This window comes from Pseudorca crassidens, chromosome 8 (genome assembly GCF_039906515.1).
Source record: "Pseudorca crassidens isolate mPseCra1 chromosome 8, mPseCra1.hap1, whole genome shotgun sequence".
Lineage (NCBI taxonomy): Eukaryota > Metazoa > Chordata > Mammalia > Artiodactyla > Delphinidae > Pseudorca > Pseudorca crassidens.
In genome coordinates, this window is record NC_090303.1 from 38,079,740 (window position 1) to 38,223,918 (window position 144,179).

At 38.4% G+C, this 144,179-nt stretch overlaps 3 protein-coding genes across 4 annotated transcripts; 2 read left to right on the top strand and 1 right to left on the bottom strand.

Moving 5' to 3' along the window:
• Window positions 1-13,703: 13,703 nt before the first annotated feature.
• AGR3 (anterior gradient 3, protein disulphide isomerase family member) lies at window positions 13,704-26,143 on the top strand. Its single transcript, XM_067745529.1, has 7 exons — window positions 13,704-13,812; window positions 17,810-17,873; window positions 23,832-23,884; window positions 24,427-24,503; window positions 24,747-24,810; window positions 25,256-25,339; window positions 26,094-26,143. Exons 1-7 carry the CDS (start codon window positions 13,704-13,706, stop codon window positions 26,141-26,143), a joined length of 501 nt encoding a protein of 166 aa, XP_067601630.1.
• Window positions 26,144-67,273: 41,130 nt separating this feature from the next.
• On the top strand, window positions 67,274-76,264 carry AGR2 (anterior gradient 2, protein disulphide isomerase family member). Its single transcript, XM_067746225.1, has 7 exons — window positions 67,274-67,513; window positions 67,776-67,839; window positions 67,958-68,010; window positions 69,338-69,411; window positions 72,367-72,430; window positions 74,755-74,838; window positions 76,019-76,264. Exons 1-7 carry the CDS (start codon window positions 67,375-67,377, stop codon window positions 76,066-76,068), a joined length of 528 nt encoding a protein of 175 aa, XP_067602326.1. The 5' UTR covers window positions 67,274-67,374; the 3' UTR covers window positions 76,069-76,264.
• TSPAN13 (tetraspanin 13) lies at window positions 76,249-116,169 on the bottom strand. Of its 2 annotated transcripts, none has more exons than XM_067746223.1 (6): window positions 115,801-116,169; window positions 93,884-94,051; window positions 92,809-92,889; window positions 91,834-91,947; window positions 90,406-90,519; window positions 76,249-79,331 (listed from the first exon to the last, which is right to left on the bottom strand). In XM_067746223.1, the coding sequence occupies exons 1-6, from the start codon at window positions 115,861-115,863 to the stop codon at window positions 79,221-79,223; spliced, it is 651 nt and encodes a 216-aa protein (XP_067602324.1). In that variant the 5' UTR covers window positions 115,864-116,169; the 3' UTR covers window positions 76,249-79,220. The 2 variants fall into 2 exon arrangements, with proteins under 2 accessions (XP_067602324.1, XP_067602325.1); XM_067746224.1 differs by lacking the exon at window positions 76,249-79,331 and adding an exon at window positions 82,159-83,280 and having other exon boundaries at window positions 115,801-116,115.
• Window positions 116,170-144,179: the final 28,010 nt, after the last annotated feature.

Sequence of the window (144,179 nt, forward strand, 5' to 3'; positions counted from 1 at the left end):
CCACAGGGCAAGTACCAAGGAATAAATCCCATTTTTATCCATGTTGTGAAAATACTGCACATTTATCAAGTGTTTACTTGTAGTATCCTGAAAGTTAAGAGACTTAAGATACTTACTGCAAATGAAAGGGCTATTGTTTTGCATTGGGAAATGTAACCATTCGTGACAGAGCAAGAATCTGTAGGTTGCAGACCCTGAACGTGAGACGCTTATAAAAAAAGACTACGCTTTTAAATGTTTGACATAAATTAACACGGCTCAATAACCAATTCTGGAGATACCTATTCCTTTAAAGCAAAGACTCTCTTTTTTCCCAAAAATCAATATTTTTAAAATAAATATTTGCCTCTACAGGATTTAGAAAATAAAGATGGATAAACATTTTCTACAGTATATTCTTTCTCTTTCATTTACTAATAGTTTCAAAAATTCTTCTTCTTATGTGGTACAATATTTAATATTATTAAATGAAAAAGAGAGGATTCGAAATATTGATAGAATGGTGCCATTCGTTTTAAAATAAAAAATATAATATGTAGGTATATACAGAGATGATAGATAGATAGATAGATAATAAATGGATAGTGTCCTGTTTGAATATAGAGAAAGTATTTCCTGAAGAAAGCTCAAGAAGTTGATAATCATTATTGCCCTAAGAAGGAGACTCACACACTGGGAGATAGAGGGATGCCTACTTTCCACTGTCAACTTTTTTGTACTGTTTATTTTTTGTATATTCTCAGTGAGAAACAAATTGAAACACAGACAGACAGATGGACAAATACACGTGTGCATGCGTGCACACACGCGCGCACACACACACACACACACACAGAGTGGATAGGTAATCCTAAATTCAATTTATGGTTTATGTGACCTATTAATCTTGTAAAAATATGGGTCACTGACCTTGAAAGAATTAACAAGTGTGGACTACCTTGACTTATTAAAGGAGTCTTTAATTAGATAAATTTGTATTCTATTCCCAAATGGAATGAAATGTTGAAGAAATGACTTTAAACAGAAACTAAAAGAAAGTATTTGAGGGCTTCCCTGGTGGCCCAGTGGTTGAGAGTCCGCCTGCAGATGCAGGGGACATGGGTTCGTGCCCCGGTCCAGGAAGATCCCACATGCCGCGGAGCGGCTGGGTCCATGAGCCGTGGCCGCTGAGCCTGCGCGTCCAGAGCCTGTGCTCCGCAACGGGAGAGGCCACAGCAGTGAGAGGCCCACATACCACAAAAAAAGAAAAAAAAAGAAAAAGAGAAAGAAAGTATTTGAGAGCACTTTTAAATAAGATTAAAATTGATTATAAGATTAAAAATATTATTCTCCATTGAAATAAATTTTCTTGAATTTAGCAGGTAACCAAGCAACTATGGAAAGAGTATTTTCTTAATTAAAAATAGTATGGTCTACAGAGGAGTACCAATTGAAGCTAATGACAATTCTAAATATATTAACCATAAGGACAACTTTGAAGATGATTGCATGCAATTTTATAAAAAAATAAATATAAGATCACACTGAAAAATAAAAACCAATAATACCAGAAAAATCTTCAGAAAAATACCAACCACCTGGTATAAGAGACAAGTATAGTTAAGAAATTGATTAACATTAATATATATATACAAAGAATATTTTTTTAATTTTTGCCAAAATGTACATGAATATATTTTAAAGATTTTTATTCTTGAGAATAATCTTTTTTTTTTTTAACAACTTTACTGGAGTATAACAGCTTTACAATGGTGTGTTAGTTTCTGCCGTATAACAAAGTGAATCAGCTATACATAAACATATATCCCCTTATCTCCTCCCTCTTGCAATTCCCTCCCACCCTCCCTATCCCACCCCTCTAGGTGGACACAGAGAATAATCATTAATAGAGCTATTTGTCATCTATTATAGAATAAAACCAATTTTGGCTGACAAATATATATTTCAAAATACTATCTAAAATTACATAATTCCAATAGCTTTTACTACCTTCTTTTACTCTCAAAGTTGTCCTGGTTTACAAGATATATTACAGAGTCACACTACTGGGAAAAAAACCAATGATATTGATCAGTGCAGACACACTGAGACCTAATTTAACTACACCTTAAGTACTTGACTTTCTTATTCTCACTCACTATCTATTAAAATAGATAATCTGGAAGATGGCGGTGTGGGAAGATGCCCAGCTAGCATCTCCCCACAACTAGTGCGCCTGCCAGCCACTGGTGGGGGGACCCTGATGCCCAAGGAGACAGGAGGAACCCCCAAGTGAACCAGTAGGACATAGGGGACTGAGGGAGGAGGAGAAGTGGAGGCCGGACAGGATCGGCATTCCTGAGTCTGAGGAGATCAGGAGAGGCAAGCAGGAGGGGCCCTCTGGGAGGAGAGGAACAAAGGGCATCTGCCCTGCCCACTTGGACACGGGGAGCCTGCTGAGCTCCCAGGCTGATCTCCTGCCCTCCAAAGACCCCTCCAGTCTGCATGGGTCCTTGGCCGGGGAGAGCAGGAGAGGCAGATGGGGCCATCTGGGAGAAGCAGGAGAGGAGAGGAGTGCATTTGCCCCACTGGCTCGAGCCCAGGAAGGCTCTGGGGCTCCCAGGTGAGGTCCCCCACCCTCTGATAACAGGGGATGGGGGCACATCTGGGCCCCTTCTGTTCAGGTGAGCATAAGTCCCACCCCTCCAAAGACCCCAGGGCCTTTTCCAGGCCTGTGGGTCCTAAGCATATGCCCCATCCACCACCAAAACCTCGCTCTTGCTTAGGCCCCATCCTCCACAGCCAAGCCCTTTCACCCCCTTTTTTCTTCTTTTCCCTCCTCCTCTTTTTTACTATTGTGGTACTGTTGTACCTTCCAGTTGTTGTTTCATCTATATTTTTATTTTCATATTCTTTCTAACATATCTGTTAGTTTCCTAGTCTAATTTTATGCTTTACCTTGTTATTGTTCTTTTTTTTGCCACCCCACGTGGCTTGCGGGATCTTGGTTCATGAGCTGGGGGTCAGGCCAAAGTTCCTGTGGTGGGAGCTCAGAGTCCAAGCCACTGGACCAACAGAGAACCTCAGACCCCAGGGAATATTCATCAGAGTGAGATCTCACAGATATACTCATCTCAGAACCAAGATCCAGGTCCACACAAGAGCCTACAAATTCCAGTGTTGGAAGCCTCAGGCCAAGCAACCAGTAAGACAGGAACACAATCCCACTCAGAAAAAAACAGGGCTTCCCTGGTGGCGCAGTGGTTGAGAGTTCGCCTGCTGATGTAGGGAAAGTGGGTTCGTGCCCCGGTCCGGGAAGATCCCACATGCCGCGGAGCGGCTGGGCCCGTGAGCCATGGCTGCTGAGCCTGCGTGTCCGGAGCCTGTGCTCTGCAACGGGAGAGGCCACAATAGTAAGAGGCCCGCATGCCACAAAAAAAAAAAAAAAAAAAGAAAGAAAAATGAGACGGCAAAAAAATATGTCACAGATGAAGGAGCAAGGTAAAAACCTACAAGACCAAATAAATGAAGAGGAAATAGGCAATCTACCAGAAAAACAATTGAAAGTAATGAGAGTAAAGATGACCCAGAATCTCAGAAACAGAATGGAGGCACAAATTGAAAAAATACAAGAAATGTTTAACAAAGATCTAGAAGAACTAAATAGCAAACAGAGATAAAAAACACAGTAGCTGAAATGAAAAATACACTAGAAGGAATCAATAATAGATAACTGAGGCAGAAGAACGAATAAGTGAGCTGGAAGACAAAATGATGGAAATAACTGCTAAGGAGCAGAAAAAAGAGAAGAGAATGAAAAGAATTAAAGACAACCTCAGAGACTTCTGGGACAACACTAAACGCACCAACACTCAAATTATAGGGGTTCCAGAAGAGGAAGAGAAAAAGAAAGGGACTGAGAAAATATTTGAAGAGATTATGGTGGAAAACTTTCCTAACATGGGAAAGGAAATAGTCACCCAAGTACAGGAAGCACAGAGAGTCTCATACAGCATAAACTCTAGGAAAAACACACCAAGACACATATTAATCACACTAACAAAAAGTAAATTCAAAGAAAAAATATTAAAAGCAGAAAGGGAAAAACAACAAATAACATACAAAGGAATCCCCATAAGGTTATCAGATGATTTTTCAGCAGAAACTCTGCAGGCCAGAAGGGAGTAACAGAATATACTTAAAGTGAAAAAAGAGAAAAACCTAAAACCAAGATTACTCTACCCAGAAAGGATCTCATTCACGTTCAATGGAGAAATCAAAAGCTTTTCAGACAAGAAAAAGCTAAGAGAATTCAGCACCACCAAAACAGCTTTACAACAAATGCTAAAGGAACTCCTCTGGTGGGAAACACAAGGAAGAAAAAGACACACAAAAACAAACCCAGAACAATTAAGAAAATGGTAATAGGAACATACATATCAATAAGGACCTTGAATGTAAATGGATTAAATGCTCCAACCAAAAGACAAAAACTGGCTGAATGGATATAAAAACAAGACCCATATATATGCAGTCTACAAGAGACCCACTTCAGACCTAGGGACACATACAGACTGAAAGTGAGGGGATGGAAAAAGATATTCATGCAAATGGAAATGAAAAGAAAGCTGGAGTAGCAATACTCGTATCACATAAAATAGACTTTAAAATAAAAACTGTTACGAGAGATAAGGAGGGACACTACATAATGATCAAGGGATCAATCCAAGAAGAAGATATAACAATTGTAAATATTTATGCACCCAACACAGCAGCACCTCAATACATAAGGGGAATGCTAACAACCATGAAAGGAGAAATCGACAGTGACACGATAATAATAGGGGACTTTAACACCCCACTTACAACCAACGGACATATCATCCAAACAGAAAGTAAATAAGGAAACACAAGCTTTCAATGATACATTAAACAAGATGGACTTCACTGATATTTATAGGACATTCCAACCAAAAACAACAGAATACACTTTCTTCTGTAGTGCTCATGGAACATTCTCCAGGATAGATCATATCTTGGATCACTAATCAAGCCTTGGTAAATTTAAAAAAACTGAAATCATATCAAGTGTCTTTTCCGACCACAACGCTATGAGGCTGGATGTCAATTACAGGAAAAAGTCTCTAAAAAGCACACACACATGGAAGCTAAACAATACACTACTAAATAACCAAGAGATCACTGAAGAAATCAAAGCAGAAATTAAAAATACCTAGAAACAAATGACAATGAAAACAGGATGACCCAAAAACTATGCAGTGAAGCAAAAGCAGTTCTAAGAGGGAAGTTTATGGCAATTCAATCTTACCTGAAGAAACAAGAAAAATCTGAAATAAACACCTACACCTAAACCAACTAGATAAAGAAGAACAAAGAAAGCCCAAAGTCAGTAGAAGGAAAGAAATCATAAAGATCAGAGCAGAAATAAATGAAATAGAAACGGAGAAAACAACATCAAAGATCAATAAAACTAAAAGCTGGTACTTTGAGAAGATAAACAAAATTGATAAACCCTGAACGAGACTCATCAAGAAAAAAAGGGAGATAATGCAAATCAATAAATTTAGAAATTATAAAGGAGAAATCACAACTGACACCACAGAAATACAGAGGATTATAAGAGACTACTATGAACAACTATATGCCAATAAAACGGACAACAACGAAGAAATGGACAAATTCTTGGAAAGGTACAATTTCCAAGACTGAACCAGGAAGAATTAGAAAATATAAACAGACCTATCACAAGTAATGAAATTGAAACCATAATTTAAAATCTTGCAACAAACAAAAGCCCAGGACCAGATGGCTTCAAAGGCAAATTCTATCAATCATTTAGAGAGAGCTAACACCACTCCCTCTCAAATTGTTCCCAAAAACTGCAGAGGGAGAAACACTCCCAAATTCATTCTATGAAGTCACCATCACCCTGATACCAAAACCAGAAAAACACATCACAAAAAAAGAAAATTATAGACCAATATCACTGATGAAAATAGATGCAAAAATCCTGAACAAAATACTAGGAAACAGAATCCAACAACATATTAAAAGGATCATACACCATGATGAAGTGGGATTTACCCCAGGGATGCAAGGATTCTTCAATATACACAAATTTATCAATGTGATACAGCACATTAACAAGTTAAGGAATAAAAACCATATAATGATCTCAAAAGATGCAGAAAAAGCTTTTGACAAAATGCAACACCTATTTATGATAAAAAACACTCTCTAGAAAATGGACATAGAGGCAACCTACCTCAACATAACAAAGGCCATATGTGACAAGCCCACAGTAAACATCATGCTCAATGGTGAAAAACTGAAAGCATTTCTACTAAGATCAGGAACAAGACAAGGACGTCCACTCTTATTCAACATAGTTTTGGAAGTCCGTGCCATGGCAAACAGAGAAAAGAAAGAAATAAAAGGAACACAAATTGGAAAAGAAGTAAAACTGTCACTGTTTGCAGATGACATGATACTGCACATAAAAAATCCAGCAATGCCACGAGAAAACTACTAGAACTAATCAATGAATTCGGCAAGGTTGCAGGATACAAAATTAATGCACAGAAATGTCTGGCATTCCTATACACCAACAATGAAAAATGTGAAAGAGAAATTAAGGAAACAATCCTGTTTACCATCGCAACAAAAATAATAAAATACCTAGGAATGAACCTGCATAAGGAGGCAAAAAACTTGTACTCAGAAAACAATAAAACACTGATGAAAGAAATCAATGATGACATAAACAGATGGAGACATATACTGTGTTCTTAGATTGGAAGAATCAATATTGTGAAAATAACTATATGATCCAAAGTAATCTACAGATTCAATTGAATCCCCATCAAACTACCACTGGCATTCTTCACAGAATTAGAACAAAACATTTTACAATTTGTATGGAAACACGAAAGACACCGAATAGCCAAACCAATCTTGAGAGAGAAAAATGGAGCTGGAGGAACCAGGCTCCCGGACTTCAGACTATACCACAAAGCTACAGTAATCAAGACAGTATGGTACTGCCACAAAAACAGAAATATAAATCAATGGAACAGGATAGAAAGCCCAGAGATAAACCCACGCACATATGGTCACCTTATCTTTGATAGAGGAGGCAAGAATATACAGTGGAGAAAAGACAGCCTCTTCAATAAGTGGTGCTGGGAAAACTGGACAGCTACATGTAAAAGAATAAAATTAGAACACTTCCTAACACCATACATGAAAATAAACTCCAAATGGATTAAAAAATGTAAGACAAGACACTATAAAACTCTTAGAGGAAAACATAAGAAAAACACTCTTTGACATAAACCACAGCAAGATCTTTTTTGATCCACCTCTTAAAGTAATGGAAATAAAAACAAAAATAATCAAATTGGACTTAACTAAACTTAAAATCTTTTGCACAGCAAAGGAGACCATAAACCAGATGAAAAGACAACCCTCAGAATGGGAGAAAATATATGCAAATGAAACAATGAACAAAGGATTCATCTCAAAAATAGACAAACAGCTCATGGAGCTCAATATCAAAAAAACAAACAATCCAATAAAAAATGGGCAGAAGACCTAATTAAACATTTCACCAAGGAAGACATACAGATGGCCAGGAGTCAAATGAAAAGATGCTCCACAACACTAATTATTACAGAAATGCAAATCAAAACTACAATGAGGTATCACCTCACACCAGTCAGAATGGCCATCATCAAAAAATCTACAAACAATAAATGCTGGAGAGGGTGGGGTAAAAAGGGAACCCTCCTGCACTGTTGGTGGGAATGTAAATTGATACAACCATTATGGAAAACAGTATGGAGATTCCTTAAAAAACTAAAAATGGAACTACCGTATGACCAAGCAAACCCACTACTGGGCATATACCTTGAGAAAAGCATAATTCAAAAAGGGACATGTACCACAATGTTCACTGCAGCACTATTTACAATAGCCAGGACATGGAACCAACCTAAATGTCCACAGACAGATGAATGGATAAGGAAGATGTGGCACATATATACAATGGAATATTACTCAGCCATAAAAAGAAATGAAACTGAGTTATTTGTAGTGAGGTAGATGGACACAGAGTCTGTCACACAGCATGAAGTAAGTCAGAAAAACAAATACCGTATGCTAACGCATATACAGGGACTCTAAAAAAAAATGGTACTGATGAACCTAGTAGCAGGGCAGGAATAAAGACATAGACATAGAGAATGGACTTGAGGACACATAGGGGGAGGGGGAAACTGGGGAGAAGTGACAGTAGCATCAACATATAAACACTACCGAATATAAAATAGCTAGTGGGAAGCAGCCGCATAGCACAGGGAGATCAGCTCGGTGCTTTGTGACCACCTAGAGGGGTGGGATAGGGAGGGTGGGAGGGAGGGAGACGCAAGAGGGAAGAGATATGGGAACATATGTATATGTATAACTGATTCACTTTGTTATAAAGCAGAAACTAACACACCACTGTAAAGCAATTATACTCCAATAAAGATGTTGAAAATTAAAAAAACTACAATAAGGTATCACCTCACACCGGCCAGAATGGCCATCATCAAAAAATCTACAAACAATAAATGCCGGAGAGGGTGTGGAGAAAAGGGATCCCTCTTACACTCTTGGTGGGAATGTAAATTGGTACAGCCACTATGGAGAACAGTATGGAGGTTCCTTAAAAAACTAAAAATAGAACTACCATATGACCCAGCAATCCCACTACTGGGCATATACCCTGAGAAAACCATAATTCCAAAAGAATTATGTACCACGATGTTCACTGCAACTCTATTTACAATAGCCAGGACATGGAAGCAACCTAAGTGTCCATTGACAGATGAATGGATAAAGATGTGGCACATATATACAATGGAATATTACTCAGTCATAAAAAGAAACGAAACTGTGGATTATGGACCTAGAGACTGTCATACAGAGTGAAGTAAGTCAGAAAGAGAAAAATACCATATGCTAACACGTATATATGGAATGTAAAAAAAAAATGGTCATGAATAACCTAGGGGCAGGACAGGAATAAAGATGCAGACGTGGAGAATGGACTTGAGGACACTGGGAGGGGGAAGGGGAAGCTGGGATGAAGTGAGAGACTGGCATGAACTTATATATACTACCAAACGTAAAATAGCTAGTGGGAAGAAGTTGCATGGTACAGGGAGATCAGTTTGGTGTTTTGTGACCACCTAGAGGGGTGGGATGGTGGGGTGGGAGGGAGATGCAAGAGGGAGGACATATGGGGATATATGTATATGTATAGCTGATTCACTTTGTTATAAAGCAGAAACTAACACACTATTGTAAAGCAATTATATTCCAATATAGATGGTAAAAAAAGAAAAAAGAAAAAGATTTTTCTATAAACCACTACCAGTCAAGAAGAAAGTGAAAGCTGTGCCCCTCTCTTTAAGAGGAAAACTTAGGGACGACTGCATAGCTGTTTCTTTGCTTCGTAAGTGCTGGACAAAAAATTATAATTGTTGGTCAAGTTCCTTAACCTTCAGCAGGAGGATTCTATTTCAATAGCATGTTCCAAGGAAGGTTCCCTTTAAGAATTCTACAGAAGGAAGAAAGCACAATTAAATGAATACATGAATCAGTAGTACCGTAAAAGAATAATACAACCTGGCTACATGGGGTTTCTCTTGGCATCACAAGAAAGGTTCAATAGGAAAACTATAAATCTACTATATGAAATGAATACATTTACTATATCAATTTGCTACCCTATGCACATTTATCCTTCTTTATAGAACAAAATCCAACATTCCTGCTTTCAAGAGACGTAGTATAGGAACAATGGCTGCCTTCTTCTGGTAAATCAAACCAGCTCTATATCCAAAGTTAAAATACTAGAAGCAAAGCATACTCTCTTTAATGTCAGAAGATAGCCACCACCTCCATTCTTTAGCAGTACATTTATTAATATAGTGAGTAATTAAGCAAAAAAAAAAGAGAAAGAGAGGGAAGAAGGGAGGAAGGAAGGGAAAAATTTGTTGAACAAGCACCTAAATTAAAGATGAGCCAACTTTTTCTATAAAAGACCTGATAGTAAATATTTTAGACTTCACAGACCATATAGTCCTTGTCTCAGTACTCCACTTAGAATGCAAGAAGAACCATAGACAATAATAAGGAAATGGACATGGCTGCACTGCATCCAGTAATTTCTATTTACAGACACTGACATTTTAATTTCATACAGTTTTCAGATGTCACAGAGTATGATTCTTTTTATTTTTCACCCAGCCATTTTTAAATGTAAAAATCATTAGTAGCTCTTGGTCTGTACGAAAACAGGTGGGCCAGATTTGATGACCCTGCCCTAGATCACTTTAACAGTAATTAAGTCCAGGAAGTAGAACTTGTGTGTGTATGTGTGTGTGTGTGTGTGTGTGTGTGTGTGTCTGTGTATGTGTGTGTCTTTGGGGGTGGAGTGATCAGAGAAAGGTGATGCTGGTGAAGGGGAGGAGAATTTTACTTTTTATTTTGACACAATTCCACACTTGAAAAATGTTTTACCATAATCATGGATTAATTATACAATTTAAAAAATCTAACTATTAGATAAATATAATCTCTAATGGCCTGTTTTCCTATTTTTTGGCATGGTAAGGTAAGGGGTTTTACAGAGAGACTATAAAGAATCATCAAATTATAAAAATGTTAACTTTTAAAACAGCAATTTTTATTTATTTCTCTCTTTTCCTTTTTCTCTCTCTCAGGAAAAAAAAAAAAAAAAAGGGTGGGGGACCTGCTCTCTTTAGCTGTTAATTATACTCCTGTAAAGAGAGTAAACCTGAGGAATTTCTATTTGTTTTATATCTAATCTGCAAGCCTCACTGACCTTTCATCAAGAACAATGGTGCACACACAGTTCCTACATTTATACCCGTTCCTTCCCCACTCTTGCCACCATTTCTTTTTTTTTTTTTCTGGGTGTTGAACTCCAGCCAAACATTAAATTACCTTGGGAAGCAAAAGGTAGACGAGAAAAAAGCACAAAGGTGGTATTTGGCCTCATTCTATGAGGACACTCAATCTTAATTTAGGGAAAGAAAAAGGACGCTTTTTTTTTTAGCGTGAGAGCATGAGAACTGGAAAGAAGCACGGATTTTTCAGACAAGGCTGTTTTTTAAGTTCGCAGGTGGACTGTGCTCTTGTTTCAATGCAGGTGGGGCTGTAGATCAGGTGTGTGTGTGCCTGTGTGTGTCTATAAATCCACACCCATTTTTAACCAGAAATATCCAGAATACACTTCCAGCAAGAGCACTGACAAGTTCAGGTAAGCAAGCAAAATTTCCAGATTACTTAATCAGTGGTCAAGCTCAGTTATATTTAAAGGATCAAATTATCGCTGTACAAAAGTGAGGTCTTCAGTAAAGCAGAGGGCAAGTTCAATGAAATGATATTTTTCTTCTTTTAATGAACTAGATTTCCTTTGTTGGCTTCATACTTTTATTCTTTATGTGTATTAATGATATTATAATAAACTAACATTCACCAAAAGTGATCCTTTAAAAATTATGCTGCAAGTAACAGTTGTTCCTCCCTGTTATTTTCTTATTGAAGTATAGTTGATTTACAATGCTGTGTTAATTTCAGCTGTACAGCAAAGTGATGCAGTTATACATATATATACATTTTTTTTTAATATTCTTTAGGGGCCCTCTTCCACAGGAAAGAGCACAAAGGAATGGAGTGAGAGTTTGGGGTTAGCAGATGCAAACTAGTATATATAGAATGGATAAGCAACAAGATCTTACTATATAGCACAGGGCACTATATTCAATATGCTGTGATAAACCATAATGGAAAAGAATATTAAAAAAGAATGTAAAATCTCACTCCCAGTTTTCTTTTATAGAGAATTTTTACATAATATTTAAGTAAATGACTTACATTAAATTACTTTTGAAAAGTGAAATACTGTGTCAGAAAATGCTAACTATCCGTGGTTTTAACACCTAATTGTAGACGTGTGGCTATTTGCCTGCGGAGGGCAATGTGAGCTGCTCCAGGGCCATGACCGTGTCGTATTCATCCGTGTCCCCCAAGGAGCTTTACCCACGCATCTGATACTATAGGATCATAACTAACTCATGTTCTGTTTACCAGGGAAATTACTGTTCATCCAAAGATAATAATATATAAATTGATTGGCTTTGTCATAGAATATATTTACTATCTATTTTACAATTTATCAATGTCAAACAGAAAAAAAAATTTTTGATTTTTAAGTAGAACAATCTGACAATAATACATAGCAACTTGAAATTTGAAAAAAATTCAATTCCTATTCATTCTAAATTTGGCAGCTTTAAAATAAGAAGATGGTGAAGTTATCACTTCTCTCTTTTGCTGTAGATTCTACCTACTAATCTCTGTCTCTCTCATAAAGAACTTTTCCTAATGCTTCCTCCAGATTAACTTTTTCTTAACTCTTTACTTCCAGAGATCCCTCGGAGAATCTTAAGGCAATTAGGGGCTCTCTTCCCCAGAAAAGAAAACAAAGGCACATAAAATTTTACAGACAATTCAGGGATTTTTGAGACTCCAGGAGCTCAATCATAGACCTTCTAGAAGCTCACCTGACCCAAGTTAAGACCCTACCCTAGATGGTTGCTTCAATTTTTCCACTGCAACTTTCACTCTGACAGAGTCTGCCCTCCCCACGTTGGACTTTGTGTTCCAGAGTCAGCTGTCTTTATCCCCTACTGAAATCTACCCTTTCTTTGTTTCAGTCTTTATGGTACAAGATGACACCCATAAGGTAAAAGATGGCATGCTGAAATGTTTCACAGTATTAATAAGTTATAGGAACTTAAACTGCGATCCTTATCAGCACCATGGTTATTGTTTAACAGGGTTTCTCAATACAAAATAATTTAAAAGTGGGTCCCTTGCAGATTAGGAAAGAAAATAATTTAAATAGGACCAAACTAACCATTTTCAATCCAGGAGAGGGATGTACTGCTGGCTAGATAAAGATACTAAAATGAGAGGAATGAATTTTAAATAGGGCAGGGTTGTAAACTTAAGGGCAAAAGGCTGAGTAAATGATGAAAGGATAAAAAAGATAAGCAACTGTAGAGGAACTGAAGAAAAAGAACCTCCATATTCTGTTTTTCCTCAGTTCTAATTTAAGCAGTATTTGTTCATGCCTAATCTTACTGTCTTGGCAGAGTTAAAATGTCATCTTAACCTATCAGATCAAGAAGAATCAAAGGGCAAAGAATATTTATGCATGACAAACGTCACCTTTCCATTGCACTTAGCAGTTGCAAGGCCTTTAATCAATATCATCTTATTTGAGTTTTAATGCAGTTCCGTGAGCACTAGAATACCATCAGAAGTAGGCTTTGGGTGCCCTGGTCCAGTGCTCTTTCAACTTCATTGTACTGCTCCCAGGATGCCAGGAATGTGGCTTTTCATCAAGTGGACATCTATTGAGTTGACTGTAGTTTTACAATAATTTACAAATAAAATGTGAAAGTTCTAGGTGGTTGTACCATGTCAATTCACACAAGCAGAGCAATCTGGCAGCATAGGTTTGGTCTCTTAACAAATGTCTTAATGACAGCCTGAGGTAACCTATCAGATTCTGACAATTATTTTTTACCATCCAGCTGCTTCTGAGGGATTCTTAAGAAGATATGATGTTACACTCAGCTTTGGTCGTCTGTCTCTTACTCATCACGGTTTCTTCTAACCTTGCCATGGCAATCAAAAAGGGAAAAAGACCTCCTCAGACACTCTCAAGAGGTACTGGAATCTCATTTTATTTTCTGGACTCAGTCATTTGGATTGTTTTAAAATTCATCATCTCTTGCCTGTAGTCTAGTTATAAAGCCAACTCAATTAACTGAAATTTTTTGTTGTGTATCACTTTAAAATAGGAGAAAAAAAAAACAACAGAGAGGATCAGTTAACTTTAAAGAGTGAGCCACATGAAATGAAAAACAACAATTTGCTGCATCTTCTATAGAAATAGTGGAGAACTGGTTTCATTGCCTATAACTTTGGTAACCAGAGTCCTGCAAAATGCTATTGATTGATACGTTATATTGATATCCTAAATGCAATCAGGATTCCCTCAAAATCTGTTCCAGTGCCCTGTCCTCTCTTTATTCAGGCAAGAAAATAATTTGGAATGATTTTACACTGGGGTCCCCAGAAAATTATACTTTATCTCCACCCTCCAAGAATTTTGGTTAACCAAGTGTTGGCTATGCTGACTCCAGAAAACAGCTGCAGTATTTTTAGAGGACATAATCTAGATTTGTCATTGGCTACATTGAAAACATTTCTATTTTGTACCCACTGTTTTACTTTGGCCTGAGAAACAATTATATCTTCATCTGCAAAGAAATAATTCATAAGGAAAATTCTCAGAATTGATTCCTACATTTCCAGCTACCAGAAATGGAAAGAAAATCATTTGTCTCCAAATAGCTAATTCTAAATTAGTAACACAAACCAAAAAACACTTGACTGGTACTTGGAATGGTAATGTGACTCGAGCAAACAAATGGAGATCAACTATAGCATAATTTCAAATTTTAAAATATTTCTTTCCAAGTTAATTCATTCCTTAACAGATGAGATGTATTGGGTACCAGCCAATTGCCTGTCAGTGTTCAGCCGGTGTTCAGTTTAAAATCACAGAAACTGTAAGTCTAAAAAAATTGGTAAGTTTTGCAAAATAAATAAAAGAGGGAAATATTTTCCTAAGTGTAATTTATCATGTACCTCCATATATACATGCAACAGTTATAAAACAATGAACTCAGTAGCCTTAAAGTGCCAAAGATCAAAGTCACTGCCCTTAAAGACCCTCGAGGGCTGAGTTAAGCAGCATGCTGTAACTATAATTAAGGTACCAATATTCTGTGTATTCACTTCCAAATGTCCATTAAAACTGGTGAATTTTATGAAAAATATACTCAATACGTACAAGAAATTTTAAACAACGTGATGAGTCTGTTATTTCAGTTAAACTATGTCAGTAGGGGAGATGACTGATAGCAGCTGGGAACTCCATTATTCAGAAATGGTTTGCATTTGGTTAAGCCTTTATCTTCTACTGGCACATAGAAAACAACTGAGAATGAGGATTTAAGGTACGGGTGAAAGGGAAATTTGTCTACAGTGTACCAAGTAGCATATGGAGCCTCTTAGAGGGCAGAGCAGCCCCAGTTAAACAGACACAGTGTTAGGGAGAAAAGGGAGTATTAATTGGAAAAAGGTAAGAAATGGTTCAATAAAAAAGTGAACCCCAAATCTTAACTTCCTTTTAAACCAAAACTGCTCTGCGTCCAGCACCTGGTCCAGTGCCTGGCATACAGTAAGTACTCAATAAATACATACTGGAGAATGAATAAAATCTCAGAAGATAAGTAAGCATAGCCAGTAATGGATTAGGAATTAGGAATCATGATAATGAACAGAGAACAATAAGACTGTATTGTCTTACCTGCATACACCCAGTGCTAAGTGGAGCAAGGTATATAGCAGATGTTCCTTCAATATTTGTGGAACTAAGTTAAACAGGAGCAGAGAACAGTAATTCTTCCCACTGCTGACATTCTGGCATTGAATGATATTTGCAACAGAATAGGGAAATTAAGTAGGAACACAGTCTCACTGGCTGTTTCCAAAATAACTTTTATCTAATGCAAAACGTGGCATAAACTTACTACATGTGTTTGAGTAAAGTTGTAAAGAAAGTCTTTCAGGGTTATTACAGATAGGAAGCATTCCTGCTAAGGTTGGGGTACTAAGCTAATGTAAGATGTCTTCCAATGTTAGGATTCTAAGGTCAGGCAAAAACAAACCAACAACACTTCTGGTAAGAGTGTAAAATAATGCACTCACTTGGAAAAACTGTCAGAAAGTTAAAGTTATAGTTACCATTTGATCCAGCAATTCCACTTCTAAGGATTATACCCAAGAAAAATGAAAACATATGTTCACACTGAAGTTTGCACTCAAATGTTCATAGCAGTATTATTCATAAAATCCAAAAACTAGAAACAACCTAAATGTCCATCAACTGATAAATGGATAAACAAAATGTGGTATATCCATAAAATGGAATAATATTTAGCCCAAGAATGAAGTCCTAATACATGCCACAACATGGATGAACCTTAAAAACATTGTATTAACTGAAAGCAGCCAGTCATAAGATACATCGCATCTTATATGATTCCACTTATATGAAATGTCTGGAATAAGATAATCTATAGAGACAAAGTAGATTAGCCATTTCTTAGGGTTGTAGGAGATGAAAGAATTGCGTGGTGATAACTAAAGGGTACAGGGTTTCTTTCTGAAGTGATGAAGATCTTCCAAAATTGATTGTGGTGATGATTGCACACTATGTAAATATATTAAAAGAATGTATATACTTTCAATGGATGAACTGTATTGGCATATGAATTATATTTGAATAAAGTTGTTATTAAAAAACAAACAAACCAAAACCCAGCAGGCAGAAATCATGGGATCATATTTATCCTGCTTCATAATTCTGCTTCATAAGTCCTGGACATCTTTAAGCCATGGTATCAAAACCAGGAACTCCAGTCTGACAACATATGAAACTTATGAAAAAATCTGGGTCCAAAATAGCCTGAAACTATTTCTATTTTCAAATTAATTCAACCTTTTTCATCCATAGACTGAGACATTTCCTGAAAATACTTTGAAATATTTCTGGATGTTTTGTGCATTCTTCTCTTCAATGGTCTTATTCTTCAATCTCTAATACACATTCCCAACTACTCACATCATTTCTTTAAAGGCTAGTGGGGGGACTTCCCTAGTGGCGCAGTGGTTAAGAATCCGCCTGCCAATGCAGGAGACACGGGTTCGATCCCTGGTCTGGGAGGATCCCACATGCTGCAGAGCAACTAAGCCCGTGAGCCACAACTACTGAGCCTGTGCACCACAACTACTGAAGCCCGTGCGTCTGGAGCCTGTGCTCCGCAACAGGACAGGCCACCATAAGGAGAACCCTGGACACCGCAACGAAGAGTAGCCCCCACTCGCCACAACTACAGAAAACCCATGTGCAGCAACGAAGACCCGATGCAACCAAAATAAATAAATAAATAAATAAAATTGATTCTTTAAAAAAAAAGCTAGTGGGTTCTCTCTCTACTCGTTGTATTCTGTTTCCCTCTCCTCCACTCTTTTGGATGCTTCCAAAACAAGGGTTTTATTGAGTCTCTCAACCATGAAATTCCCATGCCAGAATTGTTTTCCATTAAAACTCAAAGCAAAATTTGAAATTCCTTTTTTTCAATGATGTGTTATGACTTTGAAGGAGTCAACATCTCTTGACACTCAAGATTCAAGGACGCTGTTCAGTATAGCCCAAAGTATTCCCGACAGATTTACAAAGTATGCAAAGATTAACTGTTATTTCCTCCTGTACATTCTGAAAGTGAGAGCTCTTGCATGGTCCAGAGATGTCCTCTCAATCACCACTAATCATAATAGCATCTACTGAACACTTACTGGGTTCAAGGCCATGGGCCTTAAGATTTAAAACATAGTCACAAAACCTCAGTAATATCACCTGAAAGGACACAACCTCTTTGTATCTAGTTATAATTATGTATCCTCCATACCTTATGTCAGACAACTGCTTGGTAGCTTAAATATCTGTAGATAGATACCTGGTTATCACACCCCCAATTCAGAACTCTTTGGTAGTCCTGAGTTAACACACTGATTTCTCTCTTCTGTTTAGGATGGGGAGATGACATCACTTGGATGCAGACTTATGAGGAAGGTCTCTTTCATATTCAAAAAAGGTAAAATACCTCTCAGTTAACTTTGACAGATGATACAGATACCTCCTCACAGGAGAGCCAAACACTAGCATGTTAGCTTTTCAGAGGATACAATAAGAATTTGCTCTGATATTGTATGCTGTTTGGACTAAGAGTTGCTATTAGAATTTTTTTATAAACAACAGCTCTAGACACTTCTGTATTAATTTCTTAATTATCCAAGCAAGCTTTTTTATCTGAGGAATAATTGACTTAACATTATATTAGTTTCAGATATACAACTTAATGATTGGATATTTGTATATATGCAAAATGATTACCACAATAAGTCTAGTTAACATCCACCAAGCAAACTTTGAATATAAATTGTATAAACAAAACAGCATCACTCACTGGGCATTATACAAGCTTAAACAGGAACCTGACTTATAGCAGCACTTCTCAAGGCTGTCTAATCATCAGAACGACTCAGAGAGCTTTTTTAAAAATCCATATTCAGGGTCAACTGCTTACTGAGTATCCACTTCTATGTGCCAGGCACTCAGTGACCAAGAGTGACGTGATTTACTAAAGATCTACTAAATCTTTGGGGATGGAGCTGAGAAACTTGTACTTTTAAAAGCACCCCAAGAATTTATCAAATATCTAAAGAATGTTCAATTCAACTCTTTGAAGAAAAAGAAAAGATTCCAAATAAGAACTGGCTAAAACACTCTCAACACCAGACAAATATTACCAAAAAAAAAAAAGTCTACAGAATAATCTTATTTCCAAATAGAAATGTAAAAAACAAACAACATATTAGCAAAGAGCAGACAGCAGAACACTAAAAAAATATACCCTGATAAAGTGAGATTCAGTCTGGGAAAGCCAAAAGATTCAAGATTAAGAAATCTATTAATTAAAATAATTTAATATTTATAAGGACACAAATCATACAAGTATCTCCTATCTCCACAAATGCTAAGAAAAAGCATTTAATACAATGCCAAATCCATATTTGAAGTTAAAAAACTTATCCATCCCAGCAAAAAAGTCAACATCATGCTTACTGAGGAAAAACAATTAAAGTATCCCACTGATGGATTCTTTAATCACCACAATTACTAACATTGTTCTGGAGATACTAACCAATGCAATTAGATGAGAAAAACTTACAAAGGAGAGAGTGAAAGAATCCTCATTTGCAGCTGATGACTGTGTTTGTGAAAAACTTGAGAATCAGCCCAAAGTATCAGAACTACGAAGATTCAGTTAAATTAGATGAGACTAAATTAATACCTAGAAACCGACAGCATTTATATATATATATATATATATATATAATCAAAATAGTTAAAGGCAGTTATAAAATACCTTATATAAAATAGCAATAAAAAAAGATGAAATATCCCAAGATAAACTTGACAGAAAATGTACAAAATCTGTATGAACTAAATGTACTAGTGAGGAAAGAAATTACAAACCTATGTGAAGGGATATCATGTTCTTGGAGAGGAAGATTCAATATCGTAAAAATGTCAATCCTCTCTATAGCTAAAAAATTTGTTAAGACAATCACAATATATTAGTACAAGTTTTTAAGTGATTTTAAAATTGAAATGGAAACATAGACAGACTTAAATAGTTAGGAACATTCTGAGAAGAAATCAGTGGGGACTAGCCCTTAATCAATATGAAACATTTTAATAATACAGTATGTTACCGGTAAATGAATTGAATAGAATGGAGAGAACAGAAAACTGGATACTACAGAAATTGTTTACATGATTAAGTGGCATTTTGAATCAGGAGTAGGAGAGATAGAGTATGTAAAATAATTGTTAGAATTTGATAGCCATTTGTGAAAAATAAAAAAAATTTGTATCTATACCTCATATTTTACATCAAAATAAATTATAAAGATTAATTATAAGGATGAAACCATTAAGGTACTAGAAGACACTATTACAAAACTGTTATTCCTTTAAATTCTTGGAGTAGGGTACAATTAGGGTGAGGCATGAGGGATGTCTAGGACGCAAAAACAAACACTTCATTTTTGTGCCCTAGATGCTACCCTTGCCTCACCCTAGTCCTCCTTTAGAGTTGAGTATGGCCAAAGGAAAAAAAAAAGAAGAAAGAAAAATCCTAAAATAAATGACTAATATTTTTGATTATGCAAATTTCTGCAAACCAGAAATTTATCATAAGCAAACGAAAAAGGCAAAAAATACAAAACTAACAGAAAACTATAGCTCATATTACAAGAGTGAATTTCTCTAATATACAAAGTACTCATATAAATTAATAAGAAAGAGGTCAAGGCAATGACCTTGAAAAAATGAACATAAGATAGGAAAGATAGTACACAGAATAAAAAAATTAGTAACCTAAACATATGAGTAAGATTATTTTTTACAGCTTTATTGAGATATAATTTACATAAACATTGTGCAGATTTAAGGTGTAGAATGTGATGATTTGATGTATGTATATATTGCACAATGATGACCACAATAAGGTTAATTATCACCTCACATAGTTAACGTGTGTGTGTGTGTGTGTGTGTGTGTGTGTGTGTGTGTGTGTGTTGAGAACTTTTAAGATGTATTTTCTTATCAGTTTTCAAGTATACCATACAGTATTGTTAACTCTGGTCATCACTACATTCCCAGGACTCACTCATCTTATAACTGGAAGTGTGTACCCTTTGAGCACCTTTACCCATTTTCCCCACCTCCCAATCCCCCACCCTGGGAAACCACCAATCTACTCTCTGTTTCTATGAGTTTGGTTTTTACTTTTTTTTTAAATTCCAGATTCTACATATAAGTGAGATCATATAGTATTTGTCTCTGACTTATTTTACTTAACATAATATGCTCAAGGTTCATTCACGTTGTCACAAATGTACTGAGAGTCACTTAGGTTGCTTCCATGTCCTGGCTATTGTAAATAATGCTGCAATGAACATGGGGATGCAGATATCCCTTTGAGATAGTGAAATAGTGATTTCATTTTCTTTGGGTATATACCCAGAAGTAGAATTGCTGGATCATATGGTGACTATTTTTTATAAGAAAGTAAAACTACATTAACTTCCCTCTTTCATCTACTGGATAAAAGAATTAAAAGCTCAATAACCAGTTTTAATGAGAGTAAATACTTAGTTCTCACATTATCAGAGAGAATATAAATTGGTACAGCTTCTAAGGAAAGTACATACAGTGCATCAAAATTATAAATGCACATACTCTGACGCAGAAACTCCGCTTCTGGAAATTTATTTACAAATATACCCACCCATGCGCAAAATTATATGTAAGTAACATCATGTTCACCAAAGCATCTTTTTAAATGTCTGAAAACAATCTAAACATAAAAGATTGAAAAGAATTTAAATATCTATTTTGAGGAGACTAATAAAGTAAAGATGATCCATATAATGGAATATTATACAAAATCACAAGGGAATAACATCCAAGATATATGATTATGCTAAAAAAGCCAAATGCAAATACATGTGTATAGCGTGCTAGTATTTGTATTTTTAAAAAAGAAAGGATAAATATATATACATATGGACATGCATATGAACATACACAATTCATAATCATATACATTTACATAAGTATATACACAAGCATATGCATATGCACATGTGTATTTTGTTATATGACCTGAAAAACTCTGGAAGCAAACTTAGAAAATGGTAACACTGCTTACTTCTTGAAGGCAGGATGGGAGAAAGAATTTTTACTTTTTTAACTTTTGAATTTTAAACCATCTGAATTTGTAACTTATTTTCAATGAAAAACATGTAGAATTTTAAAAGATAATTCACCAAATGATGCTGATAAGCAGCTAGGCTTGGAAGGCTCTGGTTTTAGAGCATCTCAGAAGTACAGCTCCCCAAAATTTTTACTCTTTCTCTCACTCGAGTTTCTCATAATCTGATGTGCTACTTCATAAGATTTTTTTTTCACAATTTAAAATGCTTTTTTTTTTATTCTTTTTAAAATTCTTTTCCTATTTAGGTTATTACAGAATATTGAGCTGAGTTCCCTGTGCTATACAGCAGGTCCTTGCTGGTTATCTATAGTAGTGTGTACATGTCAATCCCAAACTCCCAGTCTATCTCTCCCCCTCCCCTTCGCCCCTGGTAACCATAAGACTAGGGACCACCTGTTTTATTGATAATTTGGTCTGTGAGCTAAGGATGATTTTTACATTAAAAGAATGTTTTTAATCAAAAGAAGAATAATATCTTGTGAAACATGGAAGTTACTTGAAATTCAAATTCCAGTGTGATAAATTAAGTTTTACTATAACACGGCCACTCTCACCTTGTTGCATATTGTCCATGGCTGCTTTCGTGCAATAACAGCAGAGGTGAGCGGCTGTGAACAAGACCACATGGGCTGCAAAACCTCAAATAACTTACCATCTGCCTCTTTGCTTTAAAAGTTTCTGAGCCCTTTTTCAGGTGTTCCTAATTCAGTGTCTGCCAGAAACAGAAGCTTTTCCTAAAACGGATTACTGTCTTGGTTTGACTGTCTGAACAACCCATTCAAAGCTGAACTATTAAGACTGAGTATTCTGTGGTCTTGATACATTTTTCCTTGGACTCCAGTTGGCCAGAAATCTGATGGAGAAATTAGCTTTCCAAGAGTTACATCAAGGTCTTTCCTTACACAGAGCTATCCTTATTTCCAGCTGCTGTGCTGGGAAGAAAGGGTAGCAGTTCAGGAAATCAGAATGACTCATGCCCCTGAATTGCTCTCCATCGCAGGACACCTCTATCTACCTAAGTGCAATCAGAGAAAAAGTTATCTAGTAAAAGAATTACTACTTGGTGCTTAGGAGGTCTAAGTTCTCTATGTGTCTCTAAAGAAATGTCAATGAATATTCTTAGGCTCAGTTTTCTACTAATTAAAAAGAGGTAATAATATTTCATTCATTGGATATCTAATCTGCTCTTTCACCAGTAAATGTGAAGTTGTTGGCAAATGTTAGCTTTCTATGTTATAAATTTTAAGAGATAAGTTGTAGGATTTATTCTTACCTAAAATTAACTTATATTCTAAGTTTGAGGATTAAATGAAATTATTTACACTTCAAAGTGTGTTATTTAACACTTTTGAGACTAAAGTTTGAAAAAACAGGATTATTCAGTAACAAGTATTTCATATGATTACATCTGTTGTTTTTAAAAAGATTTATGCTTGATACATATACACCCGTCTCTTTTTGTACCTAGCATCCTTGCAAAATTAAAGAAACATTTTTAAAAACATCTTATATACCCGAATCATAATTATTTTGTCCTTCACTGTAGTTAACATTCTAATTTTTCTCGTATTCTAAACAGCAGGGTAGTCAATGAGCTACCACCAAAACTTTTCTTCAGAGAGTTAAAATCAAAATGACACTGAAAAATATATAGGAAAGGAACTTTCCCTGAGACTGTTGGTAATTGTAAGTTGTGACAAGAATAAAAGGTTGTGAAAATGGTCAAATATTAATAGACTTTTTGAAAAACAAACAAAAAACCTAAGTAAAAACTTCGACAATTCCAAAATTTTATACCAGATGTTCATTGGAAATGAATACTACCTTGCTCATAATATCCTTTCATCTATGGAGACAGAATTGACTTTTATTTTTCTAACTGTACTACAGTATACATAAGAACGACCTGGTAAGCTTGTTAAGCTAAGGATTCCTGGACCTCACCCCCCCAGATGCTGACTGAGTGGGCCCAAGAGGGAGCCTGAGAATTTACATTTCTAATGAGCTACATTTCTGGTGACGCTGATGCTTCAGTGCTGAGGCCATGTTATGACTAAGAGGACTACACACTACAGCGCTGTGATTTGTCAGGCTGAGATGTTTACTTTACGTCTCATAGAAAGTATGAGAATCTTAAATCTAATTTCACTGTACATTTTAACTCAGATTAATCACTTGGCTCAATTCCACACTCTCTCTGTTTAGTAACAAGCCACTGATGGTTATTCATCACTTGGAGGACTGTCAATACTGCCAAGGTAATTTTTGCTCCTGAGATCTTATTGTATCTCCAATATGAAGTAGGAAAGTGACCTGGTTACAAATTGTTAAGAAGGCACTCAGGAAACTCTATTCCAAAAAAAAAAAAAAAAAAGGACAACTGCTAGAGTACCACCATTTTACTAAGATGCTTAAAGACTACAATGATTGTTAGTAATCTATTGAATATATTCATATTACATGTCCTTTAGAATTTTATATCCTTCTTCCTCCCCTGTTCCCCCTCCAAAAAGGTAGGAAAAATGGCTGAAAGAAGATGCTATTTTAACCAATGAGTCAATGAATTACATGACATTGTAAAACTGGTGATTTCATCAATGTGATTCTCTCTTGATGTCTTCTTGGATAGACTCTGTCCCTCATTGATTTCCAGTTAGAGACGAAGTGGCAATGGGCCAATGAACTATTTACATCCAAGTTACAGATGCAAACAAATGCAAAATACTAGCTTAATTTTGCTACATTATATTGAAGGCGTCTTGATCCTTGAAACTAATTGACATTATGTTTTCTCCCACAGCACTAAAAAAAGTGTTTGCCCAAAATAAAGAAATACAAGAAATGGCTCAGAATAATTTCATCATGCTGAATCTCATGGTACCTGACCTCTACAATGTTTTCTTAATATCTCAATTCAGTGGAAAAGCTGAATCTCTTTTTTTGTCTTTTTTTGAAGACAAAAAGAGCTATAAAGTATTAGTGGATATAGAATGTTATATAGAATTGTAAGAGGCCAAAATATATAACTTACTGAAAGGCTTGTTTACATAAAATATTTTTAAATCAACTGTTAAAAATAATCCAATCCAATAACATTCTTTTTTTTCATCTTTTTGCTAGCATGAAACCACTGATAAGAATTTATCACCTGATGGACAATATGTGCCTAGAATCATGTTTGTGGGTAATTGTATAATCTCTTTCCATCAGATTTAGAAAATCAGTAGCCTTCTTGCTTTTATTTACTTTTAAATGCTAGTTCAAGTACTATTCCTTTTAAAGGGAAGTCATTAGTAACCCAGTCATTAACAGTTCTTGTTAGGTCAACAATCAAACTCATTATATCTATAACTTGTAACTTATAAATATTAAATTTTAATGTTTTAAATTAACTGATGCTATGAAATCAATATCCCAATGTAGTTTCAGTATTGTTCTCTAAACTATTATATGTTGACAGAGACCTGTGACACACTAAAATGAGAATTCAGATTAACTCACAATAAATTCACATGTATGAAAACTGATTTTGCTTATAAATTTGCTTAACGTTTGTTTTAGAGTAAGAGGCAAGAATGATTTTCAGAATATTTTAAATAATATGTAAGGTACTTATTTTTTCTTGGCAGATCCTTCTTTAACAGTCAGAGCTGATATAACTGGAAGATACTCAAACAGATTATATACATATGAACCTCAGGATTTACCGCTATGTAAGTATTCACAAATTATCTTGAACAGTGATACTAGCAACACTTGACTGTTAGAAGGGTCAGTGATACCTTACATGGGTGCTTCCCCACAAACAGTGCTACCCACAAATCACAGTCCCTGGGGCTGGTAGTGGAGATAGTGGTTAATATGCAAACTCTTAGCTCCCATCAAGATCAGAATTTCTGGGGCACCTCAGAATCTCTTTCTTCAACAGGGATCTCTAATAGTTCTTATGATCACTAAATGTTAACACCACCAAAAAGAATAGAGTACACATGAAAATTAAACCTTAAGAAAGCCAGTCCATTCTTCTGGTATGAAAGATTATATGTGATTTCCTCAAAGTGATCATAATTAAATCTTTTCTCTTCCTTTAATGCCTATAAGCAAGGAAATACAGTCTGACTTGGGACTTTCATTTTTGCAATATTCACTATCAACTATGTTTAACAAGAGAGCTATGCCTGTTATATCCAGCAATACTGCTACAAAATAATCAGTTAACAAAATAGATACTCCCTCAAAATCCCTTTGATAAAATTTTTTAACATTAAGTTAATTAACCAGCTCTGAATGGTCTAATCCTTAAATTTACATGTACACTTTTAGCATAATATTCTTTAAGGTTGCAGATAAATCCCCAAATCTTTATAGCTGTTAATTTTAATGGGCCAATTTTAGATTTAGGGGTTAATTAAAAAATTTGGTACTCTCATTTACTAATAGAATAATATATATTTACTTCTATTACAGTGATAGAAAACATGAAGAAAGCATTAAAACTTATTCAATCCGAGTTATAATGTATTACCTCTAAGAGGTCAAATGTCACGAAGAAAAACTTCTGGCTAATTGACTAATACTAATGGGCAGGTAAATGAATTTTGTAACATTACCATTTAGACTTTTAATGTGTTTGCATATTCTTAGGAAGGTAAAATGATATTTCAATAAATATCAAAACCAGAGCATGACAATATTGTGGTTTGATTTCTGCCTGCATCAGTAGCAAAGAAAGCTTGCTGATAGTTATAGTGGAGACAGGAAGACCTAAATAAGAGGTGTCTACACTGCTTGTTTCTATTTCCTCATCTATCATCCATTCCACCAAGTAAGCTAATCTTAATTCTGATCCCTCTATTATATCGAACCCTCAAGTTTAGGTCATAAATGATCTTCATGTTGCCAAAGCAAATGGATGCATCTCTAGCCACTTATTATTTAACTTTTAGAAGCATAACTTTTAGAGTTAACCATTTATTTCTTTTTTTTTACTTTAAAACAGACACTTAAAAAGTAATTACAATAAATTTAAAATATATTTTAAAACTTTAAATATGTTTTGCTTGATTACTGGGTGGATATTTAACACTTTTAATCATTTTAAGAAGAATGTAACTGCTTCCAGAATATTAAAGAATACCTCCAGTTAACTAGCAGAAGAGGAATCTATCCATTCTGAAATTATTAAACATTCAACCACCAACTCAATTCTTCAGAGGAAGCTTTTGTAGGATCGCATTCATGTCTTCTATTCCTTTAAATAACACACACACAAAAATCCTAATGTTTTATTAAAAAATTTCCCTAATCATTTGGAGTAATTCTAATTACTAATGGAAACCCCATAATCAGCTGGGAATAATTCTCAGAAATGAGAGAATATTTCAGATGGGAAAATTTTTCCTAATCCATAGGATTTGATTACATTTAAATAACTTGAAGTTTTGAAATATAAAGGTACACATTTATATGAGACAGATATACAACATCTATGATACTGATGTCTGATTAATTCCAGTGTTTCATGAGTCAGAGAAAGAAAGGTTTCTTCCAAGTTTTATCTGATCATTATTCAGTTCATTTTAAGCAGACTTTTTGCAACTGATCTATTTGGATATAAACAGTTTACAAGACCATGAACACTAGATATCCATGTATTCCCACTGCAAAAGAATATTAAATATCCTATTTTTTAGTTTTAGATCAAAGTTTGGAGTTAATTTTTTTTCTTTTTTTGCGGTATGCGGGCCTCTCACTGTTGTGGCCTCTCCCGTTGCGGAGCACAGGCTCCGGACGCACAGGCTCAGGAGCCATGGCTCACGGGCCCAGCCACCCCACGGCATGTGGGATCCTCCCAGACCGGGGCATGAACCCGTGTCCCCTGTATCAGCAGGCGGACTCTCAACCACTGTGCCACCAGGGAAGCCCTGGAGTTAATTTTTTAATGCATTCTAAGAGACCAAAGTGTACTGGAATACTCTAATAATATAATGTATCAAGACTAATATAACTGATTTCATTGTTGCATAAACAGTGCAGAAGCAGAAAATGTCTGTGGTCATTGCAGTGAACTAAGAAGGAACCAGTTGACAATTAGGTTGCTGATTTAAGAACTAATAAAATAGAATATTTACTTGTTTTTCTTCAATTAGTATAAAAATGTTACTAAATTGATTATTCTTTACCATGAAAATATATGTGCCTTTATATTTTTATATGTATTTAAATTACATATAATTCAATTATGCATATAATTATACATACACTAACATTTACTATACATCTAGTTTATATATATATAATTTGAAAATAAGTTATGTTAATCTGGGTAGTCTTGTAACCAATTTAGTTTCCTTCTCTACTCTACTTTAACAATTAAATTCTATATCTTAGTTGATATTTCTATCTAATTTCTTCACTTTATAAAATTAGTGGCTTAGATTCATCACTTCTGTGGTTACCCTTAGCTTTGAAATGCAGGACTACGCATAGAACCCATATGTGTATATATAACTTTACTTCTATTACTTTTAGCCTTGTAACCTCCAAAAAAGTATTTATTCTTTCTCTAACACATCCAATATTAAGAATTAAATTACTTACACCAGCTACCTGAAACAGTATGCACAATTCTGTGTGTATAGGCCTTTTCACAGAGGAGTTTGGGGAACTTTCAATTGCATTTCAAAGAGATAAAACAGTTTAAAAAGTTACATATTCAATGCAGAAAGCTATAAGACACTGATGAAAGAAATTAAAGATGATACAAACAGATGGAGAGATATACCATGTTCTTGGATTGGAAGAATCAACATCAATGAAAACGACTATACTACCCAAAGCAATCTACAGATTCAATGAAACCCCTATCAAACTACCAGTAGCATTTTTCACAGAACTAGAACAAAAATTTCACAATTTGTATGGAAACACAAAAGACCCCGAATAGCCAAAGAAATGTTGAGAAAGAAAAATGGAGCTGGAGGAATCAGGCTACCTGACTTCAGACTATACTACAAAGCTACAGTAATCAAGACAATATGGTACTGGCAGAAATATAGATCAATGGAACAGGATAGAAAGCCCAGAGATAAACCCACACACCTATGGTATAAGGGAGGCAAGAATATACACTGGAGAAAAGACAGCCTTTTCAATAAATGGTCCTGAGAAAACTGGACAGCTACATGTAAAACAATGAAATTTGAACACTGCCTAACACCATACACAAAAATAAACCCAAAATGGATTAAAGACCTAAATGTAAGACCGGACACCATAAAACTCTTAGAGGAAAACATAGGCAGAACACTCTATGACATCAATCACAGCAAGATCCTTTTTGACCCACCTCCTAGAGAAATGGAAATAAAAACAAAAATAAACAAATGGGACCGAATGAAACTTAAAAGCCTTTGCACAGCAAAGTAAACCTTAAACAAGACAAAAAGACAACCCTGAGAATGGAAGAAAATATTCTCAAACAAAGCAACTGACAAAGGATTAATCTCCAAAATATACAGGCAGCTCAGGAAGCTCAATATCAAAAAAATAAACAACCCAATCCAAAAATGGGCAGAAGATCTAAACAGACATTTCTCCAGAGAAGATATACAGATTGTCAACAAACACATAAAAGGATGTTCCACATCATTAATCATTAGAGAAATACAAATCAAAACTACAATGAGGTATCACCTTACACCGGTCAGAATGGTCATCATCAAAAAATCTACAAACAATAAATGCTGGAGAGGGTGTGGAGAAAAGGGAACCCTCTTGCACTGCTGGTGGGAATGTAAATTGATACAGCCACTATGGAGAACAGTATGGAGGTTCCTTAAAAATCTAAAAATAGAACTATCGTATGACCCAGCAATCCCACTACTGGGCATATACCCTAAGAAAAACACAATTCAAAAAGAGTCATGTACCACAATGTTCATTGCAGCTCTATTTACAATAGCCAGGACATGGAAGCAACCTAAGTGTCCATTGACAGATGAAAGGATAAAGAAGATGTGGCACATATATATAATGTAATATTATTCAGCCATAAAAAGAAATGAAATTGAGTTATTTGTAGTGAGGTGGATAGACCTAGAGTCTGTCATACAGAGTGAAGTAAGTCAGAAAGAGAAAAACAAATATCATATGTTAACACATATATATGCAATCTAAAAAAAAAAGGTCATGAAGAACCTAGGGGCAGGACAGGAATAAAGATGCAGACGTAGAGAATGGACTTGAGGACACGGGGAGGGGGAAGGGGAAGCTGGGATGAAGTGAGAGAGTGGCACGGACATATATACACTACCAAATGTAAAATAGATAGCTAGTAGGAAGCAGCCGCATAGCACAGGGAGATCAGCTCGGTGCTTTGTGACCACCTAGAGGGGTGGGATAGGGAGGGTGGGAGGGAGGGAGACACAAGAGGGAAGAGATATGGGGATATATGTTTATGTATACCTGATTCACTTTGTTATACAGCAGGAACTAACACACCATTGTAAAGCAATTATACTCCAATAAAGATGTTAAAAAAAAAAATGAGACATAAGATGCAATTAGAGGAAATTTGCTCTGGGCATAGAAATATTTGCAACTTAAATTTAGGCATAATGGGTCAGTTTGCTGGAATCACATGCTAGAAAAAGATCAGGAGATCACAAGCCAGGAAATTCTGTGATGCGGCCAAACGAAAGGACGCTTTGCTCGAGTTCTGTGGGTTGTAAATGGTGTGTCGAGAGCATCCCCTGGCATTCTAGATATTCACCAGAAAAGAGTGTTCTGTGATTCTGTGCAGTCACATAGAGCTGGGCGGGGTGGGGTTGGAGAATGTGGTTATGCAGTTCTGGGAAGATAGTGTAGGAGTTGGCTGGAAGAGGTTTTAAATAGACATTTTATGAGAAGGGAGAGTGAAAAGTCTATTCATATTATATTTTTAAATCCGCAATAAAAGAAATTAATCATAAAAAAGAGTTACATATTCAAAAAGACATTAGAATAGGACTGTCAGTAAACAACATCCAGTTGAATTTAAATTAGAGATTAGCGGCCATTTTTTTTTAGTGTAAGTACATCCTATGCAATATCTGGAACACAGTTATGCAAAAAATGTATTTGTTGTTTATGTGAAGTTCACTTTTAACTGGGTGACCTGTGCTTTCATTTGCTAACAGTGGCCACCCCAGTTTAGAATCACTGCACTAGATGCCCCTCCTTCTCCTCTTTCCCCTTATTTTTGCCTAAAATAGCAACATTTGTTTTGTTGGGGTTTTTTTGCAACATTTCTTTATATTTCAAATCAATCTCTCAGTTTCTGAGTTCCAGAAAATAACCTCAATTCTTTTATAGCATTTAATGTCTCCTAATTTAACTTCTACTCTATGCCAGACACTGTGTTTGATATTATACATCCAAAGATAAATTAGATAAAAATAAGGCTGTTTTGTTCCCGAGAGGAGTTCATAATTTAGTGGTAAGAGAGATCACTGAGGAGAAACAATTCCTTAAGAAATAATGTAATAGGACGATGTGGAAGCAGAGGAGAGATGGCCCGACTCCTAGTGGGGCTTCACACAGGATGCAGCACCCATGCACCTTGAATAAGAATGTATTCCACCATTACGGAAATCCACATGATGAGACAGAATAAAGCACATCATAGGGGCTACAGAAATTCTCATTCATTGGTTTAACTCTAAAATACAAAAGTATACAAGGTTTTCTTAGTAACGCCTTTGAGAATTTTAGATTAGGCTTAAGATACTGTGTCAAGCTTCAGACAAACTTCTTTAACATATAGGATTACATACTATAGAGACTGATAGAGATGTGCATGACAGTCCTCAGTAGCACTCCTTAGAACACAACCGCACTTAACGTGATGCGTAATACATAATCCGTGTATCCATGGACATCCTTACTGTGTAGAGAAAGATAAGCATTTTTTCTGTTTTTAAAAATCGTTTCTTATGCAATGTCTGTTTTTTAGCAAAGTGAAAAGCCCTTGGGATTTAAAAATCAGTCTCTCTCTCTCTCTCTCTCTCTCTCTCTCACACACACACACACACCGCCCCCTCACAAAAGAAGCTGTGACTGCTGTGCGGGGATGCAGGATTGCGGCAGGCACCCACAGGAGGATGCCATTAAGTGTGTACCTCCCCCGATGTTGGCAGTGATAAACTTTATGAATACCAGTTTACGGACATCTTTTCTTCAAAGAAGAAATAAATCCACTGCCCACAGCTTTGAAATCAGGCAACTGGATTTTTGCTGAGTATTGACTACTGCAACTTCCTGAAGTATATTATAGTGCAAGGATAAGATGCTGTTACAAGTTAAATTATGTTCCCCCAGAATTCATAGGTTGAAGTCCTAAATCCCCCAGTAATTCAGAATGTGACCTCATTTGGAAATAGAGTCACTGGAGATATCATTCATTAAGTTAAGATGAGGTCAGACTGGAATAGGGTGGGCCCCTAATCCAACATGACTGGCATCTTTATAAAAAGGGGAAATTTGAACACAGAGATATGCACAAAGACAGAATATACTGTGAAGATGAAGACAGAGATCTGGAGATGCTACAGAAGCCAAGGAATGCCACAAGTTACCAGCAAACCACAAGAAGCCAGATGAGAGGCGTGAACAGACTGTCCTTCACAGCAATCAGAAGGAACCAGTCTTGCCAACACTTGGATCTCAGACTTCCAGCCTCCACAACTGTGAAACAATAAATTTCTGTTGTTTAAGCTAGCCTGTGTGTGGTACTTTGTTAGACAGCCCTAGAAAACCAATCCAGCTGCTTTCCCCTCTCCCATCCCCAGTTCGCATGATTCCCATGGTAGGTAAGGAAACACCAAAACTTCTCATCACACACTTAAAAAGAAGGCCTGCTAGAACTGAAGAATCATTTTTCACAATAAGTTTGTCTGGTTCTAGTCTACCCTCCAAACAAATTTCTGCCAAATTAAATGTTATTTTAGTACTCAGAGCTGTATATAATCAGTTAAGTTAGGTTTATGAAATATCAACATCTAACACTGTGGTTTTAATGCAGAAACAAAAGTCATACCTAGAGAAAGAGTTATTATATTTGGTATTTTTCGTTATTATTAAAGCAAACATACTGAACTCTTTCTACGTTCCAGGCACAGAGCTGAGGTCCTTGCAGAGATTATCTTATTAATACCTCACCACAAATGTGAAATACCGTGACCCTCATTTTACTTATGATTAGCTGGGGCCTGAAAATGTGCAATAATCTGATAAAAAGAGAAAAAAGAAGGAAAAAAATCACACAGCTAATTAGCAGAGCCAGTGCTCAAACCCAGCAAGTTTGGCTCCAGGGTCAACATGTTTCACCACCATATAATTCTGCTTTGGATCTGTATGTTGTAAAAAAAATATATGATTTAATTAAAACTGACAGTGTGCAATAACTGAAAACATGTAGAGTATGTCCTTTATAAAGGAAGGGCAGTTCGCATTGATTCCAATTAACATTTTATAGAAAGATTGTACACGGTCCTGCCATTCTTGGCTTTGAGCCTCCACCCCCAACAGACCGAAGGACAAGCCTCTACCAGCTTTTGATGACTCTGCAACTGATTCTCAACATGAGCATCCAGGGAACCAAGAGAAGAGGGACAGGACGGTGTGATTTCAAATCCCAAACACACCTCCTCATTGACAATCACGAATCTAAGTGACCCACTGTTCCTACTTTACCACGCTATGCGCTGTACCCATAGGAAAACTTCCAAGAAGACAGCTTACCTTTGGCAGAATTCTTCACATTCTCAAAGACCTCTTTTCGGGTTACATATTGCCCTCTTGAAATCATGCGCTACGCAGAGCCCCTCTTGTGTGACGAGCCCTGCGTAAATTCTTACATCAGTGACTTTTGCCCTCCTCTGTAAGATATTTGTGATTAGTACTTCCACCTGTGTTCCCATCCTTAACGATGGAAAGCTGAAGCTATCTATTGAAGCTTCAGTGCCTCCAGGTACTAACAATTAATGGGCTTTCAACGACCCATTAAGACCACCTGTTCTGTCTACCTAAAACCTGGAAACCATATTGAAGCTACTCTCTTCTGACTTTATTCATCCTAAGGCGTTTAGGAATTTTATTTACACTAACCATAAACTTTTTGGTATCCTAAGAAAAAAATGCAGAGTAAAGCAACACACCCCAAAAGAGCAAGTTATGTAGCTTGATTTGCTTTCATGCCTATATTTGGCAAATAACTTGTATAAATCACACAGGAGTCTTAGACAATCATGTTTCTTGGGTCAGCCATGTTAATACCACTCTAAAACCTTTGTAAAAATTATGTGGTAGTTTGTTTCAAAATTTTCAAGCCCTAAAATATAATAATTAGTCATCTTTCTGTATCCATTGTGTATTAGTCTTTCCAAAAAAGGGCAATCTCAGAGGCAAGCCCTTCAGGGGAACACTGTACGTGATGTGATCATCCTGAAATTCTTGTTCTCTGGGGGGCTTCTTTAAAAAGCAATGGCACTGTGCTGTACACCTGAAACTAACATGATACCGTAAATCAATTACACTTCAATAAAAAGGGGTATGCAAAAACAAAACAAAACTAAAAAACAAAGCAATGGCAGCTGCTTCAAGGAACACCGCTCCACTACAAATTTATCCTCCAGATTTTATAACCTTATTGTTAAGTATCGAGAGCAACCTTTTCAGGGAGAACTCGAAGGTCAAGGGTCAGCCAAATAGGACTTCTGGTCATTTAAAAAGACAAACCACTGTGAGCAGAGTATCCTTTTCTTGCTATCATCCTCTCCACCAATGACGATCTCTTTCTCTCTCAGCTAATGTGGACCACCACACCTGTTGCTACCATGGCAGAACAGGAGGTGATTGATTGGTTTATTTCATCCCCTGCACTAGATCATTCCCCTGAAGAATTCACAAATGCACCCACATGCCCAAAGCTGACGGTAGTTTTTAGCCTCCGTTTGACCCCATTACTGCAAAAAGTTTTCTCTAACAGAACCTGAAAGCAATCCTTATGGGATGTGACAAAGGTCCACACCCTTTGGAATCTGATCAGGCAATCTTGGCATGGGGCAGCTCAAACAAACCCGGGCTGCATAGCGTCAGCAGCCTTCACTTAGGAGCTGGAGGAACAGGATACCAGCCTGTATCCGCCTCCTTACAGGTGGGTGTTGGCTCATTTTAGGCAGATGGTGGGTTTACAAGTCTAATGTATTATATATTTCTCAATAGACAAATATTTGCACTGGGCCAGAATGAATAAGAAAACATACCTCAGCTTAGTTTCCAAAGTATATCCGAAGTTTTAGGGCACCTCAGCATTTAAACTGCTGTAGGAGGTAGGGGAATGAACCATGGGTCCTATCGTTCCTTTCTCTTCTGCTTAAAACCTGCCCCAGTCAATAAAGGAAGAGGATGAAAGGCAGACGTGTAGTGAGGTCTGCTGGGGATTTACTAGATTTCCCCCATTTGGAGAGCCCCTTGATGTGTAAGTACATGCATACTTTAGCTCTAATAAAAGGGTACAAGTCAGGTTCCCAACTTGAGCCAGAAAGTGTGGCCTATCTAGTCTTCTTTCTCTAGTAATTTATGTTGTTTCTTTCCACGGTATGATATGGTCATTTTTCATCGTAAATGTGAACCACACTGGTGAAGAAATTTAAGTAAATGTTCAACAGGTTTAACAGAATATGAGTTTCACATTACACCTTTAGAGCACGAGTATACATACTTGTCTCTCCCTTGTAGGCCTGTTTTTTCACTTTTGTTTTTGCTATACTTACTGAAAAGGGGGGAGACTGGTAATTAATTTGGCTTCCCTGCTGAACTTGAAAGAGCTGCCCCACTGCAGGGGGAAGGAGACAGATGGATTTCAATGGGATGGTGACATTATGGAAAACACATAACCTTCTCCAAAGCAGCAACCAAAGAAAAGCAAGTTGGCCATTGGAATGAAAATTAATTTCATAAATACAGTAAATATTTTAGGTCCTCTAAAATGTGGTATTTTGACTTTTGAAAATGAGTCACAGTAGGAAAACTTCTTTAAATGACTATTCCCCCAAAAAGCAAAATAGTTTGACCCATAAACTTTCTCGTCCAGGGTAACTGGAAAATTAGATTTAAGAAGGAAGATAATTTGATTCATCTGATTTTCACCACAGGGAGAAAGCAATCTGAGTGAGATAGAATTTCCAAAGGACTTCTTATATTTCCTTCCAGAAGGAAAGTCCAGAGAAATGCAGTAATTGAATTTTCTAGTCATGCAAGAGTGGCCTGACATGGCTTGGACTAGGACCACAGACGAGTATCTGGGGGAGATTTAGTGAAAATATTAGGGAAAGACAGTTTCTCTCTCTCTCTCTCTCTCTCTCTCTCTCTCTCTCTCTCTCTCACACACACACACACACACACACACAAATTTAAGACAATTAGAGGGGGGGAAAAAGGGCCTTAAGAGAAGTGAGTTATGACATGAATATCCATTTATGTTCTTTGAGAAGTGCAAGTAAAAATGGGAATAATTTTTAATTATTTTTGTTGGATGGAACCTATAAGACCTGAGAGTTACTTGAGTTAGAATCATTACTTTGATCAAATATTCTGCTTAATTATGATTCATGATCCATGAAATATCTTCAAAGCATAGATTTTAGAACATATCTGTCTTAAATAATAAAATTAATCTTTGATTATTTAGACCTTTCTAGTATCTCAGATTTTCATCACATGCAAAGAGACAGACATTTCCCTTTCTCCCTATTATTCAAAGTCTCAGGAGGATTCCATACGGCTGATGCCTCTCTTGAAATATTTCCCTACTTTTGTTATTTTAACTCTCCATACTGTAGGTTTTCTACCTGCCTTCCAGGCCAATCTTCTCTAACGTCCTCCCCAAATCTCTGATCAACCTCCAAACTTGGAAAGCACTAGGGCTCCATCCTAGGCCTTCCTTTACTTTTTACCTATAATCTCTCCACAAGTTACCTCATCTAATTCTATGTATTTAAAACCTACTGATAAACTGATGACTCACAAATATTACTTACAGTCCTGATTTCTGCACTGGGGGCCAGACTCCATGTTAGAAAGTGGCGCCATCTTAATGGTTCAAACCAAAACCTTCCCGTGACTTTGGAAAACTCACCCATGATTATTCCTATTTCTCATTCCCCACAGCCAACCCTTCACCAAGTCCTTCTGATGGTACCACCGAAATATATTTCTTTGCATATGACTTTCCTCTACCTCCAATGTCACCCTCTAGACTTATTCACTGTAACATTTCGCATAGACTACTGCAGTTGCTTCTTTATTCTTCTTGCTCCAGTTTTTCCTTCATAAGCCAATAAATCTTCTTTATTATTTAACCTAGAATAACGTTTTAAAAAAATGGAACAAGGGCAAACCACTCCCTGGCATAAACCCACTTAATGGTTTCCCAGTGGACTATGTCTCTGCATGTTCAGATAAGAAAACCCAGTTCAAATGGACTTAAATGATAAAGGGAATTCACTGACTCACATAAGGAAGATCCAGAAATACATGGAGCCGGAGACGGGGTCAGCTTCTCACTGAAGAATATGGGCAATGCATGAAGATAGAAAAGATTCAGAAAATCAGAAAAATGGAAGAAGGATGTCTTAGTTCAGGCTGCTGTAACAGAATATCATAGGCTGAGTGACTTAAACAACAATCATTTATTTCTCACAGTTCTGGAGGCTAGAAGTGTGAGATCAGGGTGCCAGCACGTTTGGGGTTTTGGTGAAGGCTCTCTTCTTGGTCTACAGAGAGCTGTCCTTTCCTTGTATTCTCACATGTTAGAGAGAGAGAGAGACAGACAGACAGACAAACAAAGCACTCTCTTGGTCTCTTCTTTTAAGGGCACTAACCCACTCATGAGGGCTCCACCCTTATGACCTAATTATCTTCCAGAGGCTTCACCTAATATTATCTCATTTGGGAGTTATGATTTCAACATATGGATTTTGGGGGAATACAAATATGTAGTCCACAATAAGGGGAAAATGAAAGTTAGGTAGGCAATCAATAATGTCCATGGTTCATGGCCTGTAAGGTGCCACTGATCCATTTCCTTTCTCCCGGCCTTCTATCCAACAGTCTTGTACCGGTCTTCTTCTTGATCACTGTGTCCATGTACACTGGCACTTATATTGCTCTCTCATGCCAAGAAGCTCTTTCCCATCTCAGATTATTTGCACTCACTGCTCCTACCTAAAAGAGTCTTTGCCAGGCAGCTTTTCAATTTATTCCTTTTTGTTCCTCTGATCTTAACTCAGAGCACTGCCTCTTCTGCTGTGGGCTGTTTAATAAACCATGGCAGTTATACACACCCCCTTTCTAACCATGTGACCTTAGATGTCACTACATCTCTGAGGGATTTCATCACATTGAGTGTAATGACCTAAAAGTTCATTTTACCTTTAATTACTGTAATTTATACATTATTAATTGAAATAGAGGTTTCATTTAATTTAAAAATAATTAGCTATTTGCTATTTTCCCCTTTGAAAACAAGAAATTCTCAGAGGAGCATAAAGGAAACCAATCTTGAAAACCTTGCTTCCTCAGCGGTCAAGAAATTCTATTTTTCAAGCAAAAACCCCAATAAAAGAAGGAATATAAACTAACAAATCTGGAGTTATTGAGGCAGGGATCATATCTGCAATGGCCATAGTAGATGCAATAGTCCTGATTACAGGCAGCTGCTTTGCCAACCTGGTCAGTGAAATGCCTTCTTTTGAAAACACTGTCTATAAGAATCCCAACTCGTACTGTATTGTGATCATTCCTTCCGTGAATATGAAGATCTTAGACTGGTTTATTGTAGTGTACAAAATCACTAAGTTAAGTCTTTAGGAACATGACTGATCTCTGAAAATTAGATACGGTGGAGGAACAAAAACCAGTAATATTTAGCCCGTTTACTACCACAATGACTTAAAAACTACAAATTGATATAAAATCTTGCAAACCTGCTGTGATAGATTAGAAAAGCTAAATTTATGACAATTGACTTATAAAAAATAAATTTTACAAGAGAAATGTCAGGATAAAACTAGGTACTGGAGCTCTTTGATGCAAGAGATGCCTTTATTTGCAGAAAAGGGCAGTAATTCGCAACACCATCAGGTGCCCCAATACATTTCACTGGGTTTTGGCTGTGTTCCTATGAAACTTGGTTCCAGCAGAGACCCTATTAAATACTGACGACCTAGTGTCTATCTGTGATGACAGTTCTCTGGGTAAAAATACGTGTATTTGCAAGACAATACTGGGAGGCTAATGCTGGTCTCATTTCAGAGCCTCCTAGACTTTTGACAGTCTTTGACTATTCAGTTTAACACTGCTGCATCCATCATTCAGAAGGATTCTTGAGTTATTTGTCATTTCCTCGTATGTGTATGCCATTGTTGCAACAACAGTGCCAGATTCCACCATCTAATAGGTTGAAAATGTAAAATATGTGCATTTTACCAAAACAAGACAGTCTATTGTAAGATCCTTATTTTATGTGTAACACTAAAAATGATTTAAAGTGTTGCCAATTCAACTATGACACATGATCAACTGTAAAAGGCATTCCCATTCTTGAGCTATAAAAATGTTGAAAAATGTGCATCTGAGAATAGAAGAAATATGTTTGTAAAGGACAGAATGTAATGTTAATCTTGATTTCTAAGGTTAGATTTACTAATTCACAGTTCCCTAGATCCCAGCAACTTGTTATTAAGTTACTAAAAGAAAAAGTATCCTCTTATGTTTTCTTTAAAGTTCAAAAGGAAATAGTTTTAAATGAATATTTTTAGTGTATTTGGAATCTAATATTTTCAATCTATGTACCTAAAACATAAACTGAGCTCTCTGACCTAGAATTATACATTACTGCTTTCACTTGCCTCTGCACTTTTGGATGTAAAGTGAGAGGTTTGGAGCCAACAATTAATAGATGTTTGACCTTTGGGTTTTTCATTTATAAATTCAGATAACAATAATGGCGGTTCTCTCATAGTATAGTTGGTATTGTTTTAGTATTCTCTTATAGTATTTAAATAAGATGCATAAAGTGCTTAGAATCATTGGTGCATAGCACAGAGCAAATCATCATTTCACATCTACTCAAAATATACAGGTAAGTAACAGAATTAACTTCTATTGACATGCCATGGGAAGGGGGAGTAGGAAAGGGAAGGAAAGTGTTCTAGATACTGTTGCTAATTTTATAAAGCATCTCAAAACTTACTATCTTAAAAGAACTATTTTTTATTACTTGCACTGATTCTGTGGGTCAGAACTTCATGCAGAGCACAGATCTATGATGTTGGGGCCTCGGCTGGGAAGACGTGAAGGTAGGGGAGAGTAACTCAACAGCCAAGGGCTGTAATAAGCATCTTAAGGTGTCTTCACTCCTGTGTCTAGAAGTTGATGCTGGGACCTCAGCTGGACTGTCAGTCAGAAAATCTGTATGTGTATTCTCCGTGTGGTCTACCAATGTGGGGTAGTTTGGGCACCCTCAAAGCATGGTGGCTGGGTTCCAAGGGCAAGCATATCCAGAGACCAGGCAGAATTTGTATTGCTTTTATGACCTGGCTTTGGAAGTCACATAACATTACACAGTACCACCAGTGGGACAAAGAGGAAGCATAAAGCCCACGTTTTAATGGGAGGAGTGTCAAAGTCACATTGAAAGAAGAGCATGTGGAATGGGAGATGTTGTATACTGTTTGGAAAATACAAGCTTCTAGAGAGGGCGAGAGAGAGTAAAAGAGAGAGAGAAACTTTTAAGTTAACCTGAAGGATGAATACCTCTTATGGCATAGCTGTGCAGCAAAACATTTTGGAGAGGCACTTAATTTTAAAGTGTCAAATAGCCATTGCCTAAATACAGAAACTCATTGAGAACTGTCAAAAGTTTATTAGGCTCGGGGCTTCCCTGGTGGCGCAGTGGTTGAGAGTCCGCCTGCCGATGCAGGGGACACGGGTTCGAGCCCTGGTCCGGGAAGATCCCACATGCCGTGGAGCAACTAGGCCCGTGAGCCACAACTACTGAGCCTGCGCGTCTGGAGCCTGTGCTCTGCAACGGGAGAGGCCACAGCAGTGAGAGGCCCGCGCACCGCGATGAAGAGTGGCCCCCGCTTGCCACAACTAGAGAAAGCCCTTGCACAGAAACGAAGACCCAACACAGCCAAAAATAAATAAATAAACAAATATGGGGTTTAAAAAAAAAAAAAGTTTATTAGGCTCATGTAGTTTGAAAGAAAGCAGACTATAACAAAAATCGTCCAAGGTGCTTCTCAAACTGAGCAGAGCAAAGACAATGAGAAAATGAAGTTGTGCTTAGCTATATAGATACTCAGGACCCATCATAAACTAGGTAAAGGGAGAAATTCAGTAGAGTTAGCATGTACCTAGAAAAGGGAGTGAGCAAAAACAGCTCTATTCATAAAAATTCTGTTGGGTTTTAAGATTAAACTGTAGAATTCTTATGATTTAAAAAATAGTGGCCTTTTATAGTGCATGTATGTACAAAGTACTCTGCTAGAATATTTAATATCTGAACTTTGCAACTTTATGAGATTAGTATAATTGCCCCCCTTTTACAGGTAAGAAAGCTGAGTCTCAGAGAGACTGAATAATTTGACCTATTCTACCTGATCCCTAACTCTGGGCATTTTCAACTACTATACAATGCTTCTGATTTGTTTATAAAATTAACTTCTTGAGGACATTAAATTAAAAGCACCAATCAGACACTGCTGGCCAGAATTGAAAACAGGGGAATAGAGTTCAAGGTACCACAGAAAGCTTTTTATTTGGAATAGACTGCAAAATTCTAAAGAAGAAGGCATTTAAGTTCCCCAGTCTGCAAAAGATCCAGTGGGCTTTTAGAGCAACATGCTTTGACAGGGGCCCCATCACACAAGGCCTAAGTTGACTTTAAGTATAATTGCAAAGAGTATGAAACAAGAGGAAAAAAATAAATTAACTTCAAACAGGCAGAAAGCAGAAACCTTCAGGGAGATCTCTTAATGAGCCAAAACACAAATTTTTAAACAAAAAAGTGTAAACGTTCAGAGGTAGTTCCAGAAATCAATAAGGACAAACGGGTAATAGAAATACAAATCTGGAGTTGATCTGTGTTAATTAGCTAGAAAAATAAATATAGATGTTAAATCAGTATTTCTGGAGCTTACTATTGCAATTAAAAAATAAACATCAACAGGAAACTGTTCCAGAAGTTTCAACATGACAGGCTCATTCTCATAAACCCACTTTTTCCCTTATTCTTCTTATTCTGTAACCTGGACTTTCCATAGGGATGTTGTTAAATTTGCTTTTTTCTCACTGTCTGGATTAACATGCTTTTCCAGATTTCTCTCAGATAATAGTTTACTGAGCTATTGAAACTTTTTTATTTAGAAATATTTCTTTCGAGATAGTGCGATAGAGGCATTTTATTGTGGTTTATTATTTTAGGTGAAAAGAATCCTGGGTATTTTTCAAATATGTGTCACAGCACAAAACAAATTACAGAACTGCACTTTATAAAAGATAATCTAATACTGATACTTTCATCTAAGTAGTGCATCAAGTTCTCTTATGAAGTTAGCTATTTATCTAAAATCTTGCTGAAGAAGTTAGGGGAAAATGTTCATTCTTAAATTAAAAAGTGGGACTTCCCTGGTGGTGCAGTGGTTAGGAATCTGCCTGCCAATGCAGGGGACACAGGTTCAAGTCCTGGTCCAGGAAGATCCCACATGCCACGGACCAACTAAGCCTGCGAGACACAACTACTGAGCCCACATGCCACAGCTACTGAAGCCCGTGTGCCTAGAGCCCGTGCTCCGCAACGAGAAGCCACTTTAATGAGAAGACCACGCACCGCAACAAAGAGTAGCCCTCGCTCGCTGCAACAAGAGAAAGCCCGTGTGCAGCAGTGCAGACCCAACGCAGCCAAAACTAAATAAATAAATAAAATTATTTTTTTAAAAATTAAAAAGTGAGGACAACTCTCAATGTACCGGCCCTAGCAGGCCCTAGCAGAAAATGCAAAAGCAAATTAAGAGTATTAAACTACATTCTTTCCACAAATACTAAGCTAGCTCTGACTATTTAGAAAAACAAAGCCCTTTGTTAGGGCCTCTCCCAGTAACAGTTTACATATCACCATTTATAATAAAATGCCAAATTCACTCAAGTTATTAATTGCACATGAGTAATTTTAAATTCACACATGCACACACACACATACACAGTGGAATGGGTCAGGAAACAGAAAAGGGAGTGGTATCTTTCCTGTTTGTTTTTTAAGTGTTTTTCTATATTACCTAAATCTAGTTACTGGTGGTTTAATTCCTTTCCTATTCAAAAGCTTCTGTATCTGAAACCTGATTTTTTAAGCTTTAGGCTAAAAATCCAGAATAACTCATTAAGAGTGTGTTTCTTACCATTTCACCACAGAGTGAGAATTATCATTTAGAGAAAAACTGCATTTAAAATATTTCTGCAGCTAGTAAGGTATTACGAGGAGATCATCTCTCATTCATCTCTAGGTTATCTGACTCAGGCTGGATGGGCTTGAACAAAACCAGAGACCAATCCAGTGCTTCCTGGCTACATACATGTACTGGCTGCTGTAACCTCATCCCTAAAAGGAGTGATGATAATTTCAGACCCTGATATTGGATAAACATTCACCCTCCTATAAATGATGACTCCTCAAAGGGTTACATTTTACCATCTTCAACTTACCTTCAAAAATAGGACAAACACTCTCTTTTGAAAGTAAACATCATTATTCTTTTGCATCTAAGGATCTAGATTTAAATCCATTATTGAGTAGGATGTAATTTGACCCTTTTTCTCAAGCTTTGATTGGGAACTACAAGTGGGACCCGAGGGGAAGGTAACTAGTTAGCAGAAACCCACCCTCATCTGCTGGGGACAGCTTTATAGAAGGCTAAGGATTTTTCAGAAGGAACTGTATACATTAAAGGATATGGAAAGTCCTCTTGGGTTAGAAATACTCCCAAGCCAGAAAAGGGAACCCTCCTACACTGTTGGTGGGAATGTAAATTGGTACAGCCACTATGGAGAACAGAATGGAGGTTCCTCAAAAAACTAAAAGTAGAGCTACCATATGACCCCACAATCCCACTACTGGGCATATACCCTAAGAAAACCATAATTCAAAAGGACACATGCAGCCCAGTGTTCACTGCAGCACTGTTTACAATAGCCAAGACATGGAAGCAATTTAAATGTCCATCGACAGATGAATGGATAAAGAAGGTGTGGCATATATATATGATGGAATATTACTCAGCCTTTAAAAAGAATGAAATAATGCCATTTGTAGCAACATGGATGGACCTGGAGATTATTATACTAAGTGAAGTAAGTCAGACAGAGAAAGATAAATATGATATGATATCACTTATATGCAGAATCTTAAAAAAATGATGAAGATGAACTTATTTACAAAACAGAAACAGACTCACAGACTTAGAGAATGAACTTATGGTTACCAGGGGGAAGGGTGGGAGGGAGGGATAGATTGGGAATTTGGGATTGACATATACACACTGCTATATTTAAAACAGATAACCAACAAGGACCTACTGTAAAAAAAAACAAGCACAAACAAATAAATAAATAGAAATACTCCCAAGGCTTCCAAGCTATTCACTACAGGCAGCTTTTGGTGTTGTTTTGTTTGTTACCTTCAGGGCTCTCCAAGCCTCACAGAAACCCATCAACACCATTAGTCTCTAGATTGGGATAGATTGTTAAATTGGTTAACAGAACTGGGGAACTCCCCCCATATCCTCAATGAATACCTCATTCACGCTGTAGTGAACAATATAAAATAGACTAGTTAGAAAGAAGTAGTTTATTTTCAAGTTTAGGCAGTAACTGGATCTGGCCTTTAATGAAGCGTCAGTGAATGGATAAAAGTGGTCTGAAATGTATGAGACAAACTGCGTAAGAAGCATTTATTTCAATTTACTTTTAGTAGGTTTTATGTTAAACTGCTCAGTTTTTAATTAGTTTATTGTCTTAAATAGGTAAATATTCCCACTTGAAATCTTATTTACACTATTTTTTGGCACAGACTCACATTTCCAAAAGCATATCAAAGTTTAACGTCAAACCAGCCGGATATCCATTATCATAAAGTCTCAATTAATGATAATTGACTGTACAACTTTATGGCAACACAAAAGGCACTGTTCCAAAGTGGTACTTACCATTGATACAGTTGCATTATAAAAAAAGTTGAACCCAAAGTTAACTTTCTTTTCCCTCTGCTGTACCTAGAAACTCAGACTCATCAATGGCAAAGATTTGGATTAAAAGAACAAAAAGGGGCTGGACAGAAATAATGGTATATAATAATAATTCCCGCTCCTCAGGAATCATGAGGCTACCCTATGGCTTTCCAGAGAGAACTAACTAACCAAGGTAAACTTGGGGCAAATGTCTTTGGGTCTCAGCATCAAGAAAAACCACCACCCTCCCTTAAAAGGGCAAACTTGAAGTACCTTCCTAAGTGACTCAACTGGCAGGTATTAATTAACAACATAATGTGATTCTTGGCTCGAATGAAGGACAATTAACAGGGTGCCTCTGCTCACTGTTTGACTCATCCTCACACCCAAGCAGGCAGGCCCCCTTCAGCACTCCTTGGCTTGTGGTGAAGCACCCAGGCTTTGAGTGGTGCTGGACTCAAATCCTAATTCAGCCATCTTTTTAACCTACATTAGTTTAGACAAGTCACCTAATTTGTCTCAAAACCTGTTTCTTTAAGTACAGAATTGTAGTAATAATACCCACTTGACATACGGTTGTAAGGAAGAAGGATAATGTAGCAAAGTACCTAGCTTAGGGATTCACAAGGGTCTAATAAATGATAATTATTCATTCAATAAATATTTATTCAGTATTACCATTATGAGCTACAAAGAACCATGTGTCAAACAAATGGAACTGAATCCCATCCTAATGTTCATATATTTAGAATTCTTTATTGCCACAATCCAAGTGTAAAAACAGGGAATACTTTACTCACTTGTTATTAGTAGACATATTTTCTGCCAGCCTGTTCTGTTCAGTTATAGCTTCACCATCACCCATGTGAGCAAAGCCCAAGCAGAGAGCAAAGACTTCCACCACCATTTGGTGATAATATGACACCTCTCTCAGTTGTGATGGTGTTAAGGAGAGCAATGACACCATCTCTCCACCCCTGTGTTGTTTAGTAAATGCTGTGTAGGGAGGAGTAATGAGGCACCCCTTCCTCTCCCAGGCAAGACGGAGTCATTGGAGGCCTAGTGGGGAGTCAGAAGTCCTACTGCATCTAGCAGTAACAAGGCACTCACTCCCACCTGTTCTGTCAACAGAGGTTCAATGGGGAACCTGAATTTCCATCACCACTGTGCAGTAATGAGATGGCTCCCCAGTTCCCTCATCAGTATGGTATCAGAGGTGTCAGTGATAAAACAGAAGACTTAAACAACATCCAGAATCTCAACATAATGCCAAAAAATATTCAGGACCCATTAGAAAAAGTTAAAAACTCATCATACCAAGAACCAAGAAAATCTCAACTTGAATGAAAAAAGTTAATCATTAGATGTCAACACTGAGATGACACCAATGTTGGAACTATCTGACAAGTACTTTAAAACATCCCTTATATAGATGTTTCAATGAACAATTACAAACGTACTTGAAGACAATGAAAAAAATAGAAAGTCTCAGCAAAAAAACTGAAGATATAAAGAAGAACCAAATGGAAATATTTAAATGGAAAAATATAATAAGTGCATTTTTTAACTCAATGGATGGACTCAATAGCAGAATGGAGAGAACAGAGAATCAATGAACTTGAAGACAAAAGTGAAAAAATCACAATCTGAACAACAGAGGATAAACATACTTTAGAAAAAAGAGCATAGACTCAGGGACTATAACAGTCTCAGCATAGGACTATAACAAAAGATTTAACATTTATGCCATTGGCATCTTGGAAGGAAAGGAAAAGAATGTTGGGATTGAAAGTCATTGAAAAAAACAATGGCTGACAAATTCCAAGCTTGGCAATAGACATAAACCTACAGAATCCAAATAGAATAAACCCACAGATATCCACACCGAGACATATGATAATCAAACATCTGAAAACTAAAGGCAAAGTCTTGTAAACAGAGAGTGAAACAACACATTACCTATATATATTACCTATGTATAGGGAAATTACCTAAAAGAATGGCTAAAGAAAATCCTTGAAACAGAATGTTAATTTTAAAAGAAGGAATCTGGGAACCTCAAAAAGGAAGGAAAAACAAGATAAGGAGTAAGAATATGGACAAATACAATACATGCGCCTTCTCCTCTTGAGTTTTCCAAATTATATTTGATGCCTGAAGCAAAAATTGTAATGTATCATGCAGTGCTCAAGATATGTAAAGGAAATATTTAAAACTCTTTTATTATAAAAAAGGGGAAGATAAAGCAACTTAAAGGGAGGTAAAGTTTCTACCCTTCACTCAAACTGGTAAATGTTGATGCCAGTAAACTGTGTTAAGTTATGTATGTGAAACATAATACCTAAAGTAACAACTAGAAAATACACACAAAGAGATGCATTCAGAAATACTTTAGATGATTCAAAATGGAATTCTAAAAATGGTCAAGTAAACTACAGGAAGACAGGAAAAAGATCTTATTCTGCCTAGGTTTAGGGAAAATATGCTGGTAGCTATCATCTCCTTCATCAGTACAAGCTGTACCCCAGCTTCAACCTCCCTCTCCTGTGACTAGTGATTATAACACATGGGTCTACACACTGTGGGCCCCACTAATAACCACTACAGTGTTGGATTCAGTATTAATTAAAAGTTGAGTTGAGAAAAATAATACTCAGGGCTGATTGTTTGAAGGGCAAAAGTCTTGTTTTTCCTCGAGAGTTAATAGGTCAAGCAAAATCACAAGAAATAAGGGCACTTGGACTGCATTGAATTGTACCCCTGTCCCTCCTCCCCAAACAGAATAGCTTTTACGGTACTGCATTTTGATATAAGGTATCAGCAAGCCTTTTCAAAGAGGCAGCCCTGCAGCTAATATTAACAACAATACTGGTGTCTTCGAAGAATTGGGAGATGGGGATTGAAATATATACACTAATATGTATAAAATGGATAACTAATAAGAACCTGCTGTATAAAAAAATAAATAAAATAAAATTCAAAAAAAAATACTGGTGTCTTCTATTTACTGGGCACCTCAAACACATCAGGCATCTTGTATAAATTACCATTAATCCTTTAAACAAGCCCAAGAAGACAGATCTCATTGACAAGTGTATGGGCCAAAAGATAAACTTGAATCTGTCTCTACTCAATATTCAATCTGTGACTGAACAGAGAATTTTATTGTTAGAATGTTTTTTCACTACTTCATAGCGTTCTCATTAGGAGGAGATACCAGGAGGAATTCTGAGTTTAGGAGAGAAAATAATTGCTGACAGGAATTATAATCCCAAGATAACACAAAGTAAATAGGGCATGTAGCCAAGAGAGTAGACTGAATCTATGAACACCCAATAAACAGGGAACAAGAGGAAAATCCTTATGGCCACTATAAGTAAGAGAGGAAGGCATCAAACTACCCTGATAGGTTCTCACACAAGGAGGAACTTCCTAAATCCTATTTAGGCAGGAAACAGTCATGTATGGGAATTCTAGAAATTGTAGGATAGCAAGTATCTAAATGCTACTGGATGTAAGGGGACCACTGAAGGGGTGAATCAGATTCTGACACAGTGGCTGGGTCTCTATTCATTTTCTTGAGGGTTCTTAATATATTTGCATGTCAAAAGCAATTCAGATCTGGCCCTGGAACTTTCCCCCACTGTCCTTCACTATAACAGGAAGCCTTTTCTTAAAGGGTGAAACAACTGCGGATCTTGTCCAATCTTGTGCTAAAGCAGTGAGTGTCTGGTCTGCCCCGTAACTTTTCTGAGGCTATTTCCCATTTGTAAAATAAGGAATCTGGCGTAACTGATCTCTCAAATCATTCTCAAATGTAAAATCCATGATCCTATTGAAAATATTCAAGAGACAAACTCTAGTCCTGATAGTTTGAAAAACATGATATTTATAAATTCATTGGCTTCTGGGTTATTACTCCATATCCAGTAATTTTTGTGAAAGTTAATACAACTTCACAATGACAAGTCTTTATAGTTTTTTAGTGCTTTAGTGTTGTTTAGTTATTTCAACTGTCTAGAACACACAGTACTACCTCTGTTTTCTCATAGAACTTTATTTTTCTATTTTCGGTTCCATAGCCATAAACTTCCCTTTCCACATCAGCCAGATGTTTCCCCTTGACCATTAATGGCAACCACCACAAAGGATGACCATAGATCAACAGAAAGCATTCACCCTGATGAAAAATAAAACTCAAAGCCCAAGTACCCCCAAGTGATTCAACACATTTGTGAAAAAAGTGACGGCCGTCAGCATAGCTCCGGGTGCCTGAGGAGTTGGAGTGACACTACAGTTTTGAGCCACATTCTTATGTCAAGTGGGATAAGTTTAGCTGCCCTACTTTCTCTAACAGTGGTTTTAAGAGTCACACGACGGGATGTACATAAAAGAACTTTGTGTACACAGAAGCATGTTGCCATGGAAATGAATAAGTAGCTCTATCTTCCTAGAAATAGGCTGCACATTGTCATATCAACTAAGCAGCAGTCCGATTCTATAACATATCTGTCTTGGTGAAAGATTTTTCTTTTTACCTTAAATCAAGATTTTCTAAAGTTTGTTCCCTGGAATATTAATAGATATTATGCAAATAACAACAACAATGAAATGCCTTCCAAACTTTTTTTGATCAAATAGTCTGAAAAAATGCTTGGTTAAGCAAAATTAAACAGACTTCATTCCTGCAGAACTTCTTAAAGCCTTTAATATGCTAATATGCAATACTCCATGGGCACTCTTTAATGCGGTGATTTCTAAGCCTATTTGACTCTAAAACTATTTTCCTAGAGAACATCTCTTGGCAATAATGCCTGGCGAGTAGCATTAGGAAACAGAGCACTAACAAATTTTTTTTTTCGTGTACAGCTTGCTGAATGAAGCAGAACTTATTCAGTATGTGCCTCAGACCTGGGACTCCACAAAGGCACATAGAAAGAAGCCAGGGGAGCTAACACTGATTCCAGCTGGGTTCATCACTTTTCTGATCACATTAAGATAAATAGGGTTCTGGGCATCAGATATTTTAGAGACAAGTCATGTTTTTGCTTCCCAGTTTTTAAAGTAAAACCATAGGTAAGTGGATGTCATTTGGCCTAAAGTCCCCCACCTGTATCCCCAGAGCTGCTCTCTTTCCCACCCCCCATCACCCATATTCTAACATCCCATGTTTTCACTGTGTCTTTCTCTTTTCTATTCAAAACTTAGAGTCCTAAACTTTCTGGGGCACAATTGGGCGTCCTAGTGAAAGACAGTGTATTATAGTAAATAAGAAGTTAATTGGCAGCCAGACTGTCTGGATTCAAGTCCTAGGTTCAGCTTCCAGAGTTTGCGAGCTGGGTGGCCTTGGGCAGGTTACTTAATTTCCCTGGCCTCAGTTTCCTCTAGTATAGAACAGATATAATAGTATAAATATCCTTGTTATTTAAATTTAGGAACTGAATAAATTTGAATAAATCCCTTGCTATTGAAACTTCTACTACTTGCTGTCTGAAAATCAGGAATCAAATTGATTTGGACAGTATAATATCACTCATTTTCCAACTTTGCTATCCATACTCACTAACTAAATAGATCTGAGAGTAAGGAATATTTGTGGTGTCTACCGCATAGAGTCATTGTAAGGACTAGATTAGTTAATACCTGTAAAGCACTTTGAGACTGTCTGGCACAGAGTGAGTATTTGCTATTCCTACTTTTCTGGCTATTATGATATAATATTCTGTGAGTATTAATGATAGACTTCTTCTAGACAATTTATTTTTATTTAACAAAAGCTCTCGGTGTTTTAATCCAAAGCTTCATGAAAGGATTGACCCTCAAATTTTATTTATGTATTCATTTGTTTTTACCACAGGATCTTTTTAGGAAAAAGAAAAGAAAAAAACAAAACAAAACATGGGGCTATGAACCAGGAGACCTCATTTCTGGTCAAACTAATTTCTAGCAAAGTACTAATCATAACACATTAGGCCAGGGCATAACCTCTGAGGTTTCAGTTTCCCCTTCAGAGAAGTGGAAGAAATGCCTACCCTCCTTACCTCATGGAATCAAGAGAAAATGAATATAAAAGTATTGGGCAAATGGTAACATGTAGCACTCAGGAAGGGGACTGTTTGCCACTCCACTTGGGTCACTGCTTATTGTGTTTGTGGGATGTAACCTCAGAATTACAGTCCTAAAACCCACACGAAACCCAGAGTCATGAACAAATCTGTTGCCGCAGAGGAAATCAGAGGATATTTCATACTGATTAGCAGACCGGTGGTTGTTCAGTAGGACATTCTGGAAACAACATTCAGTCAAGCAACAAACCTTTATTGAGCACCTACTAGGTATAGTAGCTGTTCTTGGTGCAACTCTGGTTGAATTGTGGGGTATGTGACTCATTACCTACAGAAGCAGGTGCTGATGTAAGTTTCCCCTCTCTCCTGCCATATTGCTGATCCTTATCAAGTCACATATACTCCTTGCTCAAGCTTCCTTCTTTGTAAAAATGGCCCCCTGCTTCATAAGTCTAGGACTATTTGCAAGCCCATATTACTAAAGTGTTTGCATTTCCTCAAAAGGAAAGTATGACTGAAAACCAGTCTACTTATCAGTAAAGTATCAGGGGACTGATTTCCAACTGCAATGCCTGCTTTGTTATTCCTTCATTTTCTTCCCTTAGAAATTTAATAAACTTTATCTAAAAGGTCATGCATCCTTCCTCAATAGCAGTACCAAAGGTATTTGTATAGCATTTAATATTTAGCCAATCCTTTCCGATCTGACTGTTTATTTTCCTCCTAGCAACCCAAAGGAGTTCATTACTACCCCATTCTGTACAGAAATGAAGAAGCTGAGGTCCCAAGGCACATGCACTTTATTAAGGGTAGCCAACAATACTTAACAGTCAGGCGAGGATCAAGTCTTCAAGCTGAATGACCGTTTTTGTGGGGTTTTTTTCTTTTATCTCCTAAGTATAACCGACCATGCAAAGAAAATTTAAGCTTAGCAAGAAAAAAAAAAGCGTTCAGATAAAATATGAATGTGGTGCTATACAATAAAAAATATTACTTAAAAAAATTACTAAGCTTTTTTCCTCTCTCTTCCATATCCTTTCCCTTTATCCCAATTATCTGCTAACGTACCCATAAAATATGCTATCAACTTATTTCAGACTAATATGAAATTGCAAAAATGAGGGAAAAAAAAAAACCCACAGGTGACGAAAAACCTTAGCAAATGGGAAAATCGCCGAGAGTGAATTGCAAGTCCACAGCCTCTGACCTGTGAACTTCTCTAGTGCAGCAATTTGTTTTTCTAAAGAAATATCATAAACCCTGGCTGTCTGAGGATACTTCAAAGTCATGTTCTCCGACCTCAGCTCGGCCCTTCCTATCTGACAGTTCCTTTATACACCTTTGTTGAGCCTTAGCCCATCCACAACTTCTGCTTCCTCCCCAACACATAGATTCTGCAAGTTACCTTGATTTTTGGGAAATGGATTTTTTACCATTTAGGAATGAATGAATGAATATTTTCCTTTTTCAATTCCCAACTTCACTTAAGCAGACAAAACTATTTTCTCCTTCAATTCCTCTAGCCCTTTGGGACCCTTTTCCTGTTATCTCTAACAAACTCAGATGGCCTTCATTTTAAAGTAAACCTTCATCAGCCCTGTTATTACCTCAAATTACAACCCCCGCTCTTGATCCTAATTTCTTGAGTTATCAGTATTTGGTTTTCCACAAATTATCCTCTGCCCAATCATATACCAAAACCCTAAAATCTGGCTTTTTCTTTCAATGATCTACTTTTACGTCATATACAGGGCACATTTATTCATTCAGCAAATACTTTCGGAGCATGCACTGTACTTGGTGCTAGAAATACAATGGTGATTTGGATTTTACAATCTAGCAGGAAAGACAGCTAAGTAACAGGTAAACAAATAAAAATTACTTGGAAATAACAAGGCACGCCATAAAAGAGATGAACAGGTTGCATGCTGATGACAGCAAGGGAAGCCTACCTACTTGGGTACCATGGTCAGAAAGGCTTTTCTGAAACGGTGGCAAAAAATAGCCAGTTGTTCTATGAAGAATGTAGGATGACCCTTTAGATTAGAGCAATCAGATCTATAAAGACCTGAAGCAAGAAAGAGCTTGGTGCCTTTGAGGAATGATCCAGTTCAGTACAGCAGGTAGGACATGAAGTAAGGGACCATGGATCCTGGAAACAGACCCGCTGGAGTTAGGAACCATTGCAGGCTCAGATTCTAATGCTAGTTTTAGTAAAAATCCAGTCTGCCAGGCAGAAAACATTACCTGGAAGTGGCAGTTAAGTTCAGTCAAACACTTCCAGAACAGAGTTCTATCGTGGAAGACCAGGATGCCCTAACAAATAAACACAGCATGCAAATACTCAGCAACAGGCCATGTTCAGAAATTGCAACAGCCAGCACGAGGGGATTCGCTGAGCAGAGCGACAAGCCCCAGGTACTGAAGGCCAGTTCCAGGATGGGACTAGAAGAGCGAGGCTGATGCCCTGTTTTGGGGGCCAGGGCAATCGAGGCAGGAGGTGAACCTTAGGCAAAGGCACCTAGATGAAGATTTAAAGATAGAAAATAACACAGAAATCCATAGGGCAGAATCAAGGTAACCTGCGGAAACGATGTGTTAGGGATGACGCACAAGTCCAGTGATCAGTGAGGACACAAGATTAGAGACCAACAAAAGCAACGTGACTTGATTCTGAGTGTCAGTGTGCTCAGCCAAGACTCCCTTTTCCCTCCCATTTGAGGCCAGGATTTGTCCTGGAAACCAGGATGTGGCTGAGCTCCGCGGTCTGAGTCTTTGAACTGCACAGAGCAAATATAAGCAAGTTCCTATAAAAGAAACTGTTCTTTCAAAGATTTAGTCAAGGGTTTCCTTGTTGCCAGGTCTCATTGTCAGTTTTCAGTCTTTATTTTCCACCACTCCTTGAACACAATACACCCATCCCATATTTATTGCCTTTCTCTTAGCTTTTTTTTTTTTTTTTTTTTTTTTTTTTTTTGCGGTACGCGGGCCTCTCACTGTTGTGGCCTCTCCCGTTGCGGAGCACAGGCTCCGGACGCGCAGGCTCAGTGGCCATGGCTCACGGGCCCAGCCGTTCCGTGTCACGTGGGATCTTCCCAGACCGGGGCACGAACCCGTGTCCCCTGCATCGGCAGGCAGACTCTCAACCACTGCGCCACCAGGGAAGCCCCTCTCTTAGCTTTTTAAGGCTCGAAACTCTGATAGTAAAATCCATCTCCTCCATTTTCACACCAAATTGGATGCCAGCCCAGTCTGTTCTACCTCCTCTGTCCCCTGCTCTTCATTTCCACTGGCACAACCCAGTGTCATTGAACCCAACTGAAGCCATCATTAAAGCCTCATCTACAGCCTCCGTCTTCTCCACTACCTTCTCTCCCCTTTCGAAACAGTATAACAGATTATTCATCTTGCTTAAAAGCCCAGCTTGAACCATATGAGTCTCCCAACAAATGGCTGGTGTGCATGTTCCCATCTCCCCTCAGTCACTCACTACATATTTACTGAATTTCTTCTGGGTGCTGACCATTCAGTGGTGGACGAAATAGAGTGGCAATGAAAAGCCTGGTCTACACCAGTGGCTTTCAAATATTTTGTCCCTAAAATCATTTTGCTCTAAAGAAATTTTTACTTGGAAGCCCACTGTGTAAGCACACAAAATGAGAGTTGTTCTGATTGAGACTGGGGCTGCCTACTTTTTCTCTCCCACCACAGGATCTTTCAGAGATTCCTGCAAAATATTTTAGACTCCCTTGATTTTCATATATTGATGCTATGCTTTGAAATACACACACACACACACACACACACACACACACACACACACACACACACACACACTTCTTGTAGGAAACCATAAATTTCTGCCAATTTTTGCTAACTATTTTTGTGTTTTGTCCTCCCTCAATCATAAGCTCCATTATGCAAACTCTGGACCAAATTTTATTTGATAGCAGCTGTACTACTACAAAGGGTGGCATTTTTTGCAAACTCAAGCATGCATTGAATCAGCTTATTCACAGACAGTTTAGTGATTCTCATATTACAGATGTAGTGGAAGTGGACAAGTCTACAATAGTACCATAGCTTCTGAGCCAATCACACATTCTTAGCTTCCTTTTATGTTGTATATTACAAATTCTAAGACAGACTCCAAAAATCCTCTACAGATGCAGGTGAGATAAAAATTAAGTTCTAATTTACAAATGACTTGAAGGCACAGAGAATATTATTTATATACACATACATATTCTTGCTTGTAATCATTTTTTACTAAAATATCTGCTGTAAACAAAGACAGACCAAAAGACAGTTAAGTAACATCCATAAAAGTTAAATTCTAGAAGCTACAGAAATCCAGAAATTTCTATAGCACTTAACATTTGGGGGAATTAACTTTTTTCCCAGGGTTTAGAGGTTTTGCCCATATATTTCTCTCTTACAGCCTCCAGATTGTTCTTAAGGTGCAGGAAGTTGTGTTATTTGTTTAAGCAAGTAGAAGTTGTCAATAAAGATAGTGTGCTAGAGAGAAGGAATGGCTAGAAGAGGGGAATGAATTTGTTGCTTAGGGTAATACGTAACATTTGCAGAGGCCTTGTTGTGTCCCAGGCCTGTATTGCTGTTCTTAGTACGTTAAAATGTGAACTCATTTCTTCTAAAACACCCTGTGCGGTAGCTACTATTTTATCCATAGTTTACCCATAAGAAAGCAGAGCTACAGAGAGATTAAGAAATTTACTTAAGGTCCTTCAACTAGTAACCAAGATTCAAAGCCAGGTGCTGTCTTTGTGGCCCATGCTCTTATCACTGCATCATACTGTCCAGCAGTGCTGCAGACTGTCCAGTCTAAGCAGGGCATGGATGACCACAGCTCAACACAAGACCAGTTTTCACAGTTGCTATATCCTTATGTTTTAAAAATTACCAGTAAGTTTTCCCTCCCAAACAATCTCTCTTCCCTCAGCATCCTATTTAAATTACAGGAGCCCTCCACCAACACTCCATGTCCCCTCACTGGCTTTATTTTCCTTCATCCTACTTATCTCCATCTAACAAGCTTTATGTTTTGCTAAATTATTTTATTTATTGTCTGCCTTTCTGCACTAGAATGTAAATTTCATGAGGCTAGGAATTTTTCTCTGTTTTAGTCACTGCTGAATTTCCTGTGCCTGGAAATGGTAGCAAGTCACAATTATTTTTTGATGGAATGAAGCTTCCTTCACCTTTACTAAAGCTTCATTACCACCAAAGATACTTAACCACCTCGTATGTGCATATATATAGATATACAAATAGATACAGATATGTAGATATATACACACGTATAGATACATATTATATATGTATACATTTATGTGTATACACGTATGCACACACACACACTTGGATAGTATATTAGATATACAATATTACGAACATGGTTAATATTAAACACTCAGTGTTCTTGGAATAAAGATGGCACATCCTGGGAAGTACACGGTACTCTAACTCACCCCCTTGTCCCATCGGCTTCTTTTCTTAGATGTTTACGCAGGGGCACACATATTCTGAATGCTATCACTTCTCACTCTGAGGATAAATACATAAAAGCAGGAAATAGAGCCCTTTTCCAACCTCTCCGGAAAGAATTAGATGGCATTGTTGTTCTACCCACCCCTAATCAGGCCTCTGTCTGGGTACCCATCTGCTGCCAGCACAGTTTTAATCACCACCCGAATCACCCCAGGCTTGCTGCCAGGTCCCCACCTCCTCTACTTCCCTTCCTTAGTCTCCCTCTCACCAATCAATATGAGTAAAATCCATATTGGCTCCACCAGTCCGGCTCCAACTGGACCTTAAATAAAGTCACTCCCGCATCACCATGGCAATAATCACCGCTTAAACAACACTCTTTCTGCTGATTCTCATTTCCAGGGAGCAAGTACTGAGTGAAAAGGAATTACAAGAGCTTGCATGAATACAAATCAACTCAGACCTGAAGATTGCAGGAGACGGGGTTGCCTTTATATCCTATCATCTCCAACTGAGAGTTCCAGGAGCATTCAGAAGGGCCAAATGGGTTTAGGAAATGTGATTTTGGTGCAAGGAAGAGAGCTAAAACAGAGAACTCTGCTGAAACGAGGGCCCTGGGGGAAAGGATTTAGAAAATTCCACCCTGTGGCCAAGAAACACAGGAAATCAATTTTTATGCAGAGACCTGGTACAGAAAATCCAAAGAAAAGAAACCTGGTCGTGTAAAAAAAAAAAATGAAAATTCTACACCTGTCCTATGTGTGGGTGTGGAAATGAAGTTTACACCATCCTCATTGTGCTGGAATCTTCTAAAGGAAAGCAAGTAACGTAAAAATGGTCCCGGATCAGAGATATCACTCAGGCACCTGCCGGATACAAATTCAAAAATCCTCTCTAAAAACTTGCATACGACCCAGCACACTGGACTCCTACAGAAAAATAACCCCTAGGAGAGATGATTTCAAAAATAAAATGTATAGACCATTGCAAACAAAATGCGCCCCCCCAAGAAGAGCCAACAAGCAAACCAAGTAGGTTTGTTTAGCACTGGCAATCAAATTAGTATTAAAGAAATGGTTAAAAGGAAAGAAATAATAAGGGTAGAATGCTATAAAAATAAACAGGTGGATCAAGAAAGAATGTAATAAAACTTCTAGAAATGAAAAACAAAACCATTAATAATGATCAGAGCATCCCAGTTCTATGAAATGGGGTTGGGAAAGGGGAGTAGCACCCTGGTGCTCTCTGGGAGGACTTGGAATGATTGCATTTACATTCTATAAAAGGGAAACTTCCCCAGGATATCAAAAGGACAGCACCCTGCCCCAGTTCTAGCAATAAGAAGACACAATATTTCTCTTGAAAGCCCCAGTGGCATTATGCTAACACAAGAACAACATAGGAGAATCCTGACTCAGTTCTGATTTACACAACTTCTTGTCATAATATAGCGCTCTGCCTAGTGAATACACAGGCATCCTGGGAAGAGGCACTTCAAGGGTAGCAAGTCTAGCTGCTGAGACAGATGCTGAAGGTATAAAAAGGGGCAAAGGGTCTTCCGGGTCATGTCATTAGGTGCAGGAAGCACTATTTCATTTCTTCTCCTCTTGCATTAAGCACTGAGTACAAGTATGACCCTGGAACTACTTCTTTCTTGGATTTCAGATAACAAGATAACAAGCATTTTTGTGGCCATATCTTTGGCGCTGACCTGTGGTTGGAAATAAAATATAAAACTCTCTGTACTTATCCAGCACTCCAGAACTCTAGCAATTAGCAAGCACCAACTGGCCTCCTGGGCTCCACTTTCCCATTGGTAACTTCCTTCTTCTGAGCTTAATAAATCTGTGTGGTGCTATTACCTAACCTGAAATGTGCCTCCAGTGGCCACAAAGTCAGAATCCGAGAAGGTGTGCAAAACTCCCTTGTGAAAGCTGTTATTTTAAAAAATTGTGAACTAGATCTATCTTTCGTTCCACCGAAACCTGCAGTGTTTCCGAGCGACAAGATCTCAGGAGGTGTACTCTTGTTTCTGAGATGCTTTGGGGATTCGTTTTTGAAGTTTAATCTTTCTTGGATCACATGTGACAGAATAAATATTATGTTATTTCATACATGGTCTCTGGTTTATTCTAGCTCAGAACATGTAGTTAGTCAACAAAGGGAGGCAGCTTTGCCAAAATTCAGTAACGTATACTGTTTGAAATAGGTACAAAAGTAACACCCAAAACCACCAGGAATAAAAATTTCATTTGTGAAATTTTTGAGAGTAATTTTGTAGGAAAAAAGTCTCCATTAAAATTCATGTGTTAGTTTAGAAATCCCAAAGCAATCATTTTAGGCCCTTTTATCCACTTCTCCATCATCCAGTAGCACTGAGCTATCTAAATGACTCTACTAGGCAAAATTATGCAGGAAAAACTTATGATAAAAGTTGACAAATGGTGCTACAAGGAAAGTGGTTTAACGACAGAAACGAATTTACAACAAGGAATAAAGAGGATATAGAACACGAGTGGCCAATTATATCTTAAGGGTATCGTGCTTAATAATTGAGCACTATAATAAAACTACAGAAATCACAGCCAGAGTTAATAACAATTTAAGACATACACTAAAATGTACGATTTTAGACATTTTAAATATTTTCACAGCTTTGTTTTATGTTCTTTCCCCATCTTCAGAAATTCATTGATCCCAGTTTTCTAAACAAATCCGAGATGTAAATGCTATACATTTTGGACATGTTACCTAAAGCTCGTTTGAAAGAACTGTGAAGAAGTGAAGATTTTCATTTAAGACCAGTATAAAATGAGCCTGAGTGGGGCTAGTGAAATGAAACAGCTAAGACTAAACTTTAACTCATAAAAAGATGTCCATGTACTCATTTGAAAAAAAATCCTATTCCTATGTTGATGCTTAAAAAACAAAAATCATCCTGGTGCTAATTCTAATTCACAAAGTGACCTGAATGATCCCATATGGAAATCTTCTTATAGAGTATCTGCATTCTGTGCCCTGGAAATTCAAATATCCCTCAAACCATCCTTATAGCCTCAGGAGATTTACCAAATCCACCAAATGCTTTAACATTTATAGTAATTTGTTGGCAGAATTTCTTGTGTTAAGAGACATTTATTTTGCAACCCAACATGAAATAGGAATAATAGAAAACTGATGTAACTGTAATTGACACACTTCTAAAATTATGTCTTAAATATTCACTGAACTGGACCACATTTTTCCACATCGTGTGGAGTCTAAGAGCCTATTCATAATGAACAAATGTATCTTTTCCTATAAGCACAGATTAGGAAAAAATGTAATATGGTGAACACAGCACAGCTTAGCCTTGAAATGATGACAAGGTCTTACAGAAATCAGGAAGAAAGTAAATGTGACAAGTTTCTTTTCTGTTTGCTTTCAGGACTGACCTATTGCTCTGGACTATGAGAATAGTTATTACAGAATGAGTCATATGGAAAACACAGGCAAACAGAAGAATACTGAGAATACAAGTACGTGTTATTCTCTCACTGGTAGCTAACTTTAAGGATAAGACATAACAATTGGATAGTAAAAAGTGTCCCCAGAAGATCAATTCCTGAAAGCGATTGTATTTCTTTAAATAACAATCATAGAAGTTTTTTGAAAACCCCAAAATTACTGTTTTTTGAAAGCAATTATTTCATTTGGAGAAACAGTATAATGGAATCAATTGGTATAAAAGATACACAGAAGCAGAATCAAAGCAAATCTGGAATCACAGATCACAGATTATTTTTCGTCTTTCAAGAAACAGACTCAATTATATGCACAAAAAAACTGAGGTCTTGGAAAGTTACTTATTACTGTTTGTCAAATTAGAAAATCATAAGCACTTTTTTTGAGCCCATTTGCTAAACAGTAAAGTGTGTTTTCTACTGTGCATACAAAATATGAAAATGTATACTTTTTTCTTGTTCAAGAAAGCTTGACAAACTTTGAAGTGTTATATTACATGATGTAACAGTACACCATGTGTTATATTTACCATGATGATATTAATATGTAATGTATTTATTTCCGTATTACATTGGTATTCACTTACCACTATCCCTCACAAAACAACAGCAATTTCAGTATACAGATGGCTAGATAATAAGATAGAAAACTCTTGTCATGACCACAAGACAATCTGCTCACACTGGGTAGGAAAATAGTAAAGGTGAAAAAAAGATTATCAGAAGAAATTCATAAAGCTTAAGCCAAAGTAAACCTACCTCAGAAGGTAGGATTAGGCTATTTTAAAAAGTCACTTGCATCCTTAAGGAGGAATGACAGCTTTCAACAGCATCTCTGCTTGTTCACGGCTCCGCCCTAAGGAGTGTGTAGGTCATGTAACAATATTGACTCTAGGGTCAGACTCCAACTGCTAAGGACACGTCTCCTTAATGCATGTGAAACCCTTCTTTCAAATACAGCTAGTTACCAGATCCAGATATATTTGTTTAAATGACCCATTTCCCACCTATCCAAATTCATTAGCAGCAAATCACTTCAATGGGAAGTTCTAAGGAGTCATGAGATTATTCCCTTCAAACTCCAAAGAATGATGTTTGTGCTCCCTTTATAAATACCCATCTTCTGAAAGATAGAGTTTGTGGGGAAATCACTTCATCCACTTTGGATGTTCATACATTATAAATTACTTTTTATTCCTCCTTCCTTATAATCTCCACCTGCACTGCAATCTAAAAGGATTTCCAACTGTGGGCCTTTATTCAGGGACAACAAAAGACTTGAATGACTGTGAGACTAGGATTCTTTCCAACTTAGACCACAGTATAAAACTGCTGATAGACGGGAAGAAATACAAGGTTGTGCTATAAAACAAGGGCAGAGCGCTAAATGCTAAATTCTAAAGCGGTGGGCTCTTTGAAAATGGCTACACAGAGACGTTTGAACATTTGAGCAAGAGTTTTTTTAAAACCTGGGTCTACAGATCCCACAAAGGGCTCCTCGGATTAAGTTCAGTATATAAATGAGATATCCGAAATAATTGTAAAATTATGTGTGTGTGTGTGTACAGGCAAATTTTTTTTGCAGAGAACATTGGTAGATTTTATTATCTAGACCATATAATTTATTGTCCAAAGCACCATACTTTTTTCACCATATTTTGAAAGTGATAATCATAATATATTTGGCTGTGAGCAAAATTTACATGATTAATATAACTTGAATTGTTAATCAGTAATTTTAATTTATGATATTTACAAGAATTGCTAAAGTGCTTAGAAAAGTTTTGGTAATTACGTTTGCAAATCTGCCCTGTTGGACATTTTAAAAGTTTAAAAGGTGTCTTCCCTGGTGGCGCAGTGGTTGAGAGTCCGCCTGCCGACGCAGGGGACACAGGTTCATGCCCCGGTCCAGGAGGATCCCACATGCCACGGAGCAGCTGGGCCCGTGAGCTGTGGCCGCTGAGCCTGCGCATCCGGAGCCCGTGCTCCGCAACGGGAGAAGCCACAACAGTGAGAGGCCCGCGTACAGCAAAAAAAAAAAAAAAGTTTAAAAGAATTAGATGTACTGGTATTAAATTTGTAAATGTAGGTAAAGATACTTAGGGGTATTTCATTAAAGAATTTTGTACAAGCAGCTATTTAATATATTAAATTTAATATACTGAAATGTAATCAATGGATTAAATTTACCTAATTGGGGTAAATTTAATCCATTGATATTCATTTTAATTTCATTTAATTAAACATCAAGAAACAAGTTCTAGAGATCTGATATACAGCATTATGTTTATAGTTCACAATACTGTATTGCACACTTAACAATTTGTTAAGAGGGTAGATCTCACATGATCTGTTTTTATCACAATAAAAAAAATTCAGACATTGAAATCCTAACTCCCGTACCTCAAAATATGAGTATATTTGGAGATAGTCTTTAAAGATGTAATTAAGTAAAATATGTCATTAAGATGGGCACTAATCCAAGATGACTAGTGTCCTAACAAGAAGAGGAAATTAGAACACAGATAGGTACAGAGGGATGACCGTGGGAAGACATAGGAAGAAGGTGGCATCTAGAAGCCAAGGAGGGAGGCCTCAGATGAAATCAAACTCGCTGATACCTTGATCTCAGACTTTCAGTCTCTAGGACTGTGAGAAAATAAGTTGCTGTTGTTTAAGTCAGACAGTCTATAGTATTTTGCTATATACCAGCCTAGCAAATGAATGTACCAAGTACTTTCCCATTTCTTATTTCATTAAAATCTCAACGTACTCAAAACAGACATGTATGGTAATCTTATCCCCGTTTTGTAGATAAGGAAACTGTAGTTTCAGATATGTTAAATGATGTCTCTGAGATCATCCAGCAAGTGAACACAGGATGCAGGACTGAGACAAGAATCTTATGGAGCCCACATGCTACCTACTTTCCATTCTTAGCAGGTGACAGACTAGAGGACACCACAGCTTTGGTCTCAACAATGCCCTTAACAAGTTGTGAGATCTTCACACAGTCATTTATTTTTTAACAACATTTTTTTCATCTGCAAAATGAGGGGGTTGAATTGACTATTCTAAAGACTAAATAGACTGAGTCTATATAAAGGGCTTATCAGTTTTAAAAGTTGAGCTCAAATCATTGTTTTCACTCAAACTCCTAAAGAAATGATCTCTGTAAACTCATTTCTAATGAAAATTTACCGTTTTGGGAATCACTTCATATTTTGCCTGCAGAAATTAAGGCTCTATCCAAAAATTTAAATACTTTAAAATGTTTTGAAATATTATCTTAACTCATTTCAAAAGTTATTTTTATAGGGCTTGCATCCCATTAGTTAATTTTCTGTTGTTAAAGATTTCTCTACTCTGAACTTTTAAGGATTGTGCATAGTTTCAAGAACAAAACACAGGGGGCTTCCCTCGTGGCCCAGTGGTTAAGAATCCACCTGCCAATGCAGGGGACACGGGTTTGAGCCCTGGTCCGGGAAGATCCCACATGCTACGGAGCAACTAAGCCCGTGCGCCACAGCTGCTGAGCCTGCGCTCTAGAGCCCGCGAGCCACAACTACTGAAGCCCGTGTGCTTGGAGCCCGTGCTCCACAACAAGAGAAGCCACCGCAATGAGAAGCCCACGCACCGCAAAGAAGAGCAGCCCCCGCTCGCCACAATTAGAGAAAGCCCGCGTGCAGCAATGAAGACCCAACACAGCCAAAAATAAATAAATAAATAAAATTTATATATAAAAAAAGAACAAAACACAGGATTAAAATTTTTTACAGAAAACCCAAGTCCAGTCTTAAAATGTTGAGCGAATAATTGTATAACCCTGGATGAGAAAGTAGTTGCAGACCTTACTTTCTAGGTCTGAAAAATGATGTAAATACTTTCCTGCAGGCCTAGCAGGAAAGTCTGCCATTAAATAAAAGAATAGCTGTGAAATACCTTTGAATTCTTTGGAGGGAAGTTGCTGCAAGGTAATTAATAAAAACTCATAGTGTTAGGATATCTTTTTTCAATAAGTTCCTTAGTTTTAAAATATGATGTGAATGCTTGGTTTGGATTGTTTTCATACCTATAGTGACTATACATTTCGTTTGCCAGAAAGAGGAAGTACGTTGTGTAAAGTAATTTATACCATAATGGAGGAGAGCAGCTTATATGACTGTAGGGGTTAGAATTGTGTATCACCTCTTGTGTGTTTCCAACTAAACAGAGGCAGTCTTGCCAGGAGGGAGAAAAAAAAATTCTACAAACCACAAACTCCATCCAATCACAAAAAGACAAATCAGCCTTCAGGCAAATCAAATGTCTTCAGTTAAAGCTTACCTGGATTTGGCACTCTGCCCATCTTTTCTCAATCTCTTAACAATCTACTTTCACAAACAGTTAAAAACAGGCATACTGAAAGGCATTCCTTTGCAACCTTATTCTTAAAAACAAGGAACTCTTTAGCCCAGGGAAGACTTGGGAAAAGAATAGTTCCTCTCGGACTTTGCAACATGTGAATATGGGATTAGTGGGTGGGATTGAGGTGTGCTCAGGTACATAAATACAGGCTTGGGCTGAGCCAGCATACTAGGAAGCTTGGACTGCATTGAGGCCATCTGGCTCACACAGACAGGTGGGTGGGAAAATCCAGGTAAGGCTCCTGACAGCAGTGTCGGAAGGGCACTTATTGAATGAGCTTTGGCCTTTGATTCCTGTGTAAAGTTGCAGGCAATCCACAGGCAGAGGAGTGCAGGGTAGTTCCATGGGCAGTGAAATGGGATTTGGAGAAGGAATCATGGGATTTCCACCAGAGGCTTACTGGGACCTCTCTTTGGCAGAGCTATGCTCCGGAGCTGGTTGAAGGTAACGCTTTCTCGGTCAGGAAATGAAAGGTTTAAGAGTGAGCGAACTCCAGGAGTTTTCAAGCCTGGCACAGGGTCCAGGGTCCCCTGTCTTAGTTACTGAGCCCTGATCACCATCTAATGCTCTGTTTCTTTCCCACTAGCAAAGCAAAGACCCGCAGGACTGTGAAAGCTCAGCTCAGATTGGCTGCTTGGAATTACGGTTCAGAATATTATTGCAAATCAGAAAACAGTTTTCTTTCTGTGTCTAATATAAAGATATCCTTGTTGCTTCTTCAATCTTTAAATGCATGGGATAGGCTGTACAAGGAGAGATCTGGTTGCTTTCCTGAGGCATTTATGAACAGGGACACTGAAACCTCTTGCAAGGCATTCCTTGCTAAAGATAAGAAGACAGAGATATAATGAAAAGTGAGAAGTTCTGGTTTTGAAGGATGTGTGTGTGTGTGTGTGTGTGTGTGTGTGTGTGTGTGTGTGTCTCCAAATTATCAATGTCCTCGGTGGTTAGCTTTCTATTTTGAGGTGGTTTATGCAGGCAGTTTGCAGATCACAGTCTATTCAGTAATGAAAACTCAGTACAGTGAATCTCAGAAAGTCAGCTCAGAGCAGGATGTTTGTACAGCAGGAGTTTTATTCGGCTCCCTTGAGTCGTTCTGCCATAAAACACGTATAAGATATCAATAGCTCCAGGGCTTCCCTGGTGGCGTAGTGGTTGAGAGTCCGCCTGCCGATGCAGGGGACACGGATTCGTGCCCCGGTCCAGGAAGATCCCACATGCCGCGGAGCGGCTGGGCCCGTGAGCCATGGCCACTGAGCCTGTGCGTCCGGAGCCCGTGCTCCGCAATGGGAGAGGCCACGACAGTGAGAGGCCCGCGTACCACAAAAAAAAAAAAAAAAAGAAGCCTTTGTACCAAAAAGGCTGGAAGACTTGGAGCACACTTTAGTTGTTTCTTTAAAATGCTGGATAATAAAAATTGTTATTGGCATTTCCATATCTTTATGGGTATAGAAAACGAACAAAGTGTATCCCTGTTTTTTGGCTTTTGTCTTTTTTGAGTGAGATGTTGTGTGGCTACGTACTATAACACAGGTAATAATTGGTCAGTTTAATACAAGGCATCATCTGGATTTGGTGACTTAGCAATGTCTTTTTTTAGAATTGGCTGATGCTTAACAAAGGTTCCCACTTGCTCTATCAGAACATGAGAAACTTTACTCCCTAAAAATACTAAGCATTGATGGTCCATCCTGCTTCCCTTGCAGAGTTCAGTTGATTTAATTTGAAACATACACGAATATTAGAGTTAGGTGTTTCTTTTTAGGAAATTTCAGTCTTTGGCTTTATTGGCATCCCAAGTATCCAGCTTCGCATGTTATGGTCCCTGGATAACCCTAGTGATTGGCTAGTGCGATTCACTTTGCTAGCTAGCTAGCTCACTTCCTCACTCATTCATGGATCTTACCTTGTCATTCACTTTGCCATTCATAAGCATCTGCTTCACAGTAGTGTAACATTCCCTGAGAATTAAATTTGGAATACTGGGAAGGAAAAAAAAATAACAAAGAGACATCCATGGGGTTGGTTTCTCTGTGTTATGAGTCCCACAGAAAATTTTTTTGCACTAAAGTACATGCCTACAACCACCTACCCTAACAGGCCTGCACTGAGAGTCAAAGAATTAGTTCACTGAAAGAAACCTGCACTGATGTATTTTAACCAATATATAGAATTTGAGTAAATATTACACTAGGGAGAGAGTTTTCTGGGTGCAAGTTTTTAGTTAAAAGATAAAGCTGGCAGTTTCTAAATGAAATAAATCATTTTACTCAGATCTTATTCTTCAACGGCAGTGTCCTCATTTTAACAAAATGTTAAAGAAGTATGTATGTTTAGGGTAATTTTTTCAGGATGGGAAGATGGGAGCCAGCATTGCAAAACGGCACAATCCAAAAGCCTTGGCTCTATGCCCATCTCATGAGTCTTCACTTCTCTGAACTTCAGATTCTTCATCTACAAAATGAGACAATGGGGAGGTGGGAAAAGAGGATATAACCCTTAAGGTGTTTTCCAGTACTACAATTTTTTAAATATAAATTTAAAAGCAAATTCCCTTAGCTATAAGAATATATACATTTATCTACTTATTTTCTTAAAATATATCTATTTCTATATAGATATATATCTATAGAAATATATCTATTTCTATATTGTCGATTTCTATGGAGATCTTCATATTTTATCTATAGCATATAGAGGTAGAAGATGATATAGATAGATAGATAGATAGATGGTAGATAGATATTCATACTATGTATTCTTAGGAAAATTCTGTGGAAGGTAGTTTTTGACTCCAATTGCACGTGTTCAATCTCATCCAAGCCTCAATTCCTGTTGTATCCCATGGTTGTGCTACAATCTGAAGATTTCGAACACTGCTAATTCTCTTTTGTTTTATTGACTTTTTGCTTATCTGTTTGTCTTCCATATCAGATTTGCCATGGAGAAGATTTCAGTGTCAGCATTCTTGCTACTTGTGGCCCTCTCCTACACTCTGGCCAAAGAAACCACAGTCAAACCAGGAGCTAAGAAGGACACAAAGGACTCTCAACCCAAACTGCCCCAGACCCTCTCCAGAGGTAGGAGTCAGCTTCTTGTCGGCCTCCAGTTATACTCAATTGGTAAAGATTTAACACTCAGAGCCGAGAGTTGTGTGCTGAGCATATTTTTTATGTGTTGGTTCTAGATTGATACAAGTTTATCATTGTTTCTGCTTTCTCTAGAGGTTTTTGCTCTTCTTTAGCATCAAGTATATACTGATCCCAGCTTTACCAGTGCTTTTCAACAGCTTTGGACCTGAGAATATAATCACTTTAAATATACTGGCTCATTTTGTTCTAGGTTGGGGCGATCAACTCATCTGGACTCAGACATATGAAGAAGCTTTACACAAATCCAGGACAAGGTAAAGACAAGTTTTACAGAATTCCCTCAAAGCTCTCAAGAGCACCATCTAGTGATCTTTAGCTACACATGAAATCCTCCTCATTAAAGATGATCCAATCTCTCTTTGTCTCTTAAAGCAATAAACCCTTGATGATTATTCATCACTTGGACGAATGCCCACACAGTCAAGGTAATTTATACTTCTAAATATAATTTTCTTTATAGGCTTTTAGCTCTAGGGCCAGGGTCCAGCTCACTCATCTTTACATCCTTAGCACCTAGCACAGCTGAATTTAAAAGAATATTTTATGTAGTAAAAACATATTTTAAAGTAACTTCAAATATTTCCACAGTTTGTATTAGCCATTGGTTCAAATTTTGAAAAAACAAGCTCTAGAATTCATCCTTGACTTCTTGTTTTCTCTTTCATCTCATATCCAATACATCAGCAAATACCATTGCTTTATCTTCAGCATCTATCTGAAAGCCAGCACCTGCCTCATGGGCACACCACCTGTGCAGTCACACAGGACCCAGTGCTTCCCATGCTTGTAAAGCTCTGTTGTTGCTGTCTTAAAATTCGTAATCATTTTTGAACAAGAGGCTCCGTATTTTCATTTTGCAATGGGCCCCATATATTATGTAGGTCCTGCCCAAATCCAGCCACCTCCGATTGCCTCACTGCTACTGCCCTCATCCAAACCAAGTTTAGATCTTGCCTTGAGCTGTAACAGGCACCTACCTGGTCACCCGACAGTCAGTTCTCCACACGGAAGCCATCATATCCTAACACCCATGTGCTCAAGTGGCTTCTCATCACAGGTAAAATTAAATCCAGATTCCTGATCATGGCCCGAATGGCTGGACATGACCTGGCCCCTGGCTGCCTTTCCTTTCTTACCACTCTCGCCGTGTTTTCCCTCCACTGCATCTAGCCTGGCCATTGTGCTTTCCCTCAAAGCATCCAAACCCATTCCCAGCTCAGGGCTATTGCTCTTGCAGTCCCCTCTGCCATGTGTGACATATCCCTAACATTTTAGAATGCAGCACCCTCTCATTTCTATGTCACCTCCTCAAAGAAGTCTACCCTAACCACTCTGTAGCTTTTAAACCTCTTGCTTTGCTTTATTTTTCTTCAAAGTACTGTTATCTCCACCTAAAATTATTTCCTTGTTTATGACCTGTCTCCTACACAAGCATTTGAGCTCTATGAAGGAAGCACATTATTTTTTTTTCCCCCACTGCTCTATTCCCAGTACATGAAACAGTCCTGCCACATAGTAACCACTCAGTAAATATAGGTTAAAAAAATTAAGGGATGAATGAATGAATGATTGGATGGGTCAGTAGCGAAGCAAAGCTAGTCAATGGCCTAGATATTACTTCACTAACCATTTGCAGAAAGGGCGGAGTTGAATATTATATTACAAATATAGTTCAACTTCAAATCCAACGGAGAATAATGGTTTTAACTGGTGATGAAATAAATGCTTAACAATCTTTTCTTTACATTATAGCTTTAAAGAAGGCATTTGCTGAAAATAAAGAAATCCAGAAATTGGCAGAGCAGTTTGTCCTCCTCAATCTAGTTGTAAGTTTACTCTTCATCCTGCCATTTCTCTGTGGCTTACAATTTGAAATGGATGGTTCATTTTCCCTATACATCTTAATCATACTGCATTAACGGGGATGTGCTCCAAATATCTCATCTCATAGATTACAATGAGGAAAGATTTTATTTCTTGCATGTCTACATTTTTATTTAGCAATTAATAATTTTAAGTTGTCTGAAAAATACTCTCCTGTGGTCCAGAATTTCTCTGCTGCTGTAATAAGTGGAACGTTTTTGTCATTAAAAATTCCTTGCTGTGCCCCTTTCGCCTGCAGTCCTGGCTGCTCTCCACCCATTCTTAGTCCGTGTGCCGTCTCTCCCCAGAAGAGATGGCTCTCCAGGCGTCCAAATCTAATCCTTCCACACGTGCTGTGGCCTCATGCTTTCCCGTCCTACTTCACCATCACCACCCCTCCTGATGGTCAAGCTTTCTGCCTTTACAAGTTCTTCTGCTTGGTATATAAACGGTATCCACTTTCCTTCCGAGAGCAAACAATCAGTAAACTACTCAGAAAACTACTCTCCCTAACTGTATGTCCCTGAAGCTTCTCTCTGTCATCCTCTTTCCAGGTTGACAAGTTGGCTTTTTCAAGGGGCATCCACGCCAGCGGTTCTTCCTCACCTCCCTTCCAAGGCACTGCTTCCTCTTTCTACCCCTTAATATGAGTGACTTCATGAGTCTCTACTTGACCTACTTCTCTTTTTATATTTTATATTCCCTATGGACAATTTCATCGGCCATTAATCAATGCCTGCTTACCGATAACTCCCACATCTTCCCCAAACACGCAACAGCTTCCAACTTATGCACACAGCCTAGTTCCAGAAATCTCGTAATCAGCTTCAACTCGACACGTTCAACACTGAATTGATCAGCGAGGCCCAGGTTTTTCAAAAAGCTCTTTTTTCTCTATTCCTTATTCCATTAGAGTGTTATTCTAGATGTGAACCTCCCACTCACCTCCGGCAGTCAAGAAGCCCTGCGGTTCTAACTTTGAAATATTCCTGCTATTGGTCACTTCCCTATCAATTGAGGACCGCTGTTTTAGCCTAAGAGTTTTTCACCTTGCCTAGCTTATTGCAGTAGTACTAAGTGGCTCCCTGCCTACAAAATAAATCCCATCTAATCCCACATGATTGTCGGGGGTAATCACTCTAAAAACCAAACTGCAATCATGGCGCCTCTAACACCCCTCCAGTGGTTCTTTTTTTCTTAATACTTTTTCTTTTTATTGTGATAAGAGTCACATAATATACAACATAGTATTTTAACCATATTTAATTGTACAGTTCAGTGGCACTAAGTACATTCACATTGTTGTGCAACTCTTACCATCGTCCATCTCCCGAATTTTTCACCTTCCTAAACTGAAGCTGTGTCCCCGTTGAACACTAACTCCCCATTCCCCCCTCCCCCCTCCCCACACTGTCCCCCTTTGTCCCCTGGCATCTACCAACATACTTTCTGACTCTATGAATTTGACTACTGTAGGTACCTCACATAAGTGGAATCAAACAGTATTTGTCTGCCCCTAATGTATACTGGAATGCATTTCTAAGGTTAACTTAATATGTGTCCTACAAACAGATTGTACCTTCTTTTTTCTTCCCCCTGTGCTATATAGTAGGCCCTCACCAGCCATCTACTTCATACGTAGTAGTGTACATTTTTATGTCAACCCCAATCTCCCAATCCGTCCCACCCCCCTCTCCCCACTTGGTGTCCATACATCTGTTCTCTATGTCTGTGTGTCTATTTCTGCTTTGCAAATAGGTTCATCTGTACCATTTTTCTAAATTCCACATATATGCGTTACTATATGATAGTTGTTTTTCTCTTTCTGACTTACTTCACTCTGTATGACAGTCTCAGTGGTTCTTATTTATTTATGAGCAGACGTAAACACTGTGGCATGGTGTGCAAGGCCAGTCACAAGCCAGCCCCTGAAGTAGCTTTCTAGCATCTTCTCTCACTACCGCCTCAGGTATCCCTATCCTTTAGTCCCATCCAAACACTTGGTTATATAAAGTGCTAGGCCTTTCCTCTACCTTTGTATAATCTTCCCCCCTCCACTGCCTGGAGTGACCTCCTTTTCTATATAACTGACTCCTATTTACTTTTTAAAGATTCCTCTTTATCCACTTCAGAAAGTCCTAGCGGAACCTGCAGATAAAGCTAAATGTCCTGCTCTGGGCATCCAATGCACCTGTATATCCTTCATCATAACATTTCACCCCTGGATCCTAAATATTCCTTTTCCTACCTGTATCTCCCTGTTAAACAAAGAAAATTAAAAAATGATAAATGGATAAACGAATTCTCAAGATAATCCTGTTTTTGCAGATTCTCTAAAAATGACTTTCTTTTTTTTTTTTTTTTTTCATTATGCTAGCTCCTCCTACCTCATCCAAGCTCCTTCCCCAAACACTGTATTCCTTCCAAATTCTCCCTTACTGAGTTTTCTGGCTCTTTGTTCACCACATGCATCAGCTTTTTACCTCATGTTCTACCTCACAGTCTGCTCTGTCTTATTATTTCATGCATGTAACTTGCCTCCCCATCTATATTATAAACTCTCTGTGTTAGAGATGTGCCTTATAGTGTCTTAAGATGCCTAGCCCAGGGCTTCCCTGGTGGCGCAGTGGTTGAGAGTCCACCTGCCGATGCAGGGGACACGGGTTCGTGCCCCAGTCCGGGAAGATCCCACATGCCGCAGAGCGGCTGGGCCCGTGAGCCATAGCCGCTGAGCCTGCGTGTCCAGAGCCTGTGCTCCGCAACAGGAGAGGCCACGGCAGTGAGAGGTCCGCGTACCGCAAAAAAAAAAAAAAAAAAAAAAAAGATGCCTAGCCCAGGAATGGACACACTGTTTTAACAAGTTTGAAAATAACTGAAGAATATAAACAAACTGAAAGCTGCTTTTTTTTAAATCTTAGTATGAAACAACTGACAAACACCTTTCTCCTGATGGCCAGTACGTCCCCAGGATTATGTTTGTTGGTAAGTAAAAGTGACAATGAGATGAAACACACCATGAACATTACACAAGTGCCGCCACATCTCTGCCTCTGTCCTCCACACCGTCACGTGCTGCTCCACCATGGCCAAGGCCACGACGAAGCTCTACTGGGGAGGTTTAACTTTCAGCTTCACAACCTATTTTCATTAGGAAATGCAAGCTTCTACCTATTTCCATACATGACATTTTTTCTTCATCTGCTAATTCTAACTTCTCATCTTCTGCCACAAGTACACCTGAGAAAGAAGCACCCTGTTAACTGTTTAAACGTATTAATCATGTCCCTGAATTGTATCAGGTCTGTAAATATTTAATCAGGCAAACTTTTGATTCCTGTGCTGGATTTTTCTTTCTGACATTTTCTGATCATTATTTCTAGGCAAGTTATGAATATGGGCTGAAAGAAACAAAAATCAAAGGAGACATGCTCCTTCCGGCCACTGGTACTTTTCACGTGCCGTTCCCTCTGCTGGAAAGCTTTTCTGCTTCCCCCCTCGGTACCCCAAGGTCACCTGGTTAATCACTGTCATTCACTGACCTGCTCAAACTCCCACGATGTGCTCTTGTGGCACCATGTTCCTCTCAATGGTCACTCTTTCCTCAGTTTTAATTTTGTATTTATTGGGTGATTGTTGAATAAATATTGCCCCCCATGTGGCAGGGACTAGATCTTCTTCAGCTCACCATCATATTTTCATCATGACCCTGTGGTAGGCTCGCAATAAGTATTTGTTAAATGACTGAACAAATGAATTGAGTTTGGCTTTGATCGAAGTGATACTGATAAAAGGGCAATCCATAATTAAATCCGTCACATAGCAGAGCTCACTCTGATCGAGCACATCACCTCTGTAAGGCATCCAAGTTCACACTAACCTATAAAACGGGGGCAAGAAAAAGTGAAGGGAGAAAAGGAGGAAGGCTGAACTAGAGCTAATCTTACAGATTTGGTTTTGTTACGATTTAGAAAATTTAGACTCTTCAATGAAAGGGCCCTTATAGGTCATCCAGTCACACCCTGTGCAGAAATTCTTTTCAGAGTGCTCCTGTCTAAGGGCTTTTTAACCCCCGTTCAATTCCTTTCGTCATGAGAACTAGGTCCCAGGCAGCTTGCTCCTTCCGGCTCAGTAGTTCTCCACGAGGCCTGCACATGTGAATTGCCTGGAAGATCTTAAACGTCAAGCTGCCCAGGTTACACCTCAAACCGATTAAACCAGAATCTCAGTGGCTAGGACGCAGGTGGCAGTCTTTGAAAGCTCTGCAGATGACTCCACTGTGCAGCTGAGGCTGTAAGCCAATGCTTGGGAGGTGAAAAAGCTTTTCTGATGTCACTGTATTATGAAGATGAGACCCTGTGTCTGTATCCTCTACACCGAGCAGAAGTAGAGTAGGTCTTAAGTCTTTCTTGAACAAATGAAAGTCCTGTAATTTAAGTCTGCTGGTCCTAGTCCAACATTCTGAAACGACAGGGATTGTCCAGCAAGTTCAGGTGACAGACTTGGCATCCATGTGGCTGGGCCTCATCTTTCCTCCTCATCTAATTCTCAGGACACGGCCCATAGCCTCCTCCAATCACTTATCTCAAGGCAAGGTTGCTAGGCCTTTGCATATCCTACTACCTCCCTTCTGGATGCATCTTATTTATACCTGTTTTTTCCTCATTAACTGATAACTTCAAGTAAATATAAAACACACACACAAAAAAAAGGATTTAAACCTTTAGGAATATACGTATAAGGGAAGATGCCTAAATCTCTATTTTTAAAATGCAGCTACTTAACAATAAAGTAAAAAAACTACACACTTATTTCACCTTGGCTGGTCTTAAGGGCTTGCATTCTTTTATTCATTTAAAAAACAAACAAAAAAAAAACTTTGGTTTGGAAAACTAGCATTTGATGTGAGTTCCTAATTATCCAGGTTGCTCTTGGTAACATATTTCAATTACAATATAATCATTTCAAAAATTTAAAATAATTCTTTAGTAGAGAATGCCAATGTTTTCACCAAAAAAACAAAACACCATCCCAAGAATGTATATTATCCTATTTTCAGGTTACTATAGATAGGACAGCAGGGTTCTTAACCTTTTCCACAAATAGCACTGCACGGCTGTTGAATGCTCCCAGTCTGGCTTTGGGTACCAGCTGCAGAGGCCAGGTTGCAGACTGGATGGAGTAGAATCTCATCCAGCAGGACACATTGTGTTCTTTTTATGGGATATGGATAAACATGTAGGCTTCATCATGCAATAGGGGTAATTTTGAAACATAGTCCTCCATTCCCTTTGGCTTTTTCTTTGTAGACCCATCCCTGACAGTTAGAGCCGACATCACTGGAAGATACTCAAATCGTCTCTATGCTTACGAACCTTCGGATATGGCTCTATGTAAGTGTTACCTCCTTTGAACATCTGTTTCACTGCTGTACTGGAAGGAGAGCTCACATGGGGAGGGGAGAAAAAGCTGTGCTCAGAGACCCCAGAGAACCAGTCTGACCCTAACTGGCCTTGTGTCCTCCAGCAAATTACATTCAAGCATTGAGCTCACTTTTTTAAAAACTCAGTTAAAGATGAGTTATTTAGATTAGGTATCTTTTCCTCTAGGAGAATCCTAGGACCACATTACCTCCTTTTCAGGTTTCTCTTAGGCTCACTTAACTCCTTCTACCACAGACCTGAGCGCAACAGTAATAGTACCATTACAATAGCAATAGTAGCAATCTCAATGCTTTGTTCAATGCTTTTCTCCAAGTAACAAAAGTGAAATCATTTAGTCCAGCTTATTAAAGTTGAATTCAAGTTCAATTTTAAAGATCAGTAGGAAAGATGGTTCCAAATATTTGCCAAGATACTGACTTCCCCCGGGGTCGCCATAACATGAAAAAAAAAAAAAAGTGTGAGACTCAAGGCAGATGAAGAGCCTCAATGGGAGACTGTACCTAGCTGTGACATCTAATTAGTCCTTCTGGGAAGAAAATTGAGTCTTGTCATAAGAACCAATTCACTCAATGACTAGTGACTATGTAGACCTGCACTGCCCAATATGTCAGCCATTAGTCACATGCAGCTGTTTTAATTAAGGTTTTAAAATTCAAATCCTCAGACACGGTAACCACATTTAAAGTACTCAGTGAATAGGCACTGACTATTTTTCATCATCACAGAAATTTCCGTTGGGTGGCACCAACCTAGAACGTTATGCTGGGAAGGATTATGAGGTTGTGTCTGGGCAGCAGGAAAGAATGTCCCGGTCCATTATCAATGTCTCCAGTAGGTTCTGGGTGCGCCAAGGGAAGCACATTCCAAGTGTATTGACCATTCTTGAGATAACAGTATAGATCTTAATAAGACTTTGGGTTCCTTAAAGGCAGGTATTCCACACAGGTAATATCACCGTGCCTTGTAAAAAAAGGCAGTTAATAAACATTGGAAGAGAATTAGATTATAATAATAAAAGCCATTTCACATACTTTTAGAAAAAAATGTACAAGGTTCCCAACATTCATGCTATATCTATCAATGTGATCTCTGATGATGTGCTGACTCTCCTAACTTTTTCCCACACTAGTGCTTGACAACATGAGGAAAGCTCTCAAGTTCCTGAAGACTGAATTGTAGAGAGGAAACAAAATCTGCAAGCTCCTCCCTTTGTGTTGGGCCTTGAGACTTGGAACCAGAGGAGATTTTAGAAGACTGTGGAGAAGGCAGAAGCACTGGTGAACCTACTGATTAGATGATGGGTTCATGTTACAACAGCTCTTTTTTTAAATTTTGTCTTAAGTATACATGCATGAAAACAATATCTTATACTACGATAGTGAGCCATGATTTTTTTAAAAATAAATCCTTTTAGTGGTGTTCAAACTGTTCTTTTTTCCCCCAATTTGGTCTTTCACAGAAAAGGTATTCGGTTCATTCACCAAATAGGATTTTCAGACACACAAAATGTTCCAAAAGAGGACAATACAAACCTAGTTCAAGCAACAAAGCCCAAAAACAAAGTTATCATCTCATCTCGCTACAGTTTCTCACTGGGTGACTGAAAGTAGACATGAGCTTGAACAACAGAAGTATCAAACAATACGCTCTAATGTGAAAGAATATCTACAAAGGCATCCCAGGAAAATCAATACCTAATTGAAGACCACCCCTCCTCACCCTGGCCAGAAACCCCAATGGACACTCTTGAATTTAGCAATCCAGTTTTAGTTTAGATTTTGCTCTCTGAGAAAGCCTCTAGCAGGTAGCTTTCTCCTTCAGAAGACTAATTTTGTAAAAAAAAAGTTCATTCAGGGCTTCCCAGGTGACGCAGTGGTTGAGAGTCTGCCTGCTAATGCAGGGGACACGGGTTCGTGACCCGGTCTGGGAAGATCCCACATGCCACGGAGCTGCTGGGCCCGTGAGCCATGGCCACTGAGTCTGCGCGTCCGGAGCCTGTGCTCCACAACGGGAGAGGCCACAGCAGTGAGAGGCCCGAGTACCGCACAAAAAAAAAAAAAAAGTAAGGTCATTCAAAGAACATCTGTATCCTTAAACACACCCTAATGAAATTGTGAAAATTAAACTCATAATATGTTTGTTTTCTTAAGGTTTTAGAGTACTGGCCAGGAATAAATTCAGTTGATATGTTCCCATCTTCTTCACCCAAATGTGACCTGCTGGGTCAAGAGCAAAGGGCACTGACATCATGTCCATGGGGTAGAGATCAGAGGTTACTACTTATCTTTGGAAGAGGTGAGAGAGGAGGTACCATCAGATAGCGGAGCAGTTAACTACTTTTAACTCTTTATTCTGCTGCCAAAAGTTAGAACCATGTATTCACTACTTCACTACATATTTACTCTCACGTTCATTGTTAGATAAAATTCCTTTATCACCCCAACCCCACTGCCTTCTTTGGTCCCCGAATGGCTGCGACAGTCTGTGCAATGCTTTGTCTATTGGTTATCTATTGCTTGTCTTAATTAACTTTGTTTGTTTGTTTGTTTGGATACAGCCTTTTCTGAATGGCATTATTAACTTTCCCCAGTTAATACTTTTTAAAATACTTTTCCCTCACACAGTACTGTCAAAGAGCTCTGCAACAGAAACCTATGTTGTTGATTTAATGACATATAAATCCTCAGCAAAAATATCACCAGAGGGACTGGGTGCCCTCCTTGTAAGTAGGTAAGCTACATGTACTTAAAAAGGTAAAATATCCCATTTAGAAAGCTCTCTGAGGGTTAACTGGAGGAAAACAACAGTTTCCACGTGTATAAACAAATATTTTGAAAGACAACTTCTAAGCTCTTCAGGTTTCCTTTATTGTACAGCAAAATAGTTTTTTTTTTTAAATTGGGCTGATGTGAAATAAGATTAAATCCTTAAAATTTATTGAATGACATGCTATTTTAGCCACCCATATACTTTTTAAAATATAAATACATCTCTGAGAAGTCAAATGTCAAGGCTGCAAGGAAAATGAGTCTCCCTTAGGAAAGTGACAGAGCAATAGTCATTAAAAAAAAAAAAACTGATCAACTTTGACTCAGTCTCCTCTACTTCTGAGAATTTGTCCTAAGAAAATCATTCAAGAGAAACTGTTCTGTGAAGATGCCAATGGCAACATTATTTAAACATACCCAAAGAAAGGGGCCACCTCCAAATCTAATGAATACATAATTAACACAAAGTGCACTATGTTGTCATCTATAAGTTATAAACAACACAGAGAAACAAAAAGGGTAAGTGAAAAAGAATTTAAGAATTTCTATGCTATAATTGCAACTACAGTACGTGTGTACTTAACAAAGGTTAGAAAGAGAAGTTGCAAACATAAAAATGGTTGTTTTAAGCTCATGGAAATGTTAACAATGCCTGCTCTTTCTACCAAACCCTTTACTGTCATCTCACAATCTTTCTTTTGTGTTTAAATAAATTTAAGTGAGAGCATATCTTGAGAGAGAAATGGAAGAATGCCTTAAGACTAGAGTATTATTTTGAACAGCTGAATTAAAATGTTGGTAACCTAGGGGGGATGTAAAATGGTACAGCCACTATGAAAAAAATATAACCGTTCCTCAAAAAACAAATACAGAATTACCATACAATCTGATAATTCCACTTCTGAGTAGGTACCCAAAAAGATATCTGTATACTCACATTCACAGCACCATTGTTGACAATAGCTGGGAGGTAGAAGCAAACCAAATAGCCACTGATGGATGAATGTGTAAACAAAATGTGCTTTACATAGAATAGAATATTCCGTAGCCTTTAAAAGAAGGAAATTCTGACATATGGATGAACATGGAGGACATTATGCTAAGTGAAATAAACCAGTCACACAAGGACAAATACTGTCTGATTTCACTAAGATGAGGTATCTAGAGCAGTCGAGTTCATACAGATAAAGTGGAATGGTAGTTGCCAGCAGCTGAGGGGAGGGAGGAATGAGGGGGTTACTGTTTAACAGATACAAAGTTTCAGTTTGGGAAGATGAAAACCTTCTAGAAATGGATGGTGGTGACAGTTGTGCAACAATGTGAATGTACTTAATAACACTGAACTACCTATGCACTTAAGATAGTTAAAATGATACATTTTATTCTATGTATATGTTACCACCTTAATTTTTTTTTATCAGTTTTATCTGAGGGTAGGAGGGAGAGGACTAACTTTGAAAAATGAGTAACAAAAGTCATCTGTAAAAGTCATTTACGTAGATGATCAACATACCTGACTAAACCTTTATTACCTGTTTTAGAACCGTGGTCTTCTTCAAACGATCACCTATAACCAGCTATCTCTGCTTTGGTTTTTTGCTGGTTCGATGCCTTCAGTAATCCTAAGTAGGTACTGAGGTCCTCGTATTGAGTAATCACTGTTGAGAATGGGAGCTGGAGGGAGAAGAGAAAGAGCTCGAAGGCAAGCACGAAACTTTCCAGCACCCCACCAGTGAGGCAGACTTCAAAGTTCAGATGAAGTCAGCCTAACTTACTAAGAGGCCACCTGGCAAGTCGTGACGTCATCGACCTGTCAAAAGCAAGATCCCAAAAGTAAGCAGAAATGGTTTCACCCTCCAAGTGACGTCAAAGTCCGTTCTTTGACATATATTTTCACTCACAGGGACCTCCCTCAAGCCCTTCTTTGAAAATGAATGCCAAAAGCTGAGTTTCCTCAGCAGAGGAGAGGACCGGAGAAGCAGCCTGGCACATGGTATGGGGGGGGCTGCTCTTCCCCTTTCCCATTGTTTCAACGACTACAATTGTGATCATGACATTCCCGATAAACTTCAACATGAAAAGCTGTGGTCTCTTTTCTCTTTCTCTTTCTCCCTGCCTCTCCCTCTGGAGTCAGGTGGAGGTGTGGGGTGAAGGGCACTGCCCCTTTAAAATTGTTTAGAAAACATTCATTGAAAACCCACCTTGTAATTGCATCTGGCATAGAGAGCCTGGTGTAAAAGTGAACTGCGAGACCCAAACATACCAAGTGCAGAACAAATTTACACAAATCCCTTCACTTATCCAGAAACCTGGACAACTTGGTCTTTAACCTTATTGTAATAAAGCAATTGATTGCAATAAAACCTTATTGCAATAAAACAACTGATATGTGAATGATCCTATTGGTATAATCATGATGCCCAAAAGTGGTTTTCCCCTAGAAAATACTATGTAAAAACGTGATTCTAAATTTCTCAGTACCAGCTAAATGGTGAAACAGTTTCATATATTTAGTCAGTGCATTTTCAAAAGGATGAAAAACTCAAACAGGGTTAAACAAATATTTAGAAAAACTGTGGGAGGAGGTTTTTGGCTGAAGAAACTAAGAACTAAAAGCCACCCTTCTGGTTTCTTTTTCTTCTGAAAGGTTCCATTCAGCAGCATATTACTTAGGTTGAACATGCATAACTGGTTTTCACAAACTCACTGTCGCTTAGATAACACAGTAGCTGAAATGAATTTAAGCTATATGAGCTTGAATTTCCAGAATTTATAACCTAACTTTTTGTTTCCCTTTGTATTAGCCTTACATTTTCTAAAATTTCAACTTTAACATCAAGGCTGACTGGGTAAATGTTCTGAGAAACATTTCTCTAAACGAAATAAGTCCACAGAGAATGAAAGAATTTTTTAAAATAGGTTTTTTGTTTGTCTGCTTTTTAATAAATGCTAGGTTTAGAAGAAAGAAGCTCTGGAGTCTTGAGTTGGCCTTACAGACATTTGTTACCGCTCCAGGACAGACCCTGATTTGAAACGTACCCTCCTCTGAGGACACAAAATGTGTTTGTGGCAACATTTTGCGCACAAGAGGCAGTGGCCCTCCTGTCATCCTGGGATCAGCCTGACCTCGGCAGGCTCACCAGCAGCCATTCGGAACTCGGGACAGTATTCAGAGTTTAGTAGTCCTAAAGATTCTTGCTTCTCAGTCCCTGGTCTGTAACTAGGGTGACCTAAATAAGGCCATTGCAATTAGAGCACAAACCAAGGCTATGGGTTGGTTCTCTCTGGAACAGCCCTTGCCACATAAAATCATTCGCACCAAGAAAAGTATTCTAGTAGGAGATTCCAGAACTTCATGGAAACTTCAAAATGCAACAAAGCAAACCGGGAAAATACAAAATGCCTTAAAGGAAGACGGAGTCCAAAAATCTCACTTCTTTCATGAGTCACTTACAATCTCATCTTATGGTACAAGTGGCAACACTTATACGGTCGCCCAGAGCTCAATATGAAATCGAAGGAGGGCAGAATACGCCACCCCACAATATGCCTCTTCGGCATTAAGATTATTTTGAGTTGATTATTTTTGAGAAAGAACAGACAGGAGAAGCTCTGAAAACAGAGTAGAAATTTACTCTTCTGTAAGGTAAATTTACACTTAAATCTCCATTTGTGAAGGTGTCTCCTTCTCTGTACCAGGAAGAAAAGGATGATTCCAAATCACAAGAAACTCTTTTATCAATGGCACTGGCTTAAAACTGTTAAAAAAAACCTTATCCTTATTTACTGTGTCTTTCCTAGTAACCTCCCATAACTGGCTTCCTGACAGCCCCCCTCCCATACACACACACCTTTCTTTTGCCTTTAGCTGAAGATGGTATTTAAGATGATGGCTTGAGCCATCTCGAGGAGTTAATCAGTTTTTCTGGATATTTCCTATGTATACATGAGGTATACATGTTAATAAATTTCTGTTGTTTCTCTTGTTATCTGTCATTTGCTACACGGGGTCTCAGTCAAGAACTCAGAAGAACAGAGAAAAAATTATTTTTCTTCCCCTACAACAGCATGGGAATTGCACCAAGGGAATTTAGTTTTCTTGAAAGATAAGCCAGTCTTCCAGAGCCATGTAAGTGACCCACCCTCAATGCTCTAAAATTCTATAGATTAACTATTTATCCTCTTTCTTGGTCTAAAAGCCATCAAAACGATTACTAATGAAATACCATATACTACATAAAATACAAGACAGGAAATTAGTAATTTTTAGTAACAGGAAAGAACTTTTACATATTTTTCCCCCCAAAATGAGCGACTTCTCTTTTAAAAAACAATTTTCCCTATGGAGAAAATATCAGACACTGAAACATTTCAAGAAAAGATTTTGGGATGACTACTGGTGCTGGAAGTTAATTCCATGGCTGGATTATACACTGAAATAGCAACACTCAGCTCTAGGTCAGTCAAAGGGAACCCGAAGCAAAAAAGAGAAGAATTCCACTTCACTTAATTCATTTATCAATCCTTCCATTACTTTCTTTTAATTCAAACATTCATAGACGAAGAAAGGTTTCCATACTTAATTTTTTAACATAATATACAGAACCACGGTACTATTTAAATTCCAAATTATGGGAGATCACATTCAAATACGCTTGGATTTGATGACTTGCTGTGACAATACAGAGAAATTTCACGGAAAAGGTATTTAGAATTTGTAAGATAGTCAAATATCTTTTTGCTATGTGGGCCAATGCATTAATAGTAACTTGATTAAAAAGGCAGTCTTTTGGACTTCAAATTATTATAAAAGAATATCAAGATTATACAGATATACTTTCTGAATTTCTCAAACTCATTTCATTTTGAAGGCTGAAGGCAAATGTTACATATTAGAACATTCATGAAACCATTTCTCCTTTGCACTTACCTGTAAAAATCAAAAACTAAACCACAATTTCCTAAAGACCTAGCTATTTCTAGAGTACATTAGTGTAATCAGAAGGACTACTAGAACTAAATTATCACTTTTATGTTAACAATTTTCACCACAACATCTTTCCTAATAAAAGGACAAAAAAATTGGGGAATTTAGATTTCCCTTATTGAACTTAACAGAATAGAATCTCATACTTTCTGGCTTTAATAAACTTCAACTCTTTTTTCCAGTGGGAACTATCTACACAGCACAGTGCCACATACAATTAATTATTCCAGCGAGATGTACATTTAGATTCACAATATGATCAACACAATAGTGCCATACAAAGTTTTTCTGCAGGTAAAAACGCTAAGAAAGGCCACAGTGGACAGTGCCAGACACTGTGAAAAACAGTAGATTACAAGGTACCACTGAGGTTCAGAGGAGACCACAAGTTTCAGACTTTTTCAGCAATGGAAAAAGAAAAACATTTAGAGAAACATAAAAATATATCATTCACTGTCAATTATGTAATTTTTCATATACTGTTTCCTTAAACAGGCAAATTAGCTTAACTTAGAGGAAATGTACAAGATCAGAATATGAAAGATTTTTCTTGTTTTCTCATCAAAGGAATGCACTAGGATTAGCACGAGGATCTTTCTGGTTCCTGTATCTGTAGGTCAGCCAAACACCCAGGATCTGGAACGGGAAAAAGAAAAGAAGAAAGAGAAGGTAACAGTTGTGTGTATTTATTCAGTTGATCAGCAAAATAATCTGGAACCTCTGAAGCACTTTGTATTATTTGTTCAAAGAGGAAGAGATTTCTTTTTAAAATGTAGTATGGGGCTTCCCTGGTGGTGCAGTGGTTGAGAGTCTGCCTGCTAATGCAGGGGACACAGGTTCGAGCACCGGTCCGGGAAGATCCCACATGCCGCGGAGCGGCTGGACCCGTGAGCCACGGCCGCTGAGCCTGCGCGTCCGGAGCCTGTGCTCCGCAATGGAAGAGGCCACAACAGTGAGAGGCCCGCGTACCGCAAAAAAAAAAAAAAAAAAAAGTAGTATGTAACCCAAATTAGAGATCCTAAGAAAAAGTAATAGGAACATTGTGGTAGGCTGAATAATGGCCCTCCAAGGTTGTCCACACCATTATCCCCAGAATCTGCAAATATTCAACCTTACGTGGTAACAGGGACATTGCAGACATGACTGAGTTAAAGCTCGTGAGACAGGGAGATTATCTGGGTGGGCTCTGTGACGTAATCACAGGGGTCCTTAAAAGAGGGAAGCAGGAAGGACAAAAATCAGAGATACAGTCAAAAGGTGATGTCATGACAGAAGCACTGGGAAGCAGATTCAGAGAGAGAAGATGCAACACTGCTGGCTTTGAAGATGAAGAAAAGTCAAGCCAAAGTCGAGCCAAGGGGTGCAGGCAGCCTCTAGAAGCTAGAAAAGGCAAGAAAAGAGGTTTCCTCCAGAGCCTCCAGAATGAGTCTCCATTTTAAGCTTCTGACCTCCAGAAGTATAAGACAATAAATTTGTGTTGCTTTAAGCTACTACATTTGTGATTACTTGTTAGAGTGGCAATAGTAAAGTGATACAAGTTAGCTAATAAGACTGAAATGTCTTAATAGCTAAAAAATCATAGATTTTGCTAAATCAGAAACAGAGTTTGGCAAAACTTAAGCAATAACAAAAATCCTACCATAAATACATTTTCCAACACAGATCATAAAAAATGTCATAATTCCTACCTCTCCAAGGGAGGGGGACGTATACTTTTAGAAAAGTAATAAGTAGTTATCGTGCCATTTCTCACACCACGTTCACTAACGAGTTAACCAATATAACCTGCCTTTTTTTTAATTGAGAAATGTGTTCATTCTGGTTCTGCTACCTCAAAGTTGATTTATTTAAAATAACCAAAAATTCTTAGACTGAATAAGATGCAAAATTTTAATGGAACAAAATGAATTTCAAATTATATTTCCCGTTTCAGACCTGTGCCAACTTTTAATCTAAATTTTGTTCACTTGACTTCATAACTACTCATTAGCTCTTGAAACTACGTATAGAGAATTGTGGTAAATCTAAAATTTTCTCCATTTACCACAATAATAATTTCTGAGTTACTATAAAACTCATGACTGGCGATGTTTATTATAACATGTAAGGGCTGATGGAACTATGCTTTGTGTTGAATCAAGGAAACGTAAGTCTAATTTAAGGAAGTGGAAAGTCTGGTTTGGTGTCTGTATGACGGGGGTTAGGGGGAAGGAATTTACTTAAACCTATGAAGAGTACTTTGTGACTGGCTCTATTCTTCACATTTCACAAATTCATATAATTTGACCAAAAACCCTATATGATACGAACTGTGAGGGAATTGAGGCATCCAGAGGTTAAATAACTAGATAATAGCTACACAGGTCATGAGTGCCAGAACCAGGATTCAAATCTTGGATCCAAGCTCTTAATTACGTATGTTGTTTCATATGAGAATCAGATGTGTTACAGGCCATTCTCAAGCTAACAACATTCCACCTACCGTTTCAGCCATGCTTGTTATTATAGTACTGAAGTACTTACACACCTGTTATCAAGCAGCTACTTCTCTGACACCTCTCAGCCTGCCCGAGCATCCTTTCCCTGACCCTGCCTCAGAAATACCGGCACACAGGGAACTTCTGGTTAGAATTTTTGAGTTTGTCAAATATTTTTATAATCACCCCAGAATACGTGCCGATGGTGTAAGTTACAGTTCTTAGGGGAAACAAAGCTGTCGGGTAAATAAAATACTCATAATCTGGAGTCACGTTTTACCAGAATTCCTCCAATTAAGCTGTGATAAAACGAAACCACCTCTTCTTGTGTTCCATTGCTGGACCACTATCTCCTCACACCCAGAGAGAGCATGAAAAGGTCATGCCCAAAATGCAAAAAGATCAAAGTTAGATAATTACTGGATTTTTAGCTTACAAAGGTGCTCATGATTTAAAGATTTTCAAGGGTAACTTTGACCCAATCATAAACTCTGCTGACTCTAGAACCTACACCCAGGATGCAAGAGGTCACCAGAGTACAGTTCTATGAAATGTCTACACAGTGTGCAAAAGGCATGTCCTTTGTTATTTATTTTATATTTATTAAATATAGAAAGGCAGAAGGTAATATGACAAAATATTAATGATTTCTGAGGAGGTAATTTTAGTTAGTAGATACATTTACTCTTTCAGCTTCATAATTGTCTGTATTTTCTAAATTTTCTACAAAGCACATGTACTAATTGTTATAACTTTTTTGGGGGATTCTAAATCAATGTTTCTTTGATGGTTTAAATTTATTTGCATGTATTACAATTAGTTCAAAGGAAATCTTTCTATTTCATCTACGTCAGGAAATCATCAGCTAGTTAGTCTCATCCCTTCAAACTCTGAGAATCGCTGATTCTGTGAAATATTGAATAAAATAAAAATTTAAAAAGTGAGAGAGCCTATAAAATAGTCACTATCCAAAAAATATCAGGTTGGATAAATTACTGTTAAAATCGCTAGCTAGGGGGCTTCCCTGGTGGCGCAGGGGTTGAGAGTCTGCCTGCCGATGCAGGGGATGCGGGTTCGTGCCCCGGTCTGGGAAGATCCCACATGCCGCGGAGCGGCTGGGCCCGTGAGCCATGGCTGCTGAGCCTGCGCGTCCGGAGCCTGTGCTCCGCAACGGGAGAGGCCACCACAACAGTGAGAGGTCCGCGTATCGAAAAAAAAAAAAAAAAAAATCTCTAGCTAGGTTTCAAAAGGACATGGTGTATAAATTCAGAGCAGGACTCCATGAAAGAACACCTTACAAATCTAAGACCCATGAGTTTATATTCTTGAATGATTAATATTTTAGAAGACAGCGGGGGCTGGGAGGGATGAATAGGCAGAACACAGAGAGCATTTTTAGGGTAGTGAACATACTCTGTATGATACCATAATGATGGAGATATTTGTCCAAACTCATAGACTGTACAACACCAAAAGTGAACCCTAATGTAGGTTATGGACTTTGTGTGTTATTATGTGCCAATGTAGTTTCATCAGCTGTGACAAATGCACCATCCGGTGAGTCATGGTGACAGTGCGGAGGCTATGCTTGTGTGGGTGCAGGGAGATACTGGAAATCTCTGGACCTTCCTCTCAATTTGGCTGTGAACTTAAAACTGCTCTAAAAATAAATAAATAACCTCCTTTTAAAATAATATATGCATAGCTGAAGGCAGTGTGATCTGATGAGAAGAAGATGGAGCTGCTCAAAAGAACTAAATTCTCAAAATAAATCCCAGCTATAAAAAAGAAACCATGTGGCGAAATTCTGATCATTACTGACTCTGGCTAATGGAGTGTATGCAGATTGCTCATTCTGGTTTTTTCCCACCTATATTTTTAAATTTTTATGACAAATTCTTTTAACTTTTAAATCCATGTTTTATTTTAAAAGAAAGAAAGGGAAAATGCACAGGATTGTTTTCAAACGGTATATGCATTTTCTTGAATCAATGCCATGACCAACCCAGAAGTAAGATGGCTCCTTCCTGAGAAAAAGTGAAGTGAAAATATGCTTAGAGTAGGAAGGGATGTCAGTGAAAACTTCTTTTGAAAAGTGAATACTAATGAGAACTCCTGGGAGGAATTGCAGGGGGCCCAGGTTCAATCCCTGGTCGGGGAACTAAGATCCCGCAAATGTGGTGAGGCCAAAAAAAAAAAAAAAAAGTGAATACTAAGCTTGGTCTTTATCTCCAGTTTGATAATAACAGCCATGTACGGCTTTTTCATTCTCAAAGGGAGAAAAAGAAACTGAATTAGAATATACAATATACACAAACATCTACGTATATATAATATGCTATCTTAATCATACATTTTATACATATATATGTAATGTATACATTATATACACAAATTCAATACATGTCACACACACACAATCAAAATGAGAAGATCTAATGTGTAACGTGGTGACTACAGTTGATAACACTGTATTGTACAAGTGTATTGTACAATACAATACTGTACAAAATACTGTATTGTACTGTACAATCTACTCTCTTGCTAAGAGAGTAGAACTTAAACGTTTTCACCAAAAAAAATAAAAAAGGTATATATGTGAGGTGATGGATGTGTTAATTAACTTGATAGGGGGAACCCTTTCACAATGTATATGTATATCAAATCATCATGATATACACTTTAAATATCTTACAATTTTATTTGTCAATTATACCTTGATAAAACAAAAAATACATTTTTTTGTATTTTTATATTTAATTATACAGAGAGAAATAAATTTCTAGGCCCAAGATGAAGCTGCTCTTATCCAGGGTGCCACATCAGCAAACCGAAACTTGGGTAACCTTTGTGTCCCTGTAAATGCTCCTCTTGACCGGAAGTGCAATATATTCAGTCAGCCAATCCCCAAAGGCCAAGCCAGCTCTGGGCCTTCTCACCCCAAACAAGACTGACTATGTGGCCCCAGCCAATCAGATATTTTCTATTATTCCCTTCCTTATTCTTTAACCTATAAAAGCTCCTCGCCTTCGGCCTTATTTTGCAGTTCTCTGAAAGGAGACTGTCCATGAAGTGTTAAATTTTGTTTGTATCACCTAAACTGCTTTCTTTAATCATTTTTAACATATATAATCAAAATGAGAAAAGGCCTTCTAAACATAAAAATCAACTGGATAAACCATATAGGCAAAAAGCAATAAACTGAACCACATAAAAAGTAAAACCTATACATTTTATTTAAAAACCATGAAAAAGTTAAGTAAATGCAAAAGAAATTGAAAGCAGGACAAAGAAGCCAAGTAGAGTGAGTGATGAGAGGAGGAGGGAGCCAGGAAGGGAACGGAGGAAATAAAAGGTGAGTGGGCAACTTTCTGGGGCGCCTGGGTTTCTAAAAGCACCCGGTGAGCCCCAGCCTTGAGGTCTCTTTTCTAAACAACCTTCTACCCCTGAGGCCCACTCTCCTATTCTTTTACAAAATTCCCCTTTTTTGCATAGACTGAGTTACAGGCGATCCAAAGGTCCTTGATCAGGACAGACAGTAGGTGGGCAATTCACAAAAGAAGTAATACCAGTGGTCCAAAAACACATGAATACATGAATATTTTCAAATTCACTAGTCACATTTCCAAAAGAGCAAACAGAACTGTAATACTATTTTTACCTATCAAATTGGCAAGTATTTTGTAAGATAAAAATATCGAGAATTAGTGCTTGAACCAAAAGTTGGTAGAATCTGCCCCAAAAGGCAATTTGGCAATATTTATCAAACTCTTTTAAAATGCCCATATACTGAATGTCATCTTTTACTTCTGGAGGTATACTCTAAAGAAAAACTAGGGAATATAGATTAAAAAAATATATATACAAGGAAGTTGACCATGAAATTACTTATTATAGGGACATACTGATGGGGAAATCAAATGTGCAAGAAATTAAATGACACAGTAAACTTCAAATATACAAAATACTTCAGATTTTTCTGATTTCCTTTTAAAGATAAATGCTCATTCTTACAATAGCCTACCACATACTTCCACAGTTATAGGCACAATCTTACTTAATAGCATTATTCTACACATGCTATTCTTTGTTTAAAACAGGTGTGACATGGGCAATTAACACAGCCATCACAGGAGTCTCATCATCTTTTTTTAAGGGGGTATAATATGGGGACTTGTACATCAATAATTTACTCACGTCTACAAAATGACAGCTAACACACACAGCGCTTGCCATTATGTCAGGCATTTTTCTAACTATTACATGTTTTTACATATACAAACTCCTTTAAGCATCAAAACAACTCTATGAAATAGGGGCTTTCCATTATTATGCCTGTTTGCAAAGTCGAAACAGCAGCACAGAAAGATTAAGGAACTTGCCCATGGTCACACAGTTAATAAAGCAGGAGAACTAGGTTTCCAACCCAGACAGTGCATTTTTTAACTATTTGCTCTTGTCTAATAAACTCTAGTTTCACCCGCTCATTATTGACAAACATGAGCTGGCCCAAACGTTTGCTGTTATAAACAATAAACATTCTTGTGTATTCATTTTACATAGTTATATAATTATCTCCATGAAATAAAGCACTGCAAGTAGAATTGATGAGTTAAAGAAAAAAGTTTTAATTTAAATACATATTGCCAATTCAGATGCATCAAAAATGTCCAGAGTTATTGAGTGTTTAATAAAGACAACGAGGACTTAGCATTCCTCAAAAATTATCAAAATAATATGTGTGTGGTTTTGCTTAGACATTTATATAAATGTATTAATACAGTAAATATATTAATATAACAAATATATGTTATATAGGTAAGAAATTAATAACAACGATTACCTACAGGTTTTAGAAGGCTAGGAACAAAGGGGAGTGCGGATAGGGTTGGAAGGCAACTTTTCAAAGCATACCTATATATAAATGTATGCATATTACACATTAATAGATGTATTAAACAATGTGAATGTCCTACCTATTCCAAAATTATATCTAAAATTATAATTTATCATGCAACTCTAGAAATAGAAGAGACCCAAGAGATAACCCAGTCTAATATCTTCATTTAATTTTACAAAATTTAATGATCAAGCACTTCACCCTGTATAAACAGTGCTAAATCTGTGATGCCTGATTTCAAGCCACAGCTCCTCCTATTACAGTACTAGCTCCCAGTGAAAACATCCATTGATACATTCCAAAAGTTAAGTGCCATGCCCCCTTGCCCTATAAAACAGGAATCTCACGACAAAGCATGGAAGATATCGAGTTCTTTGTACATACCTCTGTAAAACTGAAGAAGAGGCCAATGCCGCCAACAAATCTCAAAACTTCTCCTGCGTATTTTCCTATTATTGGAGCACAGGGTGAGCACTGGTGGCTGCTCTTCACACAGCTCTGTATCGATTTTCAAAAAAGAACTTTTATTTCAACGTACATTTATAATGAGCAGATTAAAAAAAAAAACACCACATAAAAATGACTGTCTGGAATATCACATCCAACCTGGAGCCATGGCTCTTTAGTAGCGTCCAAAATCGTAAGGTGGCTCCTAAGACTCCCACCCCCAGGGTACATGCCCTGAAGAACCACCCCTTGAGAGTGGATGGGATTCGTGAATAATGATGCACTGTCACTCTCCTGTTTATGTGGCATTACATAAGACACTGTCTTAATAAAGTGAAGAGATTTTCACACTGCCTTTGATGCCATGTTGTGAGATGGCTGTATAGTTAAGACCTGAGCAGCATCTAGGAACTTAGAGACACCAGAAAGAAAATGGGACTTCAGTCCTACAACTACCAGAAGCTGAATTCAACCAACAATAGCTTGGTAGAAGACCCCAAACCTGAGACGAGATTGTAGCCCTGGCCAATACCTTGACTTCACTCTGGTGAGATCCTGATGAACAGAGGACCTAGCTAAGCTATATGCAGGCTCCTGACTTAGGGAAACTAAGACAATAAACGGGTGTTGTTTTAACCACTAAAATTGTGATAATGTATTATATAGCAATAGAAAACTAATAACCCACAAAAGAGGACACAACGAGGGGATGTCCAGCTCAGGGCTCAGCGAGGGGGTAATAGGAGTTTCCCCAAAATATGAACCCATGTAAACTTCCCAGGAGAGCCAAGCTCCAAGCTCCAAGTCCATCCCCATACGGGATTGGGCTGGACTTGGGAGGTCAGTGGTCTGGCCTGGGGCAACAGGAAGGCTCTAATTGATCTATCGCTAGCTCAGCTCCCAGAGAGAAAGGGCATGAAGTTGTGATGGGGAAGAAGGGAGAGAGGAAAGAGGGTGGTTCCTTGTGTCCTCCACCCTGGGGATGTTTAGCTGGTTGAGAAGCCCAATTTAGTACAGACCACTCCCCTCCTACCACCTGATAGGCTTCCAAACCAAGATATTTACTTGCTGATCTGCTGTTATTTCTCTTTCACAACTTGTTCTAGGAGGATTTGACTGGGAAGGAATTAGGGGCAAAGAACCAAAAGCATCCGTGTCTGGCTGGGCCCTGGAATATTCAGTATCCTCAGAATGGATATTTGAGAACAGATAATTGATACAATAGTGTACACGGAATGTAATGCTGGTATATAAAAAACACTTTAAAAGTGCAATTCAGCATCAGAAAGTCCACTTCTTCCATGTTAACTATTATTCATCTGTATGCAATACATCTCCAAAAAACATTTCATACTTTGTACTTACAGCCAGACAGGTGTCATTTGGGTTAAAACTTCGGAACCCACAGCAGTTTAAATTTCTCTGGATGTCATTTCGAGCACTTGCTGTATTGTTCCAACCAACTTCCAAAAGCTGACCCTAGAAAACGCATTTAAACATACATTAAAATGTGTCATCCTGGGACTTCCCTGAAGGTCCAGTGGTTAAGACTTCACCTTCCAAGGCAGGGGGTGCAGGTTCAATCCTTGGTCGGGGAGCTAAGATCCCACATGCCTCGTGGCCGAAAAAACAAAACATAAAACAGAAGCAATATTTTAACAAATTCAATAAAGACTTTAAAAATGGTCCACATAAAAAAAAAATCTTAAAAAAAAGTGTCATCCCTGCATAAAATGTATAAAGCTGGTGCCTGCAACTCTTAAAACTGAGTGCACCTAATATAATACTCTTTATAAGAGCATCAAAACTTTTCAAAGGGTTACACTTCAATCTGTAACGAAAAGAAGGCGTGATTTCTATCCCAAGAATAAAACGTCTTCACGTTCACACGTGATTTAAAAGAAGCACTTAGGTCAAAGGACTAGTTTTCAGAGTGTAGCAAGACAAATTTTCCATTGCCCCAAAAGAGAGACCCATATTCTTCAAACAAATTAGAGTTTGAAGAGAATAATTGCCAGAATGAAACCACAAACATTCTGGAGCAAATGTTTCATTGCATAGAAGTAGGGAAAGACTGGGTGAATATCCATTAGCAGGAGCACTTTTTACCCAGTGAGGGCAAAATCCTACTTCAAGGATGCAGAAAATAGCAACACGTGGTGTTTTAGGGCTGTAAGCAGCCCCACTAAAGCAATGAGGAACAAAAGACTTCAGTTATGTGGAGTGAAAGGGCATCCTGAACAAGAAGAAATTATTTTATATTCCAATCATTCCTCCCCCTTTCTTCCTACATGTACTATGTGGTATAATAAAGTAGAAAGAAAAAAAATCTTTGCTTACCTGTTGCTCCTGGTTCAGGGCTAAACAAGCACATGATACGGAAAACTGGACAATAAATACAAGTAAGAGAATAATCATGTACTGAGAATCAAAGTTAAGGAAAGCTCTGGAAATGCTTAAAATAACATAAAACAGAGTTACTGGCAACTTCACAACTCCCTAGAAGGAAGTCACCCAGAAAACAGACCAAATGGCACTTAGAGAAAGTGCAAGAAGAATACACGTAATTTTTATTTTGATAATACACTGTAGGTATAATTATATAGAAAAATACTAACAATAATTATTTAAATGCTGATCTATTATAGAGAAAAGACTTGTGGTTGCCAAGGGGGAGGGGAGTGGAGAGGGATGGATTGGGAGTTTGGGATTAGCAGATGCAAACCGTTATACATAGGATGGATAAACAACATAGTCCTACTGTATAGCACAGGGAACTATATTCAATATCCTGTGATAAACCATAATGGAAAAGAATATGAAAACAATATATATGTATAACTGAGTCCCTTTGCTATACAGCAGAAATTGAACACAACATTGTAAATCAACTATACTTCAATAAATTATTACTTCAATAAATTATTAAAAATAAATAAATAAAAATAAAAAGCTGATCTATTATAATTTCATTTAGATTAAAATAAAAATTCTTACATAGATAAAAAAGGAAATAAGTAGAGATAAATGTATGTAAGCTTTCTTAATATCAACTCTTAAAAAAAACATTGTGAAATTCTCAACCAAATATTAATGACTTGGAAAGGACATACAAGTCTCTGAATCAGTTCAATGTAACTGAATTTGCAACACATAAATAGGATGATACTGAACTTGCAGAATACATTCGTCATGATGTGAAATGGAGAGAGAATATGTAAACATACAATAACTTAACCCTAAGAAATGTTCCTAATGTTGGTTGGACAAATACGCATAATGCTTGCCAGGAGTTGCTCTCTGGCAATTAATTTCCTAATGGTTATTTTAAATTAGTTGTAGTTATCACAGGAGTAATCAGTAAGATAAGAGCAAACCCAGGTGGGGTATAAATCCCACCTGTAAAAGAGGATACAAAAAAAAGCAACACCTGATGGTGTTTCACGGCTCCGATCAGCCCCACTAATGCAATCAGGAACAAGAAGATGCCCACTGCGATGACCACACCGACCACCCGGAGACTGGAAATCAGCCCGAAGCCGATGCCCCACGCTGCAATTCCAATGAGCAGCAGACTAACCAACTGCAAAAACAACCACAAAGGGCAGTGATGGGGGGGGGGGGAGAAGAAAGAGAGGAAAAGCGTCAATTTATGTATTAATATCAAGAACATTTTTCAGGCACCTACTTAGTATCTTACAAATGATTGCTAACACTCAATACTAGAATACACACATGATCTCACAGATAGTATTGTCTTAACAAGTTATATTAATCCTTGGCCGTGTTTTTGTTTTTTGTTTTTGCAGTACGCGGGCCTCTCACTGTTGTGGCCTCTCCCGTTGCGGAGCACAGGTTACAGACGCGCAGGCTCAGCGGCCATGGTTCACGGGCCCAGCCGCTCCGCGGCATGTGGTATCTTCCCGGACCGGGGCACGAACCCGCGTCCCCTGCATCAGCAGGCGGACTCTCAACCACTGTGCCACCAGGGAAGCCCATTGGCCGTGTTTTTAAAACACAAACAATAATCTATAAAATTATTATGGAGCCTCAGAGGCCATCTGGCTTACTAAACCTAAACGATTTCTACTTAAGCTTTTGAAATAATAGCGTATGTAAAACTTTTAGACACCAACACATCTCAGTCCGACATACTGGTTTCTTCACGTGGAAATCACATATCTTTCCTTCAAAGCCCCGGACTGGGGCTTCCCTGGTGGCGCAGTGGTTGCGAGTCCGCCTGCTGATGCAGGGGACACGGGTTCGTGCCCCGGTCCGGGAAGGTCCCACGTGCCGCGGAGCGGCTAGGCCCGTGAGCCATGGCCGCTGAGCCTGCGCGTCCGGAGCCTGTGCTCCGCAACGGGAGAGGCCACAACAGTGAGAGGCCCGTGTACTGCAAAAAAACAACAACAAAAAAAAGCCCCGGACTGTAACCTTCTCTGTGCTGCCTTCCCAGTCCCCAGCAAACTAAATTCATCTCTCCATTCTCTGAGCAATCTCTGTTCTTCAAATATGGTTCCACTGTTCCCTTCAACACATTAACATTCGTTTCCAAGCCTGTCTCTCCTAGGAGTCTCTGAGCAACTTAGAGACCCCATCTTTTCACTTCTCTTTATCCCCAGAACCTATCACAGAACCTCGCCTTTGGAACAGTCAAAATATCTCACAATATTGTTGATGAAATGAATTGCTTTAGATATCACTGGCTATTCTGTGAGAATTCAAACATAGAGAGAGACTATTAAAACTTTTAGGATGAAAAGAGTATAAGAGATTTTAGCTACTCAGAGTAAAAATGGCATTCTGAGCAAGAAGAAATTACTTTACATCCCAATCATTTAATTTATATTCTTATAAAACAAAATCAAGTGTAAGAGGTAAAACACATGCCTCAATCAGTTATTACCTGTAAAACTCAAAGTTACAGTTACTTCTTTAAAATAACACTTAAATAGCATGCCATATAAAGATTATAATCAACTGATAGAAGATACAACTTAAATAGGTATGGGGGGGCGGGGTGGAGGGTGGAACAGGGAAGAGACAGTATCTTCAAGTCAATCGAGAGTCAGCCATTTCCTGGAGCAAGCTGACAGCTTAATACCTTGTTGGGAGGAATCAAAGTATGTAAAATAAACTTTCTAGCACCACTTCAAGGCTTAATAAACTTTGTTTTGAGATACAAAATAAATCATCACTCACTCAAATGGTTCTATACTCAAATGTGTAATTTTTTATAAGTGTAGTCATTGTTTATCAGACACAATTTTTAAATGCCTTGGTATGTAAAACTTCTTATATGTATAGACATACAAGTAAAATGGCTAAATATGGACAAATACAGCAGCTATTTGTTTTTTTGGGTTTTTTTTTTTTGCGGTACGCGGGCCTCTCACTGTTGTGGCCTCTCCCGTTGCGGAGCACAGGCTCCGGACACGCAGGCTCAGCGGCCATGGCTCACGGGCCCAGCCGCTCCGCGGCATGTGGGGTCTTCCCGGACCGGGGCACGACCCCGTGTCCCCTGCATCGGCAGGTGGACTCTCAACCACTGCACCACCAGGGAAGCCCAGCTATTTGTATTTTTATCCATTTATTATAAAGCAGCAAAATTGGAGAATGAAAGCAACTATCTATAGCATGATAGGAACAAGTTATGGAGTTATATGGACTTGATGTTCTCCACTGAATTAGTACACAGAGGAAGTTTTTCTTTTTAGAGGGAGAAGAGGAAAAACTTCTCACAAATACTGCTACCCAGAAATTAGTCCTCCTCATTTTCTCAAATGCTTCTTCTCAGCAGATCCATTTGCTTCTGTCTCATTTTTATCAACTCACAGTCTTCTCACAACTTCAAACAATCTTGGATTGAGAAAAAGTCCTTGGGCGCATCACAAATGAGCTTATTTCTGACTTTGTTATACCCGAATATAACACATTTCCTTTCACGAGGTGTAAAAGGCAGAAGCCTGAAGGAGGTGTCAAGGAAGGAGAGGAAGATAATGCCAGAGGGGCCTCACCTCAGTGAGGGGAGAGAGCGATGCTTAGCATAGTCAACAAACACTGAAGATGGTCCACAGTCTCAACACATCAGAGCAGCTTGCTGTATCGGTCAGGGTTCTCCAGAGAAACAGAACCAATAGGATATATATTGAGAGAGAGTGAGAGAGAGAGATTTATTTGAAGGAACTGGCTGATGGAACTGTGGGGTCCACTAAGTCCAGAATGTGTAGGACGGGATGACAGGTTGGAAATTCTGACACGATTTCAGTGATACAGTCTTGAGACAGAATTCCTTCTCCTTTAGGAAACGTAGTCTTTGTGCTTAATGCTTTCATGTTTCATATCGTACATGAGGCCCATAACTACTTAAACTCAACTGAGGGTACATGTTAATCACAACTAAAAAATACCTTCAGAGCAACATCTAGACTGATGCTTGAAAAAGCATCTTGGCATCACAGCCCAGCCAAGGTGACATATAAAATTAACCAACACTTGGCAGCTTCAAGTCCTGGGTGTGATGACTATTTACTAACTTAATTAAATTCAGGGGCAGGACATTTACCCTATATTTCTTTGAGTCTTAGGGCCAAAAAGATCAGAAGCGTGCATAATATGACACATAAAATTCTTCTAACCCACCGTTTTAAAGAATCCTTTGGGAATTGTACCAAATCCTTAACAACATTAACGAAATTCTTATCACGAGTTAAATATTCATCAACAAATGGTTGGTGCCCACTACACATGGAAGCCAGAGAAAAGCTACCCCTAAATACTGAAATTTAAATTCTTATAATTTTCATATGAAATAAAATATGTTCCTTTGATTTTTTTTTCAACCATTTAAAAATGTAAAACCACTCTTAGTCGGCAGGCTGTACAATAATAGGCAATGGAATGGATGTGGTCCATGGGCTGCAGCTCGCTGACTCTCATTCTAGAATTCAATGTAGGAGATAATGAAAAACTACAATGGGACAAATCATTGCTATGTCAGAGATTTTTACAAAGTGGGTCAGAGTAGAGAACAATAATCAAAAATATCCAGATAAACAGAACACATCAAAGACTGCAAAGGAACCATAACAGAACACATAGTAGGCTGAAAAGTGACCCCAACTGAATATTACCGTATACAGCAAAAGAATGAATGCTATATCACATGGCAAAAGATGTGACTCAATTAAGGGTCTAAAAGGGACAAGCTTATCCTGGATTATCAGGCAGCCTCTAAGTGTCATCAAAAGTATCCTTACGAGAGAGGCAGAGGGAGAGTAGAGACAGAGAGAGGAGACAGCAATATCAAGACAGAGGCAGAGGGTGATGTGACCACAAGGCAAGGGATGCTGGCAGCCACCAGAAGACAGAAGAGACAAAGTGGCAAGGAGGCAAGGAACAGATTCTCCCCTAGGGCCTTCAGAGGGAGTGCAACCACTTACTTGATGGTGAACTTCTGGCCTCGTGAACTGTTAGAATAGCTTTCTGCTGTTTTGAAGCCACCATGTTTGTGGTAATCTGTCACAGCAGCCCACGCAAAACAATTCTCGCATTTGGAGATGAACAAGTCAGGAATGCATGTTACAGAAAGCTGCGTGATATTTTACCATCAACGTAATCCCTACCATGTAGCTGGAGTGAATTATTCAGGTATCCCTTGTCAGTACCCTCCCAGCAAACCAAATCCTTTATTGACAACAGCAGCATTTCAACAAAAGGAGAAAACTGCTCTCTGCTCTCTCAGCTACCCAAGTTACAGGCGTATTAATAATGAGAATCTTTTCCCCTTTGAAAAATAATGTCTATAACTAAAAGGGGGGTAGGGCACTTTATCACTTCTATAAGAAGTTCTAGCTTCCAGACTAGGCTTTATGCTGTTATTGAAAACATCATCTAGAACATTCACAAGTATCTTTGCTCTGATTTTTTTTTTCTAGGTAGGAGAAGAAAAAGGTTGCACCCTTCTATGTACCTCTCACTCGAGAGTATTCCTCACCAAGTTCGCTCTGCTGTGTCTCTAATATAGTTTTAGTCATCCCCGTCAATGATACTAGGCACCTCTCCTTCAAAAACATTTGAGAGGATGTATCACTTTCTTATTGCCATTTTAACAAATTAGCACAAGCTTAGTGGCTTAAAACACCACAAACGTATTCTCTTGTAATTCTGGAGGTCAGAAGTCCAACATGGGTCTTACTAAGCTAAAGTAACGGTGTCAGTAAGACTTCATTCCTTCTGGAAGCTCTAGGGGAGAATCCATTTCTTTGCCTTTTCTAGCTTGTAGGAGTCACTTGCACTCCTTGGCCGGTATATCCCCTTTCTCCATCTTTAAAGCCAGCTGTGTTGTATCTTCAAATTTCTCAGACTGCAACCTGCTTCTCTAAGCACATCACTTTCTCTGAGTATAAGCCACTTACATCCCTCTTATACAGACCTTTGTGATTATATAGGGCCCCCAGTAACCCAGAATAATCGACTATCTCAAGCTGCTTAATTTAATCACATCTTCAAAGCCCGTTTTGCTATATAAGGTCACATATTCACAGGTTCTAAGGATGAGGATGTGAAACTTTGGTGGGAGAAGAGTATTACTCATCCTACCATAGAACTTGGGCAACTGAGTTACCCACGTAACTGAGTCCTTCCTGCTACTTATACTTTAAAATATTGAAAAAGACAACATTTTATTTAAATATTTAGCTGAGGGACTTCCCTGGTGGTGCAGTGGTTAAAAATCCACCTGCCAATGCAGGGGACATGGGTTCCAACCCTGGTCCAGGAAAATCCCACATGCCGTGCAACAACTAAGCCCATGCACCACAACTACTGAGGTTGTGCTCTAGAGCCCTCGAGCCACGACTAATGAAGCCCGTGCGCCTACAGCCCACGCTCCGCTACAAGAGAAGCCACCGTAATGAGAAGCCCGTGCACCGCAACGAAGAGTAGCCCCTGCTTGCCGCAACTAGAGAAAGCCCGCGCACAGCAACAAAGACCCAATGCAGCCAAAAATAAATTAATTAAAAAAAAGATAAATAACTTTTAAAATAATATATATTTATTTATATGTATATTTATATATATATAGCTGAGTGCAGAGAAACTATGGGAAATTCCCACAGGCCAGAAAGGAAAGGAGAACTGAAAGTCAGACGGCAAGCATACAACTGGCACTGTGTGGCCATGAGAGGGTGCAAAGGAATTCCCAGATCAGAACTGTCCCTAAAGGGGAAGGACTTGGGTTTTAAACCAGGCAGAAGCGGGAAGCTGAACTAAGATCCTTGCATGTCTAGACCTCCAGAAAGCTGTATTTCCAGTGTAAAAGGTCACAGAAAGGTCACTATACAAAATCAACAGCATGCTGATGCACCTCCAAATCTCTTCATGCACTTCCTTAAAAGCAATTTGTAATAGGTCCCCAAAATATGACGTACATATAAATAAATCTAAAAGAAGTATTACGACACATCCATGGAGAAAATTATGAAATGAATTGAAGAACATGGAAAAGACCTAAATTAAATGAAGAGATTTATCATGTTCATGGTGGGAACACTCGTTATAATAGAGCATCAATTCACCTCCAATTTAGCCTACAAACTTCACGTATTTCTAGTCAAAGTCTCATGGTTTTGGGTAAAAATTTATACAATGATCCGTTAAGTTACATGGAAGAATAAATGTCATCAAAGAGCTAGGAACATTTTTAAGAAGATTAAAGAGAAAGGCCTGTGTCTGCTGCACTTTTTCTCAGCCCAGCTACACTGTCACTAGCACCCTGCATAAGAAATGCTCCTAGTGGCAAATCAATCTTTGTCAGTGGTCACATTTAACTGTCCCAAATTCTGTCTTTGTTATTGCTTTCACCATGCTCTTCAAAACCTGAGCCTGACTCTATAGCTTTTGAATGTGTTTTATTTTTTTTATTTAGTAAAATTAAATATATAAATAAAACTAAAAGAACTAAAGAAGTTAAAAAAAATCCAAACAAACATCAGAATTTATTATAATGGTTTGGTAATTAAAATCAAGTAACTAAACAAACCAACAGTGTGGGCTTGATGAGATATGGAATTCTACATCAGTAGGGAAAGAGCAGTCTTTAATTAATAGCTCTTCCACAACTACCTTCCCATTTTGAAAAATAATAGTAGTAATCTCTACCTCATGCCATAGATTTAAAGCCTAAATATAAAAAGCAAAATTTTAACTTTTGGGGAAAAAAATACAGAAAGATATTTTGCCTTTGTGGTTAAAGAAACACTCTTAAACAAGACCCCCCAAAAGCACGTATAATACAAATATGTCATTTACTACATACAAGAAGTATTCAAAATATTTTACATTTATTAACTAATTCAGTCTTCTCAACAACCCTAAGACGTAGGTAGTACTATTGCCTCCATTTTCCAGATGGGGGAAGTTGTGCACAGAGATGTTAAGAAATTAGCTCAAGGTTACACAGCAAGGAAGGGATAGAACTGCGATATGAATCCATGTTCTAACCCACCAAACTATACCTCACATTAAAATTTTAAATTCTATATGATAAAAAAAACAGAAAAATGTCAGATATGCCTAGGACTAGAAGATATTTCCAGCACAGAAGTATATATTAAAGAACACTTACAAATCAATTTAAAAGGACAAAAAGCACACTGAAAAGTGGTCAAAGGTAATGAGAGGCAGTTCACTGAAGAAGAATCCAAAAGGCCAATAAACAAATGAAAGATGTTAGATCTCATTATATATCAGGAAAGCAAAAATTAGAACAATGAGGTACTCACTAGTGAACCTCAGAGTGGATCTCACATTCACTAGATTGGCAAACATTAAGCCTGATGACACGAGGATGCAGAGAACCTAGAACTCACATTCCAGTAGAAGTGTCAACTGTTGCAGGCACTTTACAGAACAATTTGGCAGCACCTCAAAAAGTTACAGATACGTGTCTCTTACTAACCCAGCAATTCTGCTTCTAGGTTAATATCCAAGAAAAATGCCCATGTCCCCAGCCAGACATACATGTATTAGGATTTTACTGCAGCCTTGGTTGTAATAGTAAAAAATGTAAAACAACCTCAAACACCAAGACTAGGGAATTCACAAACTCTGGTGTGATCACACAGTAGTATACAAGTGTTAATCTATTTCTATTAAATCTATAAATTCCAAACATAAAAATAAAACAAGTTGTATAAATATTGATAAAACAGACCATTTACATAAGTTTGCAAACACAAAAACAACACTTTAGGACTTCCCTGGTGGCGCAATGGTTGCAAGTCCGCCTGCCGATGCAGGAGACACGGGTTCGTGCCCCGGTCCGGGAAGATCCCACATGCCGCGGAGCGGCTGGGCCCGTGAGCCATGGCCGCTGAGCCTGCGCGTCCGGAGCCTGTGCTCCGCAACGGGAGAGGCCACAACAGTGAGAGGCCCGCGTACCGCAGAAAAAAAAAAAAAAGAATCCACCTGCCAATGAAGGGGACATGGGCTCGAGCCCTGGTCTGGGAAGATCCCACATGCCACGGAGCAACTAAGCCCGCGAACCACAACTACTGAGCCCACACGCTGCAACTACTGAAGCCCACGCGCCTAGAGCCCGTGCTCCGCAACAAGAGAAGCGACCGCAATGAGAAGCCCGAGCACAGCAAGGAAGAGTAGCCCCCGCTCTCGGCAACCAGAGAAAGCCCATGCGCAGCAACGAACACCCAACGCAGCCAAAAATAAATTATTTTTAAAAAAACCCACTATATTTTCTCTGTGGTTGATTACCAGATCAAATTGTCATATATAAACATGCATAGAAATGACGTATGCTGATTTTAGGATAGTGAGTATGATACTTTTGGTGGGGATGGAAAGGGAACAGAGAGGGGCCCTTTATAACTTTGAACCTCTTAGGAAGAGACATAGCAAAACACTGACATTTGTGAAATCAGGCTGTTGGGATCACATGAGTCCACCATATTACTTTCTGTGCACATAAAGCATTTCCAAGTTACAAGTAGCCTGAAAATGTAACAACCCTTTTCTTACTGGAACACCAATACTAAATTCTTCCGCTTTGCTTTCCTCTGTAAATCTGTCCAACTTGCCTCATCCAACCTTTTTCCTCACAATTCCCCAAACATGGCTACTCGCATCAAGATATTCTCATTTGTCTCTCAAATATTTCACATTAATTCCCAACTGTGCATCTCCAGGTACTGCTCACATTCTCCCCTACAATTTGCACCCACTTAAGAAAAAGGAAGGCTTTCAAATGAAGGTGGTAGAGACCTGAAGACAGTAGGTAGTAATTCATTGACTCTCCACTTGTTTATAACAGAAAGTGAAGCTCTAGGTCTGTCATACTTGGGAAGACTCACGTGTGCATCTTGACACCACCCTATCACCTCCTTCTGGTACCCGAGTCCTAAATACACATTCTCATTTGTAACGTGGAAGAGAACATGATTTAACTGTCCAATCAAAGACAAATTTTTCATTTATTACCACAACAGAGAAACTGTCCAAACATAAACTTACTTAAGTGACTCAATTTTATGATAAACCCCCAAAATATGTTTGGGTTTTTTGGGGTTTTTCTAAACATTTATTTATTTATGGCTGCATTGGGTCTTCATTGCTTCTTGCGGGCTTTCTCTAGTTGCGGTGAGTGGGGGCTACTCTTCCTTGCGGTGCGCAGGCTGCTCATTGCAGTGGCTTCTCTTGTTGCGGAGCACGGGCTCTAGGCGCGCGGGCTTCAGTAGTTGTGGCACAGGGGCTCAGTAGTTGTGGTTCGTGGGCTCTAGAATGCAGGCTCGGTAGTCATGGCGCACTGGCTTAGTTGCTCCGCGGCATGTGGGATCTTCCCGGACCAGGGCTCGAACCTGTGTCCCCTGCATTGGCAGGCAGATTCTTAACCACTGCACCACCAGGGAAGCCCTGTTTGGATTTTTTAATAAAGCAAAATTGAAAACATAAATGTTTTTGGGTGTGACTGCTGTCTCTAACACACTGTAACAAAAATCCCCAAGTACTCATAATTAACTTTTTAAATTAGAAACAACACCTAAAGTTTTATGATATGCCTCTAATTAGATCTGATTATCAGTGTTTCTTTAACTTTTACTAAGAAGGAGCCTTTTAAAGGTAATAATGAAGCAATTTATTTCTGAATAGTGGTAATTGTATGTTATGGCTGGTTTGTAATTTTGAAGAGAATGGGATTATGTGAAGTCTTCCAAATGAGTGATATAAAAATTATGGATTCCAATAAGATTCTAACTGTATAATTAAAAAGCCTGCTTGTAACTAGAACCTGGTAGACAAAGAAACTGCATGAATTTTTTGTTTAATAATAACAACAGTTTCCTTATGAGACCAATGGTAATAGAAAGTAAATTTAGACCTATGACAAATAGTTTCCTTCCTTTGGGAGACAGAAGGCTGATAAAAACAAATTATGGATCTGTTAACTTGTTGATAGCAATGTTATTTATGAACAGGAAGCGCCAACCTTTCCTGTTCTCTCTTTAAAACAAAGAAAAGTGAATCATACAAAAAATGAGCTTTTAAAGGAGACAGTACAAAAGCTAAAATTTCTGAAAAGCCATGCCAAGGCAAGATTATAAAAGTGTCTATAACTGGTATTGCTTCCCCAAGCAAATCCTTAAAAAAGGAGGTGGTGGCAAAACTATTAGTGCGCACATGGATAGATTCTTTTTTAAAAAAAATTTATTTATTTTTATTTTTGGCTGCATCGGGTCTTAGTTGCGTGGGATCTTTCATTGTGGTGCCCTGGCTTCTCTCTAGTTGAGGCTCGTGGGCTCAGTAGTTGCGATGCGTGGGCTTAGTTGCCCCGTGACATGAGGGATCTTAGTTCCCTGACCAGGGATCGAACCCGCATCCCCTGCATAGGAAGGAGAATTCTTAACCACTGGACTGCCAGGGAAATCCCATAGATTCTGATGAAGGAGGGCACTAGCGGCACAAAGCTATCTGGCCAGTGACCCTAACCGAGTCCCCTCATTTTATAGGTGATAAATCAGAGTAGCAAAATGACATACCCAAAGACAGAGGCAGAACTGTGGCAACCTTTCTGTTTGGTGCATTTTTTTCTTCCTGTAGGACCATATCATAGTGCCTAGCAACATAGTTAAGTAATTTTTAACATCGAGATATAATAGTAAAGACAATATTATAATGCATAAGAAACTGTAGTTCTTGCTTTGTAGCCACATTGATATAGGTTTGACTAGCGTCTCCTTGACTTACTTCCTATGAGATCTGGTTGCACAGTCATGTATAAACGAACAATAAGGTCCTCACTCATACAACTTTGCTATTAGTTAACTACCAAATCCTTGCTTATTCATTTTGTGCTTATTTTTCTTTTACCCGACCTAGAAAATTTGTCACATATGCCAACATTCATACACAAGCACACAGTGCATTGCCTGGAGGAGGGGAGCAAGAAATCCTAGTCGGGATGCACAGTCTTTATTTTTGAGATCACTCTAGCAAATAAAATTATTTAAAACTAATAAACATGTATTTACGCACTTTTTGGATCAATTACACACAATGCCACTCCAGAAGAAAGAAAAAAAGTGTTGTGCATAATGTTCTTTACAATCTAGCTTAAGTAGGTGTTGAAGCATTAAACCACTACAGTAGGCCTTTCACATGATGGAGTTGCTAGAACATTCTAGAATTAGGAATAGAAGATTCAAATTCCTACTCAGAGGACAAGTGATCTCTGTAGGGGACATACAGTGTTTTTACAACCCAGCACATACATTTCTTATAAAACCCATAATCACAGTGTCTCACTGGCCCCCTCTAACCACTGCCAGCAGCAATCATGGTTGCTCATCCTCCTACACACAGTGATTGGTTCATGGGTTGGGTCCATAAACCAACAGGGTTAATTAGTATGTCCCATATGATCATACAGGAATATTGAAAGAGAAAAAAAGGGTTCCTCTGGTATAGCAAGCCATAAGGACAATTAAAATTGATTCTGCCAGTGGCCATCTTGCACATGGAAAGTTCTGGCCTCAAAAAGAATCTACGCAGAGGCAAGCTGGGCTGAGAAGTGGATAGAAGAACAAGAGAGTTCTGACCTTTTCTGAGCCCCTTGATCCAGCCATACTTGATGATCCAACTATTGAATCTCCCAATTATATCCTTCTAAGAGTTTGTGCTATCTCGCCAACACATTCTTTTAAGTTCATTTATAACTTATAAAGAATTCTGGTCAAGGCAAGCTCCACCTTGCAAGTGTTTATCATAACATTTTTAATACTTGCAAACTTGCAGTGACCCTGTCTACCTTCCCCACTGTGACCACCTTCCCCGCCTAGACTAACTCTAAATCCGTCACTTTGTCAATGGGCTTTTACAAAACAGGAGCACTCCCTTTTAGCCTAAAAGACCTCCCTGAAACTTTTTACTCTAAGGACCACACGAGAAGTGACTCAGTGGGCCAGAGAAATGTCCTAGGCCACCTCCCTCCTGCAAACACCCTCCCCAGGCTTACCAAATTGAACTCCAGCCTCAATTTTACTGCTGAGCAGGTCAGTGGTTGCCTGCAAATTGGGAGCAAAGGTTATGTGCCAGGAGAGAGGGATTACAAAGGAGGATAAGGAAACTTTGGGGGTTGATATGTTCAAGGTCGTGAAAGCAATGATGGCTTCACAGGTGTATATATGTGTCACAACTTTATCAAATTTATACTTTAAATGTGTGCAGCTTATTGTATGTCATTAATACCTCAATAGAACTATTCTAACACACACACACACACACACACACACACACAGAGCTTTATGAGGAAAAGCATTTTACAGCGTTATCCTTCTTCCAGCAGGGAACAAATCCTAATGCCTAGAGTTGCAGATGTAATTGGGTGACAAAGAAGAAAGTCACATACCAAGGATGGTAGGGCAGGATAATTGGGACCTTGATAACATGCTTGCATTGTGCACCTTCTCTAGATTACCTACTTCTAGACATCTTGCTACATGAAAATAATACAGCTTACTATTCGAAGCAGCAGTAGCTGCGTTTCTCTTACCAGCAGCTGGACTCTATTCCTAATACGGTAGTCTTTGATGGTCTTTAACTTAAAGCCAATAGATCAGGTGATTCCCATGCCGGCTATCTTTTGTTTCTAATCTCAGAATAAAGTCCAAATACCAGGCTGACAAATCCAAGAATGCGAAGGGCCTGGCTTACCTCTCAAGGTAACTCATTAGCCACTATTCCCCACCTCCAGTCATACTTTGAATGCTTCTAATGAGCCCTCTACACTTTGAGAGCCATACAGTCAAAGCACGTGTTGACCTGATATTCCTAGAATGTGGCTAAGTGCCTGCTACAGAAGAGGTACTCAAAACACACTGCAGATGGAAAGAGCTCATGATCTTGTTCATTATGCTTTAGGGATAGGGAAATGCTTATTCCCTAACGTAATCAATATTTGGGGTGAAGAAATCCAGCCTCATGTGTTCCAGATTATTCTTTCTGTATATAACCTATAAAAGAGAGTTTCATTCTTTCACCAAATATCCACCACACTGCAGAAACAACACGCAAAGAGAGACCTGAATCATTTCTAGAGCAGCTACACTTTTTGAGCATCCAAATTCTACCAGGGTAAGTGAATTGCTTTGAGGACGAAAGAGGAACGTAGAACTTTGAAAAAACTGGATGCGATTCTGCAGTTAAATCATTCAAAAATGTTTTGTCAGCACTAAAGCAAGAGAGAAGATGTGATGATAGTGGAGGGTAAGAAACTTAAAACAGTAGTAAGATTTAAAAGGACTATACCACCAAAATGTAACGCAGCATCCACCGAGACATTAAAAACTAAGGCCCCAGACCTCTCCATGCTTCAACAGTCATAAGAGTAATTACACGTGACACTGAACTCTCCCTCTGAACTTCTGCCTAATGTGAACAATTGAAGAACCATTCAGTGATTATGAAGCATGTGTTTCTCTGATACCAAACATCTGGATGGAAATTTGAAAATTCTGTAAATAATCTGGATACTGCTAAATATCCAGACATTTAGTGTTGAAGCCAAGACCGCAGTTCTTCGTCTCATTTTCATTCCTCAAATGATACAAGGAAGGCTCATGTGCTGTTGTCACATATTTTTCTTCTCTGTGTTCTCCTTGGTGCCAAGCAGATTACTTTATACTTACAAGGCAGAGAATACATAATATATAATATCTGCTGGGAAGAAATTATATAAAGAGAATCAAAAGTAAGGCATCCTGACTTGCCATTTTCCAAGGATAACTGGTTTGAGGTAGCACTCACAACTGCCAACAAAGTTTCAACCCCACCCTACGTCTTCCTTCTTCGGAGCAGTTTTGGGAGAGAAGAAGTGGAATTATGGGTGAAACAGCCCTGCACTGCCTCCTTCTTTCAATCAACTAAACGTCAACCATATGGCAAGGCTGTGCTGGGCATTCAGGAAAGCCGGAGTGATTGGGACACGGTCCTTACTGTTGAGGGACATATATAGTCTATCATATGACAAAATAAAAGGGTAATTGCTTTTTTCAGTGACTTCTTCATTGATCAACTTAATAATCATAACTTAGTCCTCATCTTACTTGGCAGCATTTGACACAGATGTTCAACTCTGCCTCCTTAAAATGACGTGCATTTGGCTTCTAAGACACCCGCCTCTACCAGGTTTTCCTCCTACCTGACGGGCCATTGCTTCTCAGGCTCCTTGGCTGGTTCCTCCTTGTCTCCGAAAACTGTTATTATAAGAGTGTCCTGGGCTTCCCTGGTGGCGCAGTGGTTGAGAGTCCGCCTGCCGATGCAGGGGACACGGGTTCGTGCCCCTGTCCGGGAAGATGCCACATGCCGCAGAGCGGCTGGGCCCGTGAGCCATGGCCACTGAGCCTGCGCGTCCGGAGCCTGTGCTCCGCAACGGGAGAGGCCACAACAGTGAGAGGCCCGCGTACCGCAAAAAAAAAAAAAAAAAAAAAAAAAAAAAGGAGTGTCCTTTATTAGACTACCTGCCATCTGACATCTCCACTTGGGTATCTGATTGGCATCACATCTAATACTGAACCTCTTATGTTCCTTCCAAAGCCTGTTCCACCCAGTCTCCCCATTCCCGTTAACAGCAGATTCAGCAAGCCAGTTGTTTAGGCCATAAACCACAAGTAATCTGTGACTGGTCGCACCCCATATTCTCATCCATCAGGAAACTATGTTGGCACCACCTTCAAAATACACCCAAAAGCTGACCATTTCTCTTACTTCCATTGCTATAATATTGGTCCAAACCTCCATCATCTTTGCTTAAATTACTGCAGTAGCCTTACAGGTGATCTCACTGTTTCTACTTTTGCCATCTATAATCTACTTTCAATTCAGGAGCCAGACAAACGTTTAAATGAAAATCAGGCCCAAAGCCACCAATGGCTCCCCATTTCCCTTGGTGTAAAAGTTCAATTCCTTCAATCTGGGTCCCAGAAACTCTCTGACTCATTTCCAACCACTCCACCCACCGCTTGCTCACTCTGTCCCAGCCACAGGCGTCCTCTCTGTCCCTTGCATAAATCAGAAATACTCCTTCAGGATCTTCTCAAAGGCCGTTCCCTCCACTGACTTTTTCCAGATGTCTGTCCTTCAACTCTTTCAAGTTTTTGTTCCACTGCTATCTTACCGAGAAGGCTAATCCTGACCACCACACATAAAAATATGCCCTTATCCTCCCCTACCCCCCCCCACTGCCCCACTGTGCTTCAGCCTTCTTACTCCATTTTTCTCCATAGCATTTTACCTTCTAACATGACGTATAACTTATTTGCTTATTTGCTTATCATCTACGTTCCTCCCCAAACGTAAGATCCATGAACGCAGGACCTTTTGGTTTGTTTCGCTCACTGCTGCTGTTGCTTAATTAATATTATTGGAATGAATAAAAGAAAAATTATTTGGGTTCGTCTTAACATTTATGTTAGACTAGTAATAATAAATTAGACTAATAATATAAAGAACCCTATCCAACAATGACTCTAGTACAATTTTACGGAAAGCTGATTTGTTCACGGGAAAGGTTACAGGAAAACCTCAGATGCATAGGAGAGCTTGGCCAACAATGGGAGAGAAAAGAGAAAAGAGTATTTCAAGAAACATTAGATTCTACAGTAGACATGTAAAAGCAATTCCTATTTATTATTTTTAACCCAACGCTAATTTTCATGTCTTAAAATATTTGGCTGCCTTCTAGATTTAATTTTGATCAAATTATCCTGTTTATGCAAGCTTTCATTAGGTATGTTTTACCTCTGTTGAAAAGGGAACAGCCAATTCTGCAAATTCCATCCAAGAAGTATTTAGAAAGTATAAGCTCTGTGCTAAAAAAAAAAAAAAAAATGCTACAAACCAAAGGATGCAACAAAGAGAAAGCTATGATCTCCGCCAATAAACGGTGGATAGTCTAGCTGGGGAAAAAGCAAACACAAAGCAATCTATAGTGTGGAGCATTGGTATGGTTAATGGCAAAGACAGAGTAAAATAAAATCTTACAACACAGACTCTCAGCCCTCACTGTAATTTAGAATTAGCTAGGAAGATTTTAAAAACGGTTTTTTTTAACCAAAAACTCACATGCCTCTCCCTGTCTCTGAATACTGATTGAATTAGTCTGGGGTGGCACTCAGGTAGTAAGATTGATTCCCAAGTGAAAATTTAAGGAAACAATTCTTTCTGACTTAAGAAACGGGAGGCTTTATTTGAGTAGTTTTACAAAGACAGAACAAGGTATTATAGGTCAAGAGCAGAGGATCAGCAAAGACAGGCAACAAAGGGCAAAATGTCTGGAGAACCCTCTGTGGCTGAAATATATGAAGACATGCACACGGAAAGAGCGGATGGTGAAAGATCTTGAATGGCATGCTAAGGAATTCGGGTTTATTCTCTGAGAGTTTTCATCCACTATTACAAGTGCGTTATTCATTTTACAGTGATAAGATAATATGGAGGAACAATTCAGGTGAAATGTGATAAGAAGGAAGACGAACTAAACCTAGCCTGTCTTCACCAGTAATTCATATGTGTTTGAGGTGATGATGGCCCACTTTTAAACTACCTAAAACTGTATGCAAATTAAACCACTGAGATGTTCAAATCTCACTTTTCAAACGTAGGCTGAAATACAATTATTTCCCTAATAAATTTTCTTTCTTTCTAAAAGCCTCTTCATTATGTCGTTAAACTTTGTGAAAGAAAATAACCTCATTTCAAGTAAGAAATGACATAAATAGCACATTTCGGTAACTGTTTTAAAATCAAAAGTTGGGAAATTTCACAAACACATTTGGCACAAAGGCCGACTATGAACACCAGCTCAACAGCATCACGTGAAAATTCCAGGTTCTGTAAACAGTGAATCATTTTTAAATTCAAAATCCAAGTAAATATTCAGCAACCACTTAAATATTTTAAATTCATTCAGTAGTTTGAACAAGGGCTGAGAAATAACATAAGCCTAACCACATATTAAATAAGAATAATTTGAAAAATAATGATCAGAATTTTGAAAAATGTCAAATACAATAATTTGAAGGCAATTACAAAAGTAGATTTTTTTCTTTGGCTGAAGTATTAGCGTTTTTCATTTATTTTGGAGTAGAAACTGAACAAAATTATACTTTTCCAGCCCTCTAATGACCAGAATAGGACTTTTAAAAATGTACAGGAAAATCGTTCCAAATTTATACTCACCATACCTCAGTCATTTTTTTCTTACAACTGAAAGATTAATATTACTGCTTTGAGGGTATGAACTCTTGCCCCCGTAGGGCCTGCTTGAGTTAACACCAGCCTGTAAGTGTTAGAAATCCCAGTAGCTTAAAAACCTTTCCATTGTAACTTACAGGTTTGTAATTCAGAAATTTAAAATAATTCAACTTTTTTCCACGAAGCTGTAACAACTTGCTCTTTTTTCTATAGCACATCCAAAGCATTTATCCACATTCTCTCCTTTTATCCTAACAACTCCACAAGGGAAGAATGAAAAATATCATCACCAGTTTATAAATGAAAAAAGTGAAACTCAGATGGAGACGTTTGCCCAAGGTTAAATTCCAAGCAAGCTGTACAGTTGGTATTCAAATTTAGGTTTTCTTCCGAAACCCAGCTGTTTTTCTCTCCATAGACTGTACAGATATATATAGATATATATATATATATATATTTATCTGCTATGTTTTACCTATTTTAAGACAACCTCAATTTCAGAGATACCTAAAACGCAAATAAACATATGCCTTAAAATGAATGTAAATTGGTATAATTTTTGACTGCATGGAGATTTTTTTCCCCAAAGCAACCAAAGATATAGAAAAAATATTGCAAAAAACCAACAGAAGCAAACTTAGATTTTAGAAGAATAAATACAGAATAAGAAACAAAACTGAAACTTCTGAAATGACCCTTATTTAAAGACCATGAGTTATATTCTGTTCCTTACGTTCTTAATTAAAACTATTCATACACACACACACACACACACACACACACACATACATATAAACAGCAGTCGATTCCTAGAAGTCTTTTCTTCTCTGCTTAAGAAGCACAAGGAGACATATTCAAAACGTTACATATTTTAATACAACACTTATTTCATACCTTCTAAAATTCCCCACAAATCACTAGGAATAATTAAAGTTATTTTTCACTTTTTTTCAAAATACTTTCAATCAAAATTATTTTAAAATAAACGATTAAAAATAAAATAGACCGTTTTCCCAAAGCAGTTTTCACTTGTGTTTATATCCTGAACAGTATCAAAAAGACCAAGCTATTTCCACACTTCCTCAATTCAATCATACCTTCTTCTCCAACCCACAAAGACCTACCCTAGTCCTAAATTTTGTGGCACCTAAAGTCAGTCCTTCCCTTATATAACATTAATTTTTCCACTCCATAAATCCCCACTAGATCCTGTCTTCACAGAGGACGTACTTGCCTTTGTATGTGTTTATTATTTCCCACAGTTCTCAGCAGAATGCACACAGTAAGCAAATGTTTATTGACTGAAGAAAGCTCTTGAGATCATATGTAGAGAAGATAGTGAATGAAAAAGAGGCTTCATAAGGCATGTTGATTTCAAAGCCCAGTTTGGTTCACTGCTGTATTCCCAGACTGAGAACAGTGCCTTGCACACAGTAGACACTCAATAAATATTTGTTGAGTGAAGAAACATTCAGTTTCTATAAATGTAGGAAGTTCTAGAGCAAGTCACTCTCTTTTGTATAACATCATGAAAGTGCATAAAGAAACCATAGCTTCTCCCTTTCCTCCTGTATCTATAAACTGTTGATATTCACTACACTAACGTAAAGTTGTTCATTACTAGGGATTCTATTAATTAAAACAACCAAACCACAACCAACAACAAAAATCAGCCCCGCCTCTGGCTAGTGATCAAAAATCCATGACACGTTTGGGGGATGTTCCATCCAACCTATTTTAATGACATGCTTTCTGGACTGGTCACGAATTCTGCCCTAATCTCAAGGTCATAAGCAGGCCACCTGAGCACATGGACAGTCAGGCTGCCCTAAGTTCCTCAAGAAAATGCTTCAAGGCAAGAGTGATGACTCAAAGCAGACCATGGCCTTTACACCTACCACACCTATATGCAATCCTGGATTTACTAACACTTTTAGAAATAATCTCAGATCCAATCCCACAACTTTGAGCTTACTTCGGAGGCAGCGACCCAGGTGGGATTGGAACCTATAAAGGGTCCTCCTATTCATGCCTTAAAAAGAAATGTCTCCCAAGTCTTCAGCCTTAACCCTTCCCCCAACCACCTGACATTTCCCATCTTAAAATGTTGAGGTGAAACCAGGGAAGATACAGAATCTAAATAATAGCAATGGCACATTTTCATCATCTATTTGAGACCCGGTTCAATGTTTACCTTTCATTTCCAGTTTAAACTGCTGAACTCATCTAAACTTGTTCACAATGTATAAGCAGTAGACAGTAATTCATTTTAAGAAATATCCTCTTTCTAAAAAGCCTTAGGGCTTCCCTGGTGGTGCAGTGGTTAAGAATCCGTCTGCCAATGCAGGGGACACGTGTTCGAGCCCTGGTCCCGAGCAACTAAGCCCGTGCGCCACAACGACTGAGCCTGCACTCTGGAGCCCGCGAGCCACAACTACTGAAGCCCGCATGCATAGAGCCCGTGCTCCGCAACAAGAGAAGCCACCGCAATGAGAAGCCCGCGCACCACACAAAGAGTAGCCCCTGCTCGCCGCAACTAGAGAAAGCCCGCGTGCAGCCAAAAATAAATAAATAAATAAATTTAAAAAAAAAATAAAAAGGTTTAGATTTAAAAGGGCCAACCATCTTTACAGTCCTGTGAATTTCCAATTAATTTTTACTACAGTGCTATTAAAATCAATAGAATACACTCCGAAGGTCAATAATTTAGAACAGATATAAAAGTCTTATATAATATGTTCCTTCAGAGTTACCTTTCTCTTTGCTTTCCTACTACACAAGAGATTCAAGCAGAAATGACACATCTCAAAAGCAACAGAACCAGACTTAAAAATAACTTGCCTTTAGAAAAAAAATATATACGGCATATTAATCTATATAGACCTCCTCAGTGACATAAGTATGCAACGCAGACATTCTACTGTGTGTAAGCAGATACTGTAAGGTTAAATGTCTGGCAAACAGGTAGCTAAATCATGAGGGGGAGGGGCAGAAGTCAGCATAAAATGGGGAATGTGAAGTTCTAAACAGGCCATTCATGCTAACAAAAGAAAACCTGGAGAATTGGTCAGCTTTCACTTAATAAATAATCAATGTGATAGGCATGTTCAGGTGAGACAAAGGTGGATTCTCATCTGAAACTTGACATGGATCTCCGATTACAAGTACCTGAATCACCAGGTGGTCTAGAATTTTTCCCAAATCTAGGATTAGTGACATGTTGATTAGATTCCTACTAACTAGTCAGAAAGACATACTTTTTACAGGTTTATGTCTTGCTTTCAAAGCTTTGCAACCCTGTTCACATACAAGGGAACAGTAATGCTAAAAGGACCCAGCCTCTCCCTCCTGCTGGGGACCACAGGCAGACTCCGCACTCCAAGGATGTAACCTAAGCTTGCACAGATGGCCTAGCTCTCTGCTAATGCACAGGAGCTGGGTTTGTTTTCAGGGTGGATGCTGCAAAACAAACCCAGGTGTATTTATAGACAGGAGCAAGACTATGATGGAGGGATGATGACAGAAGATGAAGTTTCTTCTGCATGGTAAAGAAGCCTGTGGAAAGATCTGGATCCCACAGCCTGGGTTCCACTTCTTGACTCGCCAACTATCAACTATGTAAAGTTATTAAAGCCCTTTTCGGTCTATTATCTTACGTATAAAATTTAGACAATGCCCCTTGCCTCGGATGATTGTCAGAAAAAGGAAAGTGTGTGTAAAATCTGGGACGTGGTAGGCCACTGGTAAACGGCAATCTACTCTCCCATCCTCCTGTTCACCCTGAATTGCCCCTCAAAAATTACAAACATACACTGCAGGGTTAAAACTAAAAAGCCCAAGCTGGTTGGCAGGAAAAGAAACAACCTGGGGGGAGGCTCGCTTATTTACTGGAGAATTTAGCTTAAAATGGATTTAGGATAATGATAAGAGGGGAGATACATGGAAAAAGCATCAGGTATAAGCAAAACTCCCCCCCCCAACTCCCGCTCCCCGCAAAAAGACATTCCTTTATGTAAGCACGAAACAAACTTCGGAAGCTGCGGATATCCTGTGAACCTACACGGTGGCCTCAATTAAAATCACAGGCGCACGTAGAGCTAAACACGACGCACACCATCCATATGCCGCCTTGTCAGTTTCAGATCACGCTATTTTTGCAAAACTGTCCTCAAACCCGAGGCGGCTCCCGCCTCCAAATCCGCCCCAGATGGATTTGGGAGCCAAGAGCGAGTTGCAGAAGGTATAAGGATGGGAAAGTGGAGAGGTCTGGTGAAATAACTGAAAAACAAGGCGGTGGGTGAAGGGGCGGGGTAGAGCAATGGGGAAGAGATGCGGCCAGTGAGCCAGAAAGACGGCGGCTTCACAATGAAAGGAAGAGACTGCGACAGTCGCCGGCTCCTGGTCCCCGGCGGGGACGGATGGCGAGGCCGGGCGGGGGAGGCCAGAGCGTGGGAAGACAGAAAGGGGGTGCGGGATGAAGTGAGAGTCATTGGCCAGACAGGGAAGTCACGGAGCACCCGAGCAGGTGCAAAGCCCCCAGGCGGGGAGGAACGGGCTCGGGATACTCACGGTGTAGAGTAGGTTGAGCGCGCACAGGCAGTTCTTGGAACACGCGAAGCCCCCGCAAACCATCCTGGAGCCTGAGGTTCCCGGCAACTGCAGGTAAAGTCTGGCTCCGGCGGAGCCTCCAGGCAGCCTCTTTGTCCTTGCCTTCGGGGCCTGGCCGAGGCGACGCAGCAGCGGGGACGCGGTGGGGAGCCCGGAGCTTGGGAAGGGGCTGCAGCGCGCGGCGCGCCCGCGGCGGTTCCTACCCGCTCTGGAACCTGCGGCCGCAGCAGCTGAAGACGGAGTCGGAGCCCGAGCCCCGCCCAGACCCCCGCCTCGCCCCTCGCGCTGATTGGCCGCCGGCGGGGAACAAAGGTAGAAATATGCAAATAAATGCGCTCAGCTAGCCGGGATCCGGGAGAGGAGGGGAGGGCAGGGAAGGGGAGGGGCGGGGCGGGGCGGCCCCTGGGAGAGGGGGAAGGGGCGAAGGCCTTGAGGGAGAGTGCCTGAGGCCAGAGTGCGTGGCAGCGACCTCGCCGCGGGTTCCTGGGGAGCAGGTGAGGAGAAGAGGGCGGGACTCCACGGAGATCCACGCTGGCAGGGAGAAAGATGACAGCACCTCTCGGTTCTTGGCCCCAGCGGGTGACGTGGCACCATTTTGAATGAGATTTTAAAATTAAGCACCTGGCCTTGTTTGAATGAAGGAAAAAAGGAAGGAATGAAGCAATAAATGAATGAACGTGAACGATTTAAAAGAGAGAATGAAGTGGGGGAAAATGAAAGGAAGGAAACAAGTGAAAGAATAAACGGAGAGATGAAATCTCTGCTTTTCTCAGAAAATAGGTAAGGTATATGGCCCATAATTGTGACTCTTGTCAGGTCAGATGTATCCTTCAGGGATTTGCAAAAATGCTGATAAACTTTATCATACATGCAAAAGAAAATCAAGAGGTTTTTTGTCTTCCAATCTTGCATTTCAATAAGCTGAGGGGTTTTTTCCCACAAACAACTGTGAAAATTTTTTAATGACACAGTCTCCACTTCTGTCAATTCATTATCATTTTGAGTGTCTATTATAGAAATGCTTCATGTATCCTCAGATTCCTCACCTATAAATTGGGATATTAACAGTATGTCAAGCACTCTTTGCAGAGCGCCTGGCACAGTGTAAGGACTCAGCTAGTCCTTAATATATGTCAGCTAGTATTAATATATCTAACAGTTTTTGAAAACCTGCTGTGTTCCAAGCACTAAGCTAAGCCAATAAAGGTTTGGTTATTTCATGGTGCCTTCTACCAAAAAAGGTTCTTAGAGAGAAATATTCAGGTACTTATATGAAACCTAAGGGTTCATGCTGAGTAAGTTATGTGACAGCAAATGATACTGTATATGTTAAATAAAATATTGCAGCTGATAAAAATAATTTGTCTTCTTGGAATTGTCTGCTTCCTCTTCTAATCTCTCTTTACCTTCCCATACCAAGAAAGCCACATTAATTCTTTAGCCTTGGTATTCCACATTAACCTTTTGTATACACCCAAATGAGTTCCTTTTTTTTTTTAATTTTAATCTGGAAAATGACCCTCAAACCCAAATAAAACTTTGTGGCTCAGCTTTCCATTTGAGAAGCCAGAGGCTTATTAAAGAAGAATTAGGGGGGAAATCTATTCTTTCTCTTCTCATTCATGGATGTCACCAACGTTACTACCACTTCAACATAACTCAACCAACTGTGACAATTCTCTATTTGCTTTCTTCATAATACACTCTACTATCTGCCTGTGGGTTGAATCTCTTACTTTTTCTCATAGGAATGTGCCCTATCAGTCAGGGGCCCAGCAGGAAGGAGGTGGCTCATTTCAATGACTGAGAAGAGTTTAATAAAGGGACTGTTTTGAAAAATATGGACAAGGTTAAAGGAAGCCAACAAAGGATAGTGAAGCAGCTCAGAGCTAGCAAGAGCAGGTAGTTATTATAATTCCCCTTAAGTCTGGGGGGCAATTTAAGGGAGCAGTTACGGAAACCAGGCAAGAGCTAAAGTTGTAGGAGGGTTGCATTAGGAGTTGTGGCCTTTAAGAGAGAAAACCAAGAAAGTACTGCAAATTGGAAAACAAAACAAGTGAACATAGTGGGATTCCACCTTAGAATTTGGATGTAGAAATTTGCAAAAGACCATTTGCTCCCACCCTAACAAGAATGAGCTAGAAAAGCTACAAAACTATCGTTTTTTTTTTAAAAAAAAAAACCTATCAGAAAACAAAACAAATGAACAAACAAAAAACAAATTCACAGATACAGAGAACAGATTGGTGGTTACCAGGGAGGAAAGGGGTGGGGAGGTAGGCAAAGTGAGTGAAGAGGATCAATTGTATGATGATGGATGATAATGAGACTTCTGGTGATGATCACTTTGTGGTGTATGTGGATATAGAATTATAATGTTGTACACCAGAAATGTATGAAATGTTATATATCAATTTCACCTCAACTAAAAAAAAAAGCCTCTCATGGAACTAAGGAACCAAAGACATCTAAAGGAACTAAAATCCAAGAAGTAATAAGACATTCTTAGGAAGAAAAAGCCCACAGTGTTTTTATCTCTTATGGATTAGCTATAGAAAGAAGACTGCCATAGAGAGGGATAAAGAGAAACTAGCTGATCATTTAACCATCTTTTAATGTGGGTGTATGGTCTAGTGTGACAGTTTATAATCCAAGGATCAAAAGCCACAGAGTGAGTGTACAACTACTTGCCAACTCTAACCCATGGGCCTTCACATAGTACAAGGATTTGAAGCTCTATAGGCTGTGGTCAGGCAAGAGAGCTCCCTCCCCAGCTATCTCAATGGGCACAAACATCCTCAAGTATGACAGTGGCTAAGAACAGATTAGGACAGGAAAGACAAAGCAATCTGGGTCTTTACCTAATCCAAAGCAGTGGCTGCCAAAGGCTAAGGAATTAGCAGAAGAGAAAAATCTCTTTACAGTATACTGCAAAAGCCCTCCAAAGCTGTTAAAACAGCAGGAAAGGGAGAGGACTCATAAGGACATGAGTGAAAGCCAAGGACATGACAGAAGAGCAAAGAACACTCCTCAGCAAAAAAAAAAAAAAGTAACAGCCAAGTTGTAAAGCACATCTGAGGCTGAGAATGCTGGTGACTGAACTGTAAAGTACAAAGAGATCTGTATGAGGTTTCCTTCCTATAAAAGGAAAATCTTGATTGTGTCCTTAAAAACATTTGAAGCCAATGCTGAATTGAACCTAACTAAACCTGTAACAAATCCTGACCCAGCTCAACTATAGTGCAGACTGACTTAGGTACCCATAGTAGCAGCCTGGCAGAATAAAGGATGTACCCATTTCTGCTGGTAAATATTATTTACTTTGCTCTCAGTGTTCTTTTATACACACTACCTGACACACAATCAAAAATTATGAAAGACTTGGATGATCCAAAAAATTGGATCTATGGTCAAAAGAAGAAATGGTCAGTAGAAGCAGAACCAGAGATGATCCAGATATTAGAATTATCAGACAGGTCCTGAAAACTCAAAATGATAAATGTGTTCAAGGATTTAGTGGAAAACATACAGGAGCACACGGAGAATTTCAGCAGAAAGATAAAGATTACTAAGGGGAAAATGAAAATAAAATGAAAAATATAATCAGAGATTTTTGAAAATGTGATTTCAGCAGACTGGACACAACAGAAGAAAAAAGTAAACTTGAAGATAATTCAAAACTAAAACACAAAGATGAAAAGTGGAAAAATGGATCAGAGCATTTGATACCTGTGAGACAAAAATCCAGTAATGTGTGTGTGACTATAGTTCCAGAAGGAAAAGAGAAAGAACACGGGGCAGAAGAAATATGTAAAGAGAAAATAATGGTCAGGAATTTTCCAAAGTTAGTAAGAGATATCAACGCACAGATCCAAGGAAGATCACCTCCACCATTCTCTACTAGTCAGGAGAACCCAAGCCTGACAAGTTTCAAAATGAGGGGAAAGCAGACCCACCTCTTGATGGGAGGGTTACAAGTCACACTGCAGAAGAGCACAGAGGATGCTAGGTACTGTAATGTATCTTTGGAAAATAAAATCTGCCACAGGTAATGTCCTTTTTCCAAATTATGCTTTGATGTTGCACCTTTGTTGACAAATTGCTGTTTTTGAGTGAGAAGAAAAATAGGACATTGGACTGTAGTTCTTCTCAGAGAATTATATTGGAGACTAAGGTAAGAGACTGTTTATTTTGTTAAGTGGAAGAGGAAGTTTTATTTTTATAAAAGAAATTTGTCGGGCTTCCCTGGTGGCGCAGTGGTTGAGAGTCCGCCTGCCGATGCAGGGGACACGGGTTCGTGCCCTGGTCTGGGAAGATCCCACATGCCGCGGAGTGGCTGGGCCCGTGAGCCATGGCCGCTGAGCCTGCGCGTCCAGGGCCTGTGCTCCGCAACGGGAGAGGCCACAGCAGTGAGAGGCCCGCGTATCGCAAAAAAAAAAAAAAAAAAAAAAAATTGAGTCTCCTAGAAAACGGCTTTTTTAACTGTTTTTAAATAGGAATAACAATGATAAACTAAATCTAATCAGTTTTACATATAATTTCTTAATCCTTAAATAAATCTGTAATATGAGATGAGTTTCTAACAATTTAGGAGATTACTATACTCCTTTCTCTTTCTCCTTTGTTTTAAATGTGTTTTGTTTTGTTTTGTTTTTGATCTAATTCAAACAGAATTCTCGTGCATTAATCCAGATTCTCTGAGAAGCAAACACCAAGACTGGATTAGATGCACAAGAGATTTATTGGGAGAAACATCTGTGAGGGAAAATAGGAAAGGAGCCATAGGAGGCTAGGAGAGCTAAAAGAACACAATTCAGGTCTGACCTCTATGAAGGACAGAGGGAAGGAAGGATAAAAGAGAGGGAGGGATAGAGGGAAGGAGGAAAGGAGGAGGAAAGGAAGGAAGGAGAAAAGGGAGGGAGGAAGGAAGGAAAGTCTTAGACTGCAGTGCACTTTTTAAAAGCTTTGGCAAGGAAAGCAGGGAGTCTTCAAGCCAAAGCCAAATGTCAGAGACATCCAGCACACCCTCCTGTAATGAGCCTGCCTTGGTATCTCTGCCACAGTAATTGGCTAGAAACATCAGCACAAATGCTGTGATGAATTTCAGAGTATAGCGTTGGGGCTGGCTTCAGTTATGCTCCCACGAGAGATCTGAGAGGTGTGTTTTCCTGAAAAATAATTGTGACTACGTATTCCCCTTCTGTCCTAAAAATATTTCTCTAGTCACATTTCAAACGATCTTTCAATTTTTCAGTCTTCGTCATTTTACCATGGAAGGAAATTCTCTCACTTCATCTGGGTAATCTATTGCATGTTTTAACAATCCTCATTTAAAAACTCTTTATTTGTGGCTTAGGTTTAGCTTAACATGATCTTAATTTTTTTTAATTCTGTTTTTCTTTTTCTATCAGTTCAGTTTAAGGTCAACATTTCTTTTTTAATAATTCAACACCAAGACTTGATTGTGTTCAACAAATCCTAAGTAAAATTACTTCTAAGCTATTGTACAGAACTTTTAACTATGTTACCAAAAGACTTTCTAGACTTCTCAGAAATATAATATAAAATATATAAAATATAAAATAAAATTGCTCATGCACAATTTATAGTCAAATAAAATATCAGTAATACTGCAAATTTTAAATTGCTTCAACTATAGTACACTTTGCTATATCTAAACCCCACTGTATTTTCCTTAGTCAATAAAATATCCTTAAATAAATTAAACGCCAATTTTTTAAATGTCTCTCAGTGATTTTACTAGAATTGATCCAGTTAAATTATTTATAACGATTTTCTTTTTATTACAAATTTCTTTGTCATCTATTCCTCTGATACTCTTGTGTCTCCAGGGAAATAAAGGAAAGAACTGTAGAAACTTTCCTTTGTAATGATTTGCAGCTTTTTGCATTGAATGAAGCTTGAGAAGGGAGTTTCTTGGCCAAGAAGGAGACGAAGGAGCTGATCAATAACTGTCTGTCTCCTTCAGAGTCTATCTCTTGCTCTATTTTCTCTGTTATCCTTTTTGATGTTTTGCCAAACTTTAGCAATTAAATGCAACACATTCATCCCTCCTACAATAATATTCAGACTCCCTTTTGCTATGTAGGATGTTTCACAATTCATGCTAAAAGACCTCAAATCATAATTCATTTTCAGAAAATGTTTTTCTTCTAACCACAAATTAAACTTGAAGTTTTTATTGCTTTTACTTGCTTTATTTTCCCCTCCATATGATGCCAAGAAGACTAAAACATATAGATATATATGACTATCTTCTCATATATGACACTAAAATCTCAATTCTAAATGTCTGTAAGTGACTATTTTTGGTGGCATATTCAGCTATTACAAAATTACATACAGTTCCAGGGCCTAATGGGCAAATTCAGCTTGATGGCCAGACAAATCCAACCTGATCAGCTGACTTTAAAGAGATGGGACAATCAGCTTTAGTGATGGGATAATCCTCTTGGCCCTTTGCCTCTTTTGTCTCCACATTCTCCCTTCCAATTTTTCTTTATTCACTATATTAACAACATACCAGTGAGATTACAATTTAGAGGGAATTGATGCAATTTATTAATATTCCATCACACCTAAAAAAATCTTTCTGGAAATCTACCCTATTTCAATTCTGAGGCCTGAATGTGTTTCATTTTAAGTGCTGTAGATCAATATGTGTTGTATTTATTTAGTCCAATGGCTACTTCAGTAAATACATTATTTTTATTTGAAAGCGAATAATACTGCCTTAATTAATACAAATATATTAGAATGAACAGGAAAAGGTGCAATTAAAGCGGTCAACAGCTTTATAGCTTATTTAAATAAGCTATCATTATGTTTGAGAAAAATGGAAGGAAACCTAGCATTTATAAGGGTGACTAAATGTTCTTAATTTGTATAAAAATGTATCTTTCTGCCTCACCTATAAACAGTTTATGAGTTCTAAAAGTGAGATTGATATAGTCTAATGCAGCTTCTGTTGCACTGGAAATCGTCCAAGCTGGAAACAACTCAGATATCCATCAATACTAGAAATGGATAACTAAATCATGGTACACTCACATAGTGGAAACCTATCCCAAACCAAAAATGAACAAAATCCAGCTAACTCAACAATATGGATGTGTCTTACCAACGTGGAGTTGAGTGAAAGAAACCCAAATGCAAGAATGTAGATTTTATAATTGCATTTATATAAAACTCAAAAACATAAATTTAATGACAGTATTTAGAGACGACTTAAAAACTATAAATAAAATCGAGGGATCGATAACCATAAATATCAGGTAGTCGTGCATTTGAGGGAGTGTGTGTGGAAACAGTGATTGGGAAAGGGTGAGCGGGGACTCTCCCGGCGCTGACAGCGTTCCTGGATGATCACTTTGGGATTAGACTGTGAAAGAGTTGAGAGCAGGGAGAGAAATACTTACAGCCTAAAGTAGCAGTAATCTGATATTTTATATTATATAAACAATGGTATTCTAGAAAAAAAATAGTAAAACCGGGCTTCCCTGGTGGCGCAGTGGTTGAGAGTCTGCCTGCCGATGCAGGGGACACGGGTTCGTGCCCCGGTCTAGGAGGATCCCACATGCCGCGGAGCGGCTGGGCCCGTGAGCCATGGCCGCTGAGCCTGCGTGTCCGGAGCCTGTGCTCCGCAAAGGGAGAGGCCACAACAGTGAGAGGCCCGCGTACCGCAAAAAAAAAAAAAAAAAAAAAAAAAAATAGTAAAACCACCTGTGTATTTTTCAAACTTAGTTTCTTGCACAAATTTTTCTTTAAAACAATAACTGTTTATTAAGGAGTACAGTTCGTAAGGTGACTTTTGTCATTTCAACTCAGGGGGTTTTGTATAGTAGCTGTTACTGCCATAAAATGCCAACTGTGTCTTCATGATATTTTTGGCAATCTACCAGGTACTATTTAGGGCAAAGACATAATTTTGGGAAATAAAAGTGTGTCTGAGTTAAGTCATATCCTGTTTACAAGTTCAAATATACTGGAACACATTGTTTAGCACTTTCCTAAAATAAAGGAGCATGGTAAATTTTTTGAGACTTCATACAACTGGTCAGAAAATATTTCTATTCGTCTCTCTCATTTTATTGAAATTGCCCAGTGTATTGATCTAGGTTGGAAATTATTTCTCCTTAGAAGTTTGAAGGTCTTTATTAAATTCTCTTTTGCAGTGTTGTTGAAAAGTCCAAAGCCGTTATGATTCCTGATACTTCACTCATGACATTTTGTATTTTTTTGATCTTCTCTTTGAAGATTCTATTCTATTCTATTCTCTTTGAAGATTCTATTCTCTTTATAGAATCTTCTCTTTGACCTCAGTGTTCTGAAAATTTGGAGGAACACTTTAAGAAAAAGAATAACAGTGCAAAAAATAAAATTTGGTACAAAATTAAGTAATTGTCTAGAATAGGTAAACACAACAAATTATAAATTTTTTAAATGATCAGTCCTAAAATCTCACAAAATCCTGAAAAAAAAAAACAGCTTTTATTAATTTACTGCCTTATATAACTGTATAATACATTTTTTCTTTTTGGCTACTTACTTTTGATCTCTTTTTTATGTGGTAAACGTTTTATAATATTTTCCACAGAGAAAACAGAAAAGTCATCATCTTCTCTCTAGTATGATTAATTGAAATTTATTTATTATCAATAATTTAACTTTTTTTTTGCTCTACAACTTAGTCACAATGCATTATTGGTAATGTTACATAAATTTGGAGAAACCCCTGATCTCCATTATCTATTTCTGCATAATGTATTACATTACCCCTAAATTTAATAGCTTAAAAAATAATCTCTTGGGGCTTCCCTGGTGGTGCAGTGGTTGAGAGTCCGCCTGCCGATGCAGGGGACACGGGTTCGTGCCCCGGTCCAGGAGGATCCCACATGCCACGGAGCAGCTGGGCCCGTGAGCCATGGCCACTGGGCCTGCGCATCCGGAGCCTGTGCTCCGCAACGGGAGAGGCCACAACAGTGAGAGGCCCGTGTACCGAAAAAGAAAATAATAATAATAATCTCTTTATTCTATCTCATAATTTCATAGGTCAAGAATTTGAGCAGGGCTGAGCTGGCCAATTCTTCTGCTCCCTATAACGTTGATAGGACTCTTAGGTGATATTGAGGTGGCAACCAGGTTGGTCTGCAGAGTCTGTTTTCACATCCTCACCTGCTGGGGTTCAGCTGAGATGTTCTCTCTCTCCACTTAGTCTTAGGGACTATCCACATGGTCTCTGTGTGAATTTACCACATAAATTTTTGCATGTTTTACAGAAACATTGGACTATTTGAACACATTGCTAGAACGCCTTCCCAAAGCCTTTGTAAAGGCTTATTTACACTCTTTTCCTTCACCTCCAGTCTCCCCAACACTTGAGGATAGCTTTCCTCTGGCTTGCTGCTACAGGCTCTATTAACATGCCTCCTTTCCCCAGATTTTGTCCTGCTCCAATCTACTCCCTATCCTGCAACAAGAATAATCACTCTAAAACATAAATTTGACCTGTTTGTCATTCTAAATTAAAATTCTCAATGGCTCTTTGCCATTTGTCAAATTCCTTAACATGGTTTACAAGGCTTTTCAAAGCCTGGACCTTTCATGCTAATTCTTCTCATTGGCCTTTCAAGCATTCTTTAATCCAAGCACACTGAACTATTTTAATTCCCTGGTATTCTTTTCACTCTGGGCCTTCCTAATTCCTGAGTCTGGGTTAGGTACTCTATTAGATATGGTAGATTATGCTGCAGTGAAAATGGGACCCTGAACTTTCATAATTCTAACAAAGGTTTATTCCTCACACATGCAAAACTGAAAGTCAAGACAGCTGTCTTTATGCGTTGACCCAGCAACCCAAGCAGCTTCTATCTTATCACGTCAGGGTGAGGGCCTGCAGAGTGCACACTTGCTTATAAAGCTTTCGGTCATAAGGGCTCCAAACACCTTCTGGTCACAGTCCCTGGGCCAGAATAAATTGAACTGCTGGAATAACTGGTGAACAACACTAACCAGGTGACATTACCCATCTAAGCTACTCCCATCACACCTTCTACCAACCCCATCATCATTTTTATCACTCATTTTGCCCAGGTCTTTTCACTTATCTCTCCACCCATTCTTTTTTTTTTTTTTTTTTTTGAATTTTTGAATTTTATATATATTTTTGTACAGCAGGTTCTCATTAGTTATCTATTTTATACATATTAGTGTATATATGGCAATCCTAATCTCCCAATTCATCCCACCACCACCACCACCCCCATGACTTCCCCCACTTTGTGTCCATACGTTTGTTCTCTACATCTGTGTCTCTATTTCTGCCCTGCAAACCGGTTCATCTGTACCATTTTTCTAGGTTCCACATATACACATTAATATACAGTATTTGTTTTCCTCTTTCTGACTTACTTCAACTCTGTATGACAGTCTCTACATCCATCCACATCTCTACAAATGACCCAGTTTCGTTCCTTTTTATGGCTGAGTAGTATTCCATTGTATATATGTACCACATCTTCTTTATCCATTCGTCTGTCGATGGGCATTTAGCTTGCTTCCATGACCTGGCTATTGTAAACAATGCTGCAATGAACAGTGGGGTGCATGTGTCTTTTTCAATTATGGTTTTCTCTGGGCGTAAGTCCAGAAGTGGGATTGCTGGGTCATATGATAATTCTATTTTTAGTTTTTTAAGGAACCTCCATACTGTTCTCCATAGTGGCTGTATCAGTTTACATTCCCGCCAACAGTGCAAAAGGGTTCCCTTTTCTCCACACCCTCTCCAGCATTTGTTGTTCGTAGATTTACTGATGATGCCCATTCTAACTGGTGTGAGGTGATACCTCATTATAGTTTTGATTTGCATTTCTCTAATAATTAGTGAGGTTGAGCAGCTTTTCATGTGCTTCTTGGCCATCTGTATGTCTTCTTCGGAGAAATGTCTATTTAGGTCTTTGCCCATTTTTGGATTGGATTGTGTTTTTGATATTGAGCTGCATGAGCTGCTTATAAATTCTGGAGATTAATCCTTTGTCAGTTGTTTCATTTGCAAATATTTTCTCCCATTGTGAGGGTTGTCTTTTCATCTTTTTTATGGTTTCCTTTTCTGTGCAAAAGCTTTTAAGTTTCATTAGGTCCCATTTATTTTTCTTTTTATTTCCATTTCTCTAGGAGGGGGGTCAAAAAGGATCTTGCTGTGATGTATGTCATAGAGTGTTCTGCCTGTGTTTTCCTCTAAGAGTTTGATAGTGTCTGGCCTTACATTTAGGTCTTAAATCATTTTGAGTTTATTTTGTGTATGGTGTTAGGAAGTGTTCTAATTTCATTCATTTTTTTGCATATAGCTGAACAGTTTTCCCAGCACCATTTATTGAAGAGGCTCTCTTTTCTTGTATGTTCTTGTCTTCTTTATCAAAAATAAGGTGACCATATGTGTGTGGGTTTATCTCTGGGCTTTCTATCCTGTTCCATTGACCTATATTTCTGTTTCTGTGCCAGTACCATATTGTCTTGATTACTGTAGCTTTATAGTGTACTCTGAAGTAAGCAAGTCTGATTCCTCCCTCTCCATTTTATTCCCTCAAGACTGCTTTGGCTATTCGGGGTCTTTTATGTCTCCATACAAATTTAAGATTTTTTGTTCTAGTTCTGTAAAAAATGCCACTGGTAATTTGATAGGGATTGCATTGAATCTGTAAATTGCTTTGGGTAGTATAGTCATTTTCACAATATTGATTCTTCCAATCCAGGAACATGGTGTGTCTCTCCACCTGTTTGTGTTGTCTTTGATTTCTTTCATCAGTGTCTTACAGTTTTCTGAGTACAGGTCTTTAACCTCCTTAGATAAGTTTATTCCTAGGTAATTTATTCTTTTTGTTGCAGTGGTGAATGGGATTGTTTCCATAATTTCTCTTTCTGATCTTTTGTTGTTAGTGCATAGGAATGCAAGAGATTTCTGTGAATTAATTTTGTATCCTGCAACTTTACGAAATTCATTGATTGGCTCTAGTAGTTTTCTGGTGGCATCTTTAGGATTCTCTATGTATAGTATCATGTCATCTGAAAACAGTGTCAGCTTTACTTCTTCTCCAATTTGGATTCCTTTTACTTCCTTTTCTTCTCTGATCGCCATGGCTAGGACTTCCAAAACTATGTTGAATAACAGTGGTGAGAGTGGACATCCTTGTCTTGTTCCTGATCTTAGAGGAAATGCTTTCAATTTTTCACCATTGAGAATGATGTTTGCTGTGGGTTTGTCATATATGGCCTTTATTATGTTGAGATAAGTTCCCTCTATGCCCACTTTCTGGTGAGTTTTTATCATAAATGGGTGTTGAATTTTGTCAAAAGCTTTCTCTGCATCTATTGAGATGATCATATGGTTTTTATTCTTCATTTGTTCACATGGTGGATCACACTGATTGATTTGTCTATATTGAAGAATCCTTGCATCCCTGGGATAAATCCCACTGGATCATGGTGTGCGATCCTTTTTCTGTGTTGTTGGATTCTGTTTGCTAGTATTTTGTTGAGGATTTTTGCATCTATATTCATCAGTGATATTGGTCTGTAATTTTCTTTTTTTGTAGTATCTTTGTCTGGGTTTGGTAACAGGGTGACGGTGGCCTCGTAGAATGAGTTTGGGAGTGTTTCTTCCTCTGCAACTTTGTGGAAGAGTTTGAGAAGGATGGGTGTTAGCTCTTTCTAAATGTTTGATAGAATTCACCTGTGAAGCCATCTGGTCCTGGACTTTTGTTTGTTGGAAGATTTTTTATCACAGTTTCAATTTCATTACTTGTGATTGGTCTGTTCATATTTTCTATTTCCTCCTGGTTCAGTCTTGGGAGCATATACCTTTCTAAGAATTTGTCCATTTCTTCCAGGTTGTCCATTTTATTGGCATAGAGTTGCTTGTAGTAGTCTCTTATGATGTTTTGTATTTCTGCAGTGTCCATTGTAACTTCTTTTTCACTTCTAATTTTATTGATTTGAGTTCTCTCCCTCTTGATGAGTCTAGCTAAAGGTTTATCAATTTTGTTTATCTTCTCAATGAACCAGCTTTTAGTTTTATTGATCTTTGCTACTGTTTTGTTTCTATTTCATTTATTTCTGCTCTGATTTGATCTTTATGATTTCTTTCCTTCTACTAACTTTGCGTTTTGTTTGTTCTTCTTTCTCTAGTTCTTTTAGGTGTCAAGTTAAATTGTTTATTTGAGATTTTTCTTGTTTCTTGAGGTAGCCTTGTGTTGCTATAAAATTCTCTCTTAGAACTGCTTTTGCTGCATCCCACAGGTTTTTGTTTTGTTTTCTTTGCGGTACGTGGGCCTTTCACTGTTGTGGCCTCTACCGTTGTGGAGCACAGGCTCCGGACGCACAGGCTCAGCAGCCATGGCTCACGGGCCCAGCCACTCCGCAGCATGTGGGATCTTCCTGGACTGGGGCACGAACCCGTGTCCCCTGCATCAGCAGGTGGACTCTCAACCACTGCACCACCAGGGAAGCCCCCATCCCATAGGTTTTGGGTCATCATGTTTTCACTGTCATTTGTCTCTAGGTATTTTTTGATTTCCTATTTGATTTATTCAGTGATCTCTTGGTTATTTAGTAATGTATTGTTTAGCCTCTGTATGTTTGTATTTTTTACGGTTTTTTCCTTGTAATCGATTTCTAATCTCATAGCATTGTGGTCGGAAAAGATGTTTGATATGATTTCAATTTTCTTAAATTTACCAAGGCTTGATTTGTGACCCAAGATGTGATCTATCCTGGAGAACGTTCCATGTGCACTTGAGAAGAAAGTGTAATCTGCTGTTTTTGGGTGGAATGTCCTATAAATATCAATTAAGCCCATCTTGTTTAATGTCATTTAAAGCTTGTGTTTTCTTATTTTCATTTTGGTTGATCTGTCCATTGGTATAAGTGGGGTGTTAAAGTCCCCCACTAGTATTGTGTTACTGTTGATTTCCTCTTTTATAGCTGTTAGCAGTTGCCTTATGTATTGAGGTGCTCCTATGTTGGGTGCATATATATTTATAATTGTTATGTCTTCTTCTTGGATTGATCCCTTGATCATTATGTAGTGTCCTTCCTTGTCTCTTGTAACATTCTTTATTTTAAAGTCTGTTTTATCTGATATGAGTTTTGCTACTCCAGCTTTCTTTTGATTTCCATTTGCATGGAATATCTTTTTCCATCCCCTCACTTTCTGTCTGTATGTGTCCCTAGGTCTGAAGTGGGTCTCTCGTAGACAGCATATATATGGGTCTTGTTTTTTTTTATCTATTCAGTGAGCCTGTGTCTTTTGGTTGTAGCATTCAATCCATTCACGTTTAAGGTAACTATTGATATGTATGTTCCTATGACCATTTTCTTAATTGTTTTCGGTTTGTTTTTGTAGGTCTTTTTCTTCTCTTGTGTTTCCCACTTAGAGAAGTTCCTTTAGCATTTGCTGTAGAGCTGGTTTGGTGGTGCTGAATTCTCTTAGCTTTTGCTTGTCTGTAAAGCTTTTGATTTCTCCATCAAATCTGAATGAGATCCTTGCCGGGTAGAGTACTCTTGGTTGTAGGTTCTTCCCTTTCATCACTTTAAATGTATCATGCCACTCCCTTCTGGCTTGTAGAGTTTCTGCTGAGAAATCAGCTCTTAACCTTATGGGAGTTCCCTTGTATGTTATTTGTCGTTTTTCCCTTGTTGCTTTCAATAATTTTTCTTTGTCTTTAATTTTTGTCAGTTTTATTACCATGTGTCTCAATGTGTTTCTCCTTGGGTTTATCCTGCCTGGGACTCTCTGCACTTCCTGGACTTGGGTGACTATTTCCTTTCCCATGTTAGGGAAGTTTTTGACTATAATCTCTTCAAATATTTTCTTGGGTCCTTTCTCTCTCTCTTCTCCTTCTGGGACCCCTATAATGTGAATCTTGTTGCATTTAATGTTGTCCCAGAGGTCTCTTAGGCTGTCTTCATTTCTTTTCATTCTTTTTTCTTTATTCTTTTCCGGGGCAGTGAATTCCACGATTCTGTCTTCCAGGTCACTTATCCATTCTTCTGCCTCAGGTATTCTGGTATTGATTCCTTCTAATGTATTTTTCATTTCAGTTATTGTATTGCTCATCTCTGCTTGTTTGTTCTTTAATTCTTCTAGGTCTTTGTTAAACATTTCTTGCATCTTCTCGAGCTTTGCCTCCATTCTTTTTCCGAGGTCCTGGATCCTCTTCACTATCATTATTCTGAATTCTTTTTCTGGAAGGTTGCCTATCTCCACCTCATTTAGTTGTTTTTCCTAGGTTTTATCTTGTTTCTTCATCTGGTACAAAGTCCTCTGCCTTTTCATCGTGTCTATCTTTCTGTGAATGTGGTTTTCCTTCCACAGGCTGCAGAATTGTAGCTCTTCTTGCTTCTGCTGTCTGCCCCCTGGTGGATGAGGCTATCTAAGAGGCTTGTGCAAGCTTCCTGATGGGAGGGACTGGTAGTGGGTAGAGCTGGGTGTTGCTCTGGTGGGCAGAGCTCAGTAAAACTTTAATCCACTTGTCTGCTGATGGGTGGGGTTGGGTTCCCTCCCTGTTGGTTGTTTGGCCTGAGGCAACCCAGCACTGGAGCCTACCTGGGCTCTTTGGTGGGGCTAATGGCAGACTCTGGGAGGGCTCACACCAAGGAATATTTCCCAGAACTTTTGCTGCCAGCGTCCTTGTCCCCACAGTGAGCCACAGCCACCACCCACCTCTACAGGAGACCCTCCAACACTAGCAGATAGGTCTGGTTCAGTCTCCTATGGGGTCATTGCTCCTTCCCCTGGGTACCAATGCACACGCTACTTTGTGTGTGCCCTCCAAGCGTGGAGTCTGTTGAACTCCTGCAATCAAATACCACTAGCCTTCGAAGCCTGATTCTCTAGGAATTCCTCCTCCCGTTGCTGGACCCCCAGGTTGGGAAGCCTGACGTGGGGCTCAGAACCTTCACTCTAGTGCATGGACTTCTGTGGTAATAAGTGTTCTCCAGTTTGTGAGTCACCCACCCAGTGGTTATGGGATTTGATTTTATTGTGATTATGCTCCTCCTACCGTCTCATTGCGGCTTCTCCTTTGTCTTTGGATGTGGGGTATCATTTTTGGTGAGTTCCAGTGTCTTCCTGTCGATGATTGCTCAGCAGTAAGTTGTGATTCTGGTGCTCTCTCAAGAGGGAGTGCTCTCTACCCATTCTTAATATATAATAACTTCGGTGAGAGCAAGAAGCATGTTAGTAAGCTTTAACATTTTGTTCTCTCCTAGTACCTAGCAAATTCTAGGCATTCAATGAATGTTTATCGAATGAATAAATGCATTTACACTATCATATGTTTATTATGAGGCTCCTATCCCCAACTTTCCATAATCACTTAAATAAATTATAAACTGTAAGACTCCGTTATATACATTCCTTCATTTTTTTTTTATTATACTCCAATGAGATCATTATGGTTCCCTATGTTATTAACATCATTTTAAAGATCACAAAGTTGAGGCTTAGGGATCACAAGGGATTTGCTATTGGTCACACAGCAGAATTGCTTCTTCCTAATTCCAGGTCCCATTCTATATCTCGGCACAAAAGTATTCACTTTTTTGAGCAGGCCTGAGTTACTCAAACCCTGCACATTGCAAAGAGAGGTCAGTCTTTAGAACTGCCCTTGGCCAGTTCCTGGGAGACGAGCTGAGCCCTGGCATATTCTACCTGATAAGTGCTTTGTATGCCTGTGGCCTTAGGCCATGCCGTTCTTGTGGTGAATGCCTGTTTTGCTCTAGCAGCGGTTGGGGGGACTGGAGTCTGAGTTGTGGTCACTCACATAGGGCTGCATGCCTACCTGACTGATCCCCAAGAAAAACCATCAAGGCTAATGGGAGCTTCCACGGTTTGCAACATTTTGCATGTGTTGTCACACATCACTGCTGGGAGAATTAAGCATGTCCCCATGTGACCCTACTGGGAGGGAACACCTGGAAGCTTATACCTGATTACTCCTGGACCTCTCCCCATGCACCTTTTCCCTCTGCTGATCTTAATCTGTGTGCTTTCACTGTAATAACTTGTAACCATGCATTTAACAGCTTTTCAGAGTCCTTCTAGTGACTCACTGAGACAGGGTGGATTTGGGGACCCCGGCACAATATCTAATACACCATGCTACCTGCCTTGCCAGGTTCTAAAGTATGTTCATTGTAAACCTAGATTTTCAGTTGGAAAATAAATGCTTTTTATAATTAACTTCTTTATAATAAAATATTCCCATGCTATTTTCCAGAGATACATAGTTTGAGATTTGAAGTTTGTTATAAGAACTCACCAGATAGCAGATAGCACACAAGGGAGTTTTAAATCATTTCTTGTGTTCCTTGGCAAGCATCAAGTATTAAGACAAAAATGCAGTAAATTACTTTATGCTGTAAAAAGTAAGACTGATTATTGCCTCATCTTTTTAGAAAATCATAGGAAATATAACTATTATATTCATAGAAGTGGTTTTGACATGTGGCATGATATAAATACCACTTATCTGGGAGTCTATAAATCTTGTTTAGCCATGGATTAGGCCTTGGCTAAGTCTGACTGTACAGTTTACTCGTCTATAGCCTGAAGTGATACCACTTTTCCAATATCTCATTTAATCAGAGTGAGGAGGAAAAGAGATAAAACATATGAAACAAATCTGGAATCATTAAATTAGTATGTGAATGAAAAACATTATTTTATGTTCTCAACTTAGCGGCAACAAAGCAGTATTTTCAAGGTAGCTCATTTGTGCTCTTAAGAAACTGCTTTTAAGTGGACTCTTTTATAGTAATTACTTGAATTCTTAACCATAAGACTCATACTTAAAACTTTAACCATTTTACCCATAAAAGTAATGTATACTTACGTTGTTAGCCTATAGGCCAAGTGGCAGGGCTAGGTAAGGAAAGGCATGTTTTATATATTAATCTATAGCTCCAAAAGATAATAACGTTGGACCATAAAGAGAAAATGTTGTAATAAAGCAATGGCCAACCCCCACAAATATAAATATTACTTTATAAATATGAGAAAAAAGCACTTAAACTTATAATAGGGCTTGAATAATGCCAGGTGTGATCCAATAATGTGACATAATAAGTCAATCAGGATAAGCTAGGTTATGATGTTGTCACGTTAACCCTGAAACCTCATGCATTAACACAGCTGAAGTTTATTCCTTGCTTATGCTGTTTCATCAGAGATAGCAGAGGCTTCTGCTTTGTGTTGCCACTGGATTCAGGATGACAGAAGCTCCCCTATCTAGTGATGTGACTATTCTCAATACAAGGCTTCTAGGCTTGTCATATCCTGGGAAGAGAAAGGGAGAAAAGCAAACTTGCACCTGTTCTTAAATGTCCCAGTCGCTCCATATAGCTCATTTTCTGAAGTAATTGGTGCAAGAGACTGTGAAGTCTTCCAGAGAATGAACTGCAGTCAGCACCATTCGTCTCTACCACAGTAGAGATGTGTCACAGGGTGATGAATCATTCCTATAAGATAATAACAGTGTGAGAAACTATGCAAAGCATGCGAACCCTAAGTCTTCTCTAGTACCTAGTAACACTAACTCACGGGTGCCTTGGCAGGTTATACCTTGTAAAATTTTATGTAACAGACACGTCTTGGCCTATTCAACACACGGTGCCTTGGTACCTACCCAGTACCCATTTACTCCAGCTACCTTTTCCCGTGCTGAAAGTATACACTGTTTCCCAGTAACACATGTAATGCAGAGGAAGGGGAATCTCATTCTATCTACAAGGCTGGTTCTTAGCTAGTTTAGTGGCCTTCCTTGACCACAGGCTTCGCTTCAGGTGTATATATGCGAACAAAGTGGTCTGATAAAGGAGAATCTCAGGAGTCTTACTTGAAATACCAGGGCAAAAGTTGCTTCTCATAGTAGGCAGTTTTAAAGCATGGCACATGCCATGATAAGAGAAACCAGTCTAAGGATTATGATAACACAAAGAAGGCACAACCAACAGAATAAAAGAGAAATGAAATCAGAGCCACTGGGCTTAGCCAATCATGGAGCCCTGTCCTTCCTCTAAACTTGCACAGGAGCTAACATATGTCTTCATAAGGCCACTGAGTCCGGTATTTATTATGTGCAGCCAAAGATATTTTAACAGATTAAATATCTAAATTCCAAAAATACCTGCAGATCTACAACGTACACAATTATTTCAAAAATATGCAGAGGTGACCAAAGAAACATCACTCAAAAGTCTGGATAAAACTAAGTTTACATGAGAGCACCCGTGTCTGTGATCCTAAATGAGTTAAAATGAAAAACTCTACAGGAACACTGTAGTGAGTCCCATTGCGTTACGGTTCTCCAGAGAAACAGAAGCAACAGGACAAAAAGAGAGAGGCACTGGGAATTTATTTATAGGAATTGGCTTACAAAACTATGGAGGCTGAGAAGCCTCATCATTTGATGTCTGAAAGCTGGAGAACCAGGGAAAACAGTTGTGTAATTTAATTCAAGTCTGACGGCCTGAGAACCAGGGGAACCAGTAGTGCAAGTCTGAGTCCAAAGACCCGAAAATCAGAGGGGGGCCGGTGATTTAAGTCCAGGTCTCAATCTGAAAGCCAGAGAACCAGGGGCACTGATGTCCAAGGGCAGAAGGATGTCTGCGCTCAGGCAAAGAGAGCAAACGCGACCTTCCTCTGCCTTTCTGCTCTACACAGTCCCTCAAGCAATTGGATGGCGCCCACCCACATTGGTGAGGGTGACCTTCTTTACATCCTCACAGACATGCCCAGAAATGGTGTTTTACCAGCTAGCTGGGCATCCCTTAGAGTAGTCAATTTGACACATAAAATTAACCATCACACCCACTGAGTAAAATAATCTCTCAAACTTGCTCAGCTCAGACACACTTCTTTTCTCTTTTTAGCTTTTGCCATTGACTTTAGAAGATTTCCTTCTTAACTTTTCTTCTTTCAAATTCCTCAGATATCAATAGACCATCCCCTACCTCAGCAATCTCCGTCTCAGGCCACAATATTTAAGAAGTACACATAATACTTTTACAAGTGACACCTGCCAACTGCCCATGCTTAACACAAAAGGCTAATTTAACATTAACTGAAATTTATCACTAGCAAAACAAAAATTTCAGTAAGAAGGAGTTACAATTAGCTGAACGTTATCGTTAAAATGTGGCTACTACATCATGGTGTAAATCGTTGGGGAAATAGAATTAAAAACAAAATCATCTCCCAACCCAGAAATCCTCTCCACAAAGACAGTAGAGAAAGAAACACCTTTTTTTTTTTTTCAATTGCATAAGCATTAAATCCCTCTAAGAGGCTGCAAGAACAGAGAGGAATCTTATGCTTTTATATAGCCAAGCAGATACAACTCACCTTATACATGTTCAAAAGATAACTAATAACTAGTTCTCAAGTAAGAGGACTTGACAGCACCATTTGTCACACACACGTAGTTCACCCTTACTTTACCTGGTAATTAGGTAACCATCTATATTAGCTAGCTGGCTTTACCAAGAAAAAAAACAAAATTCTCAGATCTTTATGACAGGAGGTAGTTTTGCAACTTAGAACAAAGCACCCACCTAAGTTAGTGTACTACCATCCCCCAGAAACTGGGAGAGAGGGGTGCTATCTCCCTTGATGTTCGTATTCAGAGAGATGGCTCCCAGGTTCTTGAGAAACATATTCTTGGGTCACAAAGCTGACCAAATGCCAATGTCATCCTCAAAAGGATTTATGTACATTTCAAAAACAGAAGAAAGTACTTCCAATTATAAGTTTTCTAAAATAAATGCTCCAAGAAAAAGAGAGCGAGGAAAACTCTTCCCTTATTGTCAATAGGGAGAATCAAACCTCTTAATTTTGAGTTATACTTGTCCTTACATGCTGCACACATGTGGACAATAAAGTGGGTGAAATTTCATTCAGCACATATTTCTAAGACTACCTACTATGCGCCAGGCATGTGCTAAGCAGGTCTGAAATCCTTCGTCCTTTTTCTAAAATAAGGAAGCTCTGAAATTAGCGAAGTTTTTTATCAGTCTGATGCTGAGATTCTTTTAGTAGCAAAATTTGACCTAAAGTATCATGAGACTAAGTATCAATTTAACCTTCATTTACTCCACTTGATATAAATAAATCCTGATACATTTTACTGAGAATTATTAATGTGTTTGAATACTGGATAATATCCCAGACTCTGCTTGGTTAGTTTCAGTTATTGTTTTACTTTGATTTTTAAGTGAAACAAACATCAAAACGTAGGGCAGTGGGAGGAGAGAGATTAGCAATATATACATATAAGTTGCATTAAATTTTTTTTTCATTCTGCATTATAGCCAATTAACGGAGGTCAAAGAAGTAGAAAGAAAAAGAGAAAGTAGATTGAAGGAAAGGGAAAATGCAAGCAACATATATACATATGAGGGCAAGGATCACGTTTGTTTTATTTTCTGTTGAATATCCAGAATTTAGTACAGAGCCTAATACAAAGTGGAAGCTCAAACAATATTTGCTTTACGAGAGGTACAGGAGGAAGGACAGCTGGATGAGCACAGAAAATAGAGAAAGACAGACAATCGTAGAATAACCACCAAGGGAAAGGAAACAAAGAGCATATTCCTAAAACTGTAACGGTTCGAGGGGACAGAGAGAAAAAGAGAGAGAACAGAGATAGAGACAGGAGGGAAACAGGGAGACCAGGAGCCTCTGAACTATTAGCGTGGTGACAGCTCTTTGGTACAGAGAGAGACTTCAGAGGTCTATTATCTTTGATCTTTGAAATGCTAATTCACGGATTAAAGACTTTCCAGAACTTGTTATTTATACTTAACTTTTTAGAGGAGGCCTCTGAAAGGGCAGGCCACAGCAACTCCCCAGGTGGGAAATGATGCTTTTGGTTGCCCTGACAGTGACTAAAGAACCAGGGTGATGAGGTGAAGCCCTGTCAAGCTCTGAGGCCATCCATCTCTTCTTTAGAATGAGTAAAAGGTTATCCAGCATCTGAAATGTTTACATTTGAAAAGAGATGTTTCACATTATTGCAATAACATTGTTCTTTTCCACATGATGCTTTTTGTTTGGTAATGTCATCCAGGGTCATTCATTCTGTACCTATTAGGGACCTCTGACTATTAGTTATTCGGAAGATCCCTGAACTTTCAAGTTGTTCCACTGATGATATCTTTTAGATTTTTTTTCATTGTAAAATTTTGTTGTTCTTGTTCAACCCCAAGAGATTTCATCTAGGCAATAAGGAAAAGCAAGAACAGGGTACAGGGCTATATAGACAAAAGGAAGGGTCTGTGCGGAAGGGAAGTCCATCATCAGTTAAGTGATATTGACACTGAGTCCCCTAAAATGGAGTTCCTCTGCCAAGTATAAGACGAACCTCTCTATCCAAAACTTTATTCCCTTTCTTGTCCCTCCCTTGTTGCCCTCAGGATTGAGAAGCATCAAAGAAAAAGGGGGGGTTGAAACTGAGCAGGACCCTGAGGGGCCCTCCTGGGTACAAACGTCTCTCCATGCCTGCCATTTCTTGTTTGCAGAAAAAGGCTTTAGTCTCTGAGGCCTTCCCTGAGTTCCAAAGAGCAGACTCAAGCAGTTACTAATTAGGGAAGTGAGGGACTGCAGAAACAAAGGAAAAGCAGTTAAAGAAGAAAAGTAACGACAATAGTTTAGTTATAAACATTCTTAGTTCCTCCTCAAAGTAAATGCATAACAATCTGACACACATAATTGAGTTGTTCTGCTGGAAATTAAGACCCCTGGTGGGGACCAGAAGATTGATTAAGACTCCTCAAACATCACCCTGTTATCCCACTGCCAACCAATCAGAAGAAAGCCACACACCCTGTAGCCCTCACCCCAAACACTGCCTTTAAAATCCTTCCCTGAAAGCCATCGGGGAGTTTGGGTCTTTGGAAGACGAGCTTCCCGTACTTCTTGGCACATTGCAAATAAATACTGTACTTTCCTTCACCACAGCCTGCTCTCAGTCAGTTGGCTTTGCTGCACAGCAGGCAAGTGGACCCAAGGTTGCTTCAGTAGCAACGTCAGCACAAAGATTCATAAGAACAAGATAAAATTTGGAGATAGGGCAAAAAGCAACAATTTAATTTTAGCCTTTTCCTCATCTCAGCCAGGAAGTTTAGTCCTGGTTGCCCTTGAAATCATTTGAGGAAGTTTTAAAAAATATGGATGGATTTTTGGCCTCACTTCCACAGTTTGATTCAATGGCTTCAGAGTAGGTCCTGCACATCTCATATTACACACACACACACACACACACACACACACACACACCACTCACTTTGCACCTGAATTACCAGGATGGTCTCTGAGCCAGTTTTCCTTCTTCCACTCCTTTTCTCATACAATTCATGCTCCACATAAATTTGTTTACAACACACTCTTGCTGAAATGCTTAAGATCTTTCTTACAATGGTCCAGAATTGTCTTTGCCTTTTACTACATGGACATTTCTAAGGTTCCTCCACTATTATATTAGCTATTTAAAGTTTCTATTTAATTTGAATAGTTGAATCTTTTCTGCTTCAGAGGTTACTCACAGAAATATATAATAAAATGCTTCTGCTAGTCTTGTTCTGGTCCCAAAAATATATGCCAGATATTAAAACCGTCAAAGAGCAATCTCCACTTTTTTGGCAGTCATCCAATCATCTAATTACCAATCGAAAAACAATCTACCTTTTTATAGTCATCAGTCAAAAAAAAATAAGATCATAGTACCTAGAACTGTGAAGGAAGACAGCACAGACATAATTTCCTTCAGCCGCTTGGCACTGATATAGTTAACTAAGTTCTAGGACTCACCAAGGAAATTTCTGAGGACTTCCAAAGGCATTACCCAGCAGAAGTACCCAAAACCTTCATCCTTCCAGGCATCTGATACCATGAACTCATTTTTCTGCAGGAGGAGCTGCACTTTTCAAGTTATTTAGCACCTCCACTCAGCAAATACTGCAAAGGAAGCAGTCTTAGGGCAGTGGACCAATAGAGTTATCCACAATTTGGAAACCATTTTCTGGTCCCATAGGGAGTCCTAGAGAATGAGATTCAGGTCATAAAGCGCTGGTAGGCACCAAGTGCCACACCAGCGCAGCCACCATTATTCCTCCAAGGTCCCCAGTAGCAAGCTGGGTCCCATGGCTTACCCTCCTGGGGTATCCCTACTGGTAAACAGGTAAAAGCATAAAGAAAAAGAAGAAATTATTTATTGTTTTAATTTATTGAACATAAGCAAAAGATTTATTCCCATTCCTTTTTTTAACATTTAAAATGAACTATTATCAGTATGTACATGATCATAACCCTTTATTACAACATAAATCTCTATTATTAAAAGAATCTCATCTTGTTGTTAACAGTATTATTAACAACTAATATGTAATGAGGGCTCATTATGTGCTGACAATGTGTTAAGCATACTACATTGATTATCTCATCTAATTGTCACTAAAATTTTGTGAGAAGCTGGGTGATGTGCATAATCTTGTGTATGAGAGGACCTATATTATGAAATAAATTTCATCTCACTCAACGGTGACAGCAACCCTATGAGAAATTAATAAACTTCTGTCATAGGGACTACAATAACTGCAGTAAAGGAAGGTTGGGAAATATTTGTAGAAAAGTAATAATTGTGGTAAAACCTTTGACAAATAAGAGCAGAACAGTTTGTTTTGATGTATTTGGTAAGGAAAGCCAACAGATCTTAAACAGAATATAAGATTAGAGACCTTTAAATGGCACTGATATTCTAGAGTATCAGTCATAATAAATAGCAACTTACACTTGCAAAACACAATTTATTCCATTCTACATAATTCTCAAAACACTAGATAGAAAAGTTAAGGATAAAATCCTAACTAAGAGTCTGTTAAAGAATCAAAACAATAAATAAATAAGAATCCCACCAATGAGTTAGAAATTCTTCTTTACTTGTCTATTTAAGGAAAAAACCTCATTGAGATAATATATTTAAATATACAGTTGACCCTTGAACAATGCAGTGGTTAGAAGGGCCAACCCCCTGTGAAATCAAAAATCCAAGTATTATCTCTGTCTCAAAAACAAAGAAAGTAATCAACGATTCACCCAAGGGCAGGAAGCTTAAACAGTTTGAATAGAATCAGGACTCAAATCCTAGTACTTTTGGATCCCACATATTGTGATCTCTAATCCAACACAGAGATTTCCCCCCACACTCTGTTTAAAGAGCTGTAAAATGAAAATACAAGTACTATATTTATTGAAAAGAATCCAGATATAAGTGGGCCTATGCAATTCAAACCCACGTCTTTCAAGGGTCAACTTTAAAATGACTACATACTTCAAAGAGTCAGCCTTTCAGATATAGAAATTCTAAGCATAATTTTCATTTTTAAGTGTTTTATAAAAATAATGATGGACTTGTAAAATAAACTTATTAAAATTTGTATTTTGAAATTTATGCATATTCTTTAGGGCTGTTATAGCATTTAAATATCCACACCTAAAAGTCACACATGGTTTATTATCTGTAAAAATTTGGATGAGTAACTTAGCTTTGCTAATCTTGTTCATCAGCTGTAAAGTCAGACTAATAATAGTTTTACCCTACAGGGTTGTTTTGAAGATAAAACGAAAATTGATTATTTGGCCTTAGGGAATAAGTATAATTACTGAAATGACAATTATATTTGCCTACTCACATTTACAGAAGCCTGTGTACTTATTTGATTACTATGTGTTTTAATTTGGCAAATGTTTAAATTAGCTTTCAGTGGCAAGATTCCCAATACTGAAGCACTTTAGAACACAGTATTACACTCAAATTTAAAAGTATTTGCTTTATTCATCTGTCTCTAAAAACAATTTCTGATCAATTTTAGGATGCTCACAAATTTGACATTTAATTATAATTATATTCAATATTTTAAAAGAAATTTTTATGTCAACTTGATTTCAGACACCCAGCAGAGCTGTTTGTGCTCCATATTCAACTTGGAGTTCCATGTGGGTTACCTAGTATATTAGTTGGTGTCTTAGCTCAGGCTGCTATAGCAAAATGCCATAGACTGGGTGGCTTAAAAAACAGGTATTTATTTTTTCACAGATCTGAGGCTGGGAAGTCCAAGATCAGGGTGCCAGCATCATTGGGTTCTGGTGAAGGAATTTCTTCCTGCCTTGCTGATGGCTACCTTCTTGCTGTGTCCTCATAGGGCAGAGAGAGAGAACGAGAGAGTGCAAGCTCTCTGATGGCTCTTTTTATGAGGACACTAATTCCAACTCAGGGCCCCATCATCATGATCTCATATAAACCTAATGACCTCCCAAAGGCCCTATTTCCAAATACCCTCACAATGGAGATTATGGCTTCAACATATGAATTTTGACGGATACAAGCATTCGGTTCATAACATTTGGCTAGGGCTGCCATGACAAAGTACCACAAGCAGGGTGGCTTACACCATAGAAATTTATTGTCTCACAGTTATGTAAGCTGGAAGTCTGAAATCAACGTCAGTAGGGTTGGTTTCTGCTGAGAGCCACACAGGGCAATCTGTTCCATGCTACTGTCTCAGCTTCTGGTGGTTTGCTGGCAACCTTTGGCATTCCTTGGCATCCCTCTGTGTGCGTCTCTGTATCCAATATTCCCCTTCTAATGAGGACACCACTCATATTGGATTAGGAGCCTATCCTACTCCAGAATGACCTCATCTTAACTAATTACATCTGCAATGATCCTATTTCAGATAAGGTCATATTCTAATGTACTGGGGATTAAGACACCAACATATGAATAACGGGGGCACAATTCAATACATAATGCTTCGTTAACTTTACTATCTGTAAAACTTAGATAAAGATATGAAACATATTATTTAGTCCCTAAGTAGTCATAGGATATATTGATTTTTCACATTAATATATTATTTAATACACTACATGGTCTATGTTTGAAGTATTGGCCATATTGAAATAAAATTCTGAGCTTTGTGAACAAAAAAGAAACATTCATTTACAAAAAGAAACTAAATCCTAAGTGTCATCAGAGAACACTTTACCAAATCAAATTGGCAATTTGCTCAGTTTCCTGGTACGGTACTTTTAGTGTTTAAAAGTGTTTTCTCAATTAGCTATTAAAAAGCATTTAATTTTGCATAACGCAGCTTTCACTTCAGACCCTTAATTAAAAGTCACTATTCAATTACTTATGTACCACTCAGGGTATCAAATCATTTAGAAGGAATAGCAAGTAACATTTTACGGATTTGGGCTCATTGACACTCAGGGTACATTTAAAATACGATTATGACTTTCCTTCTTTGGGTTTGTATCTGTTAGCCTTTAGAGAAAGCTGCCAGCTAATGCGTTCTCTGATGAGATCAAAAGCCAAGAAGATGCTAGAAATATGTTGAATACTCAAAAGTCCAGAGAAATATGAAGCTCAAAAAGTTTTACCAGCTTGCAGGAGAACAATTAGGTTGATACAACATCTTAAGAGCTAAGTAATAATCACGCTGAAAGAAAGAAGACTCAGTTATGTAACGCAGCAGGACATCTGTAGCTCCTCGGTGACCAAGCAGGCTCTGGGGGTGTTAGACTCCTCACTGGTGACATCCAGCCCTGGCCAGGTGACTTAGGGGCTCCTGAAGCAAGAGGAGTTTAAGGACGTGTCCCTGGTTCTCCCAAACAATGAGCTATCGAGGGTGACACTGCCCATCATGGACAAGTTGCCCAGGGAGGAGCTATAGGAGTTGTATCCCAGGTGGAAGCAAGTCAAATAGTTTCAGGTGACACCCAGAGGCATAGTAGGGGCTCTGCCCAAGCACAGCTTCAAACAGCAAACCTGATCTCTGTTTTACATTCACAGGATCCCAAAACTCTTCATTCAGTTTTAAGTTTTAATATCTTCGGCAGTATAGATGTTACGAATTTATAAAGTGAGCATGATTTGGAAGACTATTTATCTGTACTTATTTAGTTTTTAAATATTTGAAAAATTAATTTTTTTAGTCACTCTGAAGATGGCAGACACTGATTAAAACAAAAAATTAAATTAGAAATGTATTATTTGACCAACAAACGTATGAAAAATGCTCATCACTAATCATTAGGAAGAAGCAAAATCAAAACCACAATGAGATATCATCACCTCATATACATTAGGATGGCTAATACTATCAAAAAATAGAAAATAACCAGTGTTGGCAAGAATGTGGAGTAATTAGAACACTTGTGCCCTGTTGGTGGGAATGCAAAATGGTGCAGCCACTAGAGAAAA

Coding starts and splice junctions, on each gene's coding strand:
- AGR3 (XM_067745529.1), top strand. CDS start 13,704: ATGATGTTACACTCAGCTTTGGTCGTCTGTCTCTTACTCATCACGGTT. Junction 17,874..23,831: donor CTCTTTCATATTCAAAAAAG/GTAAAATACCTC, acceptor CTCTCTGTTTAG/TAACAAGCCACTGATGGTTA. Junction 24,504..24,746: donor TCATCATGCTGAATCTCATG/GTACCTGACCTC, acceptor TCTTTTTGCTAG/CATGAAACCACTGATAAGAA.
- AGR2 (XM_067746225.1), top strand. CDS start 67,375: ATGGAGAAGATTTCAGTGTCAGCATTCTTGCTACTTGTGGCCCTCTCC. Junction 69,412..72,366: donor TTGTCCTCCTCAATCTAGTT/GTAAGTTTACTC, acceptor TTTAAATCTTAG/TATGAAACAACTGACAAACA. Junction 72,431..74,754: donor CCCCAGGATTATGTTTGTTG/GTAAGTAAAAGT, acceptor TTTTCTTTGTAG/ACCCATCCCTGACAGTTAGA.
- TSPAN13 (XM_067746223.1), bottom strand. CDS start 115,863: ATGGTTTGCGGGGGCTTCGCGTGTTCCAAGAACTGCCTGTGCGCGCTC. Junction 94,052..115,800: donor CGCTCAACCTACTCTACACC/GTGAGTATCCCG, acceptor TTGTTTTTGCAG/TTGGTTAGTCTGCTGCTCAT. Junction 90,520..91,833: donor CAAATGACACCTGTCTGGCT/GTAAGTACAAAG, acceptor AAATCGATACAG/AGCTGTGTGAAGAGCAGCCA.